Below are 142,590 nucleotides of genomic sequence, written 5' to 3' on the forward strand. Positions count from 1 at the left end.
TTACCTAAATTTTAGAAGTGTATTTATTTTGGGACGGAGGGAGTAGATTAGACGTGAGTCAGATTATCAACATTGACAGGCTTTGGATGGAAACTTACTGGCCTGATTAAGAGGTGGCAGGTTGAAAGACCGTATCCTATCGCGAAAATACGGCTTTAGAAATCAGAACAATATTCCTCTTAACGGAAAACTGACATCCGAAGCTAAAAAATAATTTCCATTCATTTTTTTTCTTTGATTGTCAAAGATCGAATTGGTTGAGTTTTTCTATAATATTGTATTATCATAACTACAAAATACTAATAATTGTAAATAGTTTTAAATGCGGATCTAATGGTACCAATTTTTACTGTTCAGAGTTGAAAGAGAGACAATAATTGAATGAATGATCTGGTATGCCCAAAGGGCATCATGTCTCTTGGGAGTTGGTCCCTTTATGAAAGGGTGTGACCTTTCACCTCTACAATTATCTATAATATTAATTCATCACTAATAAATATTTCACAATACTCCCCCTTGATCAATTAGCTCCTTATAAGTTTCATCATGTAATCCTTGTTCAATCATCTTTGATTATCATATGGGAAAAACTCCTTCAAAAATCCTATGGGAAAAATATTGAGGAGAAACCAACTTGTACGTCCATATGCCATTAAAACTTCTTGGAAAAATTTAAGGAGAAAATGATATGGCATATTTAGATTATTGTCTCATTGTAAACTCATATGAGAAAAACCTTGAAAAGGAAAACTCATAAGTAAGTTTGGAGATTAAGAATATTATGATATGAGGATTATATTCGAATAACTTTCCCCAAAACCTAATGGGAACTTAAAAACTCTTGTAGAGAAAATAGAAGATATGACATAAAATCCCAGTGGGAAAATTAGGTGATACGATATATATTTTTGTATTGATATTGTCTCATCAAAACCTTCTATGAGAAACTTTTGTGAGGAAAAATTCATATAGAAAAAAGAGTACAATATGATGATAGGTTAGGGAGTTTCTCCTGAGCCTTACAAAATTTAAGTTGTCGCTCACCACTTATCATGAACACCATTCTACGATGTAATGGTGGATAAGTATATTAGTGAGTATATTTTGTAAGATGTTTATTTCCTTGCTTTGTAAAAATGAGGATAAAATATTTTGGGCAATAAGTTAATGATATTGCTCATATGTAATATGGTTTCATCCAAGCAATACAAGTTGCATTATCATTTATGGATAATGTTTAGTGATTTGATGGAATCATATTTTATCATTCACCGAAGTCATACATATACATGTGATGCTTCTGAATGATGGATAAACGTTGCTATTAGAGTTTATTTTGATGACTCACATATGATCTGGCACTACGGGACCAGTTAGCCAGTGTCTTGATATCCCACTTTGTCATGTCTTCAAATAAATCAAGATCTTTTGGTGCTATTTAGATATATATGGATATCCACTTCGAATCCCATCAGTACGGTGTTTGTTGGAGTTGCACTAATTTGAGCTATAGTAAAGTATCTACAAATGCAGTATTAGGTCTATTTCATTTTGTATAATACACAAGTACTTTGTTGGCACTAAATTTTATCATCCTAGGGGCTAAGTCTTTCCTACCTTAACTGAATTGACACTAGGTACGTACCTAGGATATTGATCCATCTTTAGGGATTGAATGACAACAAGTGTTGATGGATATGCTTGTCCAATATTATTTGAATATTGGTATACAGTATCAATTGAATATTGATAAACTGATATATATGCATAAGTTGTAAACTTAAGTATTGTTTGGTTTTACCTAAATTTTCATCTCAAATTCCATCATAAAAGGATTGCTTATTTGTTTATGTATGTTGAGATGATGGAAAATCCAATTTAGGATTTATTTGTGAACACACATATACAATCATTATGATTGGAGTAATCCTTCTACGGAAGATACTCACTTAGTCAGTTGTACCACAATCAACTTGACTGTTTCAAGCCATTTAGTGACTTGAGTTATACAGAATATATGTTGTGATTTCTATTTAGATTTGGAATGTGAAGTCCGTCGAGGACTTGTTTATCCAAATCTACCAAAATTATTTGATCTGCCAATGATTAATGGAATATAATTTTCACATATATCACGAGGGTATATTGCTCGGTATCTGTGTGAAACCATTGCTACAATCTCTCATTATCTCACCACCTTGCTTTCATAAAGAATGCATTTGTGAGAAGATGATATTTTGTGGTAAATATCTCTCGCCAGTGAACGAGAGAAATTCTCCATAATTGCCACCTTTACTTTGACCCAATTTGAGTGTTGATACACTCTGCCTAGAACTTTTGGTCTTGATCCAGTTTAGGGTGTATAGCAATTTTGAGGAGCATATGTCAATAATTTGTAGTCTTTGTATAATTGATTCAATGGAACCAATATAGCATGTGTAATATTAACCCTTTAGAACTCATATCTCATTTCCCACGATGGTAGAGTTAGGGTGTTCCAATGACCTAGTGCCTGAATTTATGTGCACATGTACTGGGATTTTGAATGTTGAACATTCATAGGCTTTGGATTTTCAATATCCATAAAGTGTCTAACAACATGCATGATGTTGATTTGCATTTACTATCTTGGAGGATGTCTCCCCCTATTTCCGCTGATGCTTGTAATAAGCTATATCCCAATTGATCATACTTCTCCACCTCTTATTTTAATTTGGGAGTTGAGTGATTCTGTTATATATATCATCACTCTTTCTGGCACATTAATTGTAGGGATTGGATAAGATGACACTTTTTATGAGCAAATGCATTTGGCAGGTTATTTGTATTGTGTTACAAAATAAAAGATATTCTAAACTGTTGGTTCATATATTCTTTGGTAACATTGACTGTATGTAACATTAATTTTGGATTCTTGGCATTCTATGTGTGGTATTAATCTCTCCCTAGTGCCTGGAATTGTCATCAAATTGTGATCAACATACGGGCTTGTGTGTGAATCCCTATAAGGGACCTATGGTATTATACGAATGATGGATAATAATACCTTGTATGGGTCCTCAATGTCCATGATGTATGCTGAGGTGGGGATATCGGTATGTGCAAAATATAACCAAGATGCAGATGGGAAATATTTGGCTGTGGTCAAATTTCCACGTACTAACTGCAACGGAGAAAGCTGTATGATTGCAGTTTTATAAATTTAGATTATTCAATGTGTAACTCCTCATATTACCAACTTGATGTTGATAAATTGAATTCTATTTGGATGGTCATACAAATAAGTTATCTCGATAAGAGATTCAATTAAGCCATAATTGGTATGAACATAGGGACTTAGTGATTTAGTTCCCAAAACCAAATAATTCCATATGAATGGATTTGATCTTGTGTCCAGGAAAATTTTGCTCTAAGTTGAAAAATTAAAGCAATGAATTTGGTAAAATTGTGATGCCTTATGATCAATAAGTGACACATTTGGGACTATTTTAAATGCATTCATGAGCACTTTAGAGTGCCTAGATAGTCCATAAATGGATAAATATGGCCAACTTATCTTGAATGTGTTCAAAAAATTTAATGGCTCGTTAATTGGAATTTTAAGGGAAGAGGGCTTTAAAATTAATTCTGTTTTGACACATGCGGTGCACAAAATCTGAGGATTTTGAGAATGTATGCTATGACCAATAGAATTGATAATAATTTTTCTTATCATTCATGAGTTAGAATGGCCAACATTGAAAAATTATGTTATACGCAACATGCCATTCGGGATTGATGTATGTACATATAATACATCCCAGATGATATGAAAGGATTGTTATGAATATTTAATTTCCATGTCCATTGTACCAAGTTGAGTGCTAATAGCATTTTTCTTAGTAATAGATTTTGATATGAAACCATACGAATGGATGTCATGAAAACATATTTGGGTATTTGTAGAATACATGAGTGCATCTATGATTAATAATTGAATACCCGTAAGGAGAGTATATACCTTCCATAATTGTGATAGTGATAATTTGATCCACTAAACAAAACTCCTTTTCTATCTGGTTGGATCTTGAATAAATACTATGTATGAGGTACATGATATTAATGATGAAAAATATACTACACGTAGTAGTATAATATTGAACTAATGATAATTCTAGGGATAATAAGGAGACTTTTGGAGGTCGCATTTTTGAAGTGAGTTTCAAATTTATCCCCATAAATTCGCATGCCTCCAAAGATGTGGAGGTATTGTAGAATCAAATATTTAATTTGAAAATAATCTATACATGAAATGTACAACCACACTTTAGACAAACGTGAGACTTATCATTATGGTCACTTTTAAGTAAAATGAAATTTTATGTACGGGATCCATTGTTTTGTAAATTCCATGAACTGAAAGTTCTATTCTTTGTTGATAACTCTACTTGGAGTTCAAAGAATAAATGGATCTTGCTCCTTTGGATACTCATATTTTGAAAAATATGAATGGAGGAAATGTAGTAACATGCAAAGGTGCATGTGTGGCAATTTCGAAACTGGATTGGGTACTTTGATTAGGGTAGAACTATTATGGCAGTGGTGCCATGAGTCTCCTGATGATATTGTTGATATCAAGTGCCCATGTTGGAGGATAAATCCCACCCAATGCGAATTCAGAATATTCCATTTTGGAAACATTAGTCATGTCCTACATGAGTTGATCATGTATTTTGATGATTTTACTTGAGGAATAAATTATATAGCATGAATATATTGTTGTGCAAAATTTATTTAATCAAGTTGATACTTGATTATAAGTGGACTATTCTATAATTTGCAGGTGATAAAAATCAGTGCACATGTTCTGGCCTCCACTCTAGTGAGAATAGATGATTTGATAATCATTGCCAAAACATAATCTCTGTATATATATGATAGAAGATAGTCACCAAAATTTGTGGCACTTTTTCTGCTATTTTTTAAGCAAAAGTTGATGCCTAAAATTTGAATTCAAGTGAATTATTCTATGCAAAATCTTGTATATTCAAAAATGTGACTTGAATGACAAGTAGTGTGAACCCCATCTTTGATAGGCGATGAAATCGCTGCTATTATCGAGTGTGACTCAATCATCATGTAATAGTGAGTTAACACATCAAAAGATAAGCACCAAAATGGTGTAAACTTTGAAGTAGTGGATGAGGAACTCGTTGCTATAGGCATAGTTTGCATGAGTGCAATAAAATGCCTTAGACTCCACTCATATATGTTACACTAGTAATAGTAGATGGTGACTTGGGGAGAAATCACCATGTTGGTGTTATGATTATGTAAAATAGTGAAGGCAAGATGATTCTTGCAACAAAAATTAAGGTATATGTCAATTGGCAATGCAACTACTGTAAATGCATTATTTTCACATCCATAGCCTAAGTTAGATAGTTGCTACCATATGTTGCAATTTTAGTGAAATCTTTATTGACTATATAAGCCATTTTCCTACATGAGAGAACCATGTATAGGATTAGTTTACAGAGGTAAATTTGTGTTGTAAAATGAGCAAAATAGTGAATGTAAGATGATTCTTACAATAAAAATTAAGGTGCAGGACATGTTAATTCCTGTAGGAATTAATAACTTGATAGTTATATGCAAAGTTGTCCATTTATATGAAAGTTAGGTATATCATTGAAGGTAATCATCATAAGATGTAGACATCTCAAGTGATGAGCAAATGTTGCCTAAAAGCACGATTTCTGGGCAAATAAATTCTTAGAAAAGAACTTATCACAGCCAATGCCTAGGTCACATCACCTTGTGTTGTTCCAAAAATCTTATGTATATGCAAACAAAAATAAATTGATTAAGATTGATTATGCAAACAAAAATAAATTGCATAAGTAAAGATTGTTCTAACACCAAAGAAAGATCTGTGGATCATGATGATGCTCAATTACTGAGGTAATTTTGATATTACATTGGTGCTAATACTTGATGATTTATCTAGCTAATTAACAATACACCATGTAAATCATTCGGAACGTAGACATGCTAGAACATGTAAATTGGTTAAAACTTGGGGCTTTTTATTGAAATTAGAGGCAACTGGGGTTGCAGCCGAAATTGGGCGCACTCCCGCATCGGCATGTTGCGCGGCGTGACCATACTGGTCCAGCATAGCCCGGATTCATGCGAGGAGGCACGGTTAGTGTTGGCTTGTTGCGGGGCCGTCGGCCTCTGTTGCAAGTGGTGGAGACCATCACGGCCGCTGCTTGGATGGCAGCGTGGGAGGGCCGATCGTGTGCCGCTCCCCCTTTTGCCGCGAGTTGTTTGTGGCTTCACGCATAGGCGATCGTCATGGAGACGGACCTGCGTGTGGTCATGGTACGGGCGCTGCCAGTACACGGATACGTTGTGGACTGTGACCTAGCCGAGGGTAGGTGCTGGAGCCTGGAGGCCCGGCGATGATCCGCGGTCAAGAAGCCGGTCGTGTGTGCTGCTGCCGGCCGCTTCGGCAGCCCAAGCAGAGCCACTAGTGCGCGCAGAGGCAATACTAGTAAGCGGTCGCAGGGGCCAACTGCAGCGGCCCCTGTTGGAGATGTCAGACGCGCGCAAAGACGCTTGTTAGCGGCGCCGTGCACTGGCCGTCGGCCAATGAAGCAATGCAGCACCGCAACTAGCTGTTGTGTGGCCGAATGATGAAAGGGGATGGAGACACAGTCCTCCATCGAACCATAGAGGTTCTTTTTCTCTTTCTATAATCGAGTTCATGGAGAACGTCGATGCTGTTTTATTCTTACCATGATCTCATTAGCTGATTTTTCTCTGATTTCGTTTCCCCTGCTATCTTACAGAGGATGGAGATGCAGAGAGAGCGAGGCAGAGGAAACACCGTCACCGTGGGTGAAGAAAACGATGTCTGCGCCCAGCGTGATGCCCGGCCGTAGACGTCCTCATCCTCGTACGTCCTGGACATCATGGTGCGGCAAGAACGCCGTTCCTGTTTGCCGTCCTCGCTCTTCTCCGATCTTGTTCCCGCCAAAAACTCAGCGAGAGCAATGCGTCACTGATAACATGTTGAGAGTTGAAAGAGAGATTGAGAAAATAAATCTAAGGATAACATGTAGTCTTTAATAAACGTATCTTTCATTTATACTCGTACACGTTGTATGCTATTTTAATTTTTGTGGGGATAAAAGCTGCCATCACACACTACACTAAAATGTGTCAAAAAATTATTTATGGTTATATATTTTTATGATGTCATCTATTACCCACAGAGTTTAAACCTAAAATCCAACATGTACAGAGAGAAACAAAACAGAAGAAATTTCGCAAAGGGTAAATTAACCTAGTTTAATTGGATAGGGTGAGCAGAACAATCAAAACTTGGTGTATGAGTTCAAGTAGACAAAACGAATTGTTAGGGATGGTTAAAATGGATCTCTTCCTACTTGAAACAGTGGTTCAGTGAACAAAACTAAATTAGGTCTTATTTCCTGCTTTCATAATTTATCATGTTTAGGATAAGAATTTGACAGCTAATCTATATCCTTAGAATTAAAGCTGCAGGTACAAGGGTTGTCATCTTCCTCTATCGTGTAAGTCCAGTCATTCTTAAATGTATATATCAGTAATGGATGTGACTGAGATTATGTTTGATCTGGAAAACACAGGGCCCAACAGAAGTGTCATGCAATTCAACCACCATGAGTGCACCATGGGGCGTTGCGTCAACCAGCACTGACCCCGGTGCACACCAAACTCCTAGAAACTACACATATGAAATGAAAAAAAGAGCCTCATGGAAGCTGATCGATCATTTTGTTTGTTGCTACTTAGTATTTGAGGCTTATTTGAATAGATCATAATCCCCCTTTAATCCATAGGTAGGGGGGGGGATATTGAGGTGGAAAATTAGCTCATTTTCAACTTCAGGCCATATGGATTGGAAGTGATTGTGTTTATATCCAAACAAGGAAGTTCCCCACCAGCTTCAAGAGGCTAGCCTAGCACCCTTAACAATACCTAAAGTACTTAGGCCAGTCTCAATGGGAGTTTCATGAGCATTGAATTTGTTGCCACATCAGCAAAATTGCTGATTTGGCAAGGATATTATGAGGGAAGTTTCATCAGATGAGAGAGGAGTTTTATCCCCATAACACTCAACTATCGCAGTTACCAAGTTCTTGGTCTTTATAACTATACAATTAAACTACGCACTGAGACTGGTTTTAGAATATTGATATAGGCAATTAAACTACGCAACGTTTTTGTTAAGAGAGTTACCGTAGTTATTTTGACCACCAACACCATCATACCCTCGCGGAGGTTAGATGGATCAAATCAAATCGTGTCCAACAACCTTATTGGAGTATGAAGTCATTTGTCCAACTATAGAAGATTGATTACCGGCATAGCTGGCCCATTAGTAGGTCCGGACACTAATCCCATTCCTTGACAATTGCTGTTTGAAATGCTTGGGCAACAACTAGTAATGAAGAAAGGTGGCAACATCTCCTTTGAAGGTTACCCAAAAAAAAAGCGTCTCCTTTGAAGGTGATCAAAATTGCTCATCTATGATCTTTGTGAGTGGTATCCACCATGTCGCTACGGGTTACGGATGAATTTAACTTGAGCAATCATTTTAACTGAGGGTGCCTTCTCGGTCTGATTCTGGACCGATTGTGATCAAACATGCGTCTTTTTCTCTCTCTTCCACCTGTCTTGTAACTGATGTTGATAACCTTCTACTACAAAATTATAAGATTTTTTTTGAAATAAAAAATTATAAGATCGGCTGATGAAAGCCCAGCAATTTCTTTTTGAAGCAGTACCCATCACAGATTCACAACGGGGAAACCTACCACCCTGCTCCCATCAAGGCGCCAGGGAGACTGACACCGGGCCCCATAACGGATAACCCGACAGGGACCCCACATGGCAGCCACCTAGCACCCATTGCAGCACTCCCGTGGTCGAGGATATTTTTGTCCGTATGCCGCCATCCCAACAACTGACGGAGGCAGGCCCTCCACGTGCCCGCCGCTGGTTGGCTGCGCGGTCGCGTGCGGGGAGACCACGACCTGTGAGCGCGCCACGTCCTAACCACCCGACGGAGCACTCCCCCCGCTCCACTGCGCCCCCAAAGACCTGGATCCCCTGTGCCGCCTTCCTCTGCTGCATCATTCGCAATCGCAGGTGACCCACTCGTCGCCACCAAGCTAGCTTGCTCGAGCCTTTCCGAGAGGCGCATGTGACTCGCAGCGAGGCTCTGAGCTCCTTTGCTCTGAGCTCTCCTGGTGTCCGTGTCGTTTGATGCTGAGCTGAGAGACAGCAGACAGGTGAGGTGAGGAGGGAGGGATGGAGTTCAAGAACGGCGGGTCGTCGTCGCAGCGCCGGCCGGCGGTGGAGGAGGGGGCGCCCCTGGCGAGGCAGGGGTCGGTCTACTCGCTGACGTTCGACGAGTTCCAGAGCGCGCTCGGCGGGGCCGCCGGCGGCGGTGGCGGCGGCATCGGGAGGGACTTTGGCTCGATGAACATGGACGAGCTGCTCCGGAACATCTGGAACGCGGAGGAGACCCAAGCCATGGCCTCCGCCTCCGGCGCGGGGGCGCAGCCGGCGCCGCTGCAGCGCCAGGGCTCGTCGCTCACGCTTCCCCGCACGCTCAGCTCCAAGACGGTCGACGAGGTGTGGCGCAACCTCGTGCGCGACGAGCCACCGCAGGGGGTGGACGGCGGCGGGCAGCAGCAGGCCCACCGCCAGTCCACGCTCGGCGAGATGACTCTGGAGGAGTTCTTGGTCAGGGCCGGCGTGGTCAGGGAGAACCCCGCGCCCGCCGCCGCCCCAGCGCCACCGCCCATGCTGCCGCCGCGGCCGGTCCCTGTTGCCCCCAAAAGTACCGCCTTTCTTGGGAATTTCCCGGGTGCCGATGACGCCGCCGCCGCGGTAGCGCTGGGGTTCGCGCCGATCGGCATGGGGGATCCGGCCCTGGGCAATGGGCTGATGCCGCCCAGGGCGGCTGGCATGGGAGGCAGCGCCATGGCCGTGCAAACAGCGGTGAACCAGCTTGATTCTGGCGGGAAGGGGTACAGCGACCTGTTGTCGCCAACGGAGCCTCTGCCGTATTCCTTTGAGGGGATGATTCGGGGGAGAAGGAATGGCGGCGGAGTGGAGAAAGTGGTGGAGAGGAGGCATAGGAGGATGATCAAGAACAGGGAATCGGCAGCGAGGTCCCGAGCGCGCAAACAGGTCGCAACCTTTGTACTAAATTCATGCATGTCTTACCAATCAAGCCATTTGTTAGTGCAAGACTGCAATCTTGCTGAGCTGAAAATAAGATATTCGAAAATTTCATCCACAGTAGTAACTCAATATGCTGTGCTTGTTCTTGAGTCATGACTCATGACATGGTAAATTTTGGCAATTGTAAGTGTAATCAGAGTCATTGTCCAGTGCGACCTGAGCTTCTGGCTACTGAACTTGTGTTTCTTTAAAGCGGACAGTTTTTCAACTTTCCTGTTTCGTTAAAAAATATTATTTTATTGCATAGGCTTATACAATGGAGTTGGAAGCAGAGGTTCAGAAACTCAAGGAGCTGAATCAGGAACTGGAAAGGAAACAGGTGCCTTTCCTAGCTTTTTATAAACACTGCAACTGCAGGTGTTAACGCATTAACTCTTGAGGAGCATTTATTCATAATCATTCTGAAATTGGTAGTTTCACGCTTTCAGCATGTCCATTTTGCTGGCACCTATAGAGTTCCGGGGAATGATTCAATATCTATTTGTTAGGGTGCTATAAGTACGATATTCATGTGTTATGGCATACCAACCTGTGCATCTCCAAAATCAAAAAGTTGCACCCTGTATATTTCTGGATATCAATGATCTGAGCATCTTTTAGCACATCATGGACCATGTTTTTTAAGTGAACATTTTTTTTAACAAACTTTAAGTGAGCATTGCAAAACAAGGAAAGGTTTGTCAGTGTATCAACAGACTTGACATCCTGAATCACTTCGTGCAGTTATAGACTATGATACTGCATTGATGGGTTACACTAAACATTTTTAAGAATAGGCACTCATTGATGGGTCTCGTTCTTTGGATGTGCTCATTGTACTTATCGTTCATTTCTTCATCATGCAGGCAGAGATTATGGAAATGCAGAAGAACGAGGTAATTGCTTTTGTCATTTGTAAATGCCAAACCTTCCTATGTTAGACTTATATATTATCTTGGTGTTCTTTCTGCTTAAGCATGCTACTTCTTCTATTAGTTTGCCAAAAAGAAAAACAGAGACGGAAAAATCCGGTGAAGAAAAACTATATTGTTACTTTCTCTCACCTTGTGAGTGGCTAATTGAGCAACCAGTTGCTAAATTGGTTGTAGGATTCAGTTAGGGACTCGACCTTTCTTACTCTTGCAGAGTTTCTTTCATTCTGGCACAATTATGTCAACACATAACTTCAAATATGCTCCATTATCCTTCTAGGTTGCTTAGCCAATGATTTTTTTATCAATTATGAGGATCGTTCATTACTCATCAAATTACACCTGTCGTTGTCGAAAAAAATGAAAGTACTTATCAAATTACAATGACGCGCATGTACCAATGCATGATATTTCATCTCACTATTATGAGGGCTCGATGACAGTATGATTGGCTAGCTCGAGTAGGCAACGGATCAGTAAGAACTGAATTATTTGATTTTTTGAGTTGTCATCCTTTATTTCCTTTCTTAATGTTCAACTATCAGATATTTGGAGCAGTTTACAAGTACCAGAATATAATTGTAATTTCATAAAAATGAACACTTGTATTGCTATTTGCTAATGGTGGTCGCAAATTCTGGCGACAGCTACCAGAGATGTTGAAGGATCCATTCAGACGGAAGAAACGGGTGTGCTTGCGAAGAACACTGACTGGCCCCTGGTGATGGCTGTCTCGAACAGTAGATGACCTGCTACATACCTGCACTGGTTCTTGTGATCTGTATATAATTCCCCTCCGAATAGACTAGCGAAACGTAGTCAGAATCGATTGTACTGCTAGCTCCCTTCTGCCGCTTTCGTAGTGCGCAGTACTGTGGCGGTGGCATCGCAAACTGACATGTAGATTGTGTAAACCAAGTTGGAGTGAAGCCGGCAGTAGGAACCGGCTCTAGCCGTCCTCTAGAGCTTGTGTAGAGTTGTTGCCTAGGTTTGCGTCTTGCCGGCTCATCGTATAGAGATTGGATGGTTTCAGAAGATCGATGTAAGTAGATTAATGGGATCCAACTAGGGAGAGCATGGGGCCGGCTTGATGATTACCTGTGTATCTGATGGATTAAGTATGGAAATATCTGTTACTGTTTGTGTGTGATGAAAAAATCGCTCGGCGTTAATTGTGCGGGTGATGCTGTGCAGAGATAATGGAATGTTAGTAGTTGTAGAAATCATGTTCTTGTTGGTTCTTTTTGGGGAGGATTTTACTTATGGGCATGGCCCAGAAATGAACTGGGCCCTATCTGGCATTGCCCAACCGAGACGAGACGAGAACTTTTTTTATTTTTTTATTTTTTATTTTAGCATTTTGTAAAAATATATAGTCGGATGAAAAAATTGCAAAACCAGCTATTGTCGCCGGCCCAGCCGGCGGAAGGGTCTTACCACCGGCCCGGGTACACCCCTCCGCACCACACTTTCAAAAAATCATAACTAATTCATATTAACTCGGATGGAGATAAACTTTATATAAAACTTGTAGATCTCGACGAGATCTGCAACTTTGTAGTCAACTTTTTTCATTTGATGTCATATTAATGGTCAAATAATCGACACAAGTTTTAGATCTAAAATTTAATTTTTAGATCTGAAACTTGTGTCAGCAATTAAATGGCTTCAAATGAAAATAGTTTGAACTACAAAGCTGTAAATCTCGTCGAGGGCTATAATTTTCATATAAAGCTTATTTCTATCTGAGCTCGTATGAGTTAGTTATAATTTTTTGAAAGTGTGCTGCCCAATCTCAGATCTAAAAATTGAATTTTAGATCTGAAACTTGTGTCGATTATTTGAGTACCAATATGACATCAAATAAAAAAAGTTGTAACTACAAAGTTGTAGATCTTGTCGATATCTACAAGTTTCATATAAAGTTTATCTCCATCCGAGTTAATATGAATTAGTTATGATTTTTTAAAAGTGTGGTGCGGAGGGGTGTACCCCTTTCGCCAGCTGGGTCGGCGCCACCGCCGCCTGGGCCAGCGGTAAGGCTCTCCCACCGGCCCAGGTGGGGACAATAGTCTAGTTTTACAATTTTTTCATCCAACTATATATTTTTGCAAAATGCTAAAATAAAAAATAAAAAAATAAAAAAAGTTTACGAGACGAGGTCGCCTCTGTCTTGGGCGCTCGAAGCCTTGGGCCGTTACTGGTGTGGGCCTGGTGGCGGACGTGGCTTGATGCGAAAGAGCCGCCGTCGTACTGAACACATGGCCACATGCCAAGGCCGCCTGGGCCGGGTGCGCAATGCGCTGGTCGTTACCGTTGCAGGAGGGAGCCAGGGGACGCCGGACCGGGTCCGCCGCGTGCGGAGGACGGGAGGAGGGCGTGCGCCGCATGTCGCGCGGCGCGACCGAGTGTGGACGTGCTCTGCAGACTCGTTGGCCATTGACTGTCTGACTCAACGTACGGCGCAGTGTGAAGATTCTGCCCATGTGACTTCCCCGCGCAGCACGGGCCACCGGCCGACGCGAGGATCGATCGATCGGGATTCACGGGGCATTCGTTGCAAAAGAGTTTGGAAGTAAACTCGGTCGGAAGTTGGCAGTAGATCTAGGAGTAGTTCTTCGCGCGTCGGGCCTTGGCCGGTACGTCAAGGTAGACGAGAGGAGCAGACGGTAACTTGCGCAGCAAGGCCGAGCCGCGACCGCGGCCTCTGCGGCTCTGGCCCGATCGCCGACCGGTTGGTCTTGGTCATCGACGCAACGGTGCGAAGAACCGAAGATTCTGCGCGTGTGACTCCACGCCGCAAGATCGATCGACCGCCGACCAAGGCGCCCCCGAGACCGCGAGTCAGGAAGCACGCGCGCGCGCGCGAGGAAACACTCTCGCACGTTGGACTTGGAGCTCGGAACTAGGCGTAGCTGCACAACTTGCGCGACCGCTGGCGGGTCATAACTTGGCATGCCCGGCTTGGGGAAACACCAGCATCTCCCTCCGATTTGAGGGGAACGGGCGACATCTCCCGGAGCTGTCAGCTTGCAGCAGACAGGATGAGCAGTTGCAGGCCCCAGTGCAACGTTGCACGAGACGGTCAGTTGTAGATGGCTACTTTACACATTTCAACAGAATCCTAGTGTCTCCCGGCAGGAAGCAGTCGCTGCCTCACTGTGCCAGTTCAAATGATGGTTCCTGACTGCACGGTACAAGCCACCGGCCCTTGCCCTTCTCAGTTCTAAATTAAGGGTCAGTTTGGTACCTCTTGTTAAACTTTAGGTGCTAAAAGTTGCTAAACTTTAGTTGCTAAAATTTAGCCAAGGCTGTTTGATTCCCTTTGCTAAAAGGCATTTAATGAGCTATAAAAAAAACTTATCTACCCTTATTAAAGGTGCGCAGGAGGGGGGAGACAAGCAATAAATGAAAGGTATAGGTTGTCCAGCCCACCTTTTAGCAAGTTTTAGCAACCAAAAACTTGCTAAAGTGCTAAACTTTAGCAACTCAACTTTAGCAAGTTTTAGCAAGGGTGTTTGGCAGTTTAGCAGCTAAAAGTTGCCACCCCTGCCGGTTACCTTACACCTTCCATGCATGTGGATGCAATACTACACCGGGGCACGTATGAACAATTATCAATAATTCAGCGTGACATGATTAAATCCGTCTCAGGGCTCCTATATAACTTTTGGAAGCTAGTGAAGCTTCGTAACTTTAAAGCCCATTAAAACTCATTAGGTCCAAATTAAAAGTCTAAATCAACATTTTAATATTGTAGAATCAATATTTCTTAGAAATTAAACTAACATCTAAAAGTAACAGATTCATCATTTTCTTAAATATATATCAACATTTGTAGAAAGTAACCACATTCAACAGTTTTTTATAGCCTATTTCAACATATGAAAGAAACAGATTCAAGCTAAAATTCAACATTTTGAAAGTGCTACTTTTGTTTCTTCTTCTCGGGAGCCACAAATGGCAGCCGCAGTGGCGGACATGGTGGAGCTTGTCGGTATTTAGACCCGACAACCTACCGAGTGAGTGTCCAAGGTAGTGTTTAGTGCGTGGGGCTCGTCGAGATCAGGAACTTGAAGGTGAACTCGAACACACGATTTAGATAGGTTCGGGCTGCTAGATTGCGTAATACCCTATGTCTGTATGTCATTGTATTGAATTGCTTTGGAGGGGGTCCCTACCTCACCTTATATTGCCCATGGCAGGGTTATAGGTCGATTGTTTACAAGAATACTAGTCGGATTTGACTAGTGAGTCCTACTCTAATTGCTATGAGTAGTTTCCTACTCCTCGACTAGTTCCTATCTTGCCACGTAGACCACGCCGTCCTGCACCATAGTCTTCATGTCTAACACGTCTCGGTGTCTAGCCCTGTATCTAGGACTGTCCAAATCTTCTAGTGGGTCCATAGATGTATGTACGACAAGCCCCTGGGTACTTTTTGTCAAATGCAGCAGTTCCGAGTACTTTTGTAGGCTTCTCCGACTAGTTTTGGTGCTCTTTGAGTACTCCACCGATTTGAGTCTTCAAACGTAGTTGAGTATTGCCATGCGACTAGAATGTGCTCAAGCCTCATTTAACTTGGTCTTGAATTTTATATGGAAGTGCCACGAAAGTCGCACTCCATATGGAGTAGCCCCCGAGGCTTAGGTTGAATCAAAGAATCAGGTTGAGGGTCAATCTGTAATTTTACATATCTTTTTCTTTAAAACCCAAAGAAAAAACTTTTTAGCCGATGGGCACGTGGCATGCAGCCCCCGAGCCGTTACACGACTAGTTTGGGTAGAAGGGTAACCCACTGGTCAACGTGACCGTTCGCAAACAGTAACCTTATCTCTTCTGAAAATATTGGAAACTGCCAGCCAGATGCGAAATCCTCGGACGTTTTAAAAATGGAATATTTCCGTTAATCTCGCTACTGTTTTAACTGCACTATGGTTATAAATAGCGGAGGAAAGCTTCCCTTCCATCTCATTGCTCTTTTATCTTCCGCACTGTAGCCCTAGCGCCATTGCTGCCCGATCCTCGAGCTTGAGCGCCACCATCCTCCACCACTTAGCCTTCCGAGCGCATGCGTAAGAAGACCCTCGTGGCAGCTCGGATGGGGAATAAGGCAACTTCAAGCAAGGCGGCTGAAAGCGGGAAGAAGAAGTCATTGAAGAAGAAGGAGATCCAACTGCTGGCTCCCAAATACGGCAAGACTGACCAGACGGCCCCGCCATTGCCTGCGTGCGCTTGGAAGAAATCCGTGCTGAAGGAAGCGGAGATCAAGGCATTGGTGGCAGCCAATCTACTCCAAGGGCAGGACATCATCAACTGGAGAGCTGCATACGGCAACCCTTGGCCAATGGAGACGTATGTCGATGAGACGGTAATCTTCACTTATTTCATTGAACACGACTTGGCTTTGCCTGCTTTGGATTCCTTCCGGGGACGGCAAGAGTATTATAATCTGGAACTTGTTCATCTCAACCCCAACAGTATTCTGCATATCACAATTTTGGTTCATCTCTGTGAAGCCTTACTGGGAATCCAGCCGCATTTTCAGCTGTTCCGCAAGTTCTTTAGAGTCAAGCCCCAGCTCAAGATGGAGCATACATAAGTAGTCGGCGGGGTTGGGATCCAAATGAGGGAGAAGGTGAAGGGCTTATACTTGGAGTACGAGTTGGTTGACTCGCACTCTGGGTGGAAGGAAAGGTGGTACTACATTAGCAACCATGAGCCCAAGCTTGCCAAGGTGATAGGCCACCGCCCGATTTGGAACAACAGGTGGTTGGACGAGCCTACCCACAAAGATAGCTTGCAGCTACCTGATCTCCGGGAGAAGATAGCCAGACTCAAGCAACAAGGGCTTACAGGAGTTAGGGTGGCTTTTAGTTTCAGGAAGATGCGGATTCAACCCCTGCAACTGCGGTGTACATGGGGGTACGACTACTCTGGCCCCATTGATCCATCCCAGATGTCACCAGAGGACCTCACCGTGGACGAAGTCATGGCACGATTGAGGCACCTTTTCAAGCATGCAAGCGAGTTCCCAACAATCGTGCGGGAGTACTGCGCCACCAACCCGCCAAGTAGTGTAAGTATCTATGGCCGTAGCCCCCAAGTACTGATTTTTGTAACTGCTGATGTTCTGATTTGTCTTCTTATGCAGGAAGATGTACACTTGTTCTGCTCTGCTGCTCCTCCTCCTCCCGGATCAAGTGGTTCTGAGCCGCTCCACGCGTACACCACGGCTGCAAGTGTATAGGGGGTAGTCGAGGAGGAGGAGTCAGAGGAATTCTCATCCTTTAGCAGCTCCAACTCTGAGCCTACTGAGGATTTTGTAATCAAGACCCAGCTATAGACAAAGCCAGATCTTCCTCCGGGTCATCCAAGCGTGCGCTGGAGGATGATCTGGAGGCTGGGCTGGTGCCACCGCCGAAGCGGAAGCGCACCGTCGCTGTGAAGCACATGATAAAGAAGCCTCTCACCGCCAAGGACGTGCCTCCATCAGTAATAACTTTCGAAGAAGGACAAGATCCTGAGGATCAAGTACCTGTAAGTAAATTCTTTACTACCATGTCTACTCAATACGACATTGGTGGATTGCAGATAGTCTGGGAGGTGACTGAGGCGGAGAGGACGACTACCGAAGCCGTGCAGCAACAGTTGCCAGTGATTGAGGAGGTCATCGTGATTGACGATGACGAAGAACCTCCCGTTGCTAGAGTCAACCCTGTCAGTGCACAATCTACTCGAGAGGCGAAGACAACAACCAAGACTGGCGAGGATCAGACTGTGATCCAACAAGCCCCGCCAAAGAAGTTGTCGCCAACCATCAAGCCTATGCGCTTGTCAGGGGAGCCCTCTTTGAAGGTGAAGAGGTCTTCAAAGTAAGTACTTGTACTTCATTTGAGTACTAATTGTAATTTGATATTGCCTTGTAGTATGTCTTTTGACACTTTGTCTTTTGCAGGAAATTCTCCAGCATGGAAATTGGAGGCCTGAGCCCGAAGTCTACAACCGATGGCAGTAGCCAATCGGCCCAAGACCTCGTCCCAGCGCCTATAAGTCTACCGCTAGAATATCAACTTTCTCCGATGATGAATCAAGGTGCGGTATCCCTTGTTGCCACATTAATGCAAGATGTAATTTCTTCACTAAGTGATGCTTTAGTGCCAGCCCCCGAGCTACCAGTAGCCGAGGCCATAGCAGTGACTACCTCCGGTGTTGTGGCTACTCTTGTAGCCCCCGAGCCGGATGTAGTGCCCGGAGCTGCGGTGGCAACTACGTCTAGTGTCGTGGATACCCTTGTAGCCCCCAAGCCAGAGGTAGAGGCTGAAGTTGCCAGAGTGCTGGAAGTATTGGCCTCCATCCCGCCTTTCAAGATGGGTCCGTCGACCAGCCGTGCCTTGGTTTCGCTTGGTGGAACAATCGCCGAAGAGCATGAGGAACCATGGAAGCTGAGGGGGTGAAACTGGAAGACATCCAACTCATCGTCGACCCGCTGCTCACCATAGAGAGGGAGGTTAATGTCGGCGTTTTATACCTGGCAACCTACCGAGGGGGTACCCGAGGTAGTAGATTTGTTGGTGGGGAATCGCTGGACCTGGAACTCGAAGGTAAAAGTGAAGACACAAGACAAAGATTTATACAGGTTCGGGCTGCCAGAGTAGCGTTATACCCTACGTTTTGTTTGGGGTATTGTATATCGCGCCCTGCGCTTGGGTGTTGAGTAGCCTAGAGTGGAATTTCATTGTATTGGGTTCTTAAATTTTTGGAGGCATAGAACGCGTGGACGCCGGTGGTAATCGCGTGGCTGCCACTACCCAAGTAATTACTGCGGGTATCGGCGACAACCCTGGAGCTCTGCTGCCTGCCCCATCAAGTTTGCCAGTTACTAGTACCTCACAAATGCGCTTGGTGAGGAAAGCTCCGCTGGTGCCTCGTCGGTCGACCAGGTGAGTAACTCACTGTGATTTGAGCATTGAATTTGTATCGAGTAGTTGCTCTATGTTTCTGATGCTTTGTTGTGTGTAGGTCATCTTCGAGTGTTGACCTTGGTGCGGCAGGCACAGGCCCAGTATTTGATGATGAAAACCACTCAATTGTGAACCCAACACCCACGCCTGTAATCGAATCCGAGGAGAACTTAGCTCTGGTGATGGGGGAAGACGCTACGTCATTAGCGGCCGCATTGCTGCATGATGTGATCGGTTCTCTCCAGGATGTAGAATCGGCAGCTCCCCCAACTACTGCCCTCGGACCGCTGCCTGAGGCCGTATTAGTTGAAGAACCGTCTACGACAGATGTCTTAGGCACCGTTCCTCTCAACTCTGCGGATATTGAAACCCCCGAGCTCGAGGCCATGCGCGCCCTTGGATCTGTTGCAGTGGCTGCAGGGATGTTGTCGGAGGTAGGGCTATCATTTAACAGGGAACTAGGTTTGGTGCCCAGCGTGAAGACTAGTTCAGCGGCTGAGCATCCGTTGCCATGGAGGGAGATGGAGGCTTTTGAGAGCCCCCTATTGGAGCCACAGGCCATATCCTCCATCTTGGAGATGAACCAGCGTGTTGTGGCGTATACTAAGTGTGGTGGATCCACTTCGGATTTGCTTGGTTAAACATGATTTAGCCGCATGACACGCGACGCTCATGCCTAAACCGAGTAAAAACGAAGTGCCGTCGGATTTCATCCGATTTAACCACTTGAACAGGACCGAATAGCAAACCCACACGAAGGTGAGCGGTTCCAGAGAATACAACAAGTCCACTGAGTTAACGAATTAACCCTTTAGTTTGACCGTGAAAACAACATCAGAGTTTTACAAGGTTCAGCAAAAAAAAAACAATAACAAAAGGTAAAGCAACTAGCGGAAGCGAACTCGTCGGGGGTCGGACATCCCTGGTGAGGCCAACCGGGACATCAATGATCCCTCTCCTCGCCGTTCGAGGAGGGATCCCACTCAACCGTCCAACCCAGAGGGAGTTGGGGCGGCCAAGTGCCAGTAGAAGGAGGCTCAGAGGCAGCAACTTCACCTGAAAAAGAAGAGCCACAACAAGACTGAGCTACTAAGCTCAACAAGACTTAACCGATAGGGAGCGCGCTGAACTACCTCTTCTAGACATGCAAGGCTTTTTAGCTAGGGGGTTTGTTTGCCAAAAGCGCTAGGTGTATCCTTACTTTTAAGTTTTAGCTCCGGTTCTAACTTCATTATCCGGTCTAAGTTTGCATCCTATTCTAAGCAACATAAAACCAACCAAAGGGTATGTACATCATCAACAAAACCATGTCATCATCAGATTCCTTATTTACTCAGGGTGACATAGCGATCAAGCAGTCTCAAACTGTGAGAGGCAGACGAATTGATTCGAGTTTCTTAACCATGCATGGCGAACCTAATGTCACGACATCCGCGCACCCCAAGGGCCGCTTCCTGTGTCGGCCGTCCCCATCAATTCCCAGGCGCGTGTCAGGTCCAAACTTCCCTTGGCATGCAATGCTCCACAGTCCCGGCCTCTACCGTACTGTGACAGCACTTGCACCCACATGATGCACCATGGGAACCTCGTTCCAGGGACAGCAGGGGTATAAGCCACGCCCTAGTTCAATCAGGTACTAGGCTTCCCCATCCCATACTAGGTATGAGATTAGTACTTTCAAACACTTGATCACGAACACCACCACTGTCGGGCCTTAGCAAGTTTCATAGACAGACGGGGCGATCATCCGACCACCAAAGAGTTACCCAAAACCCTGCCCCGTCCATCGTCCTTATAGTTGTAATGGAAGGGTAAACATCCAACTCCTACAACTCGCGAGTGACAGGACATCACTCGGCTTTTACCGTCTCCTTTTTAAGCAAAGCATCTACTCGGTCCAACAGCTAGTGTTCAGATCAAGGGAGCTAGGTTATGCATCTAGGGTTCCAAACAACTCCTATACATAAATGCACAAGCATGTTAAAGAAGGCATGCGCAAGTCTGCTAAAACATAGGGGAATTCATGCATCCGGGGCTTGCCTTCGAGCAAGGAGGGAGGGAACTGCTCGACTTCTTGGGCAGCTTCGGCTTCTGGGAGCAGGAGCTCAGCTACACCGTCGTCTTCTGGCGCCGGGTGCAGCTCGTAGTAGCCGTCGGCGAGACGCAACTCTACAAGAATGCAATGCATTGGTTAGCATAGATGGTTATTTCAACAGCAACACTTGCAAGTTTGAGCCCAGAAACTTGCGGCAAGTTACAGGAAGGTGGGGAGGTTCAATGGATTTGATGGAGATCAAGAGGTAAGGGTCGGAGGGGAGGAACTTATGATCTGACCCCTATTCTAGAGGAATAGATGTGCTAGGGGTCCTCAGACTAAATGCTGAAAAGTCCCTAGGTTTTACACATACACCCTCGGTTCAAAGAAAAAGGTACAGCCGAGCCCTCGGGCGAGGCGGAGAAGGGTCGGCGGAACAGACAGGGTCGGGCGAGACGGAACCGGGGTCGGGCGGATAGGAGGGATCGGACGAGGCGAATAAGGGTCGGCAACCTACCTTCGTCTTACAGAGAAGGCTTGGGTGGAAGGACTAAGGGGCTTGGGACAGCGGCGAGGATGTCCGGCGGTGTCCGGCGGCGACGGTGTTCCTTGTGGATCACAAGCAAGCTCTTGGGTAGCACTGAAAGCAGTGGCTGGCGGGTTTGGAAAAAAAGATGGTGTTTGAGCAGAGAGGAGAGTTCCTCAGACTTAGGTGGTGGCGTTGGGAGCTCGAACAGGGAGCAAGAGAGATGGCAGCGAAGGCAAAGGGGAACTCCGGCGGGGCTTCTGCATCCCATTTTATAGCTGCGCAGAAGAGGGAAGGGGGAGGGAAGGGGGAGCGGCGCGAAGGCCGGGGAAGAAACGATGGAGTGCTCTGCCCGAGCGGCGATTGAGCGACGAGGGCGGTGGAGCAGGACTTCGGGGATGACGCCGGCGGTCATTGGGCACTGACGTCAGGGCGGCGCAGGCACGGGTTTGCCGGTGGTTGAGATTTGGCGGAGGCGGGCGTCGTCGTGCGGTGGATCTGATGGAAGTGACCGGGAAAACGACACTAGAAACGAGGGCGCACAGGTGAGAAGACAGGCGGCTGCGGGCGCGCGGGCAAGCGTGGAGCAACAGATTGTCGGGGCGGCTTCTGACAGGGCGGGAAAAGGAGCTGTCGCTGCCGCGGTCTGGGTTGGCGGAGGAGGAATCGTCGCGTAGCGAAGACCGGGGCAGCGCGACTGTGGCGAGGTGACGGAAAAGACGGGCGGCATCGGGCTCTGCGGCCGGGATCTGGCGATGTGATGATGGGCGCGGGCGGCGAGGTGCTACAGAAAGGGTGGCAAAGGAGCTTCCGCCGCGATTGGGGAAGGGGGCGCGAGAATCCATCCGGTCGCGGGCCGGCGACGAGGCGGAGCGGCGGGCGTCGGAGGAGTCAAGCCCAAGGCTGGGGAACTCTGAAGCGGGCATGCAACTCGAGTCCGCCTGTCGCGGGAGATCTGGAGAAAAGATCTCATGGGCCCACCGGTCAGTCTCGGTGGTCCACAGCTCGAACTGAAGGGCGACGCTGCGGGATGGCTTAGGAAGATCCGACGGTGGGTTGGGGGTCGGCGGGGTCGGAACGGGGACAACACGGCGAGGGGTCGGATCGAAGGGGTCGGGAGCTCTGGAGGTGTAACACTTAGGCCTGGAAAAACTGAGACAGGTGATCAGGGACTCGGATTAAGATTGACGCGAAGGATTTTATCCGAGGCCGTTACACTAAGGTGAGTTCAACTCTTGTAATCTTCTTGCTTGATTTGAGTGACAGCTTTTCCATTAGGAGTGCTGATGTTTCTGTACTTAGGATCTGTTTGAGAAGTCTCGTCAAAATGTCCAACTTCTGCGGGAGCAAAGTGAGGCTGGCGTCGCATTGAGCTTCTGGAGAAGGAATTGGCGAGGAGCATCGGCGGACTGCCCAGTTTCTGGAGCATATGATAACGCCGTTGCGTCATTCCAGGTGGAGTGGCGGGAGTTTCAAGGTAAGAAGAACTGCATCATTACGCGCAACAAGTCCTTACATCATAAAGTTGAAGGTGAGTACTCATGCATGCAGTCTTTGAGTTGTTTGTTGTATATGGTCTGTCCTCTGACTACCCGTTGCTGTTTTGTAGAGTTGAAAATTCAAGAGACTGTGTTGAAGAACACAATCACTGACTGGTAGGATGCCTTCTGTAGGCCGGCTGAGGAGCATGAAGAGCTCAAAAGTCGGTTGGAGAAAACAGAGCGCGATCTAGAGAAGGAATCTAAAATGCGCCGAGACGATGATGTTGGCCTAGTTGGGGCCATGAATACTCTCAAGGTGCAACAAGAACTTCTCTAGGAGTGATCTGATGCGGCACGACCTCTGGCTGACATGGTGCAGCCTCCTGAGGAAGGAGTAGAGCCTCGTCCCCTGCTGGATAGGGTTAGGGATGCACCGGCAAGGATTAATAGCCTAGTCCAAGGTATGGCCAAGTTGGTGTCCAAGGAGCTGCTGGGATTCGTCAAGTCATTTTATTCCAAGGCTAAACTGTCTCTAGTGGCGGAGGGTGTTCGTGCGGATTGCTCGGATGAAACTTATCAGTAATACTTAGAAGAATTGGACCGCAAAGCTAAGGAGGTAGCCAAATTCATCAACCTGCAGTAGTCTTCTAGGTTCATATTGGTTGACTATTCCTTGTGTCTTTGAACAAAGATCTTTTGGAGGAACTAAAATGTTGTATTGTAGTTTCCGACTAGTGCATCCATGATGATTCTTAGTACTTTGTTGAGCATTTGTTTATTGCTTACTTGACTTGTGATCTCAGCTAATAAGTAGTCTGTGGTAGCTTACTACTCGTAACCTTGCAGAGGAAGAAGTCATCCTTTTTTTCTGCATTATTGCGAGTGTACCCAAGAGGACACACGAGAGTATTGTGCCTTTGTCCTTTGTGCCTGCATTATTGCGAGTGTATCCAAGAGGACACACGAGGGTACTATGCGTACCTTGTCATTTTGCAATCAGGGCGGATCACATGCGAGCGCTTACTCTGATTGGTTGATTTTGCACGTGGGTCCTGTGTTGGGATACGAGGTAGGCTACGCTAGCGCAAAACAAAATTTTTCTACCGCGTAAACCAGGAAAACTACCATATATGGATCACGGGATTACCACTCGACGCACTGGTGCGGAAGATGTAGAATCGTGTCGGGGCAGCGAAGTCAATCAGCGTAGTCAAACACGTAGTTGATCATGTCGACGTCGAGCAGCTCCTCAGCAGCTCGTCCACGTACAACGAGGTCCTCCTCGTGCCGCAGCTTATCATCGGCTCGTCGTGGCTCGTCGCCGGCTCGTCCGAGTGCTGCAGGTGAACCACCTCCAAGGTATCCACACGTGCAAGGAGGAAGCGTCGCAAGCTGGACTGCTAGGTCCGCGAATTGCAACAAGGTGAGGGCATGGGAGGCGCGGCGGCTATGCTTCGGCCAAAAGGTGTCAACCCTAGGGTGCCCCCACCGCTCTATTTATAGAGGTTCCTGACGGGCCTCTGCGTCCGAGGCCCATTAGTACTCATAAACTTGATCCAATTCGGATCACATCCGAATTGGGCTTCCAACCCCTTAAGTGTGTGACCCTATAGGTTCGGATACATATAGACATGGCCCGAGTACTCCTACTCAGCCCAATAGTCGGTAGCGGCCTCTACCAAAACGTGCCAACTCCTATACGCACACGAAGATCATATCAGATGAACCGTCACAACATCACGTACATGCTATTCCCTTTGCCTCACGATATTTGGTCTAGCTCCAAGCCAACTGCTCTTTCTCGATCTTGTGATTCGGAATCCCTTTGTAGGTTAACTCTTAACCTTACGTAGCATGGCCATGCATTTCCGGATCCGATCACTCGAGGGGCCCAAAGATATCTCTCTCAATCAGAGAGAGGCAAATCCCATCTTGATTGACCATGCCTCACAGCATGCTTCTTGACAAACCCAAAAGGTACCGTTTTAACTACCTTGTTACGGTGTAGTGTTTGATAGCCCCTAAGTAAGTCGATCCACATCTTGAGTACATGCGACAATCTCAGGTCTGAGGACAAAGTGTACATGTTGTGTAAAGAGAGAACTACTTCTCGTGTTGGGTCAGTCCTAGCACATATCTCTACATGTGCCCATATTATTAGTTTGACATCTTCATGTCCATGACTTGTGAAACATAGTTATCAACTAATACATGTGCTAGTCTAATATTTATGTGTGTCCTCACATGAACTCCGACTAGGGACAACTTTAGAATAACCATACAAGTAAAGAGTTTCACGTACAATTCACATAATTGCAAATCAATTCAAGTAGCCTTTAATGGATATTCAATGAACACAATATACAAATCATGGATCACAATATGATATCATCATCTCTATGATTGCCACTAGGGCATATCTCCAACATCCTGTACTTGTGCCAGGTTATGGGGCAAGCTTTGCACTGTGTAGTCACGGGAGTGTGGTGGCGATCTTTGGATGGTAGCTTAGCTTCCTAGCTATAAATAGGGCTCCATCTGCCTCTGTGAAAAGCATGGCTCAGGTTATTGCAGTAGTTGGCCTTAGGCTTCTTCTCTTTGATGGTGGCGAGCTTCCAATGAGCGCCCTGGTGCTAGAAGATTCCTTGTATTGAGGTTCCACATTCCCTCCACAGATCCTAGAGCTAAGTCCGGTGGCTGCGATGCTAGAAGAATCCTCGTACGAGGAAGCACCGTGTGCCCCAGCTTTTCCCCTACTCTCTAGATGAATCGATGCTGGAGCTCGCTGGTGGAGAAAGGCGAGCGTCCTGGTCTTTATCTAGCTATCTGCTTCAGGATGGTGGTGTGGTCCCAACCACTCCCTCTCTCCGTAGTTTCTTCGAGCAAGATTCAAGTACACAATGTGTACCCGTAGTTCTGTTCCAGGTGTTTGTGGAAGAGAGAGGGAGGTGATGCTTGATGAGACGACGAGGGTGTTGTATGCCCCGGTCTTCATCCGAGTCACCGTCGAGGGGAGGAGTAGGGCACATCTGCCTAGAGCGCAGCTTTCTGGCGTGGACTTCCTTCTTCTCGAAGCTTCTTGCTCCTGGTGTTGGAGTAGTCTTCCAGGCTTATCCGTGCATGCTTAGCGTGATATTGTAAAAGCCTGAGACTTCTGTTGTAACCGCCAGTAGGCAGTTGCTTGCAGTCGTTGTTGTGCACTTTTGTTGTACTCTTGACATTCCAACTTCTTGAGGCGGAAGCATTTGATGTATCCAGCAAGATTCGTTAATACAAAAAATGCATGTATGAGATAAATAGTCAAAACGAGCAGTTTTGTGTACTCTTCTTATCGACTTGTTGGCTTTTTACGCCGTTGGTTAGCTCGTGGTAGCTGCTGACCCGCCTTTGCGAGCTGCTAGGTGAGTTGAATAACTCTAGAAGACTTGTGACTACAAGTCGAAACTGGGGCGCTAAGGCCCTGAGAGCTGAATAGCTCACGGTTTGCAGCTGACCCACTTTTGCGAGCCACCTGGTGAGTTGAATAACTCAAGTAGACTTATGATTACAAGTCGTACTGAGGCGCTAAGGCCTAGAGAGCTGAATAGCTCATGGTTGCAATTGACCCGTCTTTGCAAGCTGCTAATGGAGGTGAGGACAAGTAGTCAACTGCCGCCAAAAAGTAATTGTAAAAAAAGGTTGAGGCCAGTGGCCTATGCACAATGTCCCGTAGTCTACTGACTAGGGGTAGAAATGACAGAGATGCTCGATGTTCCATGAGTTCTCAACGTCTTCACCGAAGAGATGTTGTAGCCTGTAGGATCCTGGGCCTATGACCTTGGATATGATGTAAGGCCCCTCCCAAGGCTAATTGAGTTTGGGCAGCCCTGTGGTGCCTTCGATGCGCTTGAGGACCATGTCACCGATGTTGAATGAACGTTCTTTGACGTTGCGATCGTGATAACAACGGAGTCCTTCAAGGTACCTTGCTGACTGGACCAGTGCTGCACAACGGGCTTCTTCTAGACTGTCTATGTCTATACGTCTTGTTTCTTCTGCCGTGCCTTCATCGTATTGTTCAACTGTGGGAGATTTCCACATGATGTCGGCAGGGAGTATGGCTTCTGATTCATAGACCAGGAAGTAGGGTGACTGCCCCGTAGGCTTGCACGGTTGAGTATGTAGCCCCCAGAGTACGTTGGGTAGTTCTTTGAGCCACTTGCCTCCCTTGGTGTTGCCAATGTCGTGGAGCCTTTTCTTCAGCACATCAAGTAACTTCCCGTTGGCGCACTCAACTTGCCCGTTGGCTCTTGGATCAGCGACAGAGACATAACGAACATCGATTCTGCTATTTTCATAGTACTTCCAGAATTCATGGTTGTTGAAATTGGAGCGTAAATCTGTGATGATCCAGTTTGGGAATACATACCGGTGGACGATCTCGTTGAGTAAGTCGAGTACTCTGTCCGCTTTGGTACAGGTGATAGGTTTCACTTCAGTCCACTTGGTGAATTTATCGATGCCTACGAGTACTCGGTTGAATCCTCCAGGCGCAGTTGGGAGTGGTCCAATCATGTTGAGCCCCCAGCATGCAAAGGGCCATGTTAGAGGTATCTTGATGAGCTTGTAGGTCGGGATATGTTGTTGCTTTGCAAAGAATTGACAACCTTGGCATCGACGAACTAGTGCCTCTGCATCGGCTAGAGTGGTAGGCCAGTAAAATGCTGCTCTGAAGGCCTTGCCAACTATTGTGCGAGAAGATGCGTAGTTGCCACAGATCCCTTTGTGTATTTCCTCCAATATGTCCTTGCCCTCTTCTCATGTGACACACCTCATGAGTACTCACGAAGATGCGCCTTTTCTGTATAGCTTGTCTCCGACGAGTACATAGCCTTTGCTTTGCCATAAGACTTGTTATGCTTGTGTTTTGTCTGAGGGTAGTTTGTGCTCTTTGATATAGTCAATAAATAGTGTTCTCCAATCCACATCAATCATCATAACCTCCCGGCCTGGTTCTATGGGACCGTGATCGGTGGTTGCTGAGGGTGCCTGCTCCGTGATGGATGGCTTCCGAAGCTCGTGGATGAAGACACCTCCTGGAACTTGAGCCAGCGACTACTAGGTCTAGGACGAGAGGATACCATCCTGGGTCTAAGAAACTAGTCCACTAGTTCTTCTTGGAGAGAGTAATTGGCACCTCGGACCACTTGAGAAACGTAGGTGTTGCTTGTTCAATGGACATGATCTCTCGGAGGGCTAGTTTCTGAGACCGCTTAGTAGCAGTACCCGGTGTGCCACCAAAGATAACGTTGATGGTGTTGGACGGGTTTTGAAATTTGCCGTTGTCACCACGATTTTTGTCTTCTTTGGCCTTGCCTTTGTCCTTGGTTCCAGGAGGTTCCGGCAGATCTTTCATGACTGCGCAAAATATAGTAATCCATCGCAGAGTGCTTATGATACGGGTGCCATGCGCACTGCTTCTTCAGGAGCTGGCTGAACAGAGTCCCATCTTGATTCCTGCCACCTTTCTTGGACGATTGGGACATTGACGCGACAGTATTGTCTGGCTTTCTCTTGTGATTCTAACCTCCCGAGTAGTTATTTCGATTGTCATTGTTGGGGCGATCGTTGTGGTTCTTGTCATTGCGCTGGCTATTATTCTGATTGTTATTGTTCTGACCCTTATTGTGACTAGACTCAAACCTCTCGATCTCCTTGTCTTCTTCATCCGCCCACGCTTGAATCACGATCTTAAGAGATTTGATATCCTCGGGGCATCTCCTGCCAAAATCCTGAACATTTGGCAGTCATAGAAACCATTCTGGAAGCAATCTATGGCGTCATGCTCCGTGATGTCCACGATTATGGACTTCTTGTCGAAGAATCAACGTAGATAACTGTGCAGGGTCTTGTCTTGTTGCTGTTTGACTTCAGACAAGTTGATCCTGTTGTTGCCAGGACGCTGCATTGCCCCTGCAAAGTTGTTGGTGAACGCCACCTTGAGGTCCTTCCATGTATTAATGGAGTTCTTGTCTAATGACTCAAGCCAAGTGAGTGGCGGTGCCTCCATGCAGATGGGGAACTAGATGACCTTGGTGTCGCATTCCCTCCTGCTGCTTGTACTGACAGTGAGTAGCACCGCAGCTACTGGACTGGGTCCTACTTGCCATCGTACTTGGTGATACCCGGAGGTTTGAATTTGTCAGGTAGAACTATCTTTCTTACTCGTCTTGAGAAGGTGGGGAACCCACCAGAATCTTCTCCTTGGTACTCGACTTCTTGCTCACGCTCGCGGCGGCGACCGTCAATGACTATACGGGCGTTGCGGCTGGCGTTAATCGGAGCTCCCGTACTGGGCGTTTAGGCTCTAGGTTGTGCCCACAGTGGCCAAGGCCTCCCGAGGGTTTCGCCCTACTACCCTCTGCTTCAACTTGTTTGGTCTGACGCCTCCAATTTGACTTGGTCTGGATTGAGTGCGCCTATGGCTACTGCTGTGCTGGGATAGGGTGTGTGGAACTGAATGTATTGGGTTTGCTGATCAAGTTGCTCGTACGCGCGCTCCGCCAGCTCAGCCAGATGCCTAGTGTAGTTGTTTTGTGGCATAGGCCAGGTATTGAGATCGATGGATGCGATGGTGGAAAGAGGAGTACGATGTTGATGCGATTGAACTGCTTCAAATGTGTGATCCAAGTTTACGATTGGCAGGTCAGTTGCAAGGTGGCAGCGACGCTCTCCTCTTGCAGAGTTTCTAGCTCACCGTCAAGTTCTTTGAGCTTCAGTTTCTTCTCCGATGACATTGGCGGTGAGCTCATTTTGCGAGACATCATCTGGGTGACGTTCGTGTCGCAGATTCCTTTCTGGTTGCTCTTCATCTTTGCCTTCTTGTGCAGCAACAAGGGCGAAGAGTTTCCGCTCCGGAGAATAGCTTCCGGAACTTGATGTGATGACCTTTGTGGAGCAGTCTTCTTCGTAGATGGGCGACAGAGGAGTTCCCTCCTGATACGGGAGAGTATCGAGGTAGGTGACAAGGCGTGACTCGTTATTTTTGGCGAGAGCTGGTGGCTTCATGTTGGGCCAGTAGACGAATCTTCGTTGTGGATTTCATGTAATTACCAGGCCTTGTTGTGGACCTAATAAAGGAGTCTCCTCGCTCGGATCCGAGTAGTAGTCGGGGTCCTCGATCAAATCTGAGTTGAATTGTGATATGAACAGGGTAGCTGGTAGACAGCACCCGTGTTTTGGAGTCCGGAAGGGAATCAACTTGGGTCGTAGACCAATTCGCACGATGGCTTAAGTGCCAGCTCGTGAAAACCAATCCGACTAGCGGGAGAAGTCAAGTTGTACTCGGACTCTACCCCCAGCCTCTGACTAGGTCAAAAATTAAAAATTCGTCGAATTTCTCGACGAGATCCTACAGAGCTTGGCACTAAAGGTTGATGGCGTGCTGCTTCTTCTCCAGGGCCGGCGCAATGTGGCGGTGGAAGCTTCTAGCGCCGTCACTGACGCAAACCCAGGAGCTAAAGATGAATGTCACGCCCGCTTCGAATGCGACGGTGGGCTTGATGATGACTTGGACCATCGAGTTCGCCAGTGGATTCTTAACGAGATCCCCTACCTGGCGTGGTGTTTAGACCCGGCAACCTACCGAAATAATGTTTAGTGTGTGGGGCTCGCCGAGATCAGGAACTCGAAGGTGAACTCGAACACACGATTTAGACAAGTTTGGACTGCTAGATTGCGTAATACCCTACACCCTGTGTGTTGGTTGTATTGAATTGCTTTGGAGGGGATCCCTGCATCGCCTTATATTGCCAGGGGCAGGGTTGCAGGTAAGTTGTTTACAAGAATACTAATCGGATTCGACTAGTGAGTCCTACTCTAATTGCTACGAGTAGTTTCCTAATCCTCGACTAGTTCCTGTCTTGCCACGTAGACCACGCCGCCCTGCACCGTAGTCTTCATATCTAACACGTCTCGATATCCAGCTTTGTATCTAGTACTGTTCAAACCTTCTAGTGGACCTATAGATGTATGTATGACAGAGCGGGGCTTACAGGCCACGGCAGGGGCACTGGCCGACGGCCACGTTCGGCGCCACGCACATGTGAAGATAGGGGGCGAAGGCGGCGAGCGCGCCATGACATCAGGGCCCGCGGCGAGGGCGGCACGCGGCCACGACTGCAAGGGTGTGGGCACCACACGCAGCAACCACGTCCCGCGGCGCCCACTGCAACGGGGCTGCGCGCATGGGTGGCGGCCGCATCGAAGGCCGGCACGCATGGGCATCGGCGGCGGCTACGTTAGGCAACCACAACGGGCATGGCTGAGGCGGCGTATGAGAGGATTAGTATTGGGAATATGCACATCCGACGGATGAAATTATTGGCATGAATCTTGAACACCGGAAGCCGCATAGCAAACGGTTTTCCGAAGTTATATAAGCTTCCCGCTCTCATCGATCGGGTGTCCATGAAATTTTGGAGAACGTACGGAAGACCTGCCTTTTCCACGGACCACGGCGCAGTTGCCACGGCCCACGGAGGCCCAAAAAAAGGCTCGGACAAGGCCGCACTGTGGCCGAATCAAATCACACCTGCCTCCGCTGCACCTGACGCGTGTCCTCCCAGCGCGATCGAGCACTGGACGCCGTTCATCGTTGGCCATCCCGGCCGGAACGGGGAACGCCTGCTGGCATGTCCTCCGCTGCACGTGAACGGACAAGCAAAGCAACACTGGCATCGCACGTCGCACCGCGCAGGCCCAGAGCTGCACCGGCGGTCCCTGGCTGGCTCCCTGCTTTAGCTTTCTGGTACGAGCGGCAGGCTAGCGGTTACAAAGCCAGCTGGCGCCGTGTCGTCGGGCCAGCGACGGATCAGCGACGCGGCGCTGCGCCAAGATCGTGTCTCGTCTCCTCCGCGCGCTCCAATTGGGCAATTTGTTTCCTCGATCTCTGGCCGTTTGGTGATGCCTCCCCCGGCGGAACCAAATCCGTACACGCCAACCTCGACTAGCTGGACTTTACGGAACCACGGCGTCGTTATCGCTCCGCCGAATCAAGAGGGGATCGGGAGGTAAGCTCCGCCTCCGCTGCCGCCGTGCGAGCGACGAAGCCTAAGCTAGCGTCTCTCCCGATATTATTGTGTCGCGACCGTACTACGTACCACGGTCGTTCGTTAGGAAAGAAGTACAGCTAGCTCATAAGGCTAGGTGAGGAATATATTTGGCCGCGGCACGTGTGATCTGGTTGATGCTGCTTCGTGCACGCTTCGTTCCCTCGATAGAGGCCTCGACCTACCAGCAGAAGATTAGGCGTGGCCTTCGTTTCGAAAAGATCACATCACGATTAGCTGCACTAGTGGGTGTACAACACCACAAATAATAAAGGGATACTTGTCGGCTCGGCGGCCGTCGGCAGGTACCGCAATTGGAGTTTTCCGGCGAGCCGGGCGATGTTGAGGTGGACGGCCTACGTACTACCGTACATAGCCTCGTGCAGGTCGGAGTTGATCATTGGAGTATTTGAGTATGTGATCAAGATTCTGCTCATGCGGGTATCTGGCTCCGGCGCACTGCAGGAACGGAGTCTGGGTTCTGCGAAAACCACGCTCCGGATGGAAACTTAATTAGCATGCACTAAGCAGTAGGCGCTACCACGTTAGCGTTAGACTTGGCAGTTGGCACTCGGCATGCCATGGTTGATCTGGATCCAATGCATTGGTTCTTCCGCCGAAATGACAGACGAACGACACCAGAACGTACGACACAAGTGCGTGGCCGTATCACAGATTCACAGTGCCTGAAAACCTGACATGCCCGGCTTGAGGCAACACCGACATCTCCCTCGGATCCGAGCCAGATGGCGAAGTGGAGACATCTCATGCAATTGTCAGCTATGAGAGGACAGGATGGGGCTGATACTAAACGCTGAAACCATGCACTATAAGTTTACAGGGCATACTGATAGCTTATTTACACCTTTCAAGTGATTCCTACAATCTTACACTCATACTGCCTCTCTGAAAGAGAACAAACCCCTTGAAGTGAAGCAATCTTTTTGAAAATTTCAAATAATGTTTTGTACATGGCAAATACGCACCAATTAAGATCAATTCCCTCCTCGCTTCTGAGTTCTCACTTGCTTGTGTTCTGCAACAGCATCTTAATGAAATCTCAAAACTCAAGCTATATTGGATTGCTATTTTTTGGAATAAAAGTTTCAGGCGGACCCCCAATAGTTTGCATTAAAAAATACATTGTATCTTATTACGGAGCACTCAGGTTTTTGTTCACGATCCGCGATTTGACGTAGTTTCCAATAAAAAGTTATGAAAGTCATCGGAGGATCTATTAATCGTTGTGTATATCGATATACTTTTTTAATTAAAATTGCAAATAATGTAGAATTGTAGATTAAGTCTGAGTGAGATATTAAAGTAATATCAGCAAACCATTGTTAGGTTAACCAAAATCAAACTATGATTACAATTAAACAAATGGAAATGCTCCTGTTAGGGCGTCCGACGCTTAACAGATATTGACGCTACATCTACAGCTCAAAAATCTGGCTTCCATCAAATGGACGAAGCACACTGCAACCTTCTACCGCAACCCAAATCCATTTTGCCCACTGCAACCTCTTTTGATCCTCGCTGCTTCAATTCTCAATCGATGTACCAGCTGGACTAGTGAGAAGGGGTACCCTAGTGTTACGGAGGCGTAGGAAAAGCAGGCTCTTCCGTTCTCCACTCTTCAATTCCTTATCGACGTGTTGCTCATGTTCGTGAAAATAAAACAAAGATAAAATAAAATAAAAGTAGCACACGACACACATGCACATATTTGCGAGAACACATATTTCATTAATCTTGATCTTTTACAAAATTACAAAATACATGACTCGATAGTTTTATCTCCTCTTATCTTCTACGTCGATGCTTAAGGAGAGGTCTGACTTATAGAGATTGCGTAGTTCGCTGATTCCCGGAGTCTATTGGGCACGTCCAGTTAATTACATCCGCAGAGCGAGTCTGCAAAAAACCTCCAATTAAGCTCCGCTTTTATGGTCATCGTCGAATGTTCATCTTCTCGTCGTCCATATGGAACATGGAGCGTAGAAGTGTTGTGGGTGGAAGCATGTGATGCAGGTGGCTTTGTCTTGCTGAAACCCAGTCATTACAGCGCCATCGTCACATCGTAGTAAATGAAAGAGTATGTTGATGAAGGGGTGATTTTTCGCCTTATCGGTGCCTAGTCATATACTCCAGTTTCATCCAGTAAAGCTGATGCTTCACCAATTACTAGGCATAATCATCTCCATTCATAACATAAAATTAGTAGGAGTAATCATTCAGTACAGCCGTGCTACATATTGGGCTAAGTGAAACGCGGCACACTGAGGAGAAAAATTGCTTTTGATCTTTATATGCTAGCTACATGAAGTAGTGAAAGGTAGCAGTCAATGATCTCATGGGGTGTTTGATACACCCCACTAAAATTTAGCACCTGTCACATCGGATGTTTGGATGTTAATTATGAGTATTAAACATAGTCTAATTACAAAACTAATTGCACAAATGGAGTCTAATTCGCGAGACGAATCTATTAAGCCTAATTAGTCCATAATTTGGTAATGTGGTGCTACAGTAACCATTTGCTAATGATGGATTAATTAGGCTTAATAGATTCGTCTCGCGAATTAGCACAGGGTTCTACAATTGGTTTTATAATTAGCTAATGTTTAGTCCTCTTAATTAGCATCCGAACATCCGATGTGACACTGCTAAAGTTTAGCATCTAAGTATCCAAACAGCTTCTTAACTAAGCTCACCTTAGGACGTGGTGGCAGGGTGGCTAGCGCTTAGCAAATTGAGGCCCAATGTTTGCTTGCAATCAAGGGGACGGTGCGTCTAGCAAAAGTGAGGCCCAATGCTGCTTCGTGCACGGAAATCCTATCCATCTTCCGCAATATAGATAACTAAACATCTATAACCGAGCAGTAGTCCAGTAACTAGCCCACAACGGTCCAACAAACTATCTTAATATTTTAGATGAACTCTCTTAATATTTTTTTACGAAAAAAGTTGGTGAATGTAAAAAAATGTTGAGAAAAAAATATTGGTGAATGAAAAAAAGTTGGTAAGTGAAAAAAAAGTTGGTGCATGTAAAAAATTATTGAGCAAGTGAATGTAAAAAAGTTAAAGAAAAATGTTGGTATATATAAAAAAGGTGAGAAAATTCCTTATTTGCATTGGAATTTACATTGCTTCCTTATTTGATATTGAAAAAATTTGCTTTCCTTATTTTCCATCGACTCAAAATTGCATTCTGTATATGCCATCAACAGTGTTAAGTTGGACATGAAAAGATAGTTTTACCCTCATGACATAGAGAAACATCATTGTAAAAATTGTATCGCAACTGGTTTTGCTTTCTCCATATCAGCCCAATGTTTCTTAAAGATGTGTCGATCCCATACATATGCAACCGGTCAAATTTTACACCAATATGTCCCTGTATCATGAGGGTAAAATCATCTTTTCGTGTCAACTTAACTCTGTGATAATAAATAGGGAGGCAAACTTTTTCGGTGGCAAATAAGAAAGTGATGTAAATTTCAATGGTAAATAAGGAATTTTCTCAAAAAATGTTGATCAATGTCAAGAAATGTTGATAACAATTACAGTAAGTCAGACTTTTTTAAAAAATGTTGATGCATGTCAACCAATGTTGATAGATGTTAAAAAATTATTGTACATGAACTATATGAGGTTTAAAGATAAGTTACTTATCTATCTTCCAGAAGACACGTAGGAGCCCCTTTGTGCACGCTTCGTTCCCTCGAGGCCTTGACCTACAAGCAGATGGGCCGTTGTTGAGGTGGACGGCCTACGTACTATCGAACACAGCCTCAAGCAGGTCGGAGTTGATCATTGAGTATTCGCGTATGCGAAGATTCTGCTCACGCGGGTTTGGCGCTCCGCTTCATGCGGGTATGGCGCTCCTGCACAGTGCAAGATCAGGGTCTGGGTTCTGGAAAACCACGCACCGGAAGGAAACTTAGCATGCACTAGGCAGTAGGCGCTAGCACGTTAGCGATCGATACTTGGCAGTTGGCAGTTGGCACTCGGCTCGCCATGGTGATCCGGATCTCGAATGCGTTGGTCCTAAGGCCGGAATGACAGACGAACGACACCAGAACGTACGACACAAGTGCGTGGTCGTATCACAGTGCCTGGAAACCTGACATGCCCGGCAAAGTGCCTGACACAAGTTCGCAACCGAGCCAGATCAAGATGGCGAGGTGGAGACATCTCATGCAATTGGCAGCTATGAGAGGACAGGATGGGGCTGATACTTATCACTGGAACCATGCACTGTAAGTTTACAGGGCATACTGATAGCCTGTTAACACCTTTCAAGTTTACTGTATCACAACCTCAATAGTCGGACATCTGACGGTATAAGTCTGAAAATAACGATGGGTCATTCATCGGTATAGCTAAGCAACGCATCATTTATCGGTACTTCAAATTTCTACAAGTCACCGTCGGTCGTTAAATGTTTTTGCATGTCCCAGTGAACCATCAGTCGGTACAGCAAAAAAAACACATCCAACCATTCGTCGGGATACATCTCAGGACCCAGCAGTCAATTCCAAACCCTAGTTCGCGGTGCCTCGGTCGATCGGTTGACCGCCGCCACCACGCCCTGAGCTCCCTCGCGCGCTCGTCTCCCCCAAAATCCTTTCCTCCGCGCTACCCCTCGCTCATCTCCCCAAATCCTTTCCTCCGCGCGCTCCCCCTCGCCCAAATCGCAGCCACACGCGCCCAATTTCTATCTGCGCGCTCATCCCCTGTCCTCCGCGCGCTCCCCCTCGCCCAAATCGCCGTCCGCGGGCGCCCATTAATGTTGCCTGCCCCCTCAGGTGTCCACCCCTCCACCACATCTGGATAAGGTTTCAGTCTCCTCCTGCTGCCTCTTCCCGCTGCCTCCCGCTGCACCTCCACGCGCCGCCCCTCCACGCGTCGCCCCTCGCCGGAGCTCCACCCGGCGGACCTCCACGCCCCCCCTCTCCGGACCTCCATGCGCCGGACCTCCACGCACCGCCCCTGTACGCGACCGGACCTCCATGCACCGCCCCTCCAAGAGCCACCCCTCCGGTGTCCGCGAAACCCTCGGAGGCCTCCTGCTTTTCGTCGTGGCCAGCCTCGTTGGTTGTGTGGTGTTGGTGGAAGTATCAGATGGATCTCGGGCGTGCAGTATTGGTGCACTGATCATTGATGTCGAGGTAGTGGCCTGGGCGGCGATTGCTTGCTTTGACATAATACCCAGTAGGGCGCTGAAGCTGTGGAGGGTGAAACTGGGTGGCGCTACAGCTGATGGATACATTGTACATTTGAGGTATCCACCCTTTACTTAGCCTACACTAGTGTTTATGTAGCATATAATTTTTTGCCTGAATGTTGAGCGACTTGAAGATGAACGCACAAGCTTCAGATTCTGCAATGAAAATGCAGTCTGAGAAGATCGAGAGTTTGAAGAAAGTAGTAAGAGAAACTGAGTACCTCCTTCGTCAACTGCTAAACTTCAGAGGGTAAGGCCAATGTGTTTCTTAGGCATCTGCTCATGTCCTTCCAATTGCTTGTGCTGGTTTGTGCGTATTGTGGTTTTGCTTAATGTGTTTCTAGGCCAGCTTTGTTCTTGGTTAAAGAGATATCAAGTTTAGTGGTTTGTGATCTCTTATGTACAATATGCTTGTGCTTATTTTTTGGTCATGAATAATAAAGTGTGAAGTGTGATTAGAAACATTTATTTGTATGTGTGGTATGTACAAATTAATTGTGTTGTCAATTACAGAATTGATTTGTATGCAATATTAAATTAGATTATATTTTAATTAAACGCACCTAGGCTACACCCGAAAATAACTGGGCCCAAAATTTTGTGGGCTCGCCTCTTCGTCCCATTATTTCGTGGGTCTAAACAAAGTTATGAAGCCAACAAATGTTTGACTAAATCCATTAAGAATTGGGCCTAAACAAAGTTATGACATCATCATATGTTGCACTTGATCCAACAAGAATTGGACTAAACCAAGTTATGACGACAACAATTATTGGGCTTGGTCCAAGAAGAATTGAGCCTAAATCAATCTATTATGACAACAACTATTGGGCTCGGCACAACAAGAATTGGGTCTAAATCAATCTATGACGACAGCAATTATTGGGCTCGGTCCAACAAAAACTGGGCCTAATTCAATCTATGATAAAATAGTTCGTCACAACCGTCATACCATATCCGACTGTGGTCCAACGTGGCATGCTACGCATGAGCCAATTTATGACGACTTGTGGGACAAATTTTCATTCGTCATTATTCTAGTGACGTACAAATAAGGAACGTCACTAGTTGCGGTTTAGACACTCGACTAATGACGAAGGGTATTCGTCAATCCTATGTTATAAATCACGGTTTTGGCATAGGTTTTATGACACTTTTGGGTTCATCGTAAATCGGAAGATTTATGTTTTCACTATCCTTAGGCCCCTTATTTGTTTTGGCATGGCCTGGCGAGAAGCATCTAACTAGTTCTATCTAATTTGTCATAATATTTTGCATATCGACATCCATAATAATATTGCAACTATTACGTCACATAGATAATTATAGTGGTTCCGATAGATCAAAAGAGAAACTTCGAGTGTAGCATCAAATTTCACTCCAATATGATCATCGGGTAGTTAAAAGTAATGTCGCACAGACAAGAGCCACCTATAAAAGAAAACCACGTGATCCCAATCTGGTCAATCTCGGTTGTGAAAAAGTGTGAATATTATAGCAAAATTTTAGTAACTTTAACACAAAAAAATACATTAGTAAAAATAAATGTTAATAGCATTTAGAAAGATGGGGGTTTTGAAAGGAATGAAAGATGGGGTTTTTGTAGGGTGTACTGTTAGGTTTTATCATTAATCAAGTTATTGTGCACTATTTGTTATGGCCAAGATTCTTAAGCCCCATTAAATTATTATAATGAATAAAGAATGTTTTTAATTATGATTTTTCACAATTTTACAACAAGATTCAATATACACGAGTGCTCATGAAACTTATCCTTAGCCGCGTGTAAGTAAATTATATAAAAATTAAGTTTGTATGTACCTTATATAAAAAAATGGCTATACTCAAGAAGGTAATATAAACAAAAAATGTTTAATCTACATAGAATATATAACTATTGAGAGTATTAAATACAAGCAAGATATAACATTAATATTTTTTATGATAATCATTCAAGCTTATAATAACTGCATTTTGTACTTCAAAAGTCACTTGTTATCGATTTATGGTGCATACATAGAATACCAAAACTATCACTTGATTCCCAATAGCGAGCTATTTTAAAGATAGCTAATTGATAACAAAAGTTGAACCTTTACTTTGTCCTTGGAGTCTAAAATAGGAATTGTGTGTCCAGTGGAAGAGTGCATAGCGGTCGATCTTATAACTTGTTGCATGTCAGGACCGAGTGCTTCATCCTTAGTTGTCCCGCAGCACATGCATGTCCCATTGTTACCATTCAAAAGAAACAAAAAGTTATTTCAGGAAAGTTCTTCATAAGACTTTTTTTCTAAAAAAAGACAATAAAATGAAATTTTTAGACAAAAACATATTTAGCAACAAAATTTGTTAGTAAAACTTTTCTAAAAGGTATTTTTTGGTAAAATATATTCATAAAAATACCAAAAATGAATGATTTCTTCATAAAAAGTTTTTCCAAAAGGTTATTTAAATCACTTTTAAAAATTAGTTAATAGCCTTCTTTGGAAAAAAATATGTTTATGAAACTTTTAAGAAAGTTGTTCAACAACTTTTATAAAAAATATTTGATTTTTTCAAATAGAAAGTAAGAAAAAAAGAAGAGTCGAGGTGCTGCACGTAGGGCTATCGTCTAGCTCCCCTCGATGCCCCGCGCCGTCGACGATGTTGCTGTTCCCCACGCAAGGAGGTGCCAATGCTTCCCGTCATGTGTTGCTTTGTTGGGATCTATCACGTCAGTGGATTAGGCTCACGATGGACGGAACCCAAACTACCTCCTGACGATGAGACGATGTGGCACGAAATCGGATCAAATGGCTCTCTGTCAACGGTGAGTGAATCTCGTTGGGGCAATTTTTCTAAGAGTGAAGAGAGATAAACGAGAAAGAGAACAGAAATGAAAAAAAAAACAATAGAGTTACTTTGAGGAAGAAGAACGTAGAGTGCTAATCAGTACTGGTGCTTCCACACGCGCTAGTGCTACTGCCTACTGCCCGCTGGATTCTCACTTTCTCAGCAAGCGGGCGACGGCTAATTTAGAATTTGGTCGTCCAAAAATTGTAGCACTCCTACCTGTAGTTTGCCCAGACGCGATCCATTAGTCATCGTCATGATTACATGGCACATATAATTGATGTACAGTAGCTCTCTCATCGCTCCTGAGTTCTGGCAATGAAATTTCGAAGAAAAAGCATCGGCAACCCTGCCTTGCACGGAGGCCCCAACAAAAGAGACCAGATCGATCCGCCCCCAAAAGCTCGGACAGAGCCGCGCTGTGATGGAATCAAATCACACCTGCCGCCGCCGCTCCCTGTCGTGCGTCCTCCAAAGCTGTTCAGTGGCACCCTCCGCTCGCTTCTTCCCTCCCTCTTCGATCCAGTGGCACCCGCGCGCGGCTACGACGCCGTTCATCATTGGCCACCCCCGCCCCGGCCGGCCGCAACGCCTGGCATGTCCTCCGGTGCACGTGCACGGGCACGAAACGGACAAGCAGCGCAAAGCCGCACCGCACGTCGCACCGCGCAGAGAGCAGCGCAGACGCATGCAGGCGGTCCCTGCCCTTTTTCTGGTACGGGGCGGCAGGCTAGCGGTCTCAAAAGCCAGGGGCAGGCACGGGCTGGCGCCGTGTCGCGGAGCCGGCGCCGGATCAGCACGCCACGCCGCGGCGAGATCGTGTCTCAAACTTAGTCGTCCGGTGACGCGCCCGGCGGAAGCAAACCGTACTACTAGGAGCCAACCGCGACCGCCCGTACTTTACAGCGCTATACGGGCGTCGCCATCGCTCTCAGGCAGGGCAGCCCGGATCGAGATCGGATCGGGAGTTAGCTTTGGCTGCCGCCGTGCGAGCGGACGAGGTGCGTGGCTGCGTGCAGGATGCCAGGATCCCAGCTCGGATCGCCTGTCCGGCCGTGGAAGCGTACATTGCCGTGGCTCCCTCGAATATTATAGCACCGGCCGTACTGCGGGTCACGGTCGTTCGTTAGGGAAAGTAAGTATGGCAGCGGCAGGCCCAGCCTAGCTCGCCGCAGATATATTGTGGCCGGCACGGGTGATCTGCCGATCCGGTAATGTCTGGCCGGCCGTGCGCGCCGATGTTTCGCGCACGCTTCGCCGTGCACCAATACCTCGGCCAATGACCGGAGGATTAGGCGAGGGTATGCCGGCATTATTGCGATCGGATCGCGATTAGCTGCGGTAATGGCCGTATGATGATCGCATAAATAAATGGTCTTTGGTGTGCTCCGAGCAGATAAGCCCGTGCGCGTACATGGTAGTACGAAGGCGCATACACAAGTGCAGACGGGATATGTTCGTTGCGTGCTGGCATGTACGCACCCCGGGTACTTTAATACGAGTATATGCTCGACGTGCTGGAGCTGGTATGCATCGCCACTTTTTATTAACGTTGCAGATGCGCCTCTCTCTGCTCCATGGGAGTGGTCCTTAAGGGCCGGCCGGTACACAGCACAGTTTAGCTAGCGTGGCATTATAATTCTCCCGTCCCCTGCAGCATCTGCACGCGTGCCACCCTGAACAATCAAGGTTACCAGGTTCAGATGCTGTACGTTCCGCTGTAATGAACTACTCCCTCTAAATTATAAAAGCCATTCCAATTTTCTTGGAGAGTCAAAATATCTTAAGTTTAACTAAATTTATACAATAAAGTACTATAACATTCATAACATTCATGATAACCAAATAGATATCATTAGTTTCTTCATTAAATATATTTTCATAGTATATATATTCGGTGCCATAAATTTTTATGAGCTTCTCTATAATTTTAATCAAACATAAAATAGTTTGATTTTTTAAAAAATTAAAATGACTTGTAATTTAACATAGGGTATATTTTGTTCGGTGTGTGTTCCCTCGCGGAGCAAATTAGCCAAACTGGAGGCACACTTTACACCCGGATTTAAAACGTACTGTTTCGAGCCATCGCCCTTTGTCAAGGGCCTTAAGAAAACGCCTAGTGTGAAGTATACTGAAGTAGTGAAGTGTGAACTGTCCCAGCAGGACTTTGTCGAACCGAGGGAGGCTCGAGGCGATTATGTTAGCGGCAGAACGAGGACAGAATTCGAAGGACCACAATAGAATATGTACCTGGTGGACTTTGGGATAGCCTCCAACTCTCCAAGGTTACTTGTCGGTTGCATTACACTAGGTCCTCAAGGCAGGTGTATAAAATCCGTGCGCGCTCGTTACAGCGGTGGTTGCAGGCGGACTTCGTGCGTTTCGCAGCCTCGCAGGCATAAGGCAATAGCTCACGGTCAAGCAGCGTTCAGTGGCGCGACAGGGTAAACTGGTCCTGAATTTGTGTGCGGAAAGGTGCACAAACTTTACTTTAACTTCAGGACTCGAATATCGCTGCATCAACTAGCCTGAAACTGCGCCGAGGTTTTTTTCTTGTGTTGAACTGTCCTTGCAAGTAGATGATGAGACGCGATCAACTTGTTAGACTTATCATCCCACTCCCACCTTGCTACTAAATCTTATTTCTTGGCCGTAAATATTGGCCCATCAGGTGCATTTTTGCCCAACAGTTCATTTGCTTGCTTCAAGATCTGATAATGATAGGCGTATCTGTGAAAGCAAAGGACGGATGTAACATGATGGCAACACCGTGCCATTACTTGCAAATTAATGCAAATTAATGGAGTACTTCCTCCGTCCCTTTTTATCATTCGTTCTCACTTCCCGAGAATTCAAATGTAATCAATTTTAACGAAATATATATAAAAAATATTAATATTTATGATACATAATTAGTATATATTATTAGATAAATCGTTAAATCATTTTTCATAATAAATTTATTTAAAAATATAAATATTGCTAATATTTTCTACAAATGTAATCAAATTTAAAAAAGTTTGACCACCACACCTCCCATGCGCGATAGATATTAAGGGACGGAGGAGGGAGTAAAAAAAACAGAACCGCGAAAAAAAAAAGAATAGTTGAGGAGGAAACAACACTAGTATAAACAGCCACTGATAGCGTCTCTTGAGTTTTAATACTAGTAGAGGTCATTTGTCATAGTGTCAGTTCGTCAGCTGTGTAGACTGTAGAGCCAGCTGCATGCCTGCATCCGAGCTCTCCTTTTTCAGAACTGGAGCATGGGCACTGTCCGTGTCCATGACCACATCCACGCGCATGTCGGAGGCGGACACACGGGACTGGGCAGGCGCCAACCGCAACCCGACGCCGCGGGCTTCACCTGCTTCGCTTCCCGGCGGCGACCGCGCCGGTGCATTAATGGCTCATGGCTGGCGCGCCACCGCTCCGTCACAAGCAAAGCGAGAGCGCGCCATGGCGCCAGCCTTTGTTCACGTACGCCTCCACGGGCCACCCGTGCTGCAGCTGCGACCGCGAGCGACACACCCAACGAAAGCAAGGGGGGCAAAGCCTTTCTTTTGGGCGGGGTACACCGTGGCGCACGGAAAGGGCCATGGGGCCGGGTGCGTCCGTGCATGGGCTATCTATCTAACTGCGTCCACGACGCTCTCGTTTCCTTTTGGTTACGGGAAAGGGCAAAGTGTGGTTAGCAATTGTTAATCCGCGTGACTTGTACCACAAATAATGGTCATGATGATGATAACAAGAGGTTTGTTTCGCAGACGAAGAAAAGCTACAAGCAACAGCAGGGGATGTCGCGACCGGGAGGCAACCGCACGTATGCCCCTCATGCCGGGCACCCAGCAAAACATGCCCTCATGCTACAGCCTGTGGAAGCGTGGCTGCAACTCATGGTCCTTGTCTGCTGATGCAGGGAGGGAGCCATGCTATATCTGCTAAGTACTGTCGGATCGAGCTATTGGAGGAAGGTTCGCGTGATCTGTTTGGATAAAAAAACAGGGTAGGTCGGATAATTTGAGGGAGGCAGTAGCAGCACACATCAGCACCCATCCACCATGACTGTTAAAGCTTCGACACGCTAACGGTATCCAACAGTACATCGCGTAAAGAAACACTTATAAATGTTCATCGGTCCTTGGCAGGATTTGGCAAGAATTTACTGTGCAAATGTTTTTTTTTCTGAGCGAATTTTGCTCTCATTTCAGGGACACCGTATCTTACAATGAACGGTGCTTCGCGCACATGAGCACGGCATAGTTTACTCGCCAGTTCATGCGCCCGAACATGGGCTAGTTTACTTTCTCGCTTATACAAGTGTAGTTTGATTCGGGCTCGAGGTAACAAAGAATGCGGAGCGCCGCCACGGCCGCCGAGAGCGGGGAGATCGACCGGGGTCACGGCCCCGCCAGCGCCTGCGCGAGGCGCTGGACCCTGGCGGCGATCTCCGGCGGGATCCGCACGGCCGGCCGGGAGCTTTCTTTGCCTCGCCGGAAGTCGAGACCCAGCGCGTCCGACACGTCCTCGGAGGTCCACCCGGCGCGCCGGAGCGAGTCCGAGCACCGGTCCGTTTTTAGGACCAGCGCGTCGAGGACGGCCTCGGTGTCCGGTGCCGGGGCCTCCTCGCCGTCGAAGATGCCGGAGGCGGTGACCTCGACCATCTCGTCCACTTCCCTGTCCCTCCAGCCGCCTTTCTTTAGCATTGACCCGAGCTCATCGAGGTAGTTATCGACCCACCGCGGGGTTGACCGCCGGTGTGGCGACGGGCAGCCTGACGAGGACGACGACGAGGATGACGAGGCGGTGGAGGCTTCCGAGGACGAGGAGTCGCGGCGGCGGCGGTCGGATGCGGCGTCGCTCCAGAACTCGATCCAGCGCGGGGCCTGGACGGCGTCGAGGCTCCGGCGCGTGTACGACGACGTGTTCGCGCCGGCGGAGAAGGGGGAGGCCAGCGGGGAGGAGACGACGTGATCCATCGGCTGGAACGAGGTTTCCCGGGTGAAGAAGTGGAGCAGGTCGAGGCCGCAGCAGAGCACGCGGTCGTCCGTCACGAAGAACACCGGGTTGCCCGCGAGGCAGGGGCGGCAGGGCAGGTAGCAGCGGTCGAAGAGCGGCACGAGCAGCGGCGCGCGGCGGATGGCGGAGCGCGCGAGCCGCAGGGCGCGGTCCGGGTCGGCGGGCCTCCGCCCCCAGCACCGCGGCCACAGCGCGCCCCTCGCGGTCTGTAGCGACGCCGCGGCGGCGGGGAGGTCGAACGCGGCGCGGAGGCCCGCGCGGCCACGCCAGTCCGGGAACCCGGCGCCCGAGGGCACGCCGAGCGCCAGGACGGCGCGGAGGTCGGGCGGGAACGTGAACCCGAACTCGGCCTCCGCGCGGGCGAGCTCCGCGTCGGAGAGGCCCGGGAGGACGGCCACCCCGGCCGCGCGGAGGTGGGCGAGCACTCCCGCCGCCACGGCGTGGAAGGAGTGCAGCCCGTGTCGCGGCGACGCGGGGCCCGCGGCGGCGCGCGTGGACAGCCGGCGCAGCCCCGCCGCGTGCGCCGCCGCCGCCGGGGCCAGCCCCGCCATCCGGTGGTCGACGTCCACCATATGCTCAGCGCCCTTCAACTGCCTTGTGACTTGTGAGCTTCCTGCCTTCGGATGCGGGGTGTGGAGACCTTGAGATGCCAAGGACGGAAACGGCTGCGTCGCTCGATGCGGGAGGCGTAGAGATGAGAGGGGACGGGGCGGGACGGGTGGATTATATAGGGGGTGAGGCGGTGGCCGCCGGGCGTAAGACAAGGGTGGGGCCTACGGCCGTGGGCAACGGGCCCTGCAGAGATCTGAGCTGATCGTGGGCGCGAGAAAGCGATGGCGTCGCGAACGTTAACATCAGCAGCCGTGTGATTGGAGCTGGTGTGCTAACGTTGGCCGCCTCTCCGCTTGTGAAAACGCAAGCTCGGGTCCTGATGAACGGCTGAGGCTGGAATTAATTGATGTACTTGTATCACGTATCGTACTAAAAGTACACGCGACGGCTTTCTAATCTACTAGTGCAAATAAATAGCGTTAGGACTTTAAGATGAAGAAAATATTTGTTCTTCCTTATTATTCCTTAGCAGCGGAAATTCAGTATAAATAAACACAAGAAATTCAGTAGCTGTCGAGCTACAGCCTACGGAATGATTTACGGGCCATTATTCGGTGCGTGCCTGTGCCTGGGGCCAAGGACACCTGCCTTCATAAATCATAACCCCGGGAAGCACAAGTACATGTGGATAGGGCATCCCTTGCCAGAGACCGAGGCCATGACTTGCTTGGGAGCACTCGCGCTCGCGCTCGGATCAGATGTCCCCGAGCCCCAGGAAAGCGAAGGGGGGGATGCTTGCTTAGTTGGCCGCGCTGCTCATCTCTTATCATGCAACCCCAATAATGCGGTATGCCCGTCGGAGAAACAGAAAACCCAACTGGTGGCCATGATTTTGGTCCCCCAGAAACCGTGCACCCCTTCATGGGTCCTCCTTGGAGTAGGTCCGGGCGTATTGTGCCGCGCCATCCGGTCTCCTTCCGGTACTCGGCGTACGGGCTCGTGTACGTCGCATTGAGCTGACAAACCTCGCGGTTGCTGCAGGCCGTGTGTGCATCGTGCCATCGTGTAGACATGAGATACTGGAGTTTGACACTGAGACGAGACCCGCACCGCGCTCTGCAATCGGCCGGCCGGGCGGTGCTGGCTCTGGCTTGGCGTGGACGAGATGCTATTGCTGGCTCACCTGCCGCCGTCACCTCATCAATCAAACCACCAAAGCCAGGGCCGGGGCACCATCATCTCCATTCACCGGCTCACCGCACGCTTGCAGGCTGCACGGAAGTTGCATCGCCGCCGTTCCGTAGAGATGAGATGAGACAGGCGGGCGAGGATTGTCCGTATCCGCAGCCCTGTCACAACTCCCCGTCGCAAGTTTTTGGCATCTGACGTGGCGGAGGGGCCAACCGGCCAGTCTAATCTCGGCTGCGTCAAGTCGACGTGATCCCGGGATCTGGGCCGTCGCCACCACCTCCCACTGCCGTCTGGCCGCCAGTCACTGTCACAGCGGACACTACCGGTGTGGTGACTGGTGAGTGAGCCGCGGGGATTAGCATTTCTGGGCGAACAGTACTTGCTAAGATTGAGTTTGGAAATTATTATTGGGCGGATTGATGTCTTGGACTCTTGGGTAATCTCCGACCTACCATCTGTTCTCGTTCTTCTTGTCGCGTGCTTTGTCGCTGTCAGGATACGCGTTGGAGTGGTTATGAGAAAGCAGAGTGATAAACACTACTAAGGAAAATTGGCAGAGTGATAACAATTATGTCTTTTTTTCCTTATGTAAATGGCTGCACACACACATACACACACTGCATTTTCTTTTTCTGAATCACGTACAGGAGACTTCTGGTCGGGCTTGCTCAATGACTGAGGTGAGGCCTCCCTCTCGATCTTACAGTCGCCATTACTGTGCTTTGGTTGCAGGTCGGTGTCATGGTGTAGGGAATGAGCAGTGCCTAGGGACCTAGTAATAGCGACAAGCCGCACGAAACCTTGGCCTAATCCAGAGATAAAGCCGGCTGCAATACCTTGAGAGTTGAGACAATGACAAGGCGTCAAGGGGAGCCCACGGCGCTCGACACCCTGCCGGCGCTCGGCACCCCACCGGCGCAGGCCAACCTCCACCGCAGCGCATCAGCTAAACCCCACCACACACCGGCGACGCCCGGACAATTCAAGCTACAACCTACCACCATAGCAAACCATAGGTCGCCGGCACTCGCACACAACATGGAGGAGACTGTCGACCTGCTCTACTGCTCGGATACAGTGGAGGAAAGCTCCTGCTCTTGTCGCATCAATGAGGGGGCATTTAAGACGGTGGATAGAACACAGACGGGCAATGGAAAGGAGAAGGAATCTGAGGACAACACAAGCAGCGACACGTCATCTGCTGCCCCTCGTCGGATTCACTCGGTCGTGGTAAAACCAAGCTACCATAGAGTGTCATACAAGGACGCCCTACTGAAGCCAAGGACCTTCAAGCCAAGATTCCCCAGCACTGCGACAAATCACATCAAGCACGGGTGGCTCCATGAAGAGAGACGGCGGACGCCGAGGAAGCGTGTTGCTTCGGTATGGTCTCGGCTTGGTGTTGGACAGAGAAGCATTCAAGATCGGATAGGGGGAAGGTGAACCAAGCCCAGGCACCAGTTACCTCTGCACATTGGCTTCAATTGCTCAAGGAAAAGGCTGGCAACCACTGTTTCAATTGCTTTGCTCCCGACCACCGCATTGGCGCTTGTAGAGACCCGTCTCAGTGCATCCTGTGCTTGCGCTCTGGCCACAAAGCTCGCCATTGCCGCTCCAACACACCACCCTTTGCTGCTCCCCACACCACCACCACTACTGCTACTACTCCAGCAACCTCTTCTACCAGTAACACCCATTGCCAAGAACCCAAGCGCCTCGAGGACTTTCCCTCACGGCTACGCCCAATGACTACGGGGAGAAGTTCCGCTGCTGCGGCTGACATGGAGTCTGAGCTCATCCCTGGGGTGGCTAGCAGGAGACCGGACCATGTCACGATCTGTGTGCCGCGCTCGGCTGCAGTGAGGGAGGAAGAGAGGCAGCTATCTATGACGGCGCTTATCGGCGTCCATGTCGATGGCCGCGCAAGGCTCTCCAGCCAGGTGTTGCGCTAGGATGCTCTACAACAACTATGCATCTCAAAGCACGATTTGGGAGTGAAGCGCCTGACGGCATTGACATTCCTGTTCCATTTCTCCACCCTTGAGTGATGCACTGCGACTCTACGTCTTGAGGGGGCTTGCTGTTGGGCGCACTGCTCTACGGCTTATGCCGTGGATGCGGCAGGTCAGTGCATCTGCTTCTAAACTCATGCACCGGATGAGGGTTTGCATCGAGGGGATACCAGAACATGCACAACAGATTGAAACCGTAGCTCGGCTTTTCAATTCCCCAACCTTCATAGAAGAGCTTGACACTGATGGTGAGACAGAGCAAGAGAGAGATTGCATGTGCCTTTGGGTATGGATGGCTAATCCTGATGGTTTAGCTAAGACAGTCACTCTGAAGGTTGCTGAACCCCTCACTTTCCCTGAGGAGTTCTACTGGTAAATGGGGGACATGGAATTGCCAACTACTAGAACAGGCCCGACAGAGATGATAAATTATGAAGTAATCATCCATTTGGATCGTGTTTTCGATTACTCACCATGCCAAGTAGCCCCTTACATAGGAGTGTTGACAGTGGTACTAATGGATTGCCAGATGATCTCTATGAGGAAGAGTGACCAGTCAAACACCGATTTCTATGCCATTATGGTGTTCTTGATGACCGTGCAGTTTGTCGTCGTGTTCCGGTTCAAGAACGGCTCGCAGGTCGGCGAGACAGGTCACCGCTGGGTGGAGGAGGTGCCCGTGGCCGGCCTGCGCTGCAGTACCCTCGTCCAAGCTGGCATGATTTTAAAATGGTAGAGGAGAGGAGAGAGAGGTTTAATGGGGACAATAGCAGCCAACGTGATTGGCACAGTGACTACGGCTGTCGCTATCAGGTTGTTAGAAAGGAGGCCGGTTTGACGAGGAACAGTGCTATTGGAGAGGAGGCTGGCCTGACGAGGAACAGTGCTAGCAAGGGGGGACGGGAAGAGGTCAAAGATGGACCAGAGAACAAACTGAACACAGCAACCTTCAAGGATGCAGAACCAAGTTTCCACCGTGATGAAAGTTTGAATAATTCAAAAGATGCAGACCCAATGAGAGAAGAGGCCACATTGATGGCCAAATAGCAACAGGGACAGTCTATGGAGGCAACAAAACAAAGCAAAGAGATAGGGGGAAAGAAGATAGCTATAGCACAATTAAAATACTATGCACCTCAGACTTTAGGGCAACCAGAAGAGACAGGGCAAGATAGTATGATAGATGAGGTCGACCAGCTAGCATGGGCAATGGGAAAGCATAGGAAAGATGAAACTGGGTAGAAACATGTGCAAGGTCTTCAACAGGAAATGGGGCCCAGATAGATGAGGACCAGACAAATGGTCATAACCAAGATGACATTAGAGTGGATCCACTAGGGGTCATGGCTACATCAGATGGTGAGGGATTTGTATTAACACAGACAGGAGTGTAGCAAGGAAAGGAGTCAATCACTGCTGTACAGCTGATGGTTGTCGGATGAACTACAATAAACAAGGCTCAATCAGAACTGATGAATGCATCTAAGAATGAGGGACTGCATATTAACCAAAAAGAATCACAGCAAGCTGGGGAGGGAACATTTCCTGAGCAACATGATCCAGTTGACGAACAGTCTACAGTAAACAAGGGAACTCATTTGCTAGGGATGCACACGCCTGTTACCAGGCCACTTCCAAACGCAATACTGGATCCACCCACCATTTCACCAGTGCTACAGAAGAAGCCACGCCAAGGAAAAGGAAAAGAAAATTCAGCAGCCAGCACAAAGGAATTGACTAAATCTACAAGGAAGAGTAACAGGCTAGCAGATCATGCCAAGACTAACTTCACCATGGAAGAATAGGCCACTATGTTACTAATGAAGAAGTGTGGGATACTGGAAAAGGGCAAAACTGTAGCTCCGGCAGATCATAGCAACTTCAGAGAATAATTCGTGGGACCACTAAAAAAGAAGGTGGTGACAGGATTCAGAGAGACATTTGGACTGATTAAGAATGCAGCAGAAGAACCCCTTGGCACGTTAGCGCTACAGGGAGAAACCTTATGATCCCCACAGCATCAGGAGTGTGTGTGTGTGTGTATGCACGTGCGCGCGTGTGTGGGTGGGTGTGTGGGTGGGTGCTACAAGCATGTCTGTGTGCGCTACAAGCATGTGTGTGCCACATGAATCTGGGGGAGAAACTGAGATATTACTGAAAGTGCAGTTAGCCCCCTAAGTGGGTTTTGGTGTTGATGACATGCATGACTAAGGAACTAACGAATTTATCAACAAATTGACATGTTCAAATGTTAAGAAATAAAAAAGTGCAAGAAAGGATCCCAAATTTGTTTTAACAACAGTGTTGAAACATACAGGAAAATCTTTTATAATTTCTATTTTTGAATTTGAGTATAGGAACATCATACTATAAAGGAGGATGCGGATGGATAGCTTGAAGATGTCAAAGTGCTTGTTTGAGATGCTAACCACCCATGAGAGACATCACTCACACACTTGCACATTTAATTTCTCACAGTTTCTGTGAGTGTCGGAAGTTCCGACATGGGGTCGAAAGTTTCGACACCTGTCGAAAGTTTTAACTTCCAACAGAGGATGCTCAGCGGATTTAATTTAACAGTGTTGGAAGTTTCGACTCTGTGTCATAAGTTTCGATAATAGACACTGAAAGTTTCCAGTAACTTCCGGTAGGGGGTTTCCTAGCCGTTTTATTTGAACTGTGTCAGAAGTTCTAACCCAGTGTTGGAAGTTTCAACAAGCACTTAACAGAACTGCAACGGCTAGTTTTTGGGGTAACAACTCATTCACATTTAGCAACCTTTTGTGGATGTTACTCATTTGTTTCGTCTATGGAACCTCTCAAGGTAGATGAAGCACTTGATGATCCGAATTGGGTGATTACCATGCAAGAAGAATTAAACAACTTCGTAAGAAATAAGGTATGAGAGTTGGTTGAGAAATCAAAGCAAAATGTGATTGGCACCAAGTGGGTTTTCCGCAACAAACAAGATGAACATGGTGTGGTCACAAGAAACAAGGCAAGGTTAGTTGCATAAGGTTTCACTCAAATTGAAGGTTTGGATTTTGGTGAGACCTATGATGCACCCGTAGCTAGGTTTGAGTCAATTCGTATTTTATTAGCCTATGCTATCCACCATGATTTCAAGCTTTATCAAATGGATGTGAAAAGTTCATTCTTGAACGCCCCCCTATCTGAGTTGGTGTATGTGGAACAACCACTGGGCTTTGAAGATCCAAAATTTCCCAACCATATATACAAGCTCCATAAGGAGCTCTATGGGCTTAAGCAAGATCCTAGAGCATGATATGAATGCCTTAACGATTTTCTTCTCAAGAATGACTTTGTAATGGGCAAAGCCGATTCTACTCTTTTTACTCACAAAGTTGATAAGAATATATTTATTTTCTAAATATATGTTGATGACATTATATTTGGTTCTACTAATCAAAAGTTTTGTGAGGAATTTAGTAGGATCATGACCAAAAGGTTTGAAATATCCATGATGGGTGAATTTATTTCTTTCTTGGATTTCAAGTCAAGCAAATGAAGAAAGGGACTTTCATATGTCAAACCAAGTATGTAAAAGATATGCTCAAGAAGTTTGATATGGTCAATGCAAAACCCATCAAGACACCCATGGCATTGAATGGGCATCTCGACCTCAATGAAGAAGGAAAGTCAGTTGATCAAAAGGTATATCGCTCTATGATTGGCTCTCTATTTTATCTTTGTACATCTAGACCAGATATTATGCTTAGTGTGTGCATGTGTGCAAGATTTCAAGCCAATCCTAAGAAATATCATTTGATGGCTGTTAAGAGAATTTTGAGATATTTAGTATACACTCCAAACCTTGGCTTATGGTATCCCATGGGCTCCACTTTTGATCTACTTGGCTATTCCAATTCGGATTATGCTAGTTGCAAAGTAGGCCGAAAGAGTACAACCGGGACTTCCAATTCCTTGGTAGATCCTTGGTATCTTGGAGCTCTAAGAAGCAAAATTTGGTTGCTTTATCCACCACCAAAGCCGAATATGTGGCAGCCAGTGCTTGTTGTGCTCAACTCTTGTGAATGAAACAAACGTTGAGTGACTTCGGTTGTGAGTTTAGCAAGATTCCACTATTATGTGACAATGAGAGTGTCATCAAGCTAGCTAACAATCCGGTGCAACACTCTTGAACAAAGCATATGGATATTAGACATCACTTCTTAAGGGATCATGAGGCTAAGGGAGATATTGCTTTACATCATGTGAGCACCGAAAGGCAACTTGCCGATATCTTCACTAAGCCTTTAGATGAGCAAAGGTTTTGTGCTTTGAGGAATGAGCTAAATATCTTGGATTCTTGTAACTTGGCTTGACTTATTGCACATACTTGATTGTTGCCTAGATAGGAAAAATAGATTTCTTTGTGTTGAGTTTCTTTTAAAACTTTTTTCTGATCTTTGGATCAAAACTTGACTCAAGTGATAATTGTTATGTAATATTGCTTGTCGGCTGAACATTAAGTGTCAAGTTGTCTTATATGTCCATAAGCCACATATCTTTAAATCTCAATCTTTACCTATCTCAAAATCAATCTTTTTGGAGCTATCTCAACTTTATCGCAACTTCCTGCACACCACCGGAACATCCGACAGCCACCGAAAGTATCAGCAAAGTGCCGACTGAGGGTTCCCAGGAGAAATTTTATTTATTATCGGAACTTTCGACGCACCATCGTAACTTCCAATAACCATAGGAACTTTCAGGTTTCTTTCGACAGAGAGTGCTCAGGAGTTGGTTTTATTTTTTGTCAGAACTTCTGACACCCCGTCGGAACTTCCAATAGTCTGCTTGGAAGTATATATACCCGTTGGATACCCCTTGAAACCTTAACTCTCATTCTTTTTCAAACCAACGCCCACCCCTTCTCCTCTCTCAATCGTGTGAGAGGATCTTGATTTCCAACTGTGGGAAGTCTTTGGTAGTGGTCTCTTTGGATTCCCCACTCCTTGGAGGTTCCTATCCCCATTGGAAGTTCTTTGATTCGCGTGGGAAATCTTCAAGGTAACTCATTCAAAAATCCCATCGCCCAATCTCTCAATGTAGTAGGAGTTAATCAATTTCCATTGGGGGATAGACTCTAGATATGCCTTATAACTCATGCCTATGATCTTGTTCAAATTGGTGGGCGCACTCTCAGATTCCATGAATTTTGGACGAACTCAGACTCTATTGGATGTTCCATCCCCGAGTCTAAAGTTCCGACAGTGTTGGAAGTTCCGACTCCTGGTCGTAAGTTCCGACAGGTAAGTTTCTGTTTCGATTCATGTGTATCATCTCTTGACTCCATCCAAATCCTTTTTGCAAATCATGTCAGATGGGTCGTGAAAGGAGAGGCAAACATCATGAGGAGACCTCGGAAATTGAATCTAACTCCTCCACCCAATTAGAAGATCAAATACCTATTTCTCAAATGAAGGGGAAGAGGAAGGCCGTTCCCAAAGTACCTGTGCGTGCTAGAGGCAGGGGGAAGCCTACTCCAGCTGAGGGGCCTAGTCAAGGTGGTCGGCCTCGCATGAAGAATGCATTCGCTCTAGGTGCTCATATGGATGAGAATGAGAGGATCACTTTACATTTTCTTGAACAAGTGATCCTTCGGGTGTCTAAACCCATTCAAGAAAAGAGGCCAGGATATAATGGAGTTTGGATGGTGGATTATCAAAAGGGCAAGCATGATATCCAAACTCTCCGGTATGACAGGCCATCCAAATATCAAAAGGAGTTCTATGGGGATGACCGCTTTTGGCTGCATTTCACGCCGATTGGTATGAGTCCGTGATCTTTTGCAAGACTCATCCTACCACAGAGATGAAGTCAATTGATTGGCCATACTTCAATGCAATTGAGCTGTCTGTCATTGATCAAGTTTGGGAAGCATGCAACAATAAGAATCTTATCTCTCTTATGGGATTCAATTATGATTGGAATGAGGAAGTCATTGCTCAATTTTATGCTAATCTTTATATTGATCGGGTCAATAAGGTAATGCATTGAACTCTTCAAGGAAAGCCCCTCTCCGTGACATATGTGAAATTTGCGGGCATTCTTGGTTACGGCGAACATGATCTCGCTAGATATAAGATTCATGAGATGGAAAATGTCATTGAAGATGGTGAGATGGCTTTTATGTATGACAGTGCATATGGGACAATTGAGCATGGCACTACCTAGGGTATGGTTCCTTTCTACAAATTGCTAAACCAGCTCTTCCGCTATACCCTTTGTCCTAAAGGTGGTGATGCGGACAACATCTCCAACATGTCAAAGAGCCTACTTGCAAGAATGCATCCTGACAAGGATGAGTTTAGTGTCTTTGACTTCATTTGGGAGGAGATTATTATTTGCTCTTACTCACCCAAGAAGAGTTGTCACTATGCTCCTTATAGTTTTGCTATGATCCAAGAAGTGACAAAGTTGGGGATCTTGACGGACATGGGTCATCCGGTCTACAAGCCAAAGAAGGGTCACATTGAAAGGCTTTGCAAGATTGGCTTCCATGGTGTCCGTCCTCTATCACAAGATCCTTCTCATGGGCTTTCATCTTCTCAAGGACCATCTATTGGAGCTTCACTGTCTCATGGGCCATCATCCTCTCATAGGCCCTCTAGCTCTAGAGGTCCTCCATCCTCCCGTGCTCCTAAGAAGAAAGGGATCTTCAACTTCCTATCACAAGATCGCTTTGGTTGCTTCAATGTGGCCCACCACAATACGGAAGAGATCTATGCCCACAAGAAGCATATGGATGAGCAGCTCTTAAAGATAGAAAAGAGGCAAAAGGAGATCATGGGTAAGAATGATATCCCACACTCTCCCGTCCGTGCTCCTATGGATTTCCCTCCTCCACCAGTATTCTACAACCCTTGGGAGGAAATTGGACAACCCTCCATGTTCTTTGGGGCTCCCCACGGAGAAGATGATGCAGATTTAGGTGGGCGCGAGGAGTCCGAGGAGAAAGAAGTTGATATCCCCACTGCTCATACTCTAGAAGATGAGGGTGATAATGATGATGAGGATGAGGAGGATGAGATGAGTTATGGCTATGGAAGGGCCTCCCCTTTTTGGAGCTTGATGGCAAAGGGGCAGTGAGCTCACCATGGACCATGTGGTGGTCGCTGCTATCTTTTTTATGAGTTTTTTAGTTTGTGGGCTTATGGACATGTAAAACTTTAATGTGGTATGATGCATGGTGTGCCAAGTGAACTTTTAAGTTTGTAAGACTTATTCATGATTTGCTATGTTGGTGTGGATCTAGAACTTTATTCATGTGTGATGATCATGGTTTGGTGTATTGTTTATTTTCCACTTTGTTGAAGTGTTATATCTTATCATATGCATCACGATGATATTTATGTCACACCTTTACACCCCACGAATGCAAGGATATAAGGGGAGCCCACTTAATATGTGCAAATGGCATTTGAGGATATCTTGTCTCTATCTCGAAAGATGCACATGTTAATGGGGAGCTCACCTATATGATTGGATTCAAAATTTTTATATATTTCTCTTGTGAGCCTTAGTTGCCTTATCATTAATCACCAAAAGGGGGAGATTGAAAGTGCATTTGGCCCATTAAGTGAGTTTTGGTGTTGATGACATGCATAACTAAGGAACTAATGAATTTATCGAGAAATTGACAGGTTCAAATGTTAAGAAATGGAAAAGTGCAAGAAAGGATCCCAAATTTGTTTTAACGACGGTGTTGAAGCATACAGGAAGATCTTTTATAATTTCTATTTTTGAATTTGAGTATAGGAATATCGTACTATAAAGGAGGATGCAGATGGATAGCTTAAAGATGTCAAAGTGCTTGTTTGAGATGCTAACCACCCATGAGAGATACCACTTACACACTTGCACATTTAATTTCATACAGTTTCTGTGAGTGTCAGAAGTTCCGACACCCGCCAGAAATTTTCAATAACTTCCACCAGTGGCTGCTCAGCAGATTTAATTTAACAGTGTCGAAAGTTCCGACCTTGTGTCGAAAGTTCCGATAATAGGCACCGGAAGTTTCCAGTAACTTCCGGCAGGGGGTTCCCAGCCGTTTTATTTGAACTGTGTCGGAAGTTTTCAGAAGTTCCGACAAGCACTTAAAAGAACTGCAACGGCTAGTTTTTGGGGCTCGGATATTTATACCCCCTCAGCCCCTCCTTCATTTGTTGCTGACCTAACACGAGACAAACACCCTCTTGAGCATTCAATACTCCTTCCCACTCCCTTCTTGAGCTAAATTTTTGAGATTTTTGAGCTAGGGCTTGGGTGAGAGAAAGATTGGAGGTGTGAGACTTTGGGCTTTGAGTGTGAGGTTCAACAAGTTTATCTCAAGAGCACTTGAAGTATCTTCGGCCTTCGATTCACGTTTGTTACTGTTGAAGCTTGCTTCTAGATGGTTTGGCGTTGCCCGTTTTAGCGCTTTCTTTACGTGGTGCGCCCGAAAAGTTTGTATCACCCATCCTCTTTATGAGGATTCGTAGTAAGTGACAAAATCCTTCTTTGTGGTTGACTTAGAGAGGTAAAGGGTTAGTGAGGACCCGGCTCTTTGTGAGCTCCTCAACGGAGATGTAGCTTCCTTTGTGGGAGTGAACTTCAGTGACAAATCCTTTGTCTCATGTGCTTGTTGTGTTCCTCTAGTTCTTGTTGATCTAGAAGCTTTGTGCCGATCTATATATTTGTGAAGTTCCTCTTATATATATCACTTCCAGTAGTCTCTATTCATCATTTCTAACCTTTTGATTCAAATAGAATTGGCAGTTTCAAGTTTTATTTTGAATTTCGTTTAGCTCATTTCCTGTCGTGGGAAGTTCTGCCCCTGTACCGGAAGTTTCGACCCTGTCAGAAGTTCCGACGTATCTAATACCGCTGCGAAGTTTTTTAAGAATATTTTAAAGTGAGCCTATTCACCCCCTCCCCCTCTAGGCATCACAAGATTCTTTTAATTACAGTATCCATGAATGAGCAACGATGTATAATTTTAGATTGGAATGTTAGAGGGCTTAATGCCAAAGCAAGAAGAAAGGTGGTTAAGGACCTTGTCAGAGATGTCAATGGCACTATTATCTGCCTGCAAGAAATCAAGATTGGAGAATTCAGTGATCATCTAGTCACAGAATGCCTAGGGTCTCTGTTTGGCAAGAGCTATGCTTATCTGCCGACACAAGAAACCAAAGGGGGGATTCATCTAGCAGTTCATGAGGATTACTACAAAATAAATGAGTGGTTTCTTAGAGCTAACTCAATAACAGCATGTGTGGAAGCTAAGACTACTCCAGTGCAATGGTGGGTCACAGTGGTCTATGGACCACAGGGAGATAATGCTAAGATGGAGTTCCTGAATGAGATAAGAGAAATAAAAGGGTTAACATCTGACAAGTGGCTGCTGCTGGGAGATTTCAACATGATATTACAAGCACAGGACAAGAGCAATGACAACATTAATAGAAGGCTGATGGGAGCTTTTAGTGTTGTGGTAGATGATTTGGAACTCAAAGAGATTGATCTAAGGGGGAGAAAATTCACATGGACAAATAATGTCACACATACTAGAATTGATAAGGTCTTCTGTACTACAAATTGGGATATCATGCTACCTAATGTATTGCTTGAAGCTGTGTCATCATTGGTATCTGATCACTGCCCCATGTTAATCACTGGGGACATTGCAGTTAGTAGCTACAGAGGGTTCAGGTTTGAGTCCTTCTGGCAAAAAATTAGAGGATTCAAAGAAGAGATATCTGAAACTTGGAATAAAAATGTAGCACTGCATAATCCATTCTTGAGACTGCATACTAAAATGCAAAGAACAGCAAAAAGATTGAGAGGCTAGGCAAGATCAATCATTGGGAACAACAAGCTACTGTTAACTGCAGCAAGACAACTGATATGGATCCTGGATGTGGTCCAAGAGCATAGGCAACTTAGTCAGGATGAATTACTATTGAAGAGGGACTTGAAGAACAGATTTTTAGCACTAACAGCAATTGAAAAATTGAGGGCCAGGCAACAATCAAGGTTGACATATATCAAAGCTGGAGATGCAAACTCTAAATTTTTTGACCTAGGAGTAAATGGAAGGAGGAGAAAAAATTTCATACAAGCACTTGACACCGCAAATGGAAGGGTCCACTTACATGCAGAAAAGGAGCAGGAAATTCTTCATCATTTCCAGTCAGGCCTAGGAAAGGAAGAATCTAAATAAGAAACCCTCAACTGGGAAATTTTAAACCTTCAGAGACACAATCGTGAATTTTTAGAGGAGTTCGTAGAGGAGGAGGTCAAAGTAGTAGTTATGGACCAAAAATCTGAGAAGGCACCTGGATCGGATGGCTTCATTGGTATCTTTTTCAAAAGTTGTTGGGACATTATCAGGGAAGATCTGATGCTAGCGGTGCAATACTTCTACAATCAACACAGTCAACACTTCAATATCCTAAACTCTGCACAAATTATCCTAATACCCAAACAGCCTGAAGCAAAAAGTGTGACTGACTATAGACCCATCAGCCTGACCAGTAGCATAGCTAAACTCATATCAAAATTGCTTGCATCAAGGCTATCGCAGGTGTTGAATGACCTGGTCTCCAGAAATCAGAGTGCCTTCATAAGAAAACGAAACATTCTTGACAATTTCTTATACACACAAAATTTGATCAGAGATTTACACAAAGCAAAGAGGCCAGCCCTATTCCTAAAGCTTGACATTGCCAAGGCTTTTGACACAGTTAGATGGGACTACTTGATGGAGGTAATGGAACATATGGGGTTTGGAACAAAATGGAGAGAATGGGTATCTATTCTACTGCGCATAGCAACATCAGCAGTGATGGTAAATGGGACACAAACAAGCAAATTCAAACACTGAACTGGGCTTAGACAGGGGGATCCACTGTCCCCTATGCTATTCATCCTAGCACTAGAACCAGTGCAAAGGCTCTTAGCATTAGCTAAAAATGAGTCTCTATTGTCACCAATCAGAAGCACAACAGCAAGGATCAGAATTAGCCTATATATTGATGATGCAGCAATCTTTGTTAACCCCATCAAAGAGGAGATTGAGGTGGTAAGAGCAATTTTGGATGCCTTCGATAGGGTGTCAGGACTAAACATAAATCTGCATAAAAGTGTTGCATATCCAATCAGCTGTCAAGATCTGGACATCAACTCCATTTTGCAAAGTTTGCCATGCCAAGTTAAAAGATTTCCATGCAAATACCTAGGGTTGCCACTCAGCCTAACAAAATTGAAGAGAGTAGAGATACAACCATTGATTGATCGAGTAGTAGCAAAACTTCCTGTATGGAAAGGAAGGTTTCTTGATAAAGTTGGCAGGTTAATTCTTGTGCGTTCAATTCTCACTACCATACCAATCTATTTCATCACAATCTTTGCTTTAAAAAAATAGACAGTGAAAAAATAGACAAAGTGAGAAGAAATTTTCTGTGGAAGGGGTCAGAGATGGCTAGTGGAGGATCTTATCTAGTGAAATGGCAGCAAACAACACTACCCAAAAACCTTGATGGCCTAGGTATCCTAGAACTTGGAGCCTTCAGTAGAGCACTTCGCCTACGATGGCTATGATATGAATGGGTTGATCATGATAGGCCATGGGTGGGATCTACTACACCATGTGATGAGATAGACAAGCAACTTTTCAGAGCCAGCACAGTAGTAACAGTGGGCAATGGCAATAGGGTCAAGTTTTGGCAATGTTCTTGGATTAATGGAAGGGCGCCTAGAGATATAGCTCCAGGATTATACCAATTGGCATGGAGAAAAAATAGGACGGTGAGGGAGGATCTGACAGACCATAACTAGATAAAGAGGTTTATGGAGAATGCAATCAATGGAGCAAATGGCAGAATTTGCACTCTATGGGATTTGGTACAGAATATTCAGCTCAATGATGAGGATGACAATATTAAATGGAGGTGGACTGCTAATGGATCATACACAACAAGATCAGCTTACCAAGCACAGCTCAAGGGAACATATAGTACCTTTCAAGGCAAAGCCATTAGGGAAGCCCATGCTGAAGCTAGCGTGGTTGTTCATACGAAGCAAGCTCTTAACAGCTAATCAAATGTTGGCTCGAAATTGGGAATGTGGAACGATTTGCAAACTATGTGATCAGGCAGCAGAAACAGCAGTGCATTTGTGCCTCCAATGCACCTACGCAAAAGAGGTTTGGATGCTAGTATCTAACTAGACTGGGGGCAAAATCACCGTACCAGGAGACGAAGATGTAGATGTGGAACAATGGTGGAGGAGAGCACTGGCGGGGTTTAACAAGAAGCAAGGTCAGCATACCTCATCCTAAATGCTTGGAACATATGGAAGGAGCACAACAGGCGAATCTTTAAAGGAAAATATCTACAGCCGGTGCAAGTTTTCGATACGATCGAAGACGACGTGAAGCTGCTACAGAGAGCATGCGGGAACCTATATTGAGGTAGTGTATCTTAATTTTAAGTATGAGTAAGATTAGAGAGTTATTCATCACCTCTACCTCCCTGATGAATTAGCAGTGCTCCTGCTTTATTTTTAAAAAAAAACAAGGCGTCAAGGACTCCACGCACTATCGGTTACTGCAGGAGCCCGCCTCTGTGGCGCATCTGAAAACTGCATGCAGGCTCAGCCCTCTGGGCATAAAACAGTGGCGTGGAAACAAACACCGGCACAGAAGAGCCTCTTGGGCCTTGTTTAGTTGCCCAAAGTTTGAAGGTGCAAAATTACTGTTATAGCACTGTAGCACACTGTAGCGTTTCGTTTGTCTTTGTGAATTATTATCCAAATATTGACTAATTAGGCTCAAAAGATTCGTCTCGCAAAGTACACCAAAACTGTGCAATTAGTTTTTGATTTCGTCTACATTTAGTACTACATGCATGTACCGCAAGTTTGATATGATGGGGAATCTTCTTTTTTATAGTGTCAAAGTTGGAAGTTTTGAGGACCTAAACATGGCCTTGTTTTAATGCGGCACGTTGCTTAATGATGCCTGTTGCTTGAACAAATAATACTGTTACTCTGTGAGTGCTGACAAGGAGAGTAGGCGACGGTGAGGCCATGCGCCCGCCCATGTAGACACAGTACACAGGCAGTTTTTTACCGCAGTTGCTTTTGTCACTTGTGAACGAAAAACTGGCAGCCTTCCAGCACTGAAAAATCACCGGCGGCAGCTGCCATCTTCTGAAAAAAACGCTGGAGCTTTCGCTGCAAGTGTGCTGCTGACACACGCGAGCCTACCGCCAGAAACAAGCCCTGCAGCTTGCAGCAGTCGAGGTTAACCCATACCCGACGCTTGCAGTAAAAGGTGAAAATGGAGAGGGGAAGGAGACTTGGGCATCAGGGGGTCGGTCGGTGATCGCCTGATCGGTTGGTTGATCGCGTAGTCTCGCTCGCATGTGCGGCGGCGAGGCGACGACTCCTGGATCGTGCGGGTGGGTTTGTCAACACGAGCAGGTGGGGCGCGCACGTGCGTGCATGTGCATCATGGCAGGGCCGCGTTTCGTACGGTGGTACCTTGGGTTGAAGCCTTGAAGGTAACGTGGAGTTTGGAATCGGAGTCCAAGTCGCGTCTCCGCTCTCCACACGGACGTGACATGCGTACAAGCACTGTAGAGTATCTTTTTCTTTTTGTTGCACGAACTGTATGCAACCTACATCAGCTTCGTGCTGCAATTCGTTGTCATTGAACTATCCTGTCGTGAATGAAAAAAAAAACAGAGAAGAAGAAATGCAAAATCTTGACGCTAGCGCAATTTTCCCGCAAACGGAAGTAATTGGGCCTGATTGTAAAATACGGAGTAAGCGATTGGGGCTGATCTGATCTTTAAAATAAGTAATTGGGCCTAGCTTTTTACAAGCCTCTGAGCTCCCCGGATATAATAAAAATGGGCTGCAAATGAAGGGCCTGCTTCCTTAGAAATTTGAAGGGCCTGCGGAGAGCACTGTCATGGGCTTTACGCTGGTATTAAAAAAAGGGCCCGTTACAAGCTAGTGGGCAGTGGCCGGTTTCTTCTTCTTTTCATGATACTGCTGTGGACAGACTAGATAGCGTGCAGTGCAGCCAGAGCAGCATTTTTTTCTTCTCCGGCCACGGCCAGGGCAGGGGGTTGGTTGGTTGGTTGCCTGTCCAACTCGGTGATCGCCCAAGTAAACGCCTCACCAACTGAAACAAAAGCGGGGCGGAGAAAACGAGCGCCAGCCGCCAGCCCGGGCCGGGGGGAAGGTGGCCGCCTCCGATCTCTCTCGCTCGATGACTGATGACGCGCGCGCCAAGTTGCTGACTTTTTTGGCCCAGCCGCGCGCGCTCGGTTACAACTTGCACCTGGCAGGGCAGGAAAAATGCTGTCGCGTCGGGCAAACTGGAATGCTAAACGGGTCTCCTGCTTCGCTGATCTCACGGGAGGACGGCGCGCGCGCGGACGGGATGGACAATGGCGATGGAGAAGGTTCTGCTGGGAGTTTCCTTTGACCGCTTGTGTTTGATTATCTCGGTGTTTAAGCTTCTGCTGAGCGGTTCAAATGGGCGACTTATCCGGAGGTTCAGTTCGGAGATGCAATTTGCTTGGGACTGTCACGGATTCCACTAATGTCCTTTCCTGTTTTCTTCCTCGCACTCATCAGTCTGCCTGCACGACTGGACCTTGATTAGAACTTTCAAGATAGATACACCCTCAGCCATAGAACTTCACAGGGAAATTGTCATGACATTTCCAGTTCCAGGGTTCGGTGCAGTCAAGGTTCCAAGCTACTATCCAGGGCCGGCCCGGGCTCCCAAATCTCAGGGCATAGTAACGGTAACATAATTCTTAGAGTAAGGACAATGCTTATGTTCCAATAGCATTTATGTTCCAATAGCATTAAGGTGGAAGCTCAGAAAAAGGTAGTCTTTGTTACTGCGCCGCCCACAATGATTCACAGTAAAAGGTGACATTAAGATGGGCCTACTTCGTGGTTAAAAAAAGAGTCCAATTCATCTACCGCACCCCCTCATCCCTATCGCCTCATCCTGCCGCTGGTCCTCTCTCCCGCTCGCATCGCGCACCCGCCACCCCTCGATGGAACAACGGACGGGCGGAGATCGGATAGGAGATCGTCAATTCGCTTCTGTGATCAGGTGATTCGATTGCCAATTCCCTAATTCTCCATACCATTAATTATTAATTCACTATCATAAGTTATTTAATCTCAACTGATTTATAACTATTGTGTATTTATAATAATTTCAGCATTGTGGAATATCACGTCATCTAGAAAATATGAATCAGGTAACGAGAAAAGGAAAAAAAATACATGTGGATGAGTTGATAGAATCACATAGAGGAGCTATGGATAAATTTTGTAAGAGTAATCAGGGCCCTGAGAGTAATCAGATATATGATCTTATTTCTGAATTAAAGATTATGATATTCACTTTGTCAGATGGCGTAATGTTTGCTATGAAGATTTTCGAGCATGTCAGAGATGTGGATTGTTATCCTAATGTCTCCATTACTTACCGACTCTTGTTTACTGTACCTGTGACTCACATCAGCCGAAAGAAACTTTTCAAAATTGAAGTTATTGAAGAACTATTTGATGTCAACAATAACTTAGGCGAGGTTAAATGGTTTGGCAACATTATGCATCGAGAAAAAATTGTTGGATAAGATTGACATCAACCCTATCATAAGTGACTTTGCATCGAGAAATGTTAGAAGAACCTTTCAAAATAATATGTATAAATAATTTTCTATAAATATTACTTTTAGATACATTTAAGTATTTATTAGGAATATTTTATATATATTTGTTAAGGGTCTTTCACCCGCACCTTTCAAATCTCGGGACCGGCCCTGCTACTATCACGTGATGTGTTTGTGCCTGCCTTTTGCGGTTCGGAGCCAAAGCCAGCTGGGGAGATGGATATCCATACGACCGGGACCCCGGCCGGAGACGCGATTTTGGAACGGATCGGGATGGGAAATACTTACGGCTGTTGAGTGGGAATCTTCGGTCCCAATCCCATGGTGTTAAAGATCGATGGGGAACTATAATATGCTTGTTGGGGTTGGTGTAATAGTACTTGCTGTACTGAAGACAAGGCTCTGGGATGGCGTCTGGGAAGCATTGGGCACCGGGGTTCTTCGTTTTCCTCAGACCTCAGCTGTACGTGATCTCCGTACCGAGAGAGACGACGATGATGGAGCGAACAGAACAGACATCCAGGACTTCGGCCGATTAATTCCTAGTACTTTACTGTGCACTGACAGTCGGGTTCTTATGAGGCTTGTTTTCAGTTCCATTTGTTCTCTGATATTCGTCACACAAACTAGCGCAGCGAGAAGGAAGTGCTAGCTGGTATGCATCAGTCCACCTATGATTCGCATCAGTCTGACGGCACGGTCGACACCGCCGGCCCGGCTGCGCGTCCACGTCAAGCTGGGCGACCGGTGATTTGGCTTGCGCCAGTAACGATCGATCGCTGGCTCCGGCCTTCCCATCTCTCGCGCCGTTCTCGCGTCACGCGATGAAAAAGTCCAAAGCTTCAATGATCGTGGTAGCCAAACATCTTGTTCGCACCTACTCCCCTCAGCTGGGATGTTTTCCTCTCTTTTTTCACGGAGAAGAGATCAGCGGGGCGTCTGATGAAACCAACCACACTCCATCTGTCAATCAAATCCAGTTTCTTTTTCTAGCCTCAGGTTCATATTAGGTCCGGCGTTTCAAGCACCGTCGACGGTGCAAATCTGTCCTATTTTCCTTTTTTTGAAGTCTACTCAGAAATTTGCAGCACAGTCGATGGATGGGCGTTTGGCACGCTGGGGTTGAGTTGTGAGGGAGGAGGACTCACGGAGGGCGCCTGCCCACTACCCAAGACCTTTAGTTGCTAAAATTTGGAGTGCTAAAATTACTGAGCCAGCACTGTAGCACACTGTAGCATTTCGTTTGTATTTGTGAATTATTGTCCAAACATTGACTAATTAGGCTTAAAAGATTCGTCTCGCAAAGTACAACAAAACTGTACAATTAATTTTTAATTTCGTCTACATTTATTACTCCATGCATGTACCGCAAGTTTGATGTGATGGGGAATCTTCCTTTTGCATAGTGCCAAAGCTGGGATTTGGAGTTGAACCAAGATGGGGGTGACATCCATGGAAGCGAGATGTGGACAAATCGGGGGTGGAGTGTGGAGCGAGCGCGCGAGCCACACGGGAGGGGACGGGCCACAAGTCCGCGCTCGCGCGCTGCTTTTCCACGCGCATTTGGGTTTACTTTTTCTGTCTCTGCGACGGCGAGGCACACAAGCCGGCCGCGCTGCTGACAGGTGACCAGAGGAATTCCGGTCGTGAAGGTTTCTGGAACAAGCGGCCCCGCCGGTACGGGGGCACGGACCAAAAGGACACCATATTCGTCCTCGAGCTGGGCCTAGGCCGACCGCCGGGTGGGTGCTCCGACCTTCCCCGGCCGCCGGGTGCACCCGTCCCACCCCACCCCGGGGCGCCGAGGCCTCGAACGGCAGGCCTCCTGCCTCCAGGCCCAGCTCTCGCGCGACGGTTTTGACCCGGTGCACGGTGGGAGGGGCGCACGGGACGGGGAGGGCGCGAGGGGACAGGAGAGCGCGGCGCCCACGGCTCTGGGGCAGGCAAGGCGGAGGAAGCTTCTTATTTGGACCGCCTGAGAGAGCATACCGCGCACACACTGACCCGCGCGAACTGAACAAACAAATAGACGCAACTCACGCTACTAGCGCGGCCAGCCCAGTCCCAGGAAGGAAAGCAAGGAGCCCAACGACGAAAGCAACCGCCGCTCTGGCTCTGGTCTACATCGCCTCTCGCACAAGTCCTGTTGGCAAAAGAAATCCCTCTGCTTTGCTCCTTATTTTCCTCCCCCGTCTGTCCCGATCGACCCACACCTCCCTTTAAAATCGGCCGAGGCGAGCACGGCCCCTCCCTCCCCAGACGAGCGACGCCAGGGCGGAGAGAGAGGAACAGGGAGAGACCACAGGCCGTACGCCGGGAGCGCAGGCGGCGCTTACATGGGAGTAGAGGCGGGCGGGTGCGGGCGGAGGGCGGTCGTCACCGGGTTCTACGTCTGGGGCTGGGAGTTCCTCACCGCCCTCCTGCTCTTCTCGGCCGCCGCCGCTTCCTGCTGCTAGAGCCAGCCGCTCCGGCCGGCCATCAGCAACCTTACTAGCTTCTTTTATTAGATAGCCAAACCGTGCACACAAACACACAAAGTGATCAGTTACTAGTTAGTAGGCAGCAGAGAAAGAGGGGATATACATATAGGCGAGTGAGATTCGTGTGACCAGTAGAAGGCAGTCGGTCGAGCAAGCCGGCCGGCGAGATGGAGGCGGAAGCCGTGGCCGTGGCCGTGGCGGCGGCGGGGCAGCCGGCGACGTCGAAGAGCGGCGGCGGGGCGAGGGCGGGCGGCGGGCCGGCGCCGTTCCTGACCAAGACGCACCAGATGGTGGAGGAGCCGTCGACGGACGAGGTGATCTCGTGGGCGGAGCAGGGCCGCTCTTTCGTCGTGTGGAAGCCCGTGGAGCTGGCGCGCGACCTCCTCCCGCTCCACTTCAAGCACTGCAACTTCTCCTCCTTCGTCCGCCAACTCAACACCTACGTGAGTACGCTCGCACACCCCCACTTGCTTATCTTCTTCTTTACTATAAACCATCAGTTGTCAATTCCATCTACTGTTACATCATCGTAGCAATATGGCACCTTTGTATTTTTTTTCTTATTTTTTTCTATCTCAACGATTGATTCCATGATCATCTATCGATCTCTCGCTCTTGGTGAAATTGCTGCAAGCAGATAGCTAGAGACTTGCGTGATTTTGGTTCGCCGTATATTTGGTTAGCTAGGTATATCGATGGGTTGCCACTCTGATTACTTTTGTCTCATGTTTATTTGCGTAGTAGCTACCTCTAGCTCCGGGCCGGCGCGCCATCGTTGTCGCGGCCAGGCTACTTCTGGTTCTGATCTATAGCATGTCATTTTCGTCTCTTCTGATCCAGCTGCTATTGCTTGCTGATTCGGCAGCCCGTGTTCTTTCTAGAATCTAGGTGACCAATCTCCGGTCAACCGCGCCGCACATGTTTCGCTATAGCGAACTGCTCAAGGGTCGGTAGGGGCACCGTCTTTCTTTACGGGCCGCGGCGGTGCACATGTAGGTGAACCGACGAACGGAGAGACGTCTCGTCTCGACGACGGGATGGATAGATTGAGCCGTGTCGACTGACGAGTCCAGATCGCAATAGAGACACGAGTCCAGAACGAAGCTGTGTAGGCCGGCCGGCCAGCTGAAACGTAGAAACTGAGCAAGCGTTTTCCTTGTCGCGTTGCGCAGCCGTATGAGGATCGTATTGCCCGTGTGTGCACGCAGCCCGTACTGACCTGGCCTGACCTGACCTGACCTTCCAGACAGAGTACAGTACAGCAAACCGTCAACCAGCTTGATTACGTGTCGTCGTTGATAGGAAGGAGTACGTAAGTGCGGAAGTCAATCTCTCTACCTCCCCTTTTAATTCTTTTCCCACGCAAACCATGCTTATCGGCTCCAAATTAATAACGCGGTCCGCTAGTCGCTCCGGATTGCTTTAGGAAATGATAAAGGGGGAAAAAAAAGGGACCGAGAAAGGTGATTATAGAAAAAACATGAAAAGGGTGGCCGAACCTCCTGCTGATGGTCGCCTCATTTTGTTTTTTTGTCTTTTTGTCCCTTTTTCTAGAACTCTCGGTTGTTGATGGTGTGATAGCAGGTTTCTTTCAAGGGGCCTGCTTCCTTGCTGCCAGCCCTTGTCACTGTAATGACTCGCTTGCAGGGCACAAAAAATGAACCAGATGATTCGCAGCTAGCTGAAGAAAAGCGGCGTGCGTTGAGGGTATCTTTGTGCTGTGCTATACGCTGTAGCATATGCCAGCTGCACAAAAACGGAACTGGATCATGGTATCTGGATTCTGGAGAGGGTGACTAGCCATTTCTAATGCTGGGACTGGAGTGTGGTTGCTTCAGATCATGTGGTCTCGGCGTCTCTCAGGACACGTAGCAACACGCAACGAGTTGGGAGCTAGCGGGCAGTTCCATGAGAGCAAAGCTAATCAGGCGCGCGGTTGTCTTGATCAGGTCGCTTGACACGCCACGGGTGGTGTTAGTGGCGACATGACCATGATATTCTAGCTAGTGCGCCCGGGGCCCCGCGATTATCACAGCACATTACCTATGGCACAGGAATCTGAAGGAAGCTTCGGATGGATGGGTGGGCTTCAATTTTCAATCTGCCATGGGCTCTTCCGTGGCCGTGGGCTATGAACTGGGCGCGTATGCAATTAAGCTCAGCAAACAATCATTCAGTCCAAGCCACCAAACGATTATTCGGTTGCCTTTCATTTTTGGTTGTTGAGATTGGAAAATCCCTCAAGGAAAAAAAGAACGTTAGAATGAATGATTTTTCTTGGTAAACTGAAACTGAACATATGCGTGTGGAGAGACGATTCGCTCTGACATTGGTGTGGTTGTTGATTGATTCTTGTGTTGCCTCACAAGAATTTGGGGGCATGAGAGATGATGACTTGTCCACTAACCCAGTCAAAGCTTCACACTGACAGCGGGTTTTTCTCACCGATCCTTCAACTATTCTAATGAGAGGAGAGGTATTAGCTTCATTCTGCGAGAATGTGAAAGGCTAAGGCGTTATCCGTCTGACTATCTGAGCACCGTCTGCTGCTGAAAGTGGATAGGTAGACGTAGATAGGCCCTGGCGTGTAGCGTGGAATATACCCAACCAAATGGTTGGTCGTTCCGATCAGAGACTTTCCAGCTTCCACCACGTCTTGCTGGTGATTGGAATTTTACGAAGAAAAGGTGTCCATTGCAGGCACGCTTGGTGTGATGAGCTGGCAGTGATTAGATACGCTTCTAGAGTTCTAGTTTGACATCTCAAATAAAATTATTCTCGTTTATTATTATTGGTGCTCCCTGATGCACTAGATTGTCTTCACGTTGGTCCTTCATCCTGGTCAAATGATGATATGACTAACTTGGCCGTGGCCCGTGGCAACCAACGGGGAAAGAAAAGTAACTGACGACTGATGAGCGACCTTCGTCAGAGTTTAACAAAGAGAAGAACGTACACGTACGTCATGGTGGATTTTTTAAAGTCGCTGAGTGTAGATGCCGAGACTCCTATTAAACTTTTTTGCACGTAGCTGTCTGTCAAAGACAGAAGGAGAAATTAAAAAGATAGGATCAGATGATATATACAGGATTGTCATAGTTAATTAATCTTAGTCAGACAGAGTTGCAGACGATTGATTATACCTTTGAAATTGACATGCTAGAGAACAATCAAGAGTGCCTTGATAAAGTACAGTACTAGTTTTTAATTTGCTGAGATCAAGTGGGATGTATGGGAGGACACTCTCATGCATTCAGCTACTCAGCTCGTTGGTAATTAAATTTGCTGTAGTTAATTTATATATACCCATTTTTGCCCCTACTCTTTTTTGTTCTTTGTATCGAACTGTATTGGACGCTAACGATCGATGATGACCATCGTGCAGGGTTTCCGGAAGGTGGTGCCTGACCGGTGGGAGTTCGCGAACGAGAACTTCCGGCGAGGCGAGCAAGGCCTCCTGTCCGGCATCCGTCGCCGCAAGTCCACCACGCCGCAGTCCTCCAAGTCCGGCGGCAGCGGCGCCGTGAACGTCGCGTTCCCTCCGCCGCTGCCGCCCGCGCCTCCCGCGTCGGCCACCACGTCCGGCGGCGGCAACGAACGCAGCTCCTCGTCGGCGTCGTCGCCGCCGCGGGCCGACCTGACCAGCGAGAACGAGCAGCTCAAGAAGGACAACCGCACGCTGGCGACCGAGCTGGCGCAGGCGCGCCGGCAATGCGAGGAGCTCCTGGGCTTCCTCTCCCGCTTCCTCGACGTCCGGCAGCTCGACCTCGGGATGCTCATGCAGGAAGACGTGGTCCGAGCGGCGGCCGGGGACGCGCACCAGCAGTGCCGCAGCGCGGTGGCCGACCAGCTGGAGTGCGGCGGCGAGGAGGGGAAGAGCGTGAAGCTGTTCGGGGTGCTCCTCAAGGACGCCGCGAGGAAGAGGGGACGGTGCGAGGAGGCGGCGGCCAGCGAGCGGCCAATCAAGATGATCAGGATCGGCGAGCCATGGGTCGGCGTGCCGTCGTCGGGCCCGGGCCGGTTCGGCGGTGAGAACTAAGGTCTGGTCTCTGGAACAGATGCGCGCGCGCTCCGCGGCGGGCCGCGACATTGCCGGCTTTACAGCGAGCGCGTGCCATGTATCGTGCAAGGCGTGAGGTTGATGGTAAAGGATGATTCCATCGATCAACCAAGTAATCAAAGCCAGTGCTGTGGTAAAACTGTAAAGGCAGAACACAGGACGCCGGAGATATGCGCGTAAGGCGTGTTAAGAATTAATCATGGGATGCTTTATAGGTAGGAAGATTGAAAGTAGTAGAGACGAGAGCTAAAAGGAGCCCTGTGTGTTCAGAATGGATCATTATCATTTCCAAGTAAAGAAAAAAGATTTCTTTATGCTATTTGCAACTTAGTGATTTTGTTGATTCTTAAACCTACGCTCTTTTAATTTTCAAAACTGTTGCTCCAAAAATAGGGTATAACACTAGTAGAGAATTGGCTTTCGATGCGCCCCCTTTTGTCCCGGTTTAAAGTTGGCCCGGGACAAAAGGTTCACCAACCGGGACTAAAGCTCGGTCACTGGTGGGGGGCTCACCAACCGGGACCTTTTATCCCGGTTGCAAAGGCTAGTGTGAAAAAAAGATCCTGAGAGGCATTTTATCCCGGTTTGAAACACCAACCGGGATAAAAGACCCCCCATTTTATCCCGGTTGGTAACACCTCAAACAGTCCCCAACGAAATCACTGTAACAGGACTAAATCCCTCGAACCCTTTTATCCCGGTTTGTAATACCAACCGGGATAAAAGGGGGTCTTTTATCCCGGTTGGTGTTTCCAACCGGGATAAAAGGATCCCCACGAGTTAATACAAAAGGATAGCATCCCCTACATAGTTAGATGTGGTGTGTAGGTGGGATGGCAAGAAAGCTACGCGTGAGGCTGGAGGTTGTGGGTTCGAATCCTACGCAGCGCGCACGCGTATATTTCGCGTGAAAAATCGCGTGACTTGTGACGTGCGCGTGTGGGGGCCTCCTGGGAGCTCGTGATTTTTATTTTTTTTTGCAGTGCCGGCGGTATTACCAACCGGGATAAAAGGGGGGTCTTTTGTCCTGGGATGGATTTTCGGAAGATTTGTACCCTACCAACCGGGACTAAAGGCCAATTCTCTACGGAGGTTTGAAAACACGATGGATTACAATGACAGTGAGAGACGGAAGTAAGGGGGTTGAAAACAAGACGGATTACATTTAAATATATTTTCTAGAAGAAGTTTTATTCAGAGATGAAATAATGCTATGGCCTCTATATCCGGCATGATTCTAGAAATTAGAGTTACTTACCAGGAGCGGGAGCTTATTCAGGTATGCAGACATTTTCAGACAGCGCCACTGCACAAATTTAGGTTTGAAAAGAAACACTAAGTATTTCCTTCTTTATCCTTCTTACTTTCCTTATATTTCGAAAGATTTCAATAGCACTGTATAAGTTCTACTAAAACTACACGAGATCTTTTATACAAAACATTTTACACAACCTAGCACAACAGTTTCAAATGACCTCATGCTGTGCAATGATTTGCAAGACCTAATAGGAAAAAAAAATGTAGAAACCTCATCAGCTATTCACAAGTTCGAGAAAATGTATGAAAGATATCTCTATGCCACAATTCCTGTAGCAATATATTGATTTGCTTGAGTAGCACGTGTTACAGATTTGTTCGAGTAGCATCTTTGATTTATTGGTACAGTGGCTCCCATTTCTGGATTGTCAAACAAGAAATTATTGGTGCTGCAAGGAATATTTAGTTCTGATTTGTAGATCAAAGCTATTAGTTTTTGTCTGTTGAGGTAGTGCATGTAATCTTTGAGAATAGATCAGTGGAAATCATACTTTTGTGAAACAAATGCACAAAACATGAGTTCACTCAGCAGTACTAGAGAAGCCCCGAATAGCCCAACTGAACTAATAAGGCCCACAAGCTATATATCTCGAGCTTCCAGCTCTTCAAGTGGGCCCAAATTAACGGTATCTAGTATTGGGCCATTAAAAGGCCGCACAGTCGCAAATTTGCATTGGCCGAGGGAGTGAGTGAGTTGTCCGAGTATGTTCGAATCATCTGATGTCCCCTAACCCTTTGAGATAAACGCCATTCCTCATTTGGACGAGGTAAAATATGGGTGCTGCCGTAAAAAGAATAATTTCAATCGGGAAAAAATTTACCAGATGTTCTCGACCGGATGGTTGAGATTTCTCTCCTTCCCATCTCTGGATGTTCGCCCAGCTAAATCATACCGCTAGCTTCCTTGGTGTGGCTTGCCACTGACTACCCTGCACAACTCCATTTTACATGCTATTCCCACCGTTCACCGGCTATCCTTCACCATTACTGTTGGCTGCGAAGGTCTTTTAAGCTTAAGAAAAACTCCACCTGAAACCTAAATAAAGGGAAATTATAAAACATCACTCCATATATCACCTGAATCTTGAATTTTGAGACACCATCCTTCACCTTTACCCCAAAAAATATTGGAGGTAATGAGAGAGATGTGATGGGTTCCTTTACCGAGGTACCCCTCGGGGGAGGGATTCAAGGCAGCCAAGATAAAAAAGTCAAGGGCCCAACAGCGAAGAAGTATGCTAGAGGTGACCCAAGAGATGCCACGACCCATCTTCCAACCTCCATGATCCGGGGCTGAGAACCATAACCCGCCAGTCCGACCAAATCGGGGGCGGGACCCGCAAGGGACCCACAGTGCCCCACCCACTTTTTGACTCAGGAAGACCTGCGTCGTACCGGAAGCATTAAATGCGGGGTGTGGCCTCCCTGACCGCCTCGTGCCGGGGATGTGACCTGGCGACGGGGACTGCCCTTTAGCCGGGGGGTTTGAGGGTGAGGCTACACCCCTCGGACTGCCCAGGGCGACCTACATAGTGAGGCCACGCATGGTCATACGTGCCCACGCGTCCTCGACGTCATCATCATCCTCACCGCTGGGGCAACCCGTCAAGATCAAGATCCGACCCCCACGCCGGGCTCGGTACGGGACCGCAGGTGAGGTGGGACCTAGCGACAGACGTTACGATGTGGAGCGGCTGTGAGCGCACTAAAGAGGTCGGGGAAAGTCGAGACGAGCGGCACGCTATGTCCAGGCCACTGACCAAGACCCGCCCACTCATCACCAGTACGGACGTCAGCAACGGCTTTCGCCCTGTTCACTACCACGGGTTGGCAGACAGGATGGAGCACGCCGCGGAGCAGGTCAGGCCATGCGTAAGCGGCCCACGCCGTACAGGAGCCACCGTACAGGGCGTGCAAAGCCCATACCGGCCAAGAGGATAGGAAAAGGAAGCCCCTTGGTGCAAGGAAGACCTGACCACATCACGACCCCCGACCTTTGAGGTCGGGGACCCCCCCTATTTCTGAACTTTATCGCCCAGTCCTTGACCTATATAGAGGGAATTGGGCCTCCTTTCTCTCTCGCATTCATTTACACTTGCACACACCCTCGCATCGCATGAACACTTGCTTGCAAGCACCCCGTTGTAAGCTCAGTGCACTTGATCTAAGGAACATGACTCCTGCCGAAAATGGACGTAGGGATCTTCCTAAACCAGTATAATCCCTTGTCTCTTGTGTCCTAGCCATCGGAAGTGAGGAAAGCGCGGCGTATAATCACTGGTCGACGGTACGAAACACCGACAAGATACCTCTCTATTTACCTTAAAACGAGATCTTGTCCAGGTTCATTGTACCTTTCTAATGGCGGCACCTTCTTCTTCCTCTAGCTTCCACCGCCTCCTTCCCGTTGATGTGGCCGGTCATCCCCACCTCCACCACCACCTTCCCAGCTCCAGCAGTGGACCACCTCCGCCCACCATCGCGACCTGAGGTGATGTAGCTTCTCCCTCTTTGGTGACACCCCTGCCACCTCCACCGCCCAATTGGCCTCTCCTACCACACCCCGCGGGAGGTGCCCTGCGGTCCCACCTCATCGCCATCTCATTCGCCACCACTGCCAGTCAATCAGCCTCCTTGGAGATCCCTTCAAATCTGAGAGCAAAAACACCCTCCAATCCCAAACACGAAACCCGAAAACCCTAATTCTACCCCCCAATTCCTAACCACTAACCTTACCATATATAGCTGGATCTTGCTCTGGCTTGCTGGATTTCACCAGTGACCAATCAAATCGGACGAGGATGCGCTCGCTCCCACCTCCACCACCTCGTACCCGGCTCCGGCGGTGAGATACCACCTCCACCATTGCCCTCTACCACGGTCGCTGCTAATTTTGCAGTCAACCTACATGGATTTGAAGGAGAAGATAGAGAGCACCAGGAACGGAAGGAAGGCGTGTGATAGTGCGGTAGGAAGAAGAGCGTGTGCGGGAGAAGAAGATAAGGCAGGCAAGCATGGGACCCACTGCACGTGGGGCTCTCGAGTTACGGAAAAAGAGAGAGGACCCTCCGTTGAGATTATTTCAAAAATATTTTATTGCAACCACCCACTCCTACTCGATTCTGCTAGAAAAAACACCTCAATGTGCATATGCTTAACCAATTCAACTTATTTTCATTAATTTGGTGCTATTAATGCAGACTTTAGCGCATTTTAGCACAATTAAATATTTGCATGAGTATAATCCCAACACCTTTGGAAGACTCCACCAAAAGAAAGGCAAATATGAGGTTAAGGGCCTCTATGGCGGGGCTCTAAATGGCTCCGGGAGCTCCCAAGAGCCGAAGCCGGTGGAGCCAGAATTTGTGGCTCCACCGACTCCTCCTAGTTTTGTGAGGTGGAGGGAGAAGAGAGAGAGAAAAAACTCCTGAGAATAGCTGTGCTACATTAGCATTGTCAGGTGGAGCCGAAGCCCATAGAAGCCATGCCAAAAGGACCCTAAGTGATGCCTCATCGTGTTTTACTATTTTAAAAAAGTCAATACAATATGATAAATAAACACATTCCAACCAATTAATAAGTTTGACTTGACTGGCTTGGCCCGTATAGATATCTATATCGCTCAAAGGATCGCTGCCTTGGGAGAGCCTCTGTTACTGTTGTCTGTCGTTACACTGTTATTGAACCAGCGCTCAACACATGTTACACAAGTCGCGGACAAAAGGAGGATTCCTGCCATACAGGGCCTCTGCTACTGTTTGTTAACCGGCACTCGACGCGTAGGCTTCACGCATGAGAAAAAGGCGTCCTCCTTGCTAGATGAACAAATCGTCTCCTCCTGGTGGCTTCTCGCCTTGGGCTCCCGAGTGCCGACCCCTCCCTTGCAGCAATCGCCTTATCCTCCTCACCTTTGCCTTCGGCTTCGGCACCGGCATGATTCAGTCGGTCACCTTCGCTTCATCGGTTTCACGTCACGAGAACCGCATGTCTGGAGTGTTAGAGTATATTTGGTAGTTGTAGATATATGTATCGTAGAATACCATATGTATCTGTGGGAGCCTTGCCCCCCCCAAGTCTTGTACTCAATATATACCGGCCGAGAGGCTCAATGCAATACAATCAATCTATTATACCCAATTCTATTACTTCCTACATGGTATCACGAGTTTAGGGTTTCAGATCTAGGCCAAACCTTCCGCTTCCGCTCATCCCCTTGCCTCCCGTGCGCTGCCGGCCGTCCTTCACGACGTGCATCTAGCGCGCCCCCTCGATGGCCTCCTAGCGCGCCCCCGGGGAGGTTGCCCATGACCTCCGCTGGGGTAGCGCCCTCCATCTCCACGGCGGATCCAGTTAATCTGTCGCCCTCCGTTGTCAAGCATGATCAAATCGTGAAGAAACTCGTCCGGACGTTGTCCTCCCTCCTCATCTCCGCTGCCCTCGGCCGGGCGCTTCTGCTCCTCGCGCCACCAACCTCAACCACGTGCCTCTGCCTCTCGCGTCTCTCCTCCGCGCATCTTTGCTCCGTGCGCCTCTGCTCCTCGTGCCACCACCCTCGACCGCGCGCTTCTTCTCCTCGCGCCGCCAACCTCGGGCACGTGCCTCTGCTTCTTGCGCCTCTACTCCGCACACCTCCGCTCCTCGCGCCGCCGCCCTCGGCCGCGTGCCTCTGCTCCTCGCGCTGCTGAACTCAGCCACACGCCTTTGCTTCTCGCGCCTCTGCTCCGTGAGCCTCTGCTCCTCACGCTGCCGCCCTCGGCCACGCGCCTCTACTCCTCGTGCCACCGCCCTCAGCCACGCACCTCTGCTCCTCGAGCCTCCGACCTCGGGCACGCACCTCTGGTTCTCGCGCCTCTGTTCCTCGCACCTTCTACTCCTCGCACCTCCGACCTTGGCCACGTGCCTCTACTTCTCGCGTCTCTGCTCTGCGCACCTTTTGCTCCTCGCGCCGCCGCCCTCGGCCGCGCGCCGCTGCTCCTCGAGCCTCCGCCCTCAGCTGCGCATCCCCTGCGCCGCCGATTCCCCCGTGCCGTGCTCACCACCACCTCGTGCCGCCGTCCCTTGGCACGTGATTTTCTTGCGCCGCTCCGTCTTTTCTGACTACATACACCTGGAGGTTCTACACAAGATGCTCTTGCTGCGTCTTCTTCTTTTGCCCGATTAGAGATGAGGATTGTGTCTCCCACCACCCGTCGACCTCTCACATCTACTTCGACATCAACGTCGACTTCACCAGCTCCTACCCCATCTCCAACTGTACGGCTTGGTGAGATTGACGGCGCCCTAGGCGACGCCCGTTTGCACCATCCTCCTCGCTACTTCATCCACATGTCAACCTCCGTCGGCTCGTCGTCACCTCCACCGATCGGGACACCTCCGCCTACTTCGCCCATCGTTGTCTCACCTCGTGCATACTCGATCTGATCAGCCGATGTGCGTGATTCACTTGGCTCTCGTGACGTTCGTCCGCGTATTGCGCGCCTCTTCCCTGAGTATGGAGGGCTACCGCTGCATCGCCTCTTTGGGCAGCAGCGGCGCCATCCGTGGTCTCCTTCACCGTTGCATCCTCATCGCCGCCGACCACATCAACGACCTCGTCATCACTCACATCAACGACCTCGTCATCACTACTAGTCGCTGCGCCTTGCGCGCATGGTCTTCGTCGGGTTGTTCGAGTTCTTCACCATCTCCTTCGAGCACCGCTGCTGTGTCATCCGAATCATCAGGCCTTGTGTCAGATTGTCCAGATCTACTTTCTCCCTTCGTCCAGCACCTCGTCGCCAGCGTCGCCATCTCATCTCCACCTCGTTCATTTACTCCAGCAACCGCGGGCTGCATCAGCATCTTCTACCTCGCCGTTCTTCTACGCCTGCAACCGCCTTGGAGGCCTTTTCTGCTGGTTCCTTAGATGCTGACATATGGTTGGTGCTCCCTACCTCGCACGTCCAGTATTGGCAACACTGGTGCGTGCCATCATCCCCGACCATGCGGGCAAGCACTCCGACCGCATCGGCGAGCGCCCCGACCGCTCCGATGAGCGCACCGCTCGATCGGGTGCAGGCCCTGACCACTCCGGCGTACGCCCCGACCGCACCGGCGAGCGCTCCGACCGGTCGGGCGAGCGCCCACGGTCCTCCCCCCACGCCCGTGCCCTTCTCGTCACCACCTCCTGCTCCTCCGCGCTCTGTCACTCGGTTTGTGACTGAGGACATCCAGCGGTGCTCTGGCTGACGCCAACTCCGTCGTCTACGTCAGCCTGGCTGCATCAACTTCGGCATCGACCCCCCTGGCCCCTGCAGTTCCCCCCTACTGCTTCCTGCCACCTGCATTTCTTCTACAGCCGTCCTTAGTCGCTACTCTGTTTTAGCTTGCAGGTGATTTATCGTCTTTCTCCTACAGGTTCATCAGCCCATGGCCTCTCTACCACTCTGTTACCTGTTAGTCCTCCTCTGAACTACTGTATTATCTGCATTTCTCTTATATGGTCCTACGGTTGGACTTGACGTGATGCAAATGCCCTGATAGCTCAATTGCATGCTTGATTGATTTAGCTACGCGATGATGTACTGGAAGTTTGAAATAAAAGATTTTGAGGCAGGATTTGTAACTGAACATGATTGAAATAGACACCTGTAACACTTGGTTGTTCTGATGCTCTAATTGGTACATTGGTGCTCTAATTGTGTTTGTTTTAGATCACCAAGGTAGCGAGTAATCTAATACAGTAGGACAGACAGGTTTTGGAAGGATAGATTTCAGGTAAAAGCGAATTCTAGATCTACTCCAGTGTACTTTCTTTGTCATGCTCTGTTTATAACTTGGGATCATAGGGCTGTGCAAGTAATTTGCTATAGCTCACATATGACAATTCTAGAACAGCTATTTTATTAGACAGCAAGCTACACTAATCAAGGGGGCTTCAGACTCATATATGATATATGACATTATCACATTAAGGTTCTTAGTACATGTACTGCCTGCTACTGAATGTAAACTGTTGCAGGTAGCATCTTATAGCCTAATTTGACTTAATTAGATAAAGATGACAGGCTGTGTAACAGCTACAAAGACAGAAGTGTCACTCTGCAATTCTAGGAGAAGGTGATGTACATTTTTCCGGCCTTACACTGTTACACCTTCTCCGGCACAAGACAAATATATACTGGAGAAATGCTGATGACTATGTGTCTATGACCAGTGCCCAGATCTTTATTGTGGTGAACCTATATCATTTACAAACATACTTGGGGTTGCACCTGCAAAAGCTTACTGTTGTCTGTGAGTTTCAACCTGACCTACCATGCCGCCCCATTTTTCTCGGTCTAATATAATTGATTTAACATTTCACGTGTGCTTATTTGTAATTGATATAGGGATTAGTGGAAAAGCATAGGTATAGATTTTCTTCTTCCATTATGAATTACTGCAGTTTGAGTTCTAATTTGATTCCAGTTTCAAATGCAGCTATAACTTCCATTTTTTCGTTTTACTGCAGAGATGAGGCCCCGAGCAATGTGAATCTCCATTTTCTGAAACATTATGATAATAGAAGAATAAGGTCAACCTTCCGTTTTTTTTTGCAGATACAAAACATAGATCTTTTCCATTGAAATTTTTTTCTTTGACAGCTAATATGTGTGGCCCTCTGCTTCTGCAGATCTTGTGCTTCAGTTTGATTGGTCTCATACGTTAGTGTACAGCCGTGATTGCTGGGCCACAAGGTAAAAATCTATTTTTCTCCCTTGGAGCATAACATTTGATGTGTCTGGTCGTCCCTGCTGCTGCCTTCAGGTTTTATTTCCCTTATTTCCATACTGCGTATCCTCATTCTCCATGTAAATCTAGGTGAGATGTCTATTTTGAAGCCAAGCTACACATGATTTTGGAGACGCAGGTTGTTTTCCAATGCTCTGCAATTTTTCCTTCCAAGTCAATCATCCACCTATTGAGGTCATCCCTGCAGCTACTTTATGTTTTCTATTCCCCTTATTTCTGTATCCTCATTGTCGAGGTCTATCCAGGTGACAAGTATATTCTAAAGCCAAGGCAAATTCAGCTACATATAATTTTGGATATGCAGGTCTTACCACATATTCACATTATAGCTCAACCTTTTGATAAATCTGACTTTACTGCTTCCAACCTGTATCTTCACGAAATGAAAGAATACAAATAGTTCTAATTACAATTTAACTTGCTAAAATGTGCCTTCTTATGTGCTGTTAAAGAGACTGAGTGAAGATGATCCAAGGTTTTCCCAGCTCCCACTGTCACAGTCCCTTATTTTGCACCCACCAATTCACACTGCAATTCAGATGAATCTACAATATTTTGTATTGCAACCTACTTTATTCGCCATGTACAAACGTCATAGCACGATTGAAATCAATAGTGCAAATATTTTAATATGTACTTCCGCATAATAGATTCTGCATTCCTGTTCTGTATAGTGTACAATGGTACTCATGGGACAGGTAAGAGAGAGACCACAAGACATCTGAATCTTACTGATTCAGATGAACAACAATCCAGCATATGTAAATAAATGGATAGTGAGCCGCTACTCAGAACGGTCTACGAAAGTACGAATATGTTTAGTGATATATATCCTCTGTTTGCAAGATAATGCACCGTAGTTAGTATGCAGTACCTTTCTACTCTGCATTCTATCCACTGATGCTTTAGCTGCTAGATCACCGCATGAAAAAGGATCAGAGGGGCTTCAGCATTGTCAAGGCTAAACGTTGCAGCGCCGCCTCAATCGGCCAATCACCACTGACGACGTCACCCGGAAAGCCCATTTCAAAACAGCTGAAAAGAAACAGTGAAACGCCCCATTTGCACAGGGATTAAATGTGATACAAATACCAATCCTAGAAAGACTTGTACACATATTTATTCAACAGATAATTCAAAATCCGTACAACTCTCTAGGAAGCGGTCGGATAGCATAGATCCAAAAGAGATACAACAAAAATAGGCTGTAGATGCCACCTATGGACATGCAAGTTGGGTGCCATAAGCAGCACGCAGCACTGCACAACAACGGAAGCATCCTTAACAGCTCAACGCCACAGGTAAGTTGGGTGCGAAGACGACCTTCTACTCGAAAGCTTCACCAGCGACGTAGTCCGGATCTTCTTCTGTACCAAGTAAGGGTGAGTACAAACGTACTCAGCAAATCCAACCCCACCTTACGGAAGGGGTATAAGAATACATACATAAGGATAACTCAAGGAATAGGCTGAAGTTTATTTTGTAGAAAGCAATCTTTTATACACATGCAAGGTTTAGTTTCATAAAGTGGTTTTCGCAAAACCCACATATATATCACATTTACAATAGTTATGAAAGAGTGGGGTGATCCTACACAAAGGATCCAAGTTTTAAGTACTACTGGGCACCCCATCCACGGTAGCACGCGGCACACTTGCCGGATATTTCAAAAATCCAATTTACGCCAAAAAATTTGCCCATCTTTCCCAAATAGCTAGTTATGTGACCAAGCCATAACTCGTCCAAGATCATGGACATGGCTATTCGAATAGGTTTTAACTTTGCAGAGGTATACATTTTACCCATAAGTAGGGTACCGCAACACGAACACCTTAGCGCTGGTGCAGATCCATCAAAACCATTACCCACCATAGTATAGTCCCGCCTAGTCATCCACGAGAGCTAACTAAGGGGTTCCTGACCTTCCTACGAGGTCTTCAACCAGGCCACTAATCCAGTACTTGCTTACGCCTGCTCCTTGGCCTCCCTTTGCGCACCTACCTACGGACGACTACTAGACTAGCTAGTGGGATTTATGCTAAGCTTTTACCACACACAAAGGTCGAGTGGTTGTAGGTAAGTTGGGTTAGGCAAGATGACACATCAACTCGGTCCTTAATCAAGACGAGGCGGATATCTTCCATACTCAGCCACCCAGGCACGAGCCAATACTCCAAGGCGTCCCACACAAGGAACCCTGATCCGTCCCATCTAAAGTAATCACCAACACCAAGTTGTTTACTTATCACTTTTCCAAAATCCCAATCCATACTCATGCCAACACACTCAACACATTTTATCTTTTGTAAAACGATTGCATTTGCAAAATGAGTAGTAATGATGTTGAGCAACCAGTTCTTAAGCATATTAATATCAAGGTAATCGGCTAAACAGAACGTATCATGTCTAGTGATAAATCCTATATCGTCAAGGTATAATCAAGATATATCAAATCAAGGAGTGGCTATCCAACTAGGTTTTAACTAGATCAAGTAGTAAAATAATCTGAGCGAATATATAATTGGATGCAATTAATAAAAAAGTTTCTACGGGTTGTGTTTGAAAATTGGGATAAATATGACTAAAGGGGAATAGGTTGGACATGCCGTCTTTGAAGCCTTCTGGAAGCTCCTACTCATGGTACGGGTCTTCTAGATCCAGCTCGCGGTACTGGTCTTCGTAATCATTCTCCTACTCGGTCACTCCATCGGCTACGGCAACGACGGTGTAACGGCAAACAAACACAAACAAGAATAAACACAAAAAAAATGAGCTGAAACGGAGGGGAGAACAGCTGATGGAATATAATTTTATAGGAATTTAGGAAAAAGAATGAAGTGAATCGGAGTTGGGATGGCTAAGATATGGTTGTGCGAAAATTGACTACTAATTAAATTCTGAAAATGGATTAACATAAATGGGTGGGTGCTTCACGGGCCTCTGTGTTTGTACGTGATTGATCTGGGTGGGTTTTTGGGCCTTTCGACTAGCACATGGGCCGGTGATGTTGTTTATTTTTGAGCTGGCTGGAATAGAAAGAAAACGGAGAGAGTGATAGAGACACGCACGGCGGAACGTGGATAGAGGTGGTAACTTTCAATGTTTGAGATCCGTGTAACGAACGAGGTTCGCTAGATCTGCATCAAATCAAAATTCTAGTCTTCACTCCTCTCTCCTCCCCTGCCTGCGCTGCTGGCCAGCGCAGCATGCCTCCCAGCTCCGCCGCACCTCGCTGGCCCCTGTGCGCGGGCTCACTGCCCATCGAGCCTCCGCGCGCCGCCACCGGCCGCCGGAGCCGGAGAAGAAGTTGAAAAAATATTGAATAAACTTTTCTTTGAAAAATGTTGGATTCAACTTTTTCTAAAGAAATGTTTGGCTCAACTTTTTTTAATAAATGTTGGTTCAACTTTCGAGGAACTGTTTGTTTAACTTTTTTCCAAGAAATGTTGGTCCAACCTTTTTGAAAAATGTTGGTCCAACTTTTTTTAAAAAATGTTAACAATATTTTTTCAGTTAAATAGGCTTTTGGTTTGCAGCGTGCTATAATGGGCTTGCTGGGTCTTGCTGGACTTTATATTCCGATAGACATATAGGAGCCCCGGGCACGGGAGGGAACAGGGATGTCATCTCGTTCTTCCCAGTGTCGCCATGGCAGTAGACAAAGCTCCTCGGAACGGCGATTCCGGCTGCTGTTTTCAAATCCAAGGGCACAGGGAGAGAGGGAGAGAGAGGAGTAGATGGGGAAGCTCAGCATAGGCTCACCTCGGGCAGGGGCGGCTTGGAGAGAGAGATCGAGGCAGCGCCTCGTTGTTGTGTGGAGGAGCAAAGAGCTCGATTTCGGGAGGGAGAAGGTGAGCGGCGGAGCTGGGCGGCTCGGCGAGCTCGGGATGGTGGAGGAGAGCTGCCTGGCTTCGCCTTTTATAGGCCGGAGGGGGCGTGCTGTCGCATGCGGTCAACCGTGCGGACGTCGATGGAGCGGATTGGGCGTGGTGCATCGAGCTCAAGCCGATTGACTGCATGGTCATGCAGTTGAAGCGACGGGGCGCAAGTCAAGTGAATGTGAGGCAGGGAGTGGGTGGAGCAAGGCGATGTGCGTGCCTGCGGTGGTGCGGCAGCGGACGTCGGCTTGTTGCGGTGGTGGTGCTGAGGCGATGACGGTGTTGACGACGCGCACGATGACGCAGCAGGGAGTGGCGGAGCAAGGCAACGTGCGGGCCTGCGGTGGTGCTGCAGCTGTGTCAGGTTGCTGTGGCGGTGACGCTAAGGCGTTGGCAGCGTTGATGGCACGCGCGACGAAGCGGCAAGGCTGGTAAGCTTGAAGGCAGCGGTGCGGCTCAGGTAGGGGTGCAGGGGACGGCATGGCGTGGTGCCGGGCGGTAGTGCGTGGTCATCGCGGGGCCGGGCTGTCGCTCGAGCAGAGCAGGACGAGCACGGCAAGGGGGCCTTACGTGTGGAGCTCTTGCATGTTGTGTCAGTGTGAGCTGTTGTTGTGTGCTTTTGTGCGTGTTCTAGCTTGTGCAGGTTGAAGGACATAGGAAGGATGACAAGCTTGCTCAAAGGAGCATACGTGAAGCAAAGGATCAGCACGTTGACAGCTTAGGGAGAATAGGGAGGTTAAGGAGAACAAAGTTAATTGTCTGCACTGATTTGGAAAGACAAATGAATTGTGCATGTTGAAGGACATAGGAAGGATGACAAACTTGCTCAAAGGAGCATATGTGATGCAAAGAATCAGCAGGTTGACAGCTTAGGGAGAATAGGGAGGTCAAAGAGAACAAAGCTAATTGTCTGCACTGATTTGGAAAGACAAATGAATTAAAGGGAGATTAGACTTGGTAATGATTTTGGATGAAAAGGAATTGAGCTCGAGAATAGTTTTGCAATATTTGAAATTAGGTTTTGAAGTTTTTGAATTCGAGTGATTTTTGGATTTGAATTTTCAGCTGTTACAAACATCCCGTTTTTCTCCTGCATGAGCCTCCACGTAATTCAGTATACCTCAGTTTGCTGTATAGGCGCAGCGTAGCGCGCCATCTTCCAAGTCAGTACTCTACATCAATGAAAAGTTGAAAACTGTTAGAAGTGGCTATGCACTGCGTGTGGTTGGGTGATTTTGCAACACAATTTTTTTTGCGACATTTTTTGCAACATAATTAAGATGATATATGAGGCAACATTTAGACAAACTTTTTCATTTCCACAAAAATAAGCGGTTCTTTGCACGGGAGTAAGCAACAGGTCATCTGAATCTCCGAGCAAAAATACAAGCAACACCATCATATCTTCTAACAGTTGAATTGAATCCTTGGACACTGAGGTGTCCCCGATTAGCTACGGCATCACTGTTCCCCGCTGGACACTTGCTACAGACGCCACCATGTGCACGGACATGCCATCTGAACCCCGGACCACGACCCATCCGAATGGCGCTGCTCATCAGCTTTTTCTCCCGGTGCCCAATCACCTAGCTACAGGGCCGCGAGACAGATGGCGAGCACGCCGGCAAGGGCGCCGGAGATCGCTTGCCCCTCCCTGTCCTAAATCCTAACGCGTCGTCGTCCTCGGCTAGCTGGCCTTTGGAGCCCAGCGCGGCGCCGGCCCTCCTCCGCGACCACCGAAAGCGAATTGCCGAACCGCACGTACGGCCGGGGGGTCGGCGCGGATCGCGATGTCTGCCAGTCGCGACGTGGGAGGGGAATGTGGCTGAAAAGGGAGGGCCGAACTAACCGCACGCTCCGGCGGCCGACGTGTGCGGTCGAGGGAGGGGCGGGGCGCTGTGCGTGCGCCGCTGCCCGGTCAGCGTGAGCTGGACTCCAATCGACGGGGGGCCTTGTCGCGAGACGGTGAGGGGGATGGGCGCCAACTCACGCGACGTACGCCGCCCGGACTCCGGACTGGGACTCCAGCGGCGGCGGGCGCGGGTTTGGTGCGAGTGACCGAGGTTCACTTGTCGATGCGGTGGCTCATGATCTGCCCCGCTCGTCGTCGTTTGGTGTCGATACTTTCACGTTCCATTCATCAGCCTGTACGGCGAGCGTGGCGTGTCGGCGCTGGGAGCCTGGGACTCTCGCGCCTGGCATCGCCAGGGCACGGGGGTGGGAACCGAATGATGTTCAGCTTCCTGTAGTGTTGTTCGGTAAGCTTGTTCTCTCGGAATCTGTCTCTCTCCGTTTTTTTCTGTTTAATTTGGAATAACAGCAAATCAGACGGAGATGGTGAGCGAGAATGTGGAGATGCATGTGGTTCGTCTACATTGCTCGCCATGAATATGGCGAGGTCGATCTTACAGTTCAGAGGGTTGCGGCCGCGAAGAGTATCTTCGGTAGTTCTCCAGTAAGTATTTCTTAATAATCAGTTGATTGGGATATCCCAATATCTCATCATTGTTTTTGGGAGAGTTGCTTTTGCAGTTTCTTATAATCTTATCCGAATCCAACTACCATATTTGGATAGTCATAACCCTCCCCCCCATTTGTGGTGAGACTCCTCTGAAGTAGCTGCACCTGTAGTTGAGTCACTGACGCGTGGATCCGGACACACATGACAGTGACCCAAGTGCAGAGAGTAGCCTTATTTTGAGAGAGTTGGGATGAATTATTGGTTTGTCCTAATAATTATTGGAAAAATAGAAAGGTAAAGCGGATCTGCTAGAGCACTAATTTTTTTACGAACACTCCCAATACGGTAGTTGGTTTGGAGAAACGAAGACTGCTGGAGATGCTCTAACATACAGCTAGTTAGCATAGAGAATGGACATCCGAGGAAAGAGCACACAGATGGGATAAGGAGTAGTTGCAGATTCACAGGTGGTGCATTCATTTTTGTGAGGTGTTTCTTTCCCTAATTTTTTCATAAATGCTTTATTAGTTTTTTTAGGAAACAGGGGGCTGTATTAGGTTGTTCTCTTCGGTTTGGCATTGCAAATGGATCTGAGATGGTGAGTACGTGAGATGCATACGGTTCGTCTACACTACTGGCCATGAAGACGGCAAGCTCGATTTTTTCTTTCTTTTTTTTTAGGAAACAAGGTCCATCTTCCTGTTCGAATGCGGATTATATCAGTGGAGTTGGGGTTGAGGAGGGATATAAGCGAGGACAGTATAGAGATTGGGGCACGAAATAGATGCAGGATTCTTTTTGGTGAGGTGTTCATCCCAAATTGAACCATTGCTTTATGGGATCAGAAATATAACCCCATTTAGGTTATTCTAAGTAAACATTTTTTTACCTTTTACCATGAATATATAAACATTTAAATGACTGACAGTACAATATTCATTACTTGATTCGCTATGAAAATACTTTGATAATATATTTCTCTTTCCATTTAAGAGTCCATGGCTACTATTGCTAATGATGATTAGAGTCTACCTAATTGATTGTCGAACATTTCTAATTTTTTGAGAATTTCAAGCATTTATCCTTGTTAGGGCGTCTTGTGGGGATTAACGTGGAGCCTCCAAAATGAGTCTCTAGCTAATTACTAATAGTAAGATGTCCAGGCAAACAGTTGGTTTCTGCAAAAGAAAAGGAGTAATGTATGGTTGGTGTTATTAGATTCATCACGAGTTTTTTTTAAAATGATATATTTTATATGTTAGTGAAAGTGTAATATTAAAGATCATGTCAATATCTTAAATGGGCTTCTATATTTAGGATTGAAAGGGGCAGTAGGAAGGTGAATGGGTCGAAGGGTCCCAAGAAGGGGTAGTGATGCAAAGAACGGCGACGTTGACAATTAATTGAAGTGGATAAGCCTTTGCTTAGCACCTGTGATCTCTATAGAATATTTTGCATATAGCCCAAGCAATCGTTTTGAAATGTGATAGCTGCGCAGATAACGTTTTGATTTAAATTCATTTTCTAGCTAGCTAGGGCTTAGTAGTGGGTTTTGGACACCACGAATTATTTTCAGCTTGTGACACAGAAGTTCTTTAGTTCAAAATAGTGCAAGATGAGAACCCAAAATTGTAGGAACAAAGGGGCAGTGCTGCCCCCTATTTTGGGTGATTAGATCAACGATACTGAATGATCGATATCCACATATCTTACATTTTCATCATTATCAGGAAAAGATAAAGAAAAAGAGAAGAGAAAGCCGCCGTTTCTTCTCCTCCAACTTAATTTGATCAGGAGAAGGGCAGGCAAAGAAAAGAAAAGAAAAACTCTCTAACTAGCTAGGTTAAATTAATGCCTAATTCAGTGTCAAACTATTATGTCCTCAACATTACCACTCTCACAACCCTTTCGTTCCACTGTCCTGTTTTCTCTCCATAATCTGACAGGCAACCCATGCTTGGGCACAGGGAATGGACTGTACTCGACCTCATCACTGGATCCAACAATCTCCCACCTGCAGATCAAACATGCGCACACGACAATCAGTATCCAAGTGTAAGATCCACGATCTGTCGTTATATAGCTGTGATCAGCGCTCATGCTGCTCATATAGGAGCAGACCAGGAGTAGTTGTCAGTTGTGCAACAAGACAGTGAGCTCGTGACAACATTTGACGGACCCACAGTTTATGGTATGATCGATGCACTCATATTGGAGATTTGGAGCATGCACGGTGTGGACTTTTGTGCGGAGCAGAGGTGGCACCAAGCCATGGGGAGGCGCTCAACGTTCTGGTCCACAAGGACAAGAGAGATTGAGAGAATATATGGCGGATCTGCGAGGAGGGGCACGCACCTGTAGCCGGTGACCAGGTGGTGGATGAGGACCAGCATCTCGAGCTTGGCCAGCTCGTTCCCCGGGCACGCGTGCAAGCCGTTCCCAAATGGCAGGAATGTGTTCGGCCGCGGCGCCACCTGCGTATGCAACATTCACCAACAACCAGAAATGGGATTGATCAGCAAATGGTACTACAATGTTTTTTTTTACAGAAATGGAAACAGTTACAAATATGTGCTCGATTGTTGTGCTAGCAATATAGTAGTGTTAACAGTTACAAATAAAGAAATCATTTTCAGTTTTTTCGCATCCACATCGTCAACAGTGGGAGAGAACGAGACCCATACCTGGAATCTAGAAGGGTCGAACTTGTGTGGATCCTGGAAGTAGTCCGGGCTGTGATGGATGTTCCTGAAGAGCGGCATCACCTTCCAACCCTTGGGGATAAGGAACCCTACACGCCAAGGAAATATACAAGGAATCCGAGTCAGAATTAAGCCTCTTGCTACGTGCAGAAAAAAGGAGTGCCAGGCAGCGCCCTCCCCGGTGACGTAGCTCCACGTCGACCGCAGGCTGCCGCGTGAGTGTGCGCACGTGCGTACCTTTGTACTCCACGTCAGCCACGGCCTCCCTGAATGTGAACGAGATGATGCTCGCCATCCTTAAGCTCTCCAAAATCACCTGAGCGGATGAGAATGAGATGGTTGGGAACAAACAGAATGACGGCGCCATCAGTAACCACAAGAAAACACGGGAATAATCTCACAAAAAAATGGAGGCGTCGCGCGTTCCAGGACGTACCCTATGCGTCAGCGCCATGCTCCTCGTGTGCGCCCAGGTCAGCGGCCGCCTCCCGCCGTCGGTGGCCTCGCGGACGGCCTCCTGCTCCGCCCGGACGGCCTCGAGGAGCTTGGGGTGGTCGTGGAGGTACTTGACCATCCAGGTGAGCACGCTGGCCGTCGTGTCCTGCGCCGCGAACAGCACGCCGATGATGTTGTCGGAGATCTGCTCGTCGGTGAGGAGGGGCGCGCCGTCATCGCCCCGGGACTGCATCAGGCAGCCCAGGAGGTCGGAGCTCGGCTCCCCACGCTCCCGCCGCTCGCGCATGATGTCGCTCAGCACGCCGTGCAGCCGCCGCCGCGCCTGCAAACGGTTTCACATGTCATGTACTGCTGTTGCAGAGACAGGCCGGAACGCCCAGAAGGTACTGGACCAGTAGTAAATGCCGTCGCGTGTGTGTGCTCACCTGCATCGCCTTGTAATACAGCGTCCCGGGGAGGCTGTTGGGGAAGGAGTTGTAGCCCTTCTCCACGATGGAGTAATTCTTCCTCAGCTCCGCCTTCCGCCGCTCGTCGAGCCGGCCGCCGAAGATCGTCACGATGCCCACATCAAACGACAGCTGAAACGTCAGAGAAGCAATGAATATTCATTCTCAGCATCCAACAATCCGACATTACATGCCCACACGCGCGCGCACACACTCTGGAGGTTGCCATGCTTACCCTCTTCATGGCTTGGAACGTGCTCATTACGCGGCCGTCCCAGGCGGCGAGCGTGGACCGCACGGCGGCCTCGACCTCCGGCACGAGCGCCCGCAGCGCGTCGGGGCCGAGCGCGCCCTGCACGAGCTTGCGGAGGCGGAGGTGGTAGTCGCCCTGGTGGAAGAAGAGCGCCGACGGCCCGATCATGCGCTCCTTGCTCCGTGGGTACGTCGGCTTGAACAGGTGCGCCTGCGTCACCAGCACGAACCGCGCCGCCTCCGGGCTCGCCAGCATCACGCACGGGCACCCCAGAAGGTGCGTCTTGAAGATCTCGCCGTACCTGCAGCACAAGCCACACGCCAACCCGGCCGTCGTCAGTAACCTCCCATGGAGAGCCAGCATGCGTGCTCGCATGAGTAGTTGCCAGCGCGCGGAGACTGACCTCTTCTGTTTGGAGGCGAAGAAGACGTTGGGGTCCTGGGAGTAGAGCTGAAGGGTCTCGCCAAGGTAAGGCCAGCCCATGGAGCCAGGGGGCAGCTTCAAGGAAGCCTTCTCATGGCCGCCGTAGCCGCCATGGCCCTGGCCTTTCCCCTTCCGCCGGCGCGAGTAGTGGACGTACGAGGCGATAGCTAGAGAAATGAGGATGCACACAAGGGCGAAGAAGAAGGCCATCCAACCAACTGATCTTGCTGAGGAGCAGATCAGTTGCGATTGCAGACTGGCCTGCTGCCTTTCTTGGTTCTTACTTGGTGTGTTCTGTGTGTGTGTGCCTGCTTTATATGTTGGTCGCTGGGAGGAGAGAGAGAGAGAGGGATGGAGCGTTGTGAGGAGAGGGAGAGACCGAGAGAGGGACAGAGAAGAAAAATCTTTGATGGAGGGATCTTTCGACTGGTGGAGGGCGAGGGAAGGCCTTGCGTGGTATTTATAGAAGGAGCGCTGCTGGCAGGTCTCAATAGCATAGGTTAAAGTCAAAACCTGCATGCGGGTGGATAAGTCCTGCTTAAGCATGGGAAGCACAAATTTGAGATGACATGTTACTTGTGTTCCCACTGCTTCATCTGTTCGTAAATATATATATGATGTTTACAAAATCACTCAAACTATTTTACTTTGACTACTATAGCATAGAAAAAAAATGCATTAGATTGATCACTTAATAAAGATGCTGACTTACTTGTTGGAACATATGTTCATATAGTAATTATATTTCTTTTACATTTTTGGCAAAGAAAATAATAAAAGTTGATATTGGAGATGGTATGTCATCCAAAGCATCGAATGTTTTTAGCTCGACACAGCATGTTTGTTGTTTGATGTCCACACTAACTTTATTTGATATTCACACCAACTTATCTCTTTTCTTTTATTTCCAAGAGACAAATCAGTTATTTCATCCACCATTCATTTGGTCATGTGCCCTCATAACAATAATAAGCCTCACAAAATGAAAATAAGATTTTTTTTCTCAGAGCAACATACCAAGAATATCCTAGATCACTTATTTTGAATTATATATTTCTTTTACATTTTTTGACAGAGAAAAATAGTTGATATTGGAGACCATCTATCGTCCTTAGCACGACCCACCACGTTCGCTGTTTGATATCCACACTAACTTTATCTGATATTCACACCAACTTATCTCTTTTATTTTATTTCCATGAGACATAACGGTTATTTCATCCACCATTCAATTGGTCATGTGCCTTCATAGTAATAATAGGCCTCACAAAATAAAAATAAGAATTATTTTCTGTGAGCCACCAAGGATATCCTAGACCACTTATTTTGAACTATACAAATGGCCGAGTTATATGTCCGTACAAAAACACTGGTCGCCAAAAAAAATGCTTTTATATTGAATAAGATATAGCACATAGCTTTTGATAAAAGGATGAATTAAAATTCTGCATTAAAATGTATAAGTGCATTATGGAGTAACAATGGAGCATAATTGGAACATGCTCACTAGATTAGAGTCCCAAAACCAGTACTTCTAGCTCTCCAGTCTTATCTAGATGTGTGGTAGAATGTACTCCCCTCATTTCCAAAACACAAGACGTTCTAGTTTTAGCCTATATCAAACTTTTCTAATTTTAACCAAATTTATTGAAAAACAAATCAATATCTCTTCAACATCGAATTAGTTCCTTAAATTCACAACAAAGTATATGTTGGTAGTGAATTTTTTATGGTATATATGTTAATATATTTTTCATAGTTTTTGTCAAAATTAGAAAAACAAGGACTTAAGCAAAATAGTAAAATGTCTTACATTCAGCAGCGGAGAGAGTACATGTGTGCGTATGAGTGTATATGTGCAAGTCAACTTTAGTAGCAAATAAAAAGATTGAAATCTACTAAATGGTTCACTTTAAATGCATTCAGTCCTACTATACAAAATTCAGTTTTCAATCGCTGTAATCCAGCGGTGTCACATTGTTTGACAAAGGTCTTGTTTAGTTCCCCTCTTTTGCCCAACTTTAGCACTATGCAAAAAGAAAATTTTCCATCATATCAAACTTGCGGTACATGCATGGAGTAATAAATGTAGACGAAATTAAAAACTAATTGCACAGTTTTATTGCACTTTGCGAGATAAATCTTTTGAGCCTAATTAGTCAATGTTTGGACAATAATTCACAAATACAAACGAAATGCTACAATTGTGCATTTATAACAAAATACAAACTTTGCCACTCCTAATTTGAAAAAATAAGGCCAAAGTCCACCGCCTGCACCGGGCCCCCGCTGGCCGATCCGGCTCCACCCGGGGCGGGCCGTCCGCGCCAGAACGGACGGCCAAGCAGCACGTGACACGGGAGCACCGGCCGTGCATCATAGCATGCGCCCGGCGTCCCTGCCTCCCCGCCGGTGCCGGCCCGGCGCCAGCTGTGCCTGTCGTGTGGTCTCCGCCGGGCGGGGGCCCGCCAATCATGAGGACGAGCAAAAAGCCCCCACCGGCAGGGCCATCCAGCCGCGGGGCTCACGCGTCAGCGGCACGGGCCGCGCGTATCCGCGCGAGATCGGGGTCGGCCAGGTGGTGGCTCCCGAGAGTTCCAGCCGCGGCGAATCCGGCGTGTGCTTTGGGTCGACGTCGCGGCCAGGTCGGACGGGCTTCGAGACGGTTCCGGGCGGCCGCGCCCTTGCGCCCCCCCGCAGCGCACGGCCGGGAACTGCAGGGTTGCCTCCCCGCGCGGCCGTCGACACCGCCGGCTCCTGCCGCGGCCGCTGTTCCAGGACGTGAACAGCTCGCGACTTGCGAGACGAAACCCAGTGGCGCCTGGCGACTGCCAGTGACGTGCATGTATGCGTTGCGAAATTGACTCGAAACTGTGCACGCACGCCCTCTGGGTGTCATCGATATGATCTGGGGCCTGGGGGGTTCAGGAGCGTCGAGGTGCATGCCATTGCGGATGATCGTTTTCATGGCGGCGAAGAGACAAACGTCGTTCAAGAACATACCAGTGGCTTCCGTTTGTAGATGGCTTCGGAGAGAAGCCATGCGTAGTGCATACTGTTTCGAGAAAACCATAGATTTGTAACATCTGATGACGACGTTGATAATTGTACTGTACAACTCAATGCATATCTGCGAATGACTTTTCAGATTGAGATACTTACTATTTGTATCTCCGGTTTCCTATGGCTGCATCGCTGACGAGGAAGAAGATGGTAGCATCTAGAGGTGAGTAGCATATATAACAGCTATTGTATCTCTGGTGTTTCTTCTCTTGGCGTACGTGCTCTGGAACTCTGGTCTGGTGCGACTTGAGCAGCTGACTACAGCAGTACAGCCTATAGGGTCAGATAATTACCATGCATTCCCCATCATAGTTCATTTGTAGTGCAACAGTTACATTTGTGGAAGACGAGCAGCAACGCGTTATTTTCCTGCTCGATCTGTGTATGATGTATCCCTGCCCTGCATGATTCTTCCGTTATAGCGGACGTGTCTCAGACATCCACCACAAGACCCAAGCAAGCATCATTTATGCGCAGCTAGCTCCTATCAAAAATAAGTTTTGAAAGTATGTACGGCATTGATTCAGGAAAGAATTTCTTTCATCGCGTGGTGAAGAAACCGCTTGACCTGACTAAAGCTTTCTGAAGGATGTCTAGAGATTTGCCACAGTTTTTATTAGACAAATCTGACTAAGGCTTTTAATCCTGAAAAGCGAAAGATGTGGAAGGAAGAACAACTAACTAGTCTCCAAATGCAAATCCAGGATCATGGCTGCTCTGAGGCCCTAAAACTGGTTTCAGATGGATGCCCACCTCTAATTAAGGTGTCCGTTCCAAGGATTGAACTCTTCTAGGCCAATACTTCTGCCGGCCTGTTAGTAGAGTAGATAGGAAACCACGGTAGTGTTAATCTTTTTGACTAAGCTATGGATTGATCAAGATCACTCTGGGACCCCGACTTGGCTTACAGTAACGCCTTTCTCCGGAAAGCTCAGTGCACAGTACCTGAGATTTGGACGCGGCACGGCTAACTGTGATGATATTCCGATCAATTCCCGTCATGTGTACGCAAGCCGCCTCCAAACGTTGATCGACGTGATCGAGCTCGAGGTGATCCTTTCACCAGTGCACATCCGTGTAGCTAGTGCAATGGCCAACACGCACAATGGCTTGGATTTTTGCGCCCGCGCCGCCCCTGGGGCCAGCGGTGGTGCCCCGCCGGTGGACGTCGCTGTCGCGGAGATCCGCTCGGTCGGACGCCGCTATAAGCTTGAGGTCGCTCTGACGCTCTAGAACCGGCCGCCGTGGGTCTCTCGGAATTTATTGCGGGAAGGCGGTATCCTGGCCACACCTCGCGCGCTCGCGGCGTGCGTGCGCCGGCCGTGGACGCCGTGATCGCCATGGCACCTATCGGCTAGCTATCGCGCGCTCCCCGGCAGGCGTCTCGGATCACCCAACCAAGCCGTCCCCGCGCGCGGGCACATGAACGACCGCGACAACACCAGAAGCCGTCACGTCAGAACGCGGCATGGCTGACGCGCAACGCGCGCGGATCACCTGATCGGCCGATCCGCCTGGGCCCCGGCGCCTAGAGCGATATCCACGGTGCGCGCAACTTGCAGCCGCGTGCGAGCGCCGGGAGGCGGGAGCAGTGGCCGCCGCGGCGCTACGGTCCACCGACCGTGCCGCGGGGGATGGCGTCAGCACGCGCGACGACGGCGGCACGCTGGCCCATGTCGGTGCCTGGAGGACCGCCGGCTGGGCCTCCCCGTCGCCGTCCCCGAGCTCCCGCCCGCGGGCGCCGGCCGGCCGTGTCCCGGTCGCGGCGGGGGCCACGTATATATGGCTCCGAAATAGACCTTTTTCGAGCACCTTGTGTGCTCGCCAGGCGGTGATGGCGCGCGCGGCAACCGTGCAAGTTGACAATGGCGGGGACGTGATGGGGATTGATCATGTTCAGGATCAGGGATCGGGATCCATCGGGCACCGACCTCTTTGCAAGTTGGTACGGATCACTCTGTGCATGCTTGTCGATGCACGGATAGTATGGAAGATTATTATGCTGCAGGCAAGCCAGGCACAACACAACCGACGCGGTTAGGTCTTCAAGAACGATGCATTGTAGTGCATTTGGGCAAAAGTACTAAATCACCATAGCCTGCCAAAGCGTAAATTGAAATTTCAGTAGATTTAGTACCGATGAGCACACGAACACATAGCTCTTAAGGGTGTAATACATCTGCTTAATTTTTTTGCGGGTAAAGGAGATCAGCTTTATTAACTAGGCAATGGCAGAGTTACAATCAGTGTCTTGACAAGGTCGGCAACACACACAAGTGTCCTTCCCAGCTAAACCGCCGAATGGACGTTACGCCTAGCTAAGGAATGAGCAACCGAATTACTCTCTCTCTACCTGAACTACACATCTGCTTAATTATAATAAGGAATGTGACATGTATATGTACCTAGTGGAAGCATGCAAAAAGAGAACGTGGAACCTAACTCGCGTGCCACACCATCGCCTGCTCTATACTTCTATGCTATGTGTATATATTCTAGCTGCTAAAGTGGATAATGATCAAGATTTGTAAATTTAATTGCTCTTTATAGAGTAGTTTACACTAGTCCATATATCCGTGCTCTTTTACAGTTTTAGAGACATAAGTATGAGAAATTCATGAACTATTTTTCCTCATCACTAATAATTAAAATTATTTACCTTGCTTACTCTCATTTGACAAATATTATAGTACAACTACTCTATATACATTTCATCAATATTCGTAGTGTTTTTCACTTTGCACCTGGTGCAAATCTCTATATGTGTTTAACTAAACAGTTAGTTTGGGCTAAGCCGGGTCTTCAGAGATGATACATCAACGACCCAGGAGCTTCTATCCAAAATCAAAGCAGGAGCTGATCTTTGGATCCTCGCCGGCAACACGGCCCTGGAGAGCTTGTGCACGCCGTAGCACCCTTCTTTAGGAACTCGTCTGGTTCTATTCCAGGTCGTTTCATTCATGTAATCACAACCCTCATGTAAAACGTGCCATGAAAATCAAATGCTCCTTCGGCGAGCGTCGTTGTAAACATTCTTTCTACCTATTAATACAATGATGCGCAGCTCTCCTGAGTATTCATGAAAAAAAAGTTAGTTTGGACTATGTGTGTAACATGAAAATATCATAACCTCTTCCATCCATACATACATGGTCTATATGGTCTTGCACACATCATGCATATATACCTTAAGATAGTATTTTTCTACATTAACAATGGCAGGATTAGTTAGTTTAGAATGTAGCATGGGATATTTTTAAGATGGTAGATGTAGTTAATCTTGATGCATGGTTACTTTATGTTATTTTAATAATGATGGATGCAATAAGTAATTTAGATGCAAATTTAGAGAGTTATTTTAAATAATTTTATATAATGACATTGGTGGGTAATTTAAATAAAAATTAGAGGTTACTTTAGGTTATTTTGTATAATGACATATTTGACTAAGTTTGACATAGATTTTGAGGGTTACTTTAGAGTACTTTTATAATGGCATATGCGGATATTTGTTTTAGAAAAACAATGATTAGAGAGAATATTTCTATGGCACGAGATGATCTTTTGACCTAGGCTTCATGCGACTTACTTGATACATAGATAACTATTAAGCTTATTCTCTACTTATGCTTACTTCGGAGGCACAACGGATTTGTTCAAATAGGGACGAAGAGGGAATGAAAGCAAAGACTGCAACTCAAGCACTGTTAACTAGTTCTAATGTTGTTGATTCCAAGGGAAAGATAGAGCTGCCACCATCTGCTACCTACGGCACATCTGAGGTCTTACTTGTTGCAAACCTAGATAATTCTTAAGTCCTAGATACACCATGTATACACTCAAAATTATCACCTTAACTCTCACACGATGTAAGGTAGAGAAACCACCATTAAACAAAGAATTTATCATGCTTTATTTATTTAAATAATATCTTCATGCCACCTGTCTAAAGGATGAGGTCTCTACTCTCAGTGGAGCATCCAAGACAGAAGGTAGAAGAAGAGCCGACATCTCCGCCTCCTTCACATATACTTATACCTCTTATTCTCACTCACCAAAACTATTTTCTATGTGATGAGCATGTCACTTGTATTCTTCTTCTTCACCATGTTTGAAAATGGCGTAGTGTTGCTCCTTATATAGGGTGTAGAGAGGCGGTAGAGATGGGGAGCACCCCTATGTAGGCTGGCTAGTGGAGCATAGCATCGGCCATCCCTTGATTTGGGTTGGGTTAGCTGCACACCCTCTTGGCTCACTTCCTAGGTTGGTGGTTAAGGAGGTGAGGTGGTTTATGGTTGGTGAGAAACCAACATTTGAGGTAGGTAACTCCAAGTGGAGCCGTCCGGGCTATGAGATTGCACCGCTGGTCCTACTATTTTGTTTCTTTTTTGCCTTTTCTGTCCAAAATTCCTACAACGATTTGAAATATAAACTCTTGGAACTTTATTAGTAATGAAGGGAGAACATGAAAAAAACACACATCTTATTTACTCCCCCTTCCTGCTTTGGACTTTGCTCATCTCGAGAAAAGTGAAACTAGAGATGTATGTGTTAGAAATTTAGGCATATTTTGGTACATTTTAATTTTAAAATTAAACAAGTAAAATATTATCATGAATATATTGAGTGATTCAGTGATAATATAATATGTGCAAGTGTTCAAGTTTAATCTTCTAATAAACAAGAACAAAAGGAACCAGAAGATGTTCAGGATGTACCCAGGGGCAGGGCCGGTGCCGGAAGCACCGGATGCACTGCTATCAACTGGAATAGTCATGCTATTCGGTTGACCTCAATCGGTGTAGCCGTACAAAGTTGTTGCAGGAAGATGTACGCAATGCAGTCCCTCGAGAAGTAGTCGTTCAGTTGGACGTAGATGAAGCCGTACAGGGAGCGAGCAATCACGTCAAACGCTCTTCAAAAACCTTATTGCCTGCCTATCCCGAGCAGGATGTCCATCAGTAGGCGAGGTTCAACATTTCATTGGAATGAAATCGCCAGTTGATGACTGCATTCAACGGCATCACGTCGCACCGCACCCGCATGATGTCGCACCGCACGATGGCCACAACCACAACCTCGGCGAGCGTGCGTGTGGCACGCCAATCTCTTTTTCCAACTTCACATAGGGTGTACCAACAGTCCCGCCACCTTTAAGTTGGTTGAGATTCTCCTCGATTTATCATGTGGGATTAACCACTTTGTAACTCCCAAACATTTATTAGTGAGCTTTAATTCTTTTAATTTAATTATTAGAAATTGGGCCAAGCCCATATATTCCAACAGTATGGGAGTGGCCAAAGCTCTAATCCTTCCAGTTATCCACCGCACAACTGAAGACACAAAATGCTAACTAGCATAAAAAATGTAATGGCCTGTACTTTTTGGAGTTTTCGTGGCTAACACCTTGTCTTAAGTGGTTGAAAGATGGAATGGCTTAGATGAAGAGTCGCCTTACCTTTCACTCTTTGGATGCACTCATAATTTTTTAACATGATGCTGTTTTTTTTTCTGAAAATATTTTTCTATGTTGCAAGATCTCCTCATATGGCGCTCTCAATCATATCAATCAAGACTGTGGAAAAGCGTTTTCATCACCATGGCTGTTTACTCAACATTTGACTATATTCTACAGGCTTATCCGTAGCTCGGGGTAAGGACGATGAAGACGGCTAACCTATCACCAGCAATAGAGACCCTTTTTTAACCTTCCATTATTTTGTTTCAATCATGGGTGATGTTGGCAGCTTCCATGGCTGTAACTATATATAAGAATTGTTGGCTCTGATTCCTCCATAGAGGATGCAGCCGCAACCTTTTTTTCTTTATCTAAAAAACAGACCCTTTTAATAAGCTGTGGTTCTGTGGAACTGAAACCTAAACCCTACATTGCCCCTTATCTCTTGCGATAAGCTCGTCGAGTCCTAATAAGTATCTTCTTCATCTCACGAAGGGTCCTTACAAGAAAGACGTCACACTGTGTCCAGCTGTAGCGACGCCGCACGAGTGGCTCCGGTTCGTACACGACCATGGCGCCCTGTGTGGAGGCGGCTCGGCGACCAAATCCACATCATATCCATCCCCTCCATCACGCGATCCACGATCCTGCATCGCCCAAAAAATAGATGCGTGCATCTCCCGCTTCCACACTGCGTGCGTGCGCACACATACACACATGTGATACGGATACCCTATCAATCTCCCCGCCGCGCTCCATCGACGCAGTGTCGCGGACTCGCGGGGACCCCGGCCTTCCGCCACGGCCGTATGGCTACAGGGATATTTGTGAGCCTGGCATTTCCATATACGGACACGTCCAGCTTTCGCGGGACTCTCAAAAGCTGACCAAAAGTAGAAACACACTAGCTAGGTAGGCTCTCGTGGATGGATAGAGCTAGAGAGATATGCAGGGAATAAAAATCCGGCGTGCGAGAGACTTTTGAGGGAACCGGCCGGCCGTGTGGTCGCCTGCAGAGACGTGGCCCGGTTTGGGACCGAGGTGCCGAACGGCACCATGGCTGCCAAAGCTATGGCCCTGCACGTCCTAGTCGCCGGGCCTGCGGTGGCCAGCTCCCGTTGGCGGCCTCCGGAGAAGCTGGAATTCGTGCCCGCCCTCCCGCCCGGCCAGTGCTGCTGGATGTTAACGCTGCGCTCCACCGGTGCGTGGCGAGTGACGCGACGTGAGAATCGAATATGCTCTATGATTGTGTGGATCCCGCGCGCCTCGACCCGGCGACGAGCAAGTGGCCGCCCGGCGAGGCTATCGGACCGGACACCCAGAGGACGGACTACTAAACTTGCGCCGCGTAGCTTCTTCCAAGTATAACAGGCATGTCATACGACGGTGGTGAAAGAGGAGAATGATGCAGCGGGTGTACTTGTGCTGTGCTTCTTAGGTTGATCCGATTCCGAACTAATAAGCCTCCAGCTTGGTTTAAAGGCCTGATAATGAGGATGAGCATGTCCTGCATGAAAACAGCAGTACAATGTAGTGGACATATATAGCTGTGCTGTCAGTCCCTCCTTTCTCTATCTCTAGCGTGCTCTTAGTAGTTGCGCAAAGCAAGAGACCAATGCCGCTACGCGCCAACGCGCGGCACCACGAATCACGGAAATGCGCGATCGATCGGTGATGGCGAACCAACATTGCTGATCCCCGGATAAAGCGATCGACGACGAAACGTCAGCAGGTTTTTAGTATTCTTCATGTCACGCCCGCGCGCCTGGACCTAGACAACGATATCCGAAGTGGCACATCCATGTCTGAATTTGACAACCGATCGAAAAGCGACGAGCCAAGGACGCAAAAGAGATGGAACGGAGGAGAAGATGATGAGGGAGATTATGGCAGATGAGCAGATAACCACAGCGCCCATCGAATCATCCAACAAAGGGCCGCTACGCTGATTTCCGGATCCCGAAAGGGACACTGTTCTGATCGATCGAATAATCGTTGTCCTGTCGCCGCCGTTGCTGGCCGGAGCAGCGTTTTCTAGAGATCATCTGCGTGGCCCGGTCGTACGGCTTAGCTCGCCAGCTCTCGCGAAGTTTTCTTCTGCCTCGGTACGTCTTGGCATCTCCTTTTCGTCGTCGGAGCCTCGTGGTCTTCCACGGGCTAGGAAAGATTCACCCTACTAGAGCTATAGCTACTGCTCGGAATGGGAGCTGGAGCTCGCTCTCGTTCTGTCGCCTATGGTCACCGTCATCGCTACCATCGCATAGCATTGCATCGTAAGCTTGTAACTAGAACATTACTGCCAAGTGCCGACGGCTTCGTGAGGACAAATGGAGCCCTGCGATCGGGAGCTGCACTCGCGTGCCACACGTAGCAGGCGCCCTGGCCCCTCATGGCGATCTGCCTTTGAATGGTTGGGACTCGCGCCCCGCCCGCGATCCTCGACGTCGAGTCGCCATCACGAGGAATCCCGAGGCGCGGGTGGCGCGGAGATCCGGCGTGCGCCCGCCTGACAGGGATCTTCACCGGCGCGCCGTGGCGCCCCGTGTGCCGGCTGCCGAGCGGCCGGCAGGTGCTCGTTTCGATGCGCGGTACGGTGGCGCGCCAGGTCGAAACGGTGGGGAGGCGAGGCGAGGCTGCTTTCCACGACGACGCACCGTGAGGGCATGTGATCCGGTGATTGATCGCAAAATCCTTGGGTTGGCAGTTGGCACGGAAAATGTGTAATGGCCATTGCTGTCAGTGCGGTGAAGTTGTTGTGTTAGTTGGAATCGGTTTTTGGAACAGAATGGTGCCGGGTGCAAAGGCGGCCAAGTGGCTGGTTCCAAAGAAAGAGTGGAGCCTACACGGCCTAACAATAACGAGAGACGACACCAACACACCGGCCAGCGCAAGAACAGCACACAAAACAGAAAGTAATCGGAGTAGTGAGATATACAATTGTCTCTGATGATCGTAGGGCAAGCAACCAGCACGTCACATTAATCGTGTGCCTGCAGCTGATATGAAGGGGACTGGTATGAGTTCTAAACACATCTGTTTAATGATATCCTAAACCTTATACCCATCCATTGCCACTGCACCGGGAGCAGCCCGGTCCAATGTAACGTCACGTAGCCCCGCTGTATGGAACTACTCCCTCCATTTTTTGATAGACCTATTTTCAAAATTGAAATTTTCTGTTTTGATAGTTCTATTTGAGTTGCCATCTCAAGTCTAACACCGTACAAATAACTTTTCAGTTCCTGCGCAAAGTAACTTCTCTAGAAAAATAACTGGTACATACATATGATGATGTGAGTCTTCACGAAAAATTGGATGAAGTGATTAATTAGATGATAAGCAAGGTCCTTCTCCTTGGTCATTGTGCCAAAGCAAAATAGGTCTGGAGTAGTTAATTATCCAGTGAACCAAATATCTTCTTCTTGTGTCCTTGTCATCTCGACCAATGCAAGAGCTAGCAGCACCTTGCAGTGTCTTAGGGCCTATTTGTTTGAGTTTTCGGAGGTTTTCTAAAAAGCTGTTGGCTTTTGTCTCGGAAAAGCCAACAATAGTTTTTAAAAGATATTTTTAGCATTTCGGGTTTAGAAATCTATGAAAAGCTCAGGAAACTAAGTTTTTTTAGTGTTCCATATAAACTCAGTTTTTTTGGCTTTTGATTTTTTGAAAGTTGCACAAGAAGTTCGATGTTTGTTTACACTTTCGACTTTTCACGCTGAGAAGCTGCTCAGAAACTCAAACAAATAGGACGTAGATGTCTAAACAAATAGGACGTAGATGTTTAGTACTCCGTACTGTGCATTTGTGTGCTACATTGCATGTCTGGTTAGGATTTCAAGGAGACTCGAGCGGAGTGGATGTCATGATGCCTAAAATTTTGAGGTGGTATAATCATCACGCACGTAGCTCCACGCCGTCTCATATATAGAACCTATTAATATGCTGCCATGTTGCAATTCTCATTAGTACAATATATATTATGAAGCTGTTCTCAATGCATTGTACTCCTTCAAGGATCGCTTGTTTTCACGAGGACTCTCTGATGACGGGAGTAAATGAGAGATACTTAAGAAAATGACGGGAGTAAATGAGAGATACTTAAGCAAGGTTGTTTTCCTCGGTCATTATGCCAAGATGAAAACCCTATCATAAGAAAATGGAGGAAGTACTTAGGTATATTCAAAACTCCATGTCTCTAAGATATCACTAAATAAATGTGTTAGAACAAATCATGCAACATAGTGTATCATATTGTTTTCCTAAACCACTTAAGACAATTAATTATTTTGTATTTGTGCATTGGGAATGGATAAAAAAATATTCTAGTTTTGGATATCATGTCTAATGTGTATCTCGATAAAAATAGAGTTTTATTCTCTCTTCTCTTTATACTCTGTGATATGTGTCAAGAAAATCATGCATGATACTTGTTGCATACTTCATCCGTTTCAAATTATAGTTCATTTTGACTTTTCTAGATAGATAGTTTTTTTCTATATATCTAGAAATATTCTATATTTAGATTCATAACAAAAATTATGTATATAGAAAAAGTTAAAACAACCTAGAATTTGGAAAGGGGGAATAGTCATGATAAACCACGATAGTAGCATAATCTCTTGATGACCAATATCCATGGAGCCTACATACTCCCCCTTCACCAAATTGTATGTAATTTTGATTATGTAATTAGAAAAGTTAAAATAACTTTCAATTTGAAATATATGGAGTATATAATCTAACTTGAATTGTACCTTTTGTATTTAACTGTTTCCCTCTGTTTAAAATTATAAATCGTTTTGATTTTTAAAACATACAGTTTTGCTATGCACCTGGGTCGAAAACTACGTATCCAGCAAAGCAAAAAATGACTTACGGAGCGGAGGGAGTAATTAGGCAAACGTTTTATTTAGGGCAATTAGGTAAACGGTTTTGGTGGTTTAAAATGACTGGTTCACAGAGTTGGGCTTTAATGGCTCAGATAAATTGAAATAGCAACAAAGCCCAATTCAACTAGGCCTAGGACTCACCAGATGGGCCCGATCAGTGATTTCGGCCAATCCCAGCCCAGCTGAAGCGGCACAAATGCCAACGAGCAGTAAACTCGAAGGATAATGCTTATCCTGGTCCAGCTCGGCATGCTTCAAGTTCATGTCTTATTCCCTTACTAAAAAAGAAAAGTTCAAGTCTTATCTACATTTAATCTTTCACCTTGATTATTTTTTTAAATAAATCGGGCAGAAAAGTTGTTGATCATATTAAAAAGAAAAACAAATCCATGGTAGACATAACAACAAACAACAATATCAACAGTTTGAATTGAGACATCGACACAACGTACAACTCCGTGATCCATCGATGAAACAGCCAAAAGAACAATCGACGTCTACTCGTCTGCAGCGAATTCTTTCGAGCCATGACGAAAGAGACCCAAACGAACTAAGCACCCAACCAAAAAGGGGCGTACCTTGACTGACCACCCATACTCGTTCGCCGCGTCCCTGCGCTGCACACGCGACCCCATCCATGCATGTTGCCCGACTAGTAGCTCATACATCACGCGCCTTTTTATCCCGTTTTTAATGCGCCACGATGGCAGCTGCCCTTTTCGCATCAACGATATGCCGTTCCTCTCGTTTGAAGCAACGGAGCTTATCCGTCATAACAATTTGCCGGAGCCAAACGACCGCCGGATCCGACCTATAAATTCCCATGCACGGGCATGGTGCTCCACACACAGCCAAAGTACAAGTGTCTCCTGCATCTTGGCACACCAGCAAAGCTAGAGTTAGACAGAGTTGCAGGCACTTGCGCTTGGGCAGATGGCCAAGCCCTTGGCTGCCATGTGCAGCCTACTCGTGCTCGTGTTGCTCGGCTTGGGCTCCCAGCTCGCCCAATCCCAGGTCCTCTTCCAGGTATGCATCCTCCTCTTTTCAAGCTACTTCACTCCATCTTGAGCTTCGAGCAGAGCTCTGAATCTAAATTATGTTGCTGGTTATGCAGGGGTTCAGTTGGGAGTCATGGACGAAACAAGGCGGGTGGTACAACTACCTCCGGGGCCGGGTGGACGACATCGCCGCTACCGGGGCCACGCACGTCTGGCTCCCGCCGCCGTCGCACTCGGTGGCGCCGCACGGGTACATGCCGGGCGCCCGGGCCGGCTCTACGACCTGGACGCGTCCAAGTACGGCACCCACGCCGAGCTCAAGTCGCTCATCGCGGCGTTCCACGCCAAGGGCATCCAGTGCGTCGCCGACATCGTCATCAATCACCGCTGCGCCGACTCCAAGGACAGCCGCGGCATCTACTGCGTCTTCGAGGGCGGCACGCCGGACAGCCGCCTTGACTGGGGCCCTGACAAGATCTGCAGCGACGACACGCAGTACTCCAACGGCCGCGGCCACCGCGACACCGGGGCTGACTTCGGCGCTGCACCCGACATCGACCACCTCAACCCGCGCGTCCAACAGGAGCTCTCCGACTGGCTCAACTGGCTCAAGACCGATCTGGGCTTCGACGGCTGGCGCCTCGACTTCGCCAAGGGCTACTCCGCCGCCGTCGCCAAGGTGTACGTCGACAACACCGCCCCAACCTTCGTCGTCGCCGAGATATGGAGCTCCCTGAAGTACGACGGCAACGGCGAGCCGTCCAGCATCCAGGACAAAGACCGGCAGGAGCTGGTGAACTGGGTGCAGGCTGTGGGCGGCCCTGCCCCGGCGTTCGACTTCACCACCAAGGGCGTCCTGCAGGCGGCCGTCCAGGGCGAGTTGTGGCGGATGAAGGACGGCAATGGCAAGGCCCCCAGGATGATCGGTTGGTTGCCGGAGAAGGCGGTCACCTTCGTCGACAATCACGACACAGGCTCCACCCAGAACTCATGGCCTTTCCCCTCCAACAAGGTCATGCAAGGCTACGCCTACATCCTCACACACCCTGGAACTCCCTGCATCGCAAGTCCTCAGCTGCATCACCGGTTCACCACAATAAGCTCGATCCGGTAAACTACCCTGTGTCACTCACTCTTCTGTATGTATTCAGTTCTACGACCATGTTTTCGATTGGAACCTCAAGCAGGAGATCAGCACCCTGTCTACGGTGAGGTCAAGAAACGGGATCCATGCCGGAAGCAAGCTGGACATCCTTGCCGCTGATGGGGATCTCTACGTTGCCAAGATCGACGACAAGGTTATCGTGAAGATCGGATCAGGGTACGATATTGGGAACCTGATCCCTCGGACTTCCACCCCATTGCCCATGGCAACAACTATTGGGAGAAGAGTGGTCTGAGAGTTCCAACGGGGCGACACCACAAGACCCATCGGAATCCCTGAATATATTCATTTTTTCAGGTCCATTTCAGCCTGGAAAAAGAATTTAATTGAGATTAAATAACCTGAATATGATTGTACTATGCTTCTTTCAACTATTTATTTATTAAATGAAGATTATAATGTTTGGATGTATTACGTTGATTTGGGAATTTTTGTAACCTCTTTAAACACGGAAACAGAGATGATTATGACGAAGCAACTATTGAATATTAAAGGGTGGATCTAGTAGAGATTTGGGATCGGGAAGAAGAGGAGACTCAGCCATGAACAGGAAGACGGGAAGAAGTTCTGAATCGATCTGTCTCTCGATCCTTCTCTGCCTCTATTTACTCTTGGTATTTTACACCTTAGTCCTTGTATTACATCTATTTTTCAAATACACACACCAACACTCCCACTCAAGATGGGGCGAATATATCATATAGACCCATCTTGCTACAAAACGCAGAAAATATCTTTTGAGGTAATTCTTTGATCAAAATGTCTGCCACTTGACTAGCTGATTTTACATAAGGCAAGCAAATTATTCCTGCATCCAACTTCTGCTTAATAAAGTGGCGATTGATCTCGATATGCATAGTTCTATCATGATGAACCAGATTGTTGGCAATATCAATAGCTACTTTGTTGTCACAGTATAGCATCAAGGGCTTGCACTTAAACAATTTCAACACTGTAAAGTTGGCAGCGTTTCTTTTCGTGCAACTAACCGTGTGAGTTGTGACCTGTGACGCAGTGAGCGGCCAAGCCAAGTTGGCGTAACCATTTTGCCGTTTGCGTGTAATCTTTTGACAACAGTCATTAGAGGTGATAAACACACAGTCAATGCCTTGATCCCAAGTTAATTGGGCAATTACTACTTCCAATTAGTGGGGAAATTTTATAACAGAAACGGTCAGTAGTGGGCGGCTGTCTTCTCTATAAAAGAGTCTTGGAGACGTCCAGGAAGATACAAGCGAGACACCCATGAACTCCCTCTCTTCTCTCTTTTTCCATCTGGTGATTTGTGCTGTGACACTGAGCTGCTGAATCTTGCCGGCTCTTCTCCTTGGCGTGTACCAAGGAGGAGGAGGGTGAGCGGTATCTCCGAGCCATTGCCATCGGGAAGCCTGCATGAGGTGCGGCAGTAAGGTTTCTAGGCAATGCAACTGCGTGACCGCTCGAGTCGATCGATTACGTTATGCGCTGCCTCATCTTCGATCTGCACTGCATCGTGTAACACTGTAGCGAGTCTACATGAGGACGGAGCGCTGATATGTACGTCCCCTGATTGGTTTTTTACAGAGTTGTAGGTTACACAAGATCTAGAGTGGTTATACACCTTTCATGGGTTACATGATGTTTTGTGTGGTTACGTCTGCTTTGCATATGCTGTTTTTGCATACGGTTACATGCGTATGTTAATGGTTACGAATCTAAAATTGGGTTACATAGTAGTAGCAATGAGTTACATATTATGCCAAATGTTTATATCACGGTTGAACAGACCATAGCTTTCCCCGGTGCGAGTGACACTGCACTCGTATGTTAATGGCTACGATTGTGTGTTTGAATCTAGAATTGGGTTACATAGCAGTAGCAATGAGTTACGTAATATGCCTCATGTTTATATCTGGTAGAATTAAACGCATATTTCTAGCACCTCTCACCTTGACAACCACCTCATGGTGAGCAAATAAATCCAAGCAATGGTGTTGTTGGCATCATCAACATAAGTGAGTAGGCACACTGACTAGCCCGGATTGCTGGTGTTTTGGTTCTTGATTGGATCGAGAGGAAAGCCTAGGCATAATTGAGGAGCTGGACGATGTCGACCCATTAGTTCGAGTTGGCTTGCATCAAGCCAGCTAGAGTCGCATAGTTGATCTGGACAATAAACTCGATGGGTGTGTCATCGTGAGTGAGGCACTTGAAGAACAAGATGTGGAGTTGGGCCAGTGGCCAATTGATGCGGTGGGGCAATATATGCCTGAGACTGGAGACTCCAGGGCCACGCACAATTAGGAGAGCAGTAGGCTTCAACCGAACAAGGCGAGCATGCTATAGACGACGACCAGCTGTCCACGAGTGGAGGGGTAACGGGGAGGCGCCGGTGATCAGGAATGGTGACGCTAGCCTTTTGGGTTCGGCAGCACTAAAGAATGTTGGTGGCCCGTGGTGTTACTTTCGTGGTGGCAGAGTCAACTGAGTTTTGGCCATGTATATTGGCCAACAAACGTGTCAGGAATTTTTTTCCCTCATCGCAACGCACATGCACATTTGATAGTAAAATATGGAATGTGGTGTCCCATGGGCATTCCTATTATTTTTACCAAACAATTTTAGAAGTAAAAGATTTTGTAAAAGTATAAAAATAATAGATGAATTAAATTATGAATTAAGAAAAAATCAAAGATCCTAGTGAGCTAAGCAAACAACAGAATTAAATTACCAGTTTAGCTCAATTGGCTTCAAAATTGAATTAACTGAATAAGAGTATGTGCCAAATGGATATAAACAAATATCTATACTTTTAGTAGAAAAAAGCTAAGCATATCAATATGTAGTTGATTTCAAGGTATTGTACGGAAAAAGACATAAATAAATTACTCATGTAAAGTCTAAATCATAATAGCCAAATTTATATTAAAAATAGAAAAATAAGAGTCTATATGGAATGCAATATGGAAAGAAAACTAAGTGACGCCAGCAATGGAAGGAGGGATCTGTAGTAGTACAAATTGAAGTAAAATATAACCTTCACTTTCCCTTTTTTTGCTATTATTTCCTTCCCCTTTTTGCTATTATTTCTAGTATTTGCACAAACTGAGGGACACTAAAAATAATTAGCAGATAGTACGTGGAAGCCTAATCATGGAAAGAAGATATATGCAGCCGTGTTCGATCAATTTGTTAACGAAAAATATAAATTATGTATTGACCAATTTTAATCTGTAGTATCTTGGATAGGGAATTCTAAAAAAGTTAAAACAACACTAGCCGTGCTATTTGCACGAGCAATGCTTGTTAACATCATTGGAATGAAAGTGGTTTCAAATGAAGAACCAACGACACTAAAGTTCTGTTCCACAACATACAAATTCTTAGGTTAAAACCTGATCAAAGGTACGAAGTTTGAGAAACAAAATCTGTGCTCGCCTTATAAAAAAGATGGACCAATCATTTATAGAATTTAAAAATCAAGCAAGCAATTGCTGTTGGCAGAAAGAATTTCTACTCGTTCGCCGCGTCCCGGCACTAAACGCGACCCAAGCATGTGTGGTGTGTATACGACTCATAACTCACGGCTCACGCAGTCACGAACCTTTTTATCCCGTTTTTAATGTGCCACGGCAGCATTTGCACTTTTCCCATCAACGATATGCCGTTGCTCTCGTTTGAAGCAACAGAGCTTATCCGTTACACAATTTGACGATCCACTGGGCCAAACGGCCGCCGGATCCATCCTATAAATTCCCATGCACGGCCATGGTGCTCCACACACAGCCAGGTAAGTATACAAGTCTCAGTCTCACAGGCACTCGAGCGAGCAGAGATGGCGAAGCACTCGGCTGCCATGTGCAGCCTCCTCATGCTCGTGTTGCTCGGCTTGGGCTCCCAGCTAGCCCAATCCCAGGTCCTCTTCCAGGTGTGCGTCCTCCCTTTCTCCCAGCTACTCTTCTGCGTACTGGCACTTCGCGCCATCTTGAGCTTCGAGCAGAGCTCTGAACTTGAATAATGATGTTGCTGGCTTGGTGCATATGCAGGGGTTCAACTGGGAGTCGTGGAAGAAGCAAGGCGGATGGTACAACTACCTCCGGGGCCGGGTGGACGACATCGCCGCGACGGGGGCCACGCACGTCTGGCTCCCGCCGCCGTCGCACTCGGTGGCGCCGCAGGGGTACATGCCGGGCCGGCTCTACGACCTGGACGCGTCCAAGTACGGCACCCACGCCGAGCTCAAGTCGCTCATCGCGGCGTTCCACGCCAAGGGCATCCAGTGCGTCGCCGACATCGTCATCAATCACCGCTGCGCCGACTACAAGGACACCCGCGGCATCTACTGCGTCTTCGAGGGCGGCACGCCGGACAGCCGCCTTGACTGGGGCCCTGACATGATCTGCAGCGACGACACTCAGTACTCCAACGGCCGCGGCCACCGCGACACCGGGGCTGACTTCGGCGCTGCACCCGACATCGACCACCTCAACCCGCGCGTCCAACAGGAGCTCTCCGACTGGCTCAACTGGCTCAAGACCGATCTGGGCTTCGACGGCTGGCGCCTCGACTTCGCCAAGGGCTACTCTGCCGCCGTCGCCAAGGTGTACGTCGACAACACCGCCCCAACCTTCGTCGTCGCCGAGATATGGAGCTCCCTGCAGTACGACGGCAACGGCGAGCCGTCCAGCATCCAGGACAAAGATCGGCAGGAGCTGGTGAACTGGGCGCAGGCTGTGGGCGGCCCTGCCGCGGCGTTCGATTTCACCACCAAGGGCGTGCTGCAGGCGGCCGTCCAGGGCGAGCTGTGGCGGATGAAGGACGGCAGTGGCAAGGCCCCCGGGATGATCGGTTGGTTGCCGGAGAAGGCGGTCACCTTCGTCGACAATCACGACACAGGCTCCACCCAGAACTCATGGCCTTTCCCCTCCGACAAGGTCATGCAAGGCTACGCCTACATCCTCACACACCCTGGAACTCCCTGCATCGTAAGTCCTCAGCTGCATCACCGGTTCACCACAATAAGCTCGATCCGGCAAACTACGACTGTGTCACTCACTTTTCTGTATGTATTCAGTTCTACGACCATGTTTTCGATTGGAACCTCAAGCAGGAGATCAGCACCCTGTCTACGGTGAGGTCAAGAAACGGGATCCATGCCGGAAGCAAGCTGGACATCCTTGCCGCTGAGGGGGATCTCTACGTTGCCAAGATCGACGACAAGGTTATCGTGAAGATCGGATCACGGTACGATGTTGGGAACCTGATCCCCTCGGACTTCCACCCCATTGCCCATGGCAACAACTACTGCGTTTGGGAGAAGACTGGTCTGAGAGTTCCAACAGGGCGGCACCACTAGACCCATCGGAATCCCTGAATGTATTCATTTTTTCAGGTCCATTTGAGCCTGGAAAAGGAATTTAATTGACATTAAATAACCTGAATATGATTGTACTATGCTTCTTGCAACTATTTATTTATTAAAAGAAGATTATAATGTTTGGATTCATTACGTTGATTTGGGAATTTCTGTAACCTCTTTAAACACGGAAACAAAGATGATTATGATGAAGCAACTATTGAAGATTAAAGTGTGGATCTAGTAGAGATTTGGGATTGGGAAGAAGAGGAGACTCAGCCATTTCAGGAAGATGGGGAAAAGTTCTGGATCGATCTGTCTCTCGATCCTTCTCTGCCTCTATCTACTTGCTCTTGGTATTTTACACCTTAGTCCTTGTATTACATCTATTTTCCAAATACACATACCAACACTCCCACTCAAGATGGGGCGAATATATCTAGACCCATCTTGCTACAAAATGCAGAAAATATCTTTTGAGGTAATCCTTTGGTCAAAATGTCTGCCATTTTTCAAATACACATACCAACACTCTCGCTCAAGATGGGGCGAATATATCATATAGACCCATCTTGCTACAAAATGCAGAAAATATCTTTTGAGGTAATCCTTTGGTCAAAATGTCTGCCACTTGACTAGCTGATTTTACATAAGGCAAACAAATTATTCCTCCATCCAACTTCTCCTTAATAAAATGGCGATCGATCTCGATATGCTTAGTTCTATCATGATGAACCGGATTGTTGGCAATATCAATAGTTGCTTTGTTATCACAGTATAGCATTAGGGGTTGTACTTAAAGAATTTGAACTTTGTCAAGAAGAGGATTTGCAGCCATAAGAGCTCACATACACCATGAGCCATAGCACCAAATTCAGCCTCAGCAATAGAACGTGCTACAACAGTCTGCTTCTTACTTCGCCAAGCAACTAGATTACCTCCAACAAACGTACCATGTCCAGAGGTTGAACGTCTATCATCTAAAGATCCAGCCCAATCAGCATTAGTGTAACACTCAACTTGTAAATTTCCTTGGTGAGTGTATAGCAGTCCCCTCCCTGGACAACTATTAAGATACCTAAAAATGCGATAAACAACACCCATATGAGAAGATTTTGGATCCTGCATAAATTGGCTCACAACACTTACTGCAAAGGCAATATATGGATGAGTGTGAGAGAGATATATAAGCCTTCCAACAAGTCTTTGATATGGCTCTCGATCCACGGGAGTCCCTGCATCTTTACTTACGCGATGATTTTGCTCAATAGGTGTGGCTGCAGGATGACATCCAAGCATACCTGTCTCCTTTAGTAGATCCAAAATATATTTTCTTTGTGAGAGAAACACCCCCCTTTGGTCCTTGGGAGATTTCAATTCCAACAAAATATTTCAATTGACCTAAATCCTTTACTTCAAATTCTTGTGTAAGATACTTTTTCAGATTAGAAATCTCAGAAGAATCATCCCCGGTAATCACAATATCATCCACATACACTATTAGGATTGCTATTTCATATGTACCATGTTTATAGAATAGTGTATGATCAGCATTGCTTTGAAGATAGCCTCTTTTAAGCATTGATTGTCTAAAACGATCAAACCAAGCCCTTGGAGATCGCTTCAGTCCATATAGAGATCGATGTAAACGAAGCACCTTTCCCTTCGTTTGACTTGTTTCAAAACCAAGTGGTATATGCATATATACCTCCTCATGTAGATCACCATGAGGGAAAGCACTTTTTACATCCATCTGATATATATCCCATTCCAAGTTGACAACACAAGATATAAGCGTTCTCACTTAATTCAACTTGGCAACATGTGCAAAGGTCTCATCATAGTCAATCCCATAAGTTTGAGTGTATCCTTTTGCCACAAGACGGGCTTTGTACCTTTCAACCTTCCCCTCAGGTGTATGTTAATGGTGAAAACCCACTTGCACCCAACAGGTTGCTTACCTAGTGGTAGATCCACAAGCTCCCAAGTTCTATTCTCCTCCAAAGCTCTCATCTCTTCCAGCATTGCCTCCTTCCACTTAGGATCCTCTTTAGCTAATTTCTAGTTTGTGGGTATGGATACAGAATCTAGAGAGGCAACAAAGCTCTAAAAGGATGGACTACAACTCTCATAGGAAATGAAATTGGAAATGTCATGTTTGTAACCAACACAATCTGTAATATGTGCTGGAATATTGGAAGATCTTGTTGGATTTCTTAGAGCTATTGGTTGATCATTTTCAGGAGAAAGCTGAGTAGACACTTGATTATCTCCTTGCTCTAGAATGGTAGATGGAGCATTAGGACTAAGAGAGTGTGAGTTGGTACCTAAGTCCTTATGCATAAGAGACTCTTCATTTTGAGAAGGCAAAGTACTCTGTATATCTCCATGGCAAGAATTATTACCCCCACTCTTAATATTGTTATTAATTTGCTCCCCTTGACTATGAACCGAATTATCCCCATAGGAACCAACTGAAGGAGGAACAAGAACAGAGCCCATATGATACCTTTATTGTTACTATCCCCCTCTTGGTTTCCTTCAGGTGGAGAAAGAGTAATTCCAATATCATTGGTTAGCTCATAATAAGGTTCATATTCATGAAATGTCACATCCATACTTACAAAGAAACGATGTTCAGATGGATACCAACAACGATAACCTTTCTGAGTAGGAGAGTAACCAACAAACACACATTTAATAGAACGAGGGTCAAGTTTTCTGACATCATTTCTGTAGTCGCGAACAAAACAAACACATCCAAAGACCTTTGGAGCAACAACAAATTCATTCGAATTCAAAAGTAACTTAGTAGAAGATTTATAATCAAGAACTCGAAGAGGCATGTGATTAATTAAATATGTTGCAGTCTTCACTGCTTCCCCCAAAGAAACTTAGGAACATTCATTGTAAACATAAGAGAACGAGCAACCTCAAGTAAATGCCTATTTTTCCGTTCAGCATCACCATTCTACTCTGGAGTGTTAACACATGTTGTTTGATTTTCGATACCATTAGAAATAAGGAACTGTTCAAACTCCTCATTAACGTACTCCGTACCATTGTCTGAGCGTAAGACCTTAATAGTATTGCCAACCTTATTTTTAATGAGGGCATACAAATATTTAAAAACAACAAAAACATCACTTTGGTGTTTCAACAGATAAAGCCAAGTATACCTACTAAATCCATCAATAAAAGTCACAAACCATCTATGTCTAGAAATAGAGTGTACCTCACATGGTCCCTAAACATCAGAATGAATCACATCAAATGGTTTATTACTTCTTAGACCCAAACTAGGATAGGGAACTCTTGTATATTTAGCAAACTCACATGCATCACATATTAGAGATTCCCTAGGACATGCATTAAAAAGTGAAGGATAACTATGAAACATAGCAGTAAAAGAGGGGTATCAAAGCCTGCGGTGAAGTAATAATAATTCTTGACATAGATACATCTTGGATGCAAAAGCAATTTCATCACTCCCTTCATCGAGATAATAGAGTCCATTATGCATGGTCCCAGTCCCAAGAATTTTCCCTATCCCTAGATCCTAAAAAGCACAATGAGAAGGATCAAACCAACCTTTACAATTGAGGGATTTTGTGATAGTGCTAACCGATAATAAGTTAATAGGAAAATCAGGAACATGCAAAACTGGTGATAAGAATAGGGTTTTGTGCATCAGATGGATCCACGTCCTGTTATAGGAACCATGGATCCATCTGCTACACGCACCTTATCCTTACCTGAACAAGGAGTATTGGAAGTGAAAAGATTGGATGCTCCTGTCATATGGTTAGTAGCTCTAGAATCAATAATCCAAGATTTATGTCTGTAGGCTTGAACAGATTTTATACCTTGGGAAGTAGCATGGTAACTGGAATTAGTAGAGGAACCTTGAGTGGAAGACAAGTCTTCAAAGAGCTTGAGCTTGGATTTGTATTTCTCAAGAGCTTGAGCATCTTTCACTTGAAACTCTTTTTCAGATGCAATATGATTAGCTCGATTCCAGTTAGCACCTCGAACTCCCCCGGTTGAGATTTCCCCCCTTTTTTCCACCCAGATGGAAAACCATGCCGCTTAAAACACTTCTCTATGATATGCCTCTTATCACCACAATGATTAAAAATCACTTTGCTAGATGGAATATGGTATGCCTCTTATCACCACAATGATCACAAATCACTTTGCTGGATGGAAAGCCATGCAATTTAAAGCACCTCTCTATGGGGTGCCCCTTATCACCACAATGATCACAAATGACTTTATTTCTTTCTTGGTCCCCTCGGGAAATAGATGTGCTGCTCTTCTTTATAGATAAGGCAGACCTAGCATCAACTGCTTTATTATCATCCACTTTGGGATGTGATAGTCTGGTTTCCTCTTCTATGATGCTGGAAATTATCTCATCAAGAGTAGGCCATTTAGACTTGGAGAAGATAAGCTGCCGGCAGAGGTCAAACTCTTGATTTAAACCATCAAGAAAATGTGTGCTCACAAATGATTCGAACCATGTATGATGAATAGCCATGTCCTTCTGATCAATCGGCTCAAATGAATGATAATAATGTAATTCTCTATATAGTCTTTTCATTTCACTAGGATACTCAATCACTGATTTTGTGCCTTGCTTCAAATGCAACAACTCATGCATGATACGAGCAGCTTGCATCTTGTTAGATTTACCTGCAAATTGATTCCATAGAGCACCCCCACACTTCTGCTACATTAGCCATAGTTTCGGCATGTTCTCTGACTACTGGTTACATACTACCCAACAGCCACACAACCACTTTGTCATTGATCTATTTAGTCCGGGCATCCATTTCACCCTTAACATCACCTTCATCAGAGATCAATAACCTCTCATATCCATGAGAGCTCAAAATTAATCAAGCATGTCGAGCCCAACTCATATAGCTTTCTTGTCCCTATAACTTTATGGGATTCAGCTCAAGAGCACATTCAACAACCTCTAAAACTACCTTAGGTTGTTCTATAATTTTGTTTAGAATCTCACATAATTCCCCAAGCTAGAATCACTTTCCTTCTCTCCACTACTGCCCATGTTTCACAACGGTTCAGCACTATCAACAATGAGACAAAAAAAAAAACAAATTGGCAACACCTTCTTGGAAGCTTGGTGCCACTTGAGTGAATACTCCAACCTGGGAGTTGTTGCTTGCTTGTACTCACGTATAGGCACTCAAGTGCGAAGCCACCCGGAAGCCACCGAACCAGCGGGCACAACAGGATGACGAAGAGAACAAGTAGCAGTAGGCTAGCAGAGCAACGAACCTCTCCAATCTAGAGGGTAGCAGTAGTGACCGCACGACGGGCGGCTACCGCAACAGCTCAATTCACCCACAAGAAACTACAATCGGAGAGGCAACACAGGAAATCGAGTCCACGACAACGGCATGGACGGAAGATCAAAGGATTAACCCGCTCTTGATACCATATTGAAGATTAAAGGGTGGATGTAGTAGAGATTTGGGATTGTGGAAGAAGAGGAGACTCAGCCATGAAAAGGAAGATGGGGAAAAGTTCTGGATCGATCTGTCTCTCGATCTTTCTCTGTCTCTATTTATTTACTCTTGGTATTTTACACCTTAGTCCTTGTATTACATCTATTTTTCAAATACACACACCAACAACTATTCGTAATGTTTGAGGCCTATTTATTGGGCTACGCAAAGTTTGTTCCTTCTTCATTGTAATGAACCTTTCCAGCCCTGATGACTTGGCACAAGTTGTCAGTGTAATGCAAAGTTTGTTCCTTCTTCACTGTAATGATGGAAAAATGGCCCATGGAGAGGCCCATTTAATGCAATCCCAATGTAAGAGTGCAGTGGCATTCAATAGTCCCATACTGCTAGTTTGAATTGGTGGAAGCCAACTTAAATAGGACAGCACTCTCACTTCTCTGAATACGTAATTGAATGAGAGAATGGGGCTTAGGTTATATAACGCACGCGCGCGCGCGTATTCGCGTTCCTTTTCACGCAACCAACCGCGTGACTTGTGACCTGCGACGCAGCGAGCGTCCAAGCCAAGTTGGTGTAACCTTTTTACCGTTTGTGTGTAATCTTTTGACAACAGTCATTAGAGGTGATAAACACATAGTCAAGTTAACTGGGCAATTACTACTACCAATTAGTGGGGCAATTTTATAATAGAAACGGTTAGCAGTGGGCGGCCGTCTTCTCTATAAAAGAGTCCTGGAGATGTCCACGAAGATACAAGCGAGACACCCACGAACTCCCTCTCTTCTCTCCTTTTCCATCTAGTGATTCGTGTTGTGACACTGAGCTGCTGAATCTTGTTGGCTCTTCTCCTTGGTGTGTACCGAGGAGGAGGGTGAGCGATATCTTGGAGCCGTTGCCATCGGGAAGCCTGCATGAGGTGCGGCAATAAGGTTTCTAGGTAGCGCAACTGCGCGATCGCTCGAGTCGATCAACTACGTTATGCGTTGCCTCATCTTCGATCTGCATTGCATCATGTAACCCTGCAGTGAGTCTATACGAGGACGGAGCGCTGATATGTAAGTCCCTAGATTGGTTTCTTATAGAGTTGTAGGTTACACAAGATGTAGAGTGGTTATACACCTTTCATGGGTTACATGATGTTTTGTCTTGTTACGTCTGCTTTGCATATGCTTTTTTTACATACCAATTACATGCATATGTTAATGGTTACGAATCTAGAATTGGGTTACATAGTAGTAGCAATGAGTTACGTATTATGCCTAATGTTTATATCTGGTAGAATTAACTACATATTTCCAACAATCCGGAAACCTTACCTATGTGTTTACTCTAATTCAGCAATGGCTGGTGCTTCGGATGCAATGAAACCTGAGAGGTTTGCTGGTGGTAACTTCCGTAGATGGTAGACTAGAGTCAAATTTTGGCTCATGTCTATGGGACTGTGGTGGGTGATCCATCCAGTGATGCCATTCACGGTTGAACAGACCATAGCTTTCCCAGGTGCAAGTGACACTGCACTCGTATGTTAATGGCTACGATTGTGTGTTTGAATCTAGAATTGGGTTACATAGCAGTAGCAATGAGTTACGTAATATGCCTCATATTTATATCTGGTAGAATTAAACGCATATTTCTAGCACCTCTCACCTTGACAACCACCTCATGGTGAGCAAATAAATCCAAGCAATGGTATTGTTGGCATCATCAACATAAAGTGAGTAGGCACACTGACTAGCCCGGATTGCTGGTGTTTTGGTTCTTGATTGGATCGAGAGGAAAGCCTAGGCATAATTGAGGAGCTGGACGATGCCGACCCATTGGTTCGAGTTGGCTTGCATCAAGCCAGCTAGAGTCGCATAGTTGATCTGGACAATAAACTCGATGGGTGCGTCATCGTGAGTGAGGCACTTGAAGAACAAGATGTGGAGTTGGGCCAGCGGCCAATTGATGCGGTGGGGCAATATATGCCTGAGACTGGAGACTCCAGGGCCACGCACAATTAGGAGAGCAGTAGGCTTCAACCGAACAAGGCGAGCATGCTATAGACGACGACCAGCTGTCCACGAGTGGAGGGGTAACGGGGAGGCGCCGGTGATCGGGAATGGTGACGCTAGCCTTTTGGGTTCGGCAGCACTAAAGAATGTTGGTGGCCCGTGGTGTTACTTTCGTGGTGGCAGAGTCAACTGAGTTTTGGCCATGTATATTGGCCAACAAACGTGTCAGGAATTTTTTTCCCTCATCGCAACGCACATGCACATTTGATAGTAAAATATGGAATGTGGTGTCCCATGGGCATTCCTATTATTTTTTCCAAACAATTTTAGAAGTAAAAGATTTTGTAAAAGTATAAAAATAATAGATGAATTAAATTATGAATTAAGAAAAAATCAAAGATCCTAGTGAGCTAAGCAAACAACAGAATTAAATTACCAGTTTAGCTCAATTGGCTTCAAAATTGAATTAACTGAATAAGAGTATGTGCCAAATGGATATAAACAAATATCTATACTTTTAGTAGAAAAAAGCTAAGCATATCAATATGTAGTTGATTTCAAGGTATTGTACGGAAAAAGACATAAATAAATTACTCATGTAAAGTCTAAATCATAATAGCCAAATTTATATTAAAAATAGAAAAATAAGAGTCTATATGGAATGCAATATGGAAAGAAAACTAAGTGACGCCAGCAATGGAAGGAGGGATCTGTAGTAGTACAAATTGAAGTAAAATATAACCTTCACTTTCCCTTTTTTTGCTATTATTTCCTTCCCCTTTTTGCTATTATTTCTAGTATTTGCACAAACTGAGGGACACTAAAAATAATTAATTAGCAGATAGTACGTGGAAGCCTAATCATGGAAAGAAGATATATGCAGCCGTGTTCGATCAATTTGTTAACGAAAAATATAAATTATGTATTGACCAATTTTAATCTGTAGTATCTTGGATAGGGAATTCTAAAAAAGTTAAAACAACACTAGCCGTGCTATTTGCACGAGCAATGCTTGTTAACATCATTGGAATGAAAGTGGTTTCAAATGAAGAACCAACGACACTAAAGTTCTGTTCCACAACATACAAATTCTTAGGTTAAAACCTGATCAAAGGTACGAAGTTTGAGAAACAAAATCTGTGCTCGCCTTATAAAAAAGATGGACCAATCATTTATAGAATTTAAAAATCAAGCAAGCAATTGCTGTTGGCAGAAAGAATTTCTACTCGTTCGCCGCGTCCCGGCACTAAACGCGACCCAAGCATGTGTGGTGTGTATACGACTCATAACTCACGGCTCACGCAGTCACGAACCTTTTTATCCCGTTTTTAATGTGCCACGGCAGCATTTGCACTTTTCCCATCAACGATATGCCGTTGCTCTCGTTTGAAGCAACAGAGCTTATCCGTTACACAATTTGACGATCCACTGGGCCAAACGGCCGCCGGATCCATCCTATAAATTCCCATGCACGGCCATGGTGCTCCACACACAGCCAGGTAAGTATACAAGTCTCAGTCTCACAGGCACTCGAGCGAGCAGAGATGGCGAAGCACTCGGCTGCCATGTGCAGCCTCCTCATGCTCGTGTTGCTCGGCTTGGGCTCCCAGCTAGCCCAATCCCAGGTCCTCTTCCAGGTGTGCGTCCTCCCTTTCTCCCAGCTACTCTTCTGCGTACTGGCACTTCGCGCCATCTTGAGCTTCGAGCAGAGCTCTGAACTTGAATAATGATGTTGCTGGCTTGGTGCATATGCAGGGGTTCAACTGGGAGTCGTGGAAGAAGCAAGGCGGATGGTACAACTACCTCCGGGGCCGGGTGGACGACATCGCCGCGACGGGGGCCACGCACGTCTGGCTCCCGCCGCCGTCGCACTCGGTGGCGCCGCAGGGGTACATGCCGGGCCGGCTCTACGACCTGGACGCGTCCAAGTACGGCACCCACGCCGAGCTCAAGTCGCTCATCGCGGCGTTCCACGCCAAGGGCATCCAGTGCGTCGCCGACATCGTCATCAATCACCGCTGCGCCGACTACAAGGACACCCGCGGCATCTACTGCGTCTTCGAGGGCGGCACGCCGGACAGCCGCCTTGACTGGGGCCCTGACATGATCTGCAGCGACGACACTCAGTACTCCAACGGCCGCGGCCACCGCGACACCGGGGCTGACTTCGGCGCTGCACCCGACATCGACCACCTCAACCCGCGCGTCCAACAGGAGCTCTCCGACTGGCTCAACTGGCTCAAGACCGATCTGGGCTTCGACGGCTGGCGCCTCGACTTCGCCAAGGGCTACTCTGCCGCCGTCGCCAAGGTGTACGTCGACAACACCGCCCCAACCTTCGTCGTCGCCGAGATATGGAGCTCCCTGCAGTACGACGGCAACGGCGAGCCGTCCAGCATCCAGGACAAAGACCGGCAGGAGCTGGTGAACTGGGCGCAGGCTGTGGGCGGCCCTGCCGCGGCGTTCGATTTCACCACCAAGGGCGTGCTGCAGGCGGCCGTCCAGGGCGAGCTGTGGCGGATGAAGGACGGCAATGGCAAGGCCCCCGGGATGATCGGTTGGTTGCCGGAGAAGGCGGTCACCTTCGTCGACAATCACGACACAGGCTCCACCCAGAACTCATGGCCTTTCCCCTCCGACAAGGTCATGCAAGGCTACGCCTACATCCTCACACACCCTGGAACTCCCTGCATCGTAAGTCCTCAGCTGCATCACCGGTTCACCACAATAAGCTCGATCCGGCAAACTACCACTGTGTCACTCACTTTTCTGTATGTATTCAGTTCTACGACCATGTTTTCGATTGGAACCTCAAGCAGGAGATCAGCACCCTGTCTACGGTGAGGTCAAGAAACGGGATCCATGCCGGAAGCAAGCTGGACATCCTTGCCGTTGAGGGGGATCTCTACGTTGCCAAGATCGACGATAAGGTTATCGTGAAGATCGGATCACGGTACGATGTTGGGAACCTGATCCCCTCGGACTTCCACCCCATTGCCCATGGCAACAACTACTGCGTTTGGGAGAAGACTGGTCTGAGAGTTCCAACAGGGCGGCACCACTAGACCCATCGGAATCGGAATCCCTGAATCTATTCATTTTTTCAGGTCCATTTGAGCCGGAAAAAGGAATTTAATTGACATTAAATAACCTGAATACGATTGTGCTATGCTTCTTGCAACTATTTATTTATTAAAAGAAGATTATAATGTTTGGATTCATTACGTAAACCTAGGAATTTCTCTTTAAGCTCGGAAACAGAGATGATTATGATGAAGCAACTATTGAAGATTAAAGTGTGGATCTAGTAGAGATTTGGGATTGGGAAGAACAGGAGACTCAGCCATGAACAGGAAGATGGGGAAAAGTTCTAGATCGATCTGTCTCTCGATCCTTCTTTTCGTCTATCTACTTACTCTTGGTATTTTACACCTTAGTCCTTGTATTACATCTATTTTCCAAATACACATACCAACACTCCCACTCAAGATGGGGCGAATATATCTAGACCCATCTTGCTACAAAATGCAGAAAATATCTTTTGAGGTAATCCTTTGGTCAAAATGTCTGCCATTTTTCAAATACACATACCAACACTCTCACTCAAGATGGGACGAATATATCATATAGACCCATCTTGCTACAAAATGTAGAAAATATCTTTTGAGGTAATCCTTTGGTCAAAATGTCTGCCACTTGACTAGCTGATTTTACATAAGGCAAGCAAATTATTCCTCCATCCAACTTCTCCTTAATAAAATGGTGATCGATCTCGATATGCTTAGTTCTATCATGATGAACCGGATTGTTGGCAATATCAATAGTTGCTTTGTTATCACAGTATAGCATTAGGGGCTTGTACTTAAACAATTTGAACTTTGTCAAGAAGAGGATTTGCAGCCATAAGAGCTCACATACACCATGAGCCATAGCACGAAATTCAGCCTCAGCAATAGAACGTGCTACAACAGTCTGCTTCTTACTTCGCCAAGCAACTAGATTACCTCCAACAAACGTACCATGTCCAGAGGTTGAACGTCTATCATCTAAAAATCCAGGCCAATCAGCATTAGTGTAACACTCAACTTGTAAATTTCCTTGGTGAGTGTATAGAAGTCCCCTCCCTGGACATCTATTAAGATACCTAAAAATGCGATAAACAACACCCATATGAGAAGATTTTAGATCCTGCATAAATTGGCTCACAACACTTACTGCAAAGGCAATATATGGATGAGTGTGAGAGAGATATATATGCCCTGTTTGGAGTCGCTTATTTCCCGCTTATTGGTGAAAATAAGCGATAAACCCACCCAAACGCCTCGCTTATTTCCCGCTTGTCACGTAAGCCGCTTAGTGGAAAATCTGGAATTGAACTAGCAGGCCGCTTATCTCGTACGCGGCTCAGAGCACGCTTCTGGGGCAAGCGGACCGAAATTTTCCGCAGTACCCTCGGCCACCCGACGCCAAGCCTCCCGCAACCGCCGCCACTCCCGTCCGCTCCAGATCCCGCCGCCGGCGCCACCGCTCGGGTCGCTCGGGCCGCTTCCACACCACCGCCGGGCTCGGCCCCTGCCGCCGGCTGCCCCTGCGAGGGCTCGGCCTCCGCCTCTGGCCGCGGCGCCTGGGGTCGGCTCCCGCCGCCGGACGCCCCTAGAAGCCTGGGCTCGGGCCCCGCGTCCGGCCGCGCCGCCCGGGCTCGGATCCGGCGGCCGGACGCCCGTGCTGCCCGCGCTCGGCCCCCGCCGCCGGCCGCCGGCCGCCCCTGCCGCCCGCGCTCGGGCCCCGCCTCCGGTCGCACCGCCCGGGCTGGAATCCCGCCGCCGACCGCCCGTGCCACCCTTGCTCGGCCCCCGCCGCCGGCGGCTCGTGCTGCGCTCGGCCCCCAACGCCGGCCGCCCGTGCCGCCTGCGCTGGGCCCCCGCCGCCGGCCGCCCGTGAGGCTTGAAGGGGGTATGTGCTTGTTGAGCCATGACATTGGTTTTGGCCAGTTTTGCTCGCAATCACTTTGCACCATGACATTGGTTTTGTGATCCAGAGCAACAATCCTGCATTCCTTTCAGTTCACTGACACAAAGTATTTGCAGTTTACAATTTTGTTATAACTGCAAACTATCATAGATCTTACTTTCTTCGATGGCATGAGCTGTTTCCAGTTCATCTAAAGAAAAGGCTGTCTCCAGTTAATCGTATTGTAGACTGCCCCCTGTTAAACTCTAATGCAAGACTAGTGCAGAAACGGGTGATGGTCTCTGTAGTTGCAAGTTCTTTTTTTTTCCTGGTGTGAGAGATTGACATCTCAGTTCTCTAATTCAAAATAAGCATAATGTTCCAATTGGCCTAGTCCAAAGGTCAACCAGAACACTACTACTAAGCAAGAAAGAAGTCAGGTACTAGAAAGGCTAGGCTAGACACTGCATAGAAGCAATCCCATCAGTGTAGGAACGAGTAACTAGATTCTGTATAGAAGTTTCAAACTACAACTAAAGCTCCATTCCACTGAAGAAAAGTGAGATAGGAAACAAATTGCAAGTAAAGCCACGAAGTGGTGAATTGGAATGTGCTGCTTATCTTGTACCGAAAAGTGATAACATTCTATATATATTTATAATCAGATCTTACTAGGTGTCTTTCTTAGCCAGATTTTTATCAACAAAACCTTTTGAAATAATCGCACCATTAGCATGCACAGATAACCATGTCAATGGTTTCCTGCAGAAGCAGAACAGTCAGAGGGGCATTAACAAACATGGAATTGCAAATCACAGTAAATCAAAGTACATACATGCATCAAATGGTATTAATAAAAATTAGTCACAAATAACTAGTGCATGTCAAGTGTTGTATTTTATTGCACTATTACAAAATATATTAGTCAAAGACATCAGTGAGTACAAGGAGGAAACTGGGTACTGCATCAAAACATCATTTGAGGTCACAACAGAAGTGCTCTACTATGATAACAGATGTATTGTGTATTTGTATCTTCCCAGAGAAACATGGCAATACTAATGCTGTGACTTCAATGTCAATAGAAGCCTTAAATTTTCTATTTTAACATGTAAATAATACAACCAGGGTGAAAAATTGGCTGTAACCAGTCATACTGATCTATATCAGTAAAAAAATAGGTCACAAAGTTCTATACTTCAGCTTCATCTATGCACTGCCTAGAGTGAACATTAGTGTAGTGTGTTGCCAGCTTGCACAAAACCTATAAAAAAGAATACCTTTTACACATTCCCAGGATAAGAAAAGTTCATGAAAATATTATACAATTCGAGACAGACCTGTTCCACTGGTGGACGTTTCCAAGTATTTGAATTGTTCTTGTACTGACTTTGCTCACTGACATGACAAAAGAGCAAGTTTTTATTTTAGAAGGTTCAGATAAAGATTGCACTTTTTACTACATAAAAGTTACCACGCCATGCATGTCCACAATAACACCTTAAGAGCCCAAATGTAGGTACATAATGAACAGCAGCCACACCCCAAGGGCTGACTGGCTGGTGAGTGGTGACCGGTTATAAGCGGTGCACTGCCATCCTTTGTGATTAATAAAAGCACATTGGCTGATTGTCTGTTCATTGTTTACTCAATCTACGCTCTCATTCACCAAGCACTGAAATGTAGTGTTTGTAATAGCTAGTGTTGTTAGTATTCGTTTTGTGACTTTTGTCTGTTCCATGGATGTATATTTGGTTTCCTAGCATGGTTCCAGTAGTTGTTACTCAACCTTCTTCTGACAGTTTTTTAGTGCACACAATTCAGCTATGCAAGTTTTTCTCCCTTCCCTTGTAATTTATGCACAGAGTTTCCATTTGGGGAAGGAGGATTAATGTATCAACTTATTCACTAGGCTACAGTTTGAAATACTAGGGTCAAACAGAACTATAGGGATCATAGAAACTAGAAAGGCTCTACTTTGGATTTCATACAACTACACAAGCATCTTACTTGCACTTGTTTAACCGAATGATAGGACTAATTTAGCCAGCATATTGTTTGACATAATATTTTAGCAAAAAAGTAATTAGAAAAAATGACACTAGACTACAAGTTGTTAGCGGCAGCAGTTGTGAACACTTTGTGCAGGCAAGCACCAACAAATAATCAGCAAGAAAGAAGCTATAAGTAGCATCACTACCTACTTATATTTGATGCATTTAAAAGGTTCAAAAGATATTGTTGAAGTTTGGCAGTGAACACACAATGAAAGGATTGAACAATTTCTTTTTTTCAAAGTTCAAACTAAACAGTTAAAAATGTAGTTCAGACTACAGGAGCTACCGTTTGTTAATGTAACTCATCAATGTGTATTTTTTGCCGGATTGCTAGATTACTGGAGTGACAAATTTTTTGTCTTATTTCGTGCTACGGTAATCTGATTTATATTTTTAAACTCTTGTAGCTTGCTAGAGAGGACTGCTTGGAGCTTAGACAGGAAGCTAGCGACCTTCTTCAGTATTCTTGAGTATTCTGTTGCTGCTACGACTGCAAGGCCGCCAACAAATAGCAAGGTAAAATTGGTGCCCCCTCTTAATGGATTACTAAAATGACAGATTGTGGGTTGTATGGTCAGTAAACAAGCTTGTAGATTTGTATTTAATTCTACAATACTGTAATCAAATTTTAGATGGAAAAGTCGTCAAAGATTGTGGCAAAATGGGATTCGTTTGCCGCGAAAGCTTTCAATGACATTTGTGTGGAAGAAGTACTTGCTTTCAATCGGACGCAGCAATGTTTGAATGCGGTGGGATATGCAAACCTTATTAGAAAGTTTTATGAGCGTACCAAGAGGCCATACGGTGAGAGTCAAATGAAGAATAGGTGGGATATATTGAAAAAAATGTATACCCAATGGAAGACTTTGAACTTGAGATCAACCGGATTGGGAAAAGATCCTGTTACTGGTTGTATTGTGGCTGACGATGAATGGTGGGAAGAACAAAATAAGGTGAGCCCACTAACAACAATATTACAGATATAGTTCACATACACGTTGTTTGTTTATTTTGGGTTGGAGTATAATAGCATGCTGATGATATTTTACAGGCTATGCCAGGTTGTATCCGGTTCAGAACAGCTCCGCTTGAATATGAGGATCAGATGTGAATCATGTTTGAATCGGTCATGGTTACAAATGAAACTTCATATGTTCCAAGTGGTGATGGAAACGTTGATGTTGATGAACATGATGTTGTTGATGTTGAGGACACCAATGATAGGGAGGCACATAAGGCCCCATCCAGTTCTGAGCGGAGGGCTTCAAAAAGGCCAGCTCCTAGTTCCCCTAAAGGAAAGAAGAAGAAGACTTTTAGGGACCAGTGCATGAAGCGGTTGGTCGATGCATATGAGTTGAAAGCTCAAAGTAGTAAACATTCAGCTACTTCACAGGTTGTTGATCACGTTAGAGATGAGATTGGAAATATGTTGGAGCAAGTCATTAAGGATGGGGCTGAGGAGGGGAGTGATGAACACTTCTATGCCACACAACTTCTTCAAAAAAAGGAGAACCGTGATGTGTTCATTACATTGAAGACACCAAATGGGAGGTTGAATTGGCTGAGGAGGGCTTGGGAGATAAGGAAGAAGCACTAGGGTGTTGCATTAGTGTGCCATTTATCTTTCATTTGTCTTATGTTGTGTGAGACATAATTTCAATTTTCTAAGTATGCTGTGTGAGACTATGAACCTTCTATTAGTTGTGTTGTAACAATAAAAATTCATCTGATGACTTGGTTAGTGCTTTTTGACAGGCTTGCATTTGTTTTGATGAGTACCTCTAGTGCAACTAGTGAATGTGAAGGCAACAGTGATTCTGTTCATACCATGGATGTTGATGAATCTGACGACACTGATGATGATTACATAGTGGCAATGCTTGGTCTGGACTACATGGCATCATCTGGTATGAACAAGAAGAAGATTACTACTACGATAGCAAGGATGACTGGAATACAGTGGGTTGAGTTACAACTACAAGATCCAGTGGAGTGCTTTAACATGTTCAGAATGAGGAGGTCAGTTTTCTTAAGCCTTCATGACACTTTGGTTATGAAGTATGGATTGAGATCAAGTAAACAATTTTGTAGCAAGGAAGCACTAGGAATGTTTCTATGGGCTTGTGGTGCACCTCAATCTTTTAGGCAATGCAAGAATAATTTCCATCGCTCATTAGAAACTGTGAGTAGAAAATTTGAAGAGGTTCTTGAATCTATCATGAGATTAGCTGTTGACATTGTGAGGCCTAAGGATCCGCAATTTTCTACTATTCATCCTAAACTACAAGAAGCAAGGTTTTGGCCTCATTTCAAAGATTGCATAGGAGCAATTGATGGTACCCATATACCCGTAACTGTGCCATTAGCTGATCAACCGAAATACATTGGTCGGCATGGGTATCCTTCACAAAACGTCATGGCGGTTTGTGACTTTGATATGCGGTTCACATTTGCTGTCACTGGTTGGCCTAGTTCTGTCCATGATACTCGTGTATTATTGGACACACTTGTCACATACAAGGATCAATTTCCACATCCTCCCGATGGTAAGGACGAGTTATGTTGCAATTTATTTTTTAGGGAATATTTGCTCATTGTGATATAACATATAAATATAACATGCAGGTAAGTACTATCTTGTTGACTCTGGATATCCTAATAGAAAAGGATTTCTTGCACCCTACAAGGGACAGAGGTATCATGTTTCCGAATGGCAGCATGGTCAGCATCCGGTAGGATTGAAAGAAGTGTTTAATCATGCACATTCATCCCTTAGAAATGTGATTGAGCGATCATTTGGAGTTCTAAAGATGAAGTGGCGCATTCTCTTGAATTTGCCCAGTTATCCGGTTAACAAGCAGTCGAAAATTATAGTTGCTTGTATGGCCCTTCACAATTTCATCAGAGATAGTGCCGTACATGACGTGCATTTTGAAGAGGATTTTCAGGAAGATGATGGTAATTCAACCCAACCTAGCACAGATGGTGGTGGTGGTGCTTTAGGAGATGACATTGATATGGGTGCATTGCGTGATGCTATTGCTGTCGCTATGGTTTCATGATTCGTTGTTGTACCCATGATGGATGTTTCCATACTAGACCGATCTATCGTATGAATTTCATATTATTGTAATGTAATTTCTATTTAACAAACTCCAAAGGCATTAGAATTATTGTCTTCTCCTCAGATTCACAATAAAAATGAGCTATTATCAGCCTTAGGGCCATTCAAGTCAATTTACCAACCAGGACAGACAATCGACATTAAATAATCAGGATTGCCAAACACCCTGCTTATTCAGACAGCAGCTTATCCAGGCAGCAGGCTTACCAGATAAGCTTGCTTCTCAGATAAGCGAGTTCCAGAAAAGCGTATACAAACAGGGCCATAAGCCTTCCAACAAGTCTTTGATATGGCTCTCGATCCACGGGAGTCCCTGCATCTTTACTTACGCGATGATTTTGCTCAATAGGTGTGGCTGCAGGATGACATCCAAGCATACCTGTCTCCTTTAGTAGATCCAAAATATATTTCTTTGTGAGAGAAACACCCCCCTTTGGTCCTTGGGAGATTTCAATTCCAACAAAATATTTCAATTGACCTAAATCCTTTACTTCAAATTCTTGTGTAAGATACTTTTTCAGATTAGAAATCTCAGAAGAATCATCCCCGGTAATCACAATATCATCCACATACACTATTAGGATTGCTATTTCATATGTACCATGTTTATAGAATAGTGTATGATCAGCATTGCTTTGAAGATAGCCTCTTTTAAGCATTGATTGTCTAAAACGATCAAACCAAGCCCTTGGAGATTGCTTCAGTCCATATAGAGATCGATGTAAACGAAGCACCTTTCCCTTCGTTTGACTTGTTTCAAAACCAAGTGGTATATGCATATATACCTCCTCATGTAGATCACCATGAGGGAAAGCACTTTTTACATCCATCTGATATATATCCCATTCCAAGTTGACAACACAAGATATAAGCGTTCTCGCTTAATTCAACTTGGCAACATGTGCAAAGGTCTCATCATAGTCAATCCCATAAGTTTGAGTGTATCCTTTTGCCACAAGACGGGCTTTGTACCTTTCAACCTTCCCCTCAGGTGTATGTTAATGGTGAAAACCCACTTGCACCCAACAGGTTGCTTACCTGGTGGTAGATCCACAAGCTCCCAAGTTCTATTCTCCTCCAAAGCTCTCATCTCTTCCAGCATTGCCTCCTTCCACTTAGGATCCTCTTTAGCTAATTTCTAGTTTGTGGGTATGGATACAGAATCTAGAGAGGCAACAAAGCTCTGAAAGGATGGGCTACAACTCTCATAGGAAATGAAATTGGAAATGTCATGTTTGTAACCAACACAATATGTAAGATGTGTTGGAATATTGGAAGATCTGGTTCGATTTCTTAGGGCTATAGGTTGATCATTTTCAGGAGGAAGCTGAGTAGACACTTGATTATCTCCTTGCTCTAGAATTCTAGATGGAGCATTAGGACTAAGAGAGTGAGTTGGTACCTAAGTCCTCATGCATATGAGACTCTTCATTTTGAGAAGGCAAACTACTCTGTATATCTCCATGGAAAGAATTATTACCCCCACTCTTAGTATTGCTATTAATTCCCCCCTGACTATGAACCAAATTATCCCCATAGGAACCAACTGAAGGAGGAACAAGAGCAGAGCCCATATGAATACCTTTATTGTTACTACCCCCCTCTTGGTTTCCTTCAGGTGGAGAAAGAGTAATTCCAGTATCATTGGTTGGCTCATAATAAGATTCATATTCACAAAATGTCACATCCATACTTACAAAGAAACGATGTTCAGATCAACACCAACAATGTTAACCTTTCTGAGTAGGAGAGTAACCAACAAACACACATTAAACAGCACGAGGGTCAAGTTTTCTGACATCATTTCTGTAGTCATGAACAAAACAAACAGATCCAAAGACCTGTGGAGCAACAACAAATTCATTCGAATTCAAAAGTAACTCAGTAGAAGATTTATTATCAGGAACTCGAAGAGGCATGTGATTAATTAAATATGTTGCAGTCTTCACTGCTTCCCCCTAAAGAAACTTAGGAACATTCATTGTAAACATAGTAGAACGAGCAACCTCAAGTATATGCCTATTTTTCCCTTCAGCATCACCGTTCTACTCTGGAGCGTCAACACATGTTGTTTGATTTTCAATACCATTAGAAATAAGGAACTGTTCAAACTCCTCATTAACGTACTCCATACCATTGTCTGAGCGTAAGATCTTAATAGTGTTGCCAACCTTATTTTTAATGAGGGCATACAAATATTTAAAAACAACAAAAACATCACTTTGGTGTTTCAACAGATAAAGCCAAGTATAACTACTAAATCCATCAATAAAAGTCACAAACCATCTATGTCAAGAAATAGAGTGTACCTCACATGGTCCCACAAACATCAGAATGAATCACATCAAATGGTTTATAACTTCTTAGACCCAAACTAGGATAGGGAACTCTTGTATGTTTAGCAACTCACATGCATCACATATAAGAGATTCCCTAGAACATGCATTAAAAAGTGAAGGATAACTATGAGACATAGCAGCAAAAGAGGGGTATCCAAGCCTGCACTGAAGTAATAATAATTCTTGACATAGAGACATCTTGGATGCAAAAGCAACTTCACCACTCCCTTCATCGAGATAATAGAGTCCATTATGCACGGTCCCAGTCCAAAGAATTTTCCCTATCCCTAGCTCCTAAAAAGCACAATGAGAAGGATCAAACCAACCTCTACAATTGAGGGATTTTGTGATAGAGCTAACCGATAATAAGTTAATAGGAAAATCAGGAACATGCAAAATTGGTGATAAGAATAGGGTTTTGTGCATCAGATGGATCCACGTCCTGTTATAGGAACCATGGATCCATCTGCTACACGCACCTTATCCTTACCTGAACAAGGAGTATTGGAAGTGAAAAGATTGGATGCTCCTGTCATATGGTTAGTAGCTCCAGAATCAATAATCCATGGTTTATGTCTGTAGGCTTGAACAGATTTTATACCTTGGGAAGTAGCATGGTAACTGGAATTAGTATAGGAACCTTGAGTGGAAGACAAGTCTTCAAAGAGCTTGAGCTTGGAGTTGTATTTCTTAAGAGCTTGAGCATCTACCACTTGAAACTCTTTTTCATATGCAATATGATTAGCTCGATTCCAGTTATCACCTCAAACTCCCCCTGGTTGAGATTTTCCCCCTTTTTTCCACCCAGGTGGAAAACCATGCTGCTTAAAACACTTCTCTATGGTATGCCTCTTATCACCACAATGATCACAAATCACTTTGCTGGATGGAAAACCATGCAATTTAAAGCACCTCTCTATGGGGTGCCCCTTATCACCACAATGATCACAAATGACCTTATTTCTTTCATGGTCCCCTCGAGAAATAGATGTGCTGCTCTTCTTTATAGATAAGGCAGCCCTAGCATCAACTGCTTTATTATCATCCACTTTGGGATGTGATAGTTTGGTTTCCTCTTCTATGATGCTAGAAATTATCTCATCAAGAGTAGGCCATTCAGACTTGGAGAAGATAAGATGCCGGCAGAGGTCATACCCCTAAAACTACCTTAGGTTGTTCTATAATTTTGCTCAGAATCTCACATAATTTCCCCAACTAGAATCACTTTCCTTCTCTCCACTACTACCCATGTTTCACAACGGTGCACTATCAACAATGAGACAAAAAAAAAACAAATTGGCAACACCTTCTTGGAAGCTTGGTGCCACTTGAGTGAATACTCCAACCTGGGAGTTGTTGCTTGCTTGTACTCACGTATAGGCACTCAAGTGCGAAGCCACTCGGAAGCCACCGAACCAGCGGGCACAACAGGATGACGAAGAGAACAAGTAGCAGTAGGCTAGCAGAGCAACGAACCTCTCAAATCTAGAGGGTAGCAGTAGTGACCGCATGACGGGCGGCTACCGCAACAGCTCAATTCACCCACAAGAAACTACAATCGGAGAGGCAACACAGGAAATCGAGTCCACGACAACGGCATGGACGGAAGATCAAAGGATTAACCCGCTCTTGATACCATATTGAAGATTAAAGGGTGGATGTAGTAGAGATTTGGGATTGTGGAAGAAGAGGAGACTCAGCCATGAACAGGAAGATGGGGAAAAGTTCTGGATCGATCTGTCTCTCGATCTTTCTCTGTCTCTATTTATTTACTCTTGGTATTTTACACCTTAGTCCTTGTATTACATCTATTTTTCAAATACACACACCAACAACTTCATTGTAATGAACCTTTCCAGCCCTGATGACTTGGCACAAGTTGTCAGTGTAATGCAAAGTTTGTTCCTTCTTCACTGTAATGATGGAAAAATGGCCCATGGAGAGGCCCATTTAATGCAATCCCAATGTAAGAGTGCAGTGGCATTCAATAGTCCCATACTGCTAGTTTGAATTGGTGGAAGCCAACTTAAATAGGACAGCACTCTCACTTCTCTGAATACGTAATTGAATGAGAGAATGGGGCTTAGGTTATATAACGCACGCGCGCGCGTATTCGCGTTCCTTTTCACGCAACCAACCGCGTGACTTGTGACCTGCGACGCAGCGAGCGTCCAAGCCAAGTTGGTGTAACCTTTTTACCGTTTGTGTGTAATCTTTTGACAACAGTCATTAGAGGTGATAAACACATAGTCAAGTTAACTGGGCAATTACTACTACCAATTAGTGGGGCAATTTTATAATAGAAACGGTTAGCAGTGGGCGGCCGTCTTCTCTATAAAAGAGTCCTGGAGATGTCCACGAAGATACAAGCGAGACACCCACGAACTCCCTCTCTTCTCTCCTTTTCCATCTAGTGATTCGTGTTGTGACACTGAGCTGCTGAATCTTGTTGGCTCTTCTCCTTGGTGTGTACCGAGGAGGAGGGTGAGCGATATCTCCGAGCCGTTGCCATCGGGAAGCCTGCATGAGGTGCGGCAATAAGGTTTCTAGGTAGCGCAACTGCGCGATCGCTCGTGTCGATCAACTACGTTATGCGTTGCCTCATCTTCGATCTGCATTGCATCATGTAACCCTGCAGTGAGTCTATACGAGGACGGAGCGCTGATATGTAAGTCCCTAGATTGGTTTCTTATAGAGTTGTAGGTTACACAAGATATAGAGTGGTTATACACCTTTCATGGGTTACATGATGTTTTGTCTTGTTACGTCTGCTTTGCATATGCTTTTTTTACATACCAATTACATGCATATGTTAATGGTTACGAATCTAGAATTGGGTTACATAGTAGTAGCAATGAGTTACGTATTATGCCTAATGTTTATATCTGGTAGAATTAACTGCATATTTCCAACAATCCGGAAACCTTACCTATGTGTTTACTCTAATTCAGCAATGGCTGGTGCTTCGGATGCAATGAAACCTGAGAGGTTTGCTGGTGGTAACTTCCGTAGATGGTAGACTAGAGTCAAATTTTGGCTCATGTCTATGGGACTGTGGTGGGTGATCCATCCAGTGATGCCATTCACGGTTGAACAGACCATAGCTTTCCCAGGTGCAAGTGACACTGCACTCGTATGTTAATGGCTACGATTGTGTGTTTGAATCTAGAATTGGGTTACATAGCAGTAGCAATGAGTTACGTAATATGCCTCATATTTATATCTGGTAGAATTAAACGCATATTTCTAGCACCTCTCACCTTGACAACCACCTCATGGTGAGCAAATAAATCCAAGCAATGGTGTTGTTGGCATCATCAACATAAAGTGAGTAGGCACACTGACTAGCCCGGATTGCTGGTGTTTTGGTTCTTGATTGGATCGAGAGGAAAGCCTAGGCATAATTGAGGAGCTGGACGATGCCGACCCATTGGTTCGAGTTGGCTTGCATCAAGCCAGCTAAAGTCGCATAGTTGATCTGGACAATAAACTCGATGGGTGCGTCATCGTGAGTGAGGCACTTGAAGAACAAGATGTGGAGTTGGGCCAGCGGCCAATTGATGCGGTGGGGCAATATATGCCTGAGACTGGAGACTCCAGGGCCACGCACAATTAGGAGAGCAGTAGGCTTCAACCGAACAAGGCGAGCATGCTATAGACGACGACCAGCTGTCCACGAGTGGAGGGGTAACGGGGAGGCGCCGGTGATCGGGAATGGTGACGCTAGCCTTTTGGGTTCGGCAGCACTAAAGAATGTTGGTGGCCCGTGGTGTTACTTTCGTGGTGGCAGAGTCAACTGAGTTTTGGCCATGTATATTAGCCAACAAACGTGTCAAGAATTTTTTTCCCTCATCGCAACGCACATGCACATTTGATAGTAAAATATGGAATGTGGTGTCCCATGGGCATTCCTATTATTTTTTCCAAACAATTTTAGAAGTAAAAGATTTTGTAAAAGTATAAAAATAATAGATGAATTAAATTATGAATTAAGAAAAAATCAAAGATCCTAGTGAGCTAAGCAAACAACAGAATTAAATTACCAGTTTAGCTCAATTGGCTTCAAAATTGAATTAACTGAATAAGAGTATGTGCCAAATGGATATAAACAAATATCTATACTTTTAGTAGAAAAAAGCTAAGCATATCAATATGTAGTTGATTTCAAGGTATTGTACGGAAAAAGACATAAATAAATTACTCATGTAAAGTCTAAATCATAATAGCCAAATTTATATTAAAAATAGAAAAAATAAGAGTCTATATGGAATGCAATATGGAAAGAAAACTAAGTGACGCCAGCAATGGAAGGAGGGATCTGTAGTAGTACAAATTGAAGTAAAATATAACCTTCACTTTCCCTTTTTTTGCTATTATTTCCTTCCCCTTTTTGCTATTATTTCTAGTATTTGCACAAACTGAGGGACACTAAAAATAATTAATTAGCAGATAGTACGTGGAAGCCTAATCATGGAAAGAAGATATATGCAGCCATGTTCGATCAATTTGTTAACGAAAAATATAAATTATGTATTGACCAATTTTAATCTGTAGTATCTTGGATAGGGAATTCTAAAAAAGTTAAAACAACACTAGCCGTGCTATTTGCACGAGCAATGCTTGTTAACATCATTGGAATGAAAGTGGTTTCAAATGAAGAACCAACGACACTAAAGTTCTGTTCCACAACATACAAATTCTTAGGTTAAAACCTGATCAAAGGTACGAAGTTTGAGAAACAAAATCTGTGCTCGCCTTATAAAAAAGATGGACCAATCATTTATAGAATTTAAAAATCAAGCAAGCAATTGCTGTTGGCAGAAAGAATTTCTACTCGTTCGCCGCGTCCCGGCACTAAACGCGACCCAAGCATGTGTGGTGTGTATACGACTCATAACTCACGGCTCACGCAGTCACGAACCTTTTTATCCCGTTTTTAATGTGCCACGGCAGCATTTGCACTTTTCCCATCAACGATATGCCGTTGCTCTCGTTTGAAGCAACAGAGCTTATCCGTTACACAATTTGACGATCCACTGGGCCAAACGGCCGCCGGATCCATCCTATAAATTCCCATGCACGGCCATGGTGCTCCACACACAGCCAGGTAAGTATACAAGTCTCAGTCTCACAGGCACTCGAGCGAGCAGAGATGGCGAAGCACTCGGCTGCCATGTGCAGCCTCCTCATGCTCGTGTTGCTCGGCTTGGGCTCCCAGCTAGCCCAATCCCAGGTCCTCTTCCAGGTGTGCGTCCTCCCTTTCTCCCAGCTACTCTTCTGCGTACTGGCACTTCGCGCCATCTTGAGCTTCGAGCAGAGCTCTGAACTTGAATAATGATGTTGCTGGCTTGGTGCATATGCAGGGGTTCAACTGGGAGTCGTGGAAGAAGCAAGGCGGATGGTACAACTACCTCCGGGGCCGGGTGGACGACATCGCCGCGACGGGGGCCACGCACGTCTGGCTCCCGCCGCCGTCGCACTCGGTGGCGCCGCAGGGGTACATGCCGGGCCGGCTCTACGACCTGGACGCGTCCAAGTACGGCACCCACGCCGAGCTCAAGTCGCTCATCGCGGCGTTCCACGCCAAGGGCATCCAGTGCGTCGCCGACATCGTCATCAATCACCGCTACGCCGACTACAAGGACACCCGCGGCATCTACTGCGTCTTCGAGGGCGGCACGCCGGACAGCCGCCTTGACTGGGGCCCTGACATGATCTGCAGCGACGACACTCAGTACTCCAACGGCCGCGGCCACCGCGACACCGGGGCTGACTTCGGCGCTGCACCCGACATCGACCACCTCAACCCGCGCGTCCAACAGGAGCTCTCCGACTGGCTCAACTGGCTCAAGACCGATCTGGGCTTCGACGGCTGGCGCCTCGACTTCGCCAAGGGCTACTCTGCCGCCGTCGCCAAGGTGTACGTCGACAACACCGCCCCAACCTTCGTCGTCGCCGAGATATGGAGCTCCCTGCAGTACGACGGCAACGGCGAGCCGTCCAGCATCCAGGACAAAGACCGGCAGGAGCTGGTGAACTGGGCGCAGGCTGTGGGCGGCCCTGCCGCGGCGTTCGATTTCACCACCAAGGGCGTGCTGCAGGCGGCCGTCCAGGGCGAGCTGTGGCGGATGAAGGACGGCAATGGCAAGGCCCCCGGGATGATCGGTTGGTTGCCGGAGAAGGCGGTCACCTTCGTCGACAATCACGACACAGGCTCCACCCAGAACTCATGGCCTTTCCCCTCCGACAAGGTCATGCAAGGCTACGCCTACATCCTCACACACCCTGGAACTCCCTGCATCGTAAGTCCTCAGCTGCATCACCGGTTCACCACAATAAGCTCGATCCGGCAAACTACGACTGTGTCACTCACTTTTCTGTATGTATTCAGTTCTACGACCATGTTTTCGATTGGAACCTCAAGCAGGAGATCAGCACCCTGTCTACGGTGAGGTCAAGAAACGGGATCCATGCCGGAAGCAAGCTGGACATCCTTGCCGCTGAGGGGGATCTCTACGTTGCCAAGATCGACGACAAGGTTATCGTGAAGATCGGATCACGGTACGATGTTGGGAACCTGATCCCCTCGGACTTCCACCCCATTGCCCATGGCAACAACTACTGCGTTTGGGAGAAGACTGGTCTGAGAGTTCCAACAGGGCGGCACCACTAGACCCATCGGAATTGGAATCCCTGAATGTATTCATTTTTTCAGGTCCATTTGAGCCGGAAAAAGGAATTTAATTGACATTAAATAACCTGAATACGATTGTACTATGCTTCTTGCAACTATTATTTATTAAAAGAAGATTATAATGTTTGGATTCATTACGTAAACCTAGGAATTTCTCTTTAAGCTCGGAAACAGAGATGATTATGATGAAGCAACTATTGAAGATTAAAGTGTGGATCTAGTAGAGATTTGGGATTGGGAAGAACAGGAGACTCAGCCATGAACAGGAAGATGGGGAAAAGTTCTGGATCGATCTGTCTCTCGATCCTTCTCTGCCTCTATCTATTTACTCTTGTTATTTTACATCTTAGTCCTTGTATTACAACTATGTTCCAAATACACATACCAACACTCCCACTCAAGATGGGGCGAATATTCTAGACCCATCTACAAAATGCTGAAAATATCTTTTGAGGTAATCCTTTGGTCAAAATATCTGCCATTTTTCAAATACACATACCAACACTCCCACTCAAGATGGGGCGAATATATCATATAGACCCATCTTGCTACAAAATGCAGAAAATATCTTTTGAGGTAATCCTTTGGTCAAAATGTCTGCCACTTGACTACCTGATTTTACATAAGGCAAGCAAATTATTCGTCCATCCAACTTCTCCTTAATAAAATGACGATCGATCTCGATATGCTTAGTTCTATCATGATGAACCGGATTGTTGCCAATATCAATAGTTCCTAAACACCCTTGCCATTGATGGGGATCTATACGTTGCCAAGATCAACGACAAGGTTATCGTGAAGATTGGATCATGGTACGATGTTGGGAACCTGATCCCCTCGGACTTCCACCCCATTGCCCATGGCAACAACTACTGCATTTGGGAGAAGAGTGGTCTGAGAGTTCCAACGGGCGGCACCACTAGACCCATCAGAATCCCTAAAAGGCATTCCTTTTTTTCAGGTCTACTTGTGCTTGGAAAAGAAATTTAAGTGAGATTAAGTAACTAGAATATGATTGTACTAAGTGTCGGGGATAAAAACCCAGTACCCGCAAGGAAGGAAGAGGTTGGACTCCTACTAGGATTCCCTTGTAATCCGACTAGTACTCCTACTAGGACTCCTCCTTGTAATCCGACTAGTACTCTTCCCCCTGGAGTATATAAAGGAGGACAGGGGTACCTAGATCGGCAGGCACAATATGAGGGCAAATTCTCATACCTCAACACCTAAGCACAGGGCGCAATATACAACACCCAAACAGGATATAGGGACGCTACTCTAGCGGTCTGAACCTATATAAATCCGTGTCTTGTGTCCTCGCTTTTACCTTCGGGTTCCAGATCCGGCGATCCTCCATCGACAAATAGACTATCTCGGGTACCTCCTTGGCGAGTTGCCGGGTATAAAACACCGACATCTGGCGCCCACCGTGGGGCCGATCATCGAGATCACTAGGCGAGCTCGAAGGACCTCATCTTCAAAACCAATCTAGTCGACGCTGCGCAGTTGGCGCAGTCAACGTGCTCCAAGTCGAAGTCGTCAAGGTCTTGTCTTGTACAACAATCAACGCAAGGGCACTATGCGTCATCTACCAACGCGTCGCTACTTCGGTTTCCGAGACAGAATCGATGACAACCTTGTCAGTTTACCATAGCACAATGCAATGTTAACCGAGTCCAAGCCGCTGCTGTCCATCAAATCGGAAGAGGGATCGGCATTAAGAAAAATTAGAAGTAAGGCCTTGTTTGGGAGGAAGGTGCTAAAATTTAGTCCTGAACTAAATTTTAGCCCTCTCCAAAAGAGTGCTAAACTTTAGCCTTTGGGGGTGTTTGGGAGGGAGGCTAAAGTTTAGCACCTGCTATGCCAAATGACCCTTTTACCCCTGCATAGCTGCCCCTCCGGATCACCACCCGCTCCTCCTCAGTCCCTCCGTCGCCAGCCACCGGATTGGCGCCGCCAACGACGTGCCCCCTCCTCCGCCGGCTAGCCCGCCCCCGCCGTCGAGCGGCTGCAGCATCGGCATGGTGGCATCAGCGTCACGCCCGCTAACGTGGTGGCCACGGAGGGCACGGCCGCCGCCGACGGGCGATGCCGCCAGGGCAGCGCGCCCGCGTGGTCCTGCTCGGCGGGTGGCGACAGCGACAGCTCCGTCAACGCCGTGGACCCGTTCAGCCTCCGCCACGGGTCTCCCCCCGTGCCTCCTACTCCTACTCCGCCTGCTCCCCCTACCACGGTGGCCGGCGAGGCGAGGCCGCGAGGGCGGGCGGGGCTGGCGAGGCGAGGCCGCGGGGGCGGGCGGCGGCGGTGGGGCGGCCGGAGATGAAGGCGGCGGCGGCGAGGCGGAGGCAGGCGGGGCCGGCGGAGACCGCGGGGGCGGGCGGGCGGCGGCGGGGCCGGTCGGAGATGGAGGCAGCGGCGGCGAGGCGGAGGCAGCGGGCAAGGCGGAGGCGGCAGCCGGACGGAGGAGGATGGCGGCGAGGCGGAGGCGGCAGCCGGACGGAGGAGGATGGCGGCGAGGCGGAGGCGGCCGGGCGAGTCGGACGCGGCGGTTCGGGCGAAGGAGGCGGGGGAGAGAGAGAGTGAGGGGAGGAGAGAGAGGGGGGGTAGGGGGAAAAGTGGTAGAGGGGGACCACTTTTTAGTCCATTTAGTCCATTTTAGTTACCCCAAGTGACTAAAGGATTAGTGGGGGGCTAAAATTTAGTCCACCAGTTTTAGCTCACCTGTTTGGGAGCACAAGTGACTAAAATGGACTAAAGTGGGGGTGCTAAAGTTTAGCACCCCTCTCCCAAACACCCCCTAAGAGGAAATCAGTGCAAGCATCAAGATCAATGCGGAAGATTCATCAATTTCGGTAACCAAGTCGAATTAAAGGCTGCCGCACATGCATTAAGTCCGAGACAGAATAGACATCAAGAAAAAATTCACAGCTGCTGCTGCCGCCTTTTCCTGTAAGGCTAGAAGATAAATTCAGCAACGTGCAAACGGAGAGTCCGATACGGAGAAATATCATGCTGCTATCATGCAAACGGAGCAATGATTGCAACATGCAAACGGAGTAATGATTACCTTTTGCAAAGTTTTTTCTCCCGTGAGAAGCAATTGAACAAGGATCCTGCTACATGCACACGAAGGACCACCAGAAGACTTCAAGTGTTTTGCGGCAACACCAACAATTAGCAACGGCAACTCGTCAACAACTTCTCCGACTACGTCGTGGTGCTTGCCGATGACTTCTTCGACTACGTCGCGGCACTCACCCGCGACTACTCCGACTACATCGCGACGCTCACCGACGACTACTTCGACTGCTCGTCTTGGCTACCTACTAGTCGAGGACGACTACCTCGACAGGTGACTCGCCGACGATTGCTCCGACTACGTCGCAACGCTCACCGACTACTTCGACTCCTCGTCTCGACTAGAAAATTAGTTAGGACGAACTTCATACGGCTGACAGCTAGTCGGAATCGACTACGACCAGTCGGCTTCATCCACAATTGTTGCGGCTTCATCGACGATCGCCACGGCTTCATCAACAATCGTTCACAAATCAAGCTAAGTTGCTTTTCTAATTATTTTCCAACTTATTTTTCACATGCGTGCAACACGCGCTCTACTCGCTGGAGGGTAGCAAACTCTCGCGCACAACACGCGCTCTACTCGCCGGAGGGCAGCAAACTCTCGCGCACAACACGCGCTCTACTCGCCGGAGGACAGCAAACTCCTTAGTGCAATCGCGCTCTCTTTTTGTCGCAATGACAACTGCTCACTTTTGTTTTCTCTTAAGGTTACTACTCTTCTCGAGTAGAACACGCCTTAACTCATGAAAGCCTCAGGCGCATCTATCACGTCTAAGCCCATATGCGTATACGAGATAACGATCTCACATACGCAGTAGCAATGGCTACCCGGAGACTGAGAGCCT

General features: G+C 46.8%; 9 protein-coding genes and 1 pseudogene across 10 annotated transcripts; 8 read left to right on the forward strand and 2 right to left on the reverse strand.

Moving 5' to 3' along the window:
- Positions 1-9,104: 9,104 nt before the first annotated feature.
- On the forward strand, positions 9,105-12,370 carry LOC117841951 (bZIP transcription factor TRAB1). Its single transcript, XM_034722275.2, has 4 exons — positions 9,105-10,233; positions 10,535-10,606; positions 11,133-11,162; positions 11,846-12,370. Exons 1-4 carry the CDS (start codon positions 9,346-9,348, stop codon positions 11,921-11,923), a joined length of 1,068 nt encoding a protein of 355 aa, XP_034578166.1. The 5' UTR covers positions 9,105-9,345; the 3' UTR covers positions 11,924-12,370.
- A 32,024-nt stretch (positions 12,371-44,394) lies between these two features.
- On the reverse strand, positions 44,395-46,070 carry LOC117842996 (uncharacterized). The gene has a single exon (XM_034723540.2). It carries the CDS (start codon positions 45,950-45,952, stop codon positions 44,762-44,764), a length of 1,191 nt encoding a protein of 396 aa, XP_034579431.1. The 5' UTR covers positions 45,953-46,070; the 3' UTR covers positions 44,395-44,761.
- Positions 46,071-52,723: 6,653 nt separating this feature from the next.
- LOC140222016 (secreted RxLR effector protein 161-like) lies at positions 52,724-53,190 on the forward strand (annotated as a pseudogene).
- Positions 53,191-66,877: 13,687 nt separating this feature from the next.
- LOC117842003 (heat stress transcription factor B-1) lies at positions 66,878-71,713 on the forward strand. The gene is made up of 2 exons (XM_034722336.2): positions 66,878-67,777; positions 70,720-71,713. The coding sequence occupies exons 1-2, from the start codon at positions 67,502-67,504 to the stop codon at positions 71,371-71,373; spliced, it is 930 nt and encodes a 309-aa protein (XP_034578227.1). The 5' UTR covers positions 66,878-67,501; the 3' UTR covers positions 71,374-71,713.
- Positions 71,714-88,452: 16,739 nt separating this feature from the next.
- Positions 88,453-91,524, reverse strand: LOC117842728 (abscisic acid 8'-hydroxylase 3). Of its 2 annotated transcripts, XM_034723232.1 has the most exons (8): positions 91,084-91,524; positions 90,663-90,981; positions 90,407-90,559; positions 89,962-90,303; positions 89,763-89,841; positions 89,508-89,614; positions 89,179-89,297; positions 88,453-88,837 (listed from the first exon to the last, which is right to left on the reverse strand). In XM_034723232.1, exons 1-8 carry the CDS (start codon positions 91,311-91,313, stop codon positions 88,690-88,692), a joined length of 1,497 nt encoding a protein of 498 aa, XP_034579123.1. In that variant the 5' UTR covers positions 91,314-91,524; the 3' UTR covers positions 88,453-88,689. The 2 variants fall into 2 exon arrangements, with proteins under 2 accessions (XP_034579123.1, XP_072148346.1); XM_072292245.1 differs by lacking the exon at positions 88,453-88,837 and having other exon boundaries at positions 88,844-89,297.
- A 13,679-nt stretch (positions 91,525-105,203) lies between these two features.
- Positions 105,204-107,093, forward strand: LOC117843267 (alpha-amylase isozyme 3B-like). The gene is made up of 2 exons (XM_072292246.1): positions 105,204-105,536; positions 105,625-107,093. Exons 1-2 carry the CDS (start codon positions 105,344-105,346, stop codon positions 106,620-106,622), a joined length of 1,191 nt encoding a protein of 396 aa, XP_072148347.1. The 5' UTR covers positions 105,204-105,343; the 3' UTR covers positions 106,623-107,093.
- Positions 107,094-110,422: 3,329 nt separating this feature from the next.
- LOC117843060 (alpha-amylase isozyme 3B) lies at positions 110,423-112,233 on the forward strand. Its single transcript, XM_034723622.2, has 3 exons — positions 110,423-110,580; positions 110,699-111,637; positions 111,727-112,233. Exons 1-3 carry the CDS (start codon positions 110,488-110,490, stop codon positions 112,006-112,008), a joined length of 1,314 nt encoding a protein of 437 aa, XP_034579513.1. The 5' UTR covers positions 110,423-110,487; the 3' UTR covers positions 112,009-112,233.
- Positions 112,234-120,979: 8,746 nt separating this feature from the next.
- On the forward strand, positions 120,980-122,721 carry LOC117842970 (alpha-amylase isozyme 3B). The gene is made up of 3 exons (XM_034723508.2): positions 120,980-121,137; positions 121,256-122,194; positions 122,284-122,721. The coding sequence occupies exons 1-3, from the start codon at positions 121,045-121,047 to the stop codon at positions 122,563-122,565; spliced, it is 1,314 nt and encodes a 437-aa protein (XP_034579399.1). The 5' UTR covers positions 120,980-121,044; the 3' UTR covers positions 122,566-122,721.
- A 4,915-nt stretch (positions 122,722-127,636) lies between these two features.
- LOC140221914 (uncharacterized) lies at positions 127,637-130,750 on the forward strand. Its single transcript, XM_072291869.1, has 4 exons — positions 127,637-128,058; positions 128,263-129,053; positions 129,413-129,465; positions 130,661-130,750. Exons 1-4 carry the CDS (start codon positions 127,637-127,639, stop codon positions 130,748-130,750), a joined length of 1,356 nt encoding a protein of 451 aa, XP_072147970.1.
- A 6,307-nt stretch (positions 130,751-137,057) lies between these two features.
- Positions 137,058-138,796, forward strand: LOC117843022 (alpha-amylase isozyme 3B). Its single transcript, XM_034723573.1, has 3 exons — positions 137,058-137,215; positions 137,334-138,272; positions 138,362-138,796. Exons 1-3 carry the CDS (start codon positions 137,123-137,125, stop codon positions 138,641-138,643), a joined length of 1,314 nt encoding a protein of 437 aa, XP_034579464.1. The 5' UTR covers positions 137,058-137,122; the 3' UTR covers positions 138,644-138,796.
- The last annotated feature ends 3,794 nt before the right edge of the window (positions 138,797-142,590 follow it).

This window comes from Setaria viridis, chromosome 2, assembly GCF_005286985.2.
Source record: "Setaria viridis chromosome 2, Setaria_viridis_v4.0, whole genome shotgun sequence".
NCBI lineage: Eukaryota > Viridiplantae > Streptophyta > Magnoliopsida > Poales > Poaceae > Setaria > Setaria viridis.

Excerpts from the sequence above, each read along its gene's own strand:
- LOC117842996 (XM_034723540.2), bottom strand. The coding sequence starts at position 45,952 with ATGGTGGACGTCGACCACCGGATGGCGGGGCTGGCCCCGGCGGCGGCG.
- LOC117842970 (XM_034723508.2), top strand. The coding sequence starts at position 121,045 with ATGGCGAAGCACTCGGCTGCCATGTGCAGCCTCCTCATGCTCGTGTTG. Across the intron at positions 121,138-121,255 it reads AATCCCAGGTCCTCTTCCAG|GGGTTCAACTGGGAGTCGTG; the intron begins GTGTGCGTCCTC and ends GTGCATATGCAG. Across the intron at positions 122,195-122,283 it reads ACCCTGGAACTCCCTGCATC|TTCTACGACCATGTTTTCGA; the intron begins GTAAGTCCTCAG and ends GTATGTATTCAG.
- LOC140221914 (XM_072291869.1), top strand. The coding sequence starts at position 127,637 with ATGGTTACAAATGAAACTTCATATGTTCCAAGTGGTGATGGAAACGTT. Across the intron at positions 129,054-129,412 it reads ATTTCCACATCCTCCCGATG|AGATAGTGCCGTACATGACG; the intron begins GTAAGGACGAGT and ends CAATTTCATCAG. Across the intron at positions 129,466-130,660 it reads GGATTTTCAGGAAGATGATG|GTTGCTTACCTGGTGGTAGA; the intron begins GTAATTCAACCC and ends TGCACCCAACAG.
- LOC117841951 (XM_034722275.2), top strand. The coding sequence starts at position 9,346 with ATGGAGTTCAAGAACGGCGGGTCGTCGTCGCAGCGCCGGCCGGCGGTG. Across the intron at positions 10,234-10,534 it reads GGTCCCGAGCGCGCAAACAG|GCTTATACAATGGAGTTGGA; the intron begins GTCGCAACCTTT and ends TTTATTGCATAG. Across the intron at positions 10,607-11,132 it reads AGGAACTGGAAAGGAAACAG|GCAGAGATTATGGAAATGCA; the intron begins GTGCCTTTCCTA and ends TTCATCATGCAG.
- LOC117843022 (XM_034723573.1), top strand. The coding sequence starts at position 137,123 with ATGGCGAAGCACTCGGCTGCCATGTGCAGCCTCCTCATGCTCGTGTTG. Across the intron at positions 137,216-137,333 it reads AATCCCAGGTCCTCTTCCAG|GGGTTCAACTGGGAGTCGTG; the intron begins GTGTGCGTCCTC and ends GTGCATATGCAG. Across the intron at positions 138,273-138,361 it reads ACCCTGGAACTCCCTGCATC|TTCTACGACCATGTTTTCGA; the intron begins GTAAGTCCTCAG and ends GTATGTATTCAG.
- LOC117843060 (XM_034723622.2), top strand. The coding sequence starts at position 110,488 with ATGGCGAAGCACTCGGCTGCCATGTGCAGCCTCCTCATGCTCGTGTTG. Across the intron at positions 110,581-110,698 it reads AATCCCAGGTCCTCTTCCAG|GGGTTCAACTGGGAGTCGTG; the intron begins GTGTGCGTCCTC and ends GTGCATATGCAG. Across the intron at positions 111,638-111,726 it reads ACCCTGGAACTCCCTGCATC|TTCTACGACCATGTTTTCGA; the intron begins GTAAGTCCTCAG and ends GTATGTATTCAG.
- LOC117843267 (XM_072292246.1), top strand. The coding sequence starts at position 105,344 with ATGGTGCTCCACACACAGCCAAAGTACAAGTGTCTCCTGCATCTTGGC. Across the intron at positions 105,537-105,624 it reads AATCCCAGGTCCTCTTCCAG|GGGTTCAGTTGGGAGTCATG; the intron begins GTATGCATCCTC and ends CTGGTTATGCAG.
- LOC117842728 (XM_072292245.1), bottom strand. The coding sequence starts at position 91,313 with ATGGCCTTCTTCTTCGCCCTTGTGTGCATCCTCATTTCTCTAGCTATC. Across the intron at positions 90,982-91,083 it reads TTCGCCTCCAAACAGAAGAG|GTACGGCGAGATCTTCAAGA; the intron begins GTCAGTCTCCGC and ends CTTGTGCTGCAG. Across the intron at positions 90,560-90,662 it reads CGTTCCAAGCCATGAAGAGG|CTGTCGTTTGATGTGGGCAT; the intron begins GTAAGCATGGCA and ends CTGACGTTTCAG.
- LOC117842003 (XM_034722336.2), top strand. The coding sequence starts at position 67,502 with ATGGAGGCGGAAGCCGTGGCCGTGGCCGTGGCGGCGGCGGGGCAGCCG. Across the intron at positions 67,778-70,719 it reads TCCGCCAACTCAACACCTAC|GGTTTCCGGAAGGTGGTGCC; the intron begins GTGAGTACGCTC and ends ACCATCGTGCAG.